Source organism: Prinia subflava, chromosome 8, assembly GCF_021018805.1.
Source record: "Prinia subflava isolate CZ2003 ecotype Zambia chromosome 8, Cam_Psub_1.2, whole genome shotgun sequence".
NCBI classification, from domain to species: domain Eukaryota; kingdom Metazoa; phylum Chordata; class Aves; order Passeriformes; family Cisticolidae; genus Prinia; species Prinia subflava.
In genome coordinates, this window is record NC_086254.1 from 12,385,128 (window position 1) to 12,525,047 (window position 139,920).

A 139,920-nucleotide genomic window follows, 5' to 3' on the forward strand; every position below is an offset into this window, starting at 1 on the left:
AAAATCCACTCCGAGACTTATTTAACAAATTGACTAAAAGCCTTCCCATTGGGGGGCAATACTATTCCTTACTAGTAGTTAGTGTTATTAGCTAGTCAGCAGTAGTTACGGATATTGGTAAGAAATTAGCAATACTAAATGAGTCTGCTAAGCAATGCCCTGACAATTCCAAGCGCATTTGGTGGGTCATTCTGGAGTTCAAAATGTTTTTCTCTCCCCACCCTCCCAAATGTTCTGTCACTGTAAATACCATTTAGCACACACTGTTCTGTGCTGTTCTCTCCTACACTCCAGCTACTCACGGGATCAGCCTGGCGAGGAGGGGGAGAAAGGTTTTCCCTCATTAATTCAAGTTGATCCCTGCTAATCTGAGAACAAATCCAAATTTTTAGCTCACTACAGCCCATAGAGGACATTATTTTCTGTGCTGCAAAATTAGGACACCACCTTCCTGTGGCTGTGTTTCATTAAAGCAGGAAGGTAAAATAGGCAACACTGGGATCCTCAACCGACCCCAAAGTCTGGAGCAATTCCAGCGGATGCAGAAATTCCTGTTCAGAGTGACAACAGCAAGGAATATGAATTTTTTGTGATAGGGGAGAAGTGGTATTATCCAAGTATTTGCATGTGCATCTGGACTCTTGGAGATTGTTCTTATGCACATAATCCCAAATAACAAGGATTTCCTGATTGCAGAGTTATTACCAAAAATTTTACTTTCTCTCCATTAAGCATTCTCCTGCCTCTTCCCCCTTTAAACACATAACCCACACTCTTTCCAAGGACCAGGATGATCAGTTCAGACAGAATGGTCCTCCTTAAATTCAGCAAGACAAAAGCACATGACTCAGGAGTCCTTCCAGGTGTCCTGCTTCATTCACATCCCGCAGAACAGCAAGAAGTATTTAGATGGGATATTGGGAAGGAACTGTTGGCTGTGAGGGTGGGCAGGCCCTGGCACAGGGTGCCCAGAGCAGCTGTGGCTGCCCCTGGATCCCTGGCAGTGCCCAAGGCCAGGCTGGACAGGGCTTGGAGCAGCCTGGGACAGTGGAAGGTGTCCCTGCCATGGCAGGGGTGGCCCTGGATGGGCTTTGAGGTCCTTTCCAACCCAAACTCGTGGCCGTGACATCAGAGCCTCCCCAGGCAGGGTTTTGCGTGCCTGCATTCCCAGAGTCCAGCCATGTCATCCCTGACTCTTCTCTTCCTGGTGTGCTCAGTTTACAAGAGAAAACTCCTCCCTTTCCTTGCTCAACAGCCAGTTCAGCAAGTTCAATTTCAGATGTGAATTGAGCCAACTTTTCCTGGGCAGAACCACCTCCAAGAGCTCTGCTGGCCAAATCCAGACTGCACCAATACCCATTCCAACTCTTTCTATGGTTTGCACAAAATTTAACCCAACTAGAATTCAGTAAAGATAACACTCCCCAAACAGCAGGATAATGAGACTCCCCTTTAAATCTTTAAGTTTTGTAAAACGAAGTGGAGAGAAAAGAGCTGTAGCCATCAACACCCTATGGAGAAGAGAATATTAATTAATGAAATATAAGCTTTGCCCCAAATTCACTGAATTGCTTTTATGTACATTATTTACTAATCATGTGCTTAACAAGTTATACCTCAAACAAGCTGCTTTCTCCACCGTGGGGATAGATTTGATGATGGCAGACAGTTTATGCCCATCAGTCACGTCCAGGGCTGAGATAAGACAAACTAATCCAGTTGTTATTGCAGCAACATGGAAAAGACATCATTGCCAGTGAACAGAAACACTTGATTTCCTTACCTTGCTAAGCAGGTGAAGTTATTTCACTTTCTTTAGTTGTGAGAGGAGTCCTGGGTCCCTTTTTGGCACTTTGCACAAGCAACTCCTCCGCATCAATGAAAACATAATAAACTTTGTAAACTGAAGGGAAGAGAGCTGAACTGGGAAAGCAGAGGGAGGGAGGGAGGGAACAAGAGAGTTGGCAGCAATTTAAACCTGATATTCAGTGCATCAAAATAAAGAGTATCAGCATCTCAATCACCGGTGTTATCTCAATGGTATGTTCAGATTCAAGTTAAAGTAGATAAAACATCACCAGATATTAAAAAGTTTTCAAAAACACAGTGTCAGAGTAAGATTGCTCTGGTCACAAGGTGTGCTGCTTTTGCACACCTCTGGTGTGAGGTATGAACTGCTGGAGCTGAGATTCAGAGGGCCATATGGGAACAGACTTAAGTTGAGCTAGGAGAGGTTTGGATTGGATATTAGGGATTTTTTTTTCTTCAGGAAGGGTTATCCAGCCCTGGCACAGGCTGACCAAGGCAGGGGTGGAGCCATCATCCCTGTTCAAAAGCAGCATGGATGTGGCACTTGGGGACATGGTTTAGTGGTGAATGTGGTGGTGCTGGGCTGATGGGTGGATTTTATCATCTTCAAGACCTCTTCCCACCTAAACAGTTCTGTGACTCTATCACCAACCTGCCCGTGAGATGGGACACCCTGGCGGGCTGTCCCTTGGTGAGGACACAAGAGAGGATTCTGCAACAAGAATGAACTGCTTTCCACAAATCTCCCTCCACATTCCCCTCTGCCAGGGGAATGTCAAGATCCAAATCTCAGAGTGGAGCCCACAACAGAACTGGAAAGGGCAGAGCACAAAACTCCAGGTAAGGGCTTGAGGCAGACTAGAAGAACCTCTTCTTTGTGAGAAACATTTAATTCAACACCATGACTTACAAGAGGACAGATTTACAGAGTAGTAACTGTAACAGACCGTTCAGAAAGGAAAATAATGGTTGCTGCCTGCAGTGCCAGGTAAAGCTCCCCAAAGCAGCACCTGGCAGAGCAGCAGCAAAATACAATTCAGTCTCCTTGCAGTACTCAAATGAGCAACATCAACCAATTTTGTGTTTTCAAACCTTTAAGGAAAGAGTGAATAAAGGACCAATCACTTTGGCATGGGATATTTTTCAGGGATCACTAAGCTGCACTACTCCCAAAGGCAATTCCGTGGCCCCTGGCTGTCAATGCTAATCTTTCTCACACAATAAAGGCTCTGGGAGCTACTTTATTCCCCAAGTTTTGGGATACCAACAACTTGTACAATTGGCTGGTGGCACAATATTTAATCCACCACTTTGTAGTGTTCTCTCAGCCGAGATGTCCATGCACAGATTATGCAATGGATACCCTAAGACTAAAATAATTTTGCAACCCAGTCAACACATTCCCCAAGCTATCAACTCTCATCTCCCTCCCCTCTCATTGTCTCCCTTCCCAGAGAAATCCATTTTTAGCCACAAGTTACCCAAATATGCCCAAAGATGTACTGGAAGAGACTGAGGAATCAATCAAGGTACCCCTGGTGAAGCTCAATACTTATAAACACATTAAGGCAGGTTTCACATCAGTCCAATTTTCGACACAAAATGCTGGTCACTTCACTGCACATGCAAATAAGAAAGATTCAATACTTAATAAAAAGCTTTAAATTCCTTTTTAAGATATCAATTATAGAAAAATCAACCTTTTTCCTTTCTTTTTTTTTTTTTTAAGAGGTCAGAACATTACTGCACACAAAAGCAGGTGTGTAGCCACACCTGTTGGAATGGATCCCCTTCCCTCCACACTGAGGAACAGAGGGCAGGTTCTTGGCACCAGAAGAGAAAAAGGAGGAAGTTTTCCTCATTATCAGTCAGAAATGAGTCATCCTTCCATCCTCAGTTGAGAAAGTCCTTCTGACAGGACTTAAACCAAAGTAAAATATACCTCAGGCTGGGTATATTTGCCTCCAAGACTCTGTTCAGAATGTCTGGACACAAAGAGTTTCCAAACTGTGGTGTGAAATAACCAAAAGCCCCAATTCCCAGAGCTGGCAGCCCAAGTCCTTGAGTGCAGCTTCCCCTTCTCACCCAGGCTCAGGTGGGAGAGGCACTGGCAGCTCAGCTCTGAGACTACACCAAGACCAATGTGGTCTTGTGAGGAAACAGCAATTCAGTGACTGGAATTCACACATGGAATGAACCATTCACAACATGAAATTACCTCCCTACACTCAGGTACAAACAGGTAGCCCACAGCAGAGTAGCCAAGGAGTGAAACAGCATCTCCCTCCCCTGGGTTACAGAGAAAATTGTTTCTGTGGGTCATTAAAAGTAATTTGATAGAAAAGCTTAAAAATGTATCACCCAGCACTGACCCACAAAAAGTAATACCAAAAAAGAAAAGAAGAGCCTAGGATTTTCCCTCCCACCATGTAGTATTCCTTTACCCCCTCCCACTTTTGCATCCCCAGTCACCCTACCCCTTGAGAAAAAGGAAGGGGAGTAGAGTTTAGTCAAGTTCCATCTGCAAAACTCCCCAGTAATGAATGAACCATCAGCTTCCACGTTTCCTGAAGTCCATCCAAAGGCTCTGGGGTACAGTTGGACTGGTGGTGCACTCTTGGCTCTGTGAATGGTTGTGCTGACCCTGCTGAATGGGTTTATACTGGGAATTCTTAGATGGAACACCCTGAAAGAAGGAAAAAAAAAAGACCTTGTAACTCAAAAAGAATTTTTGTATCTTTTCTTGAAAGGAGAAATCTCACTGTCATAACACATCCATGTCTTTATCTCCTAGATTTCACATGCAGCAGTCAGTTTGTTCTGGCTCCTGTTGCCAGACCTCTATAGCAGAAAGGAATTCAAGGTATTCACTGTCCAAATAAAGCTACTGTTGGTGATAGGGGAAAATGAGAAAAAAGAGCCCAGATAAAAGATGGGATCTCCCAAAGGCCAAGCAGATTACACATTATAATCAATCCTCAAGCCTCAAGCATTGCTTAACAAAATCGATCTTCCTCCCACCTGAAATCCCCATTCCCTCCAAAGGGGCTCTTCTGCTATTTATCCTAAAAAGTCCCCTTTTCCCCCACCACATTCTTGATTCGTGTCTCAGAGGCTCCAGAGGAGACCACTAACTTATCTTAGGGCTGGAGAACCTTTCCTGTGGAGACAGGCTGACACCACTGGGGCTGAACTCTGAGCCTCCTTTTCTCCAGCCTGAGCACCCCCAGCTCCCTCAGCCACTCCTGATGCACCAGAGCCTTCCCCAGTCCTGTCCAAATGGGCCTGGAACACTTCCAGGGATCCAGGGGCAGCCACAGCTGCTCTGGGCACCCTGTGCCAGGGCCTGCCCACCCTCCCAGGGAGCAATTCCTTCCCAATCTCCCATCCAGCCCTGCCCTCTGGCAGTGGAAGCCATTCCCTGTGTCCTGTCCCTCCATCCCTTGTCCCCAGTCCCTCTCCAGCTCTCCTGGAGCCCCTTCAGGCCCTGCAAGGGGCTCTGAGCTCTCCCTGGAGCCTTCTCTTCTCCAGGTGAGCACCCCCAGCTCTCCCAGCCTGTCCCCAGGGCAGAGGGGCTCCAGGCCTTGGAGCAGCTCTGTGCTCTCCTCTGCACTGGCTCCAGCAGCTCCACGTCCTGCTGCTGTTGTTTCCCAGGGCTGGGGCAGCTCTGCAGGTGGGGTTTCATGCCCACGGCCCCCTTCCTGACCCAAGGCTACCACACCTTTCAAAGCACAGGCTAAAAAGCAAAGATCCATCAATACTTAAGATTCCTCCTGAAAACCTTGCTGTTCCCAATGTTTAAGGTGAGACACAGCACTATCACCTTACCTGGACTATACATTTTCCATCTCCTGGTCATGGTCCTGTTCCTCCTCCTCCTCCTCTTCCTCTCCTTCCTCCTCTGCTCCTTCTTTCTCCGAGGGAGGCTCCCCATCCCTGGCGATCTCCTCCACGTGGGCCAGCATGTCAGCCATCAGGGCCTCCTCCAGCCTCTTCCTCACCTGCTGCACCAGCTCCTCTTGCTTCCTGCCCAACACAGGACACCCAACATCAGCCCCAAGGCTGCCCCTGTCAAGGGAAAAGAACCTCCAATCCCTCCAGCATGAGAGAAGCATGGACTGGAAAAGCCCCCTAAGAACTCCATTATATAACAGAACAAAAGCCCCCAAAACCCCCACCTGGCATTGTACTGTAAGTGACAATGAAAAACACTTTTAAAATTTGTCCAGTATTTATATTACAAGTCTTGCACCTCTTGATTTCTGGCTGAAATTTGGCTAATCTTGCAGCTGAGGTTGTGGTGGTTTTTTTTTTTTTTTGCCTAATGCTAATTTTTCACTCCTACTACTAACATCTAACAAGTCAGCCTATCCTGCACAGACTTTCAAAAATAAGACTGGAGAGAATTAAGTTTCAGGCCATTTCTTTCTGCTCATTTTCTTTTTGAATCCCAACTCTAAGAAGTCAAAGACACAGCAAAGAAGTGATCAACAACTAGTGGCTCCTGGGGCTCCTATTTCAGCTCAGCCACATGACATCAAAGTTACAAACAGACTGTTTTTCCTGGTCATTTATGTCTCAATCAAGCCCAGAAAAGTCATCCTGCAATTCCCAAAGATTTATCAAGCACTCAAAGCAAGGATTGCCTTTAAACACTTAATGAATGCAAATTGCATGCTGCAGGCCTTTGGTATATTCAGTTCTCCATCAAAAGCTTAAAGCTGAATTTTACCAATCCTGATTTAACAATATTTCATTACTAAAGCAACCCATAGCAGAATAAACTGCATCCTTGTTCCCTGTCACCACAGCAGGCACAGCTTGGATTTGGTCAAACCATAAATTTTATTTAATTCATTTACTGACACAGATGAAGGTGAAGGGAATCCAATCCCACTGTTCAGGATTTCTCCAATCCCATCTCTGCTCACAAGTGCCTCAGTCAAGGTTCCTCCAACTCAGACACTTTGTAATAAAAGGAAACTTAACATGAGAAACAAACCTGAAACTCCACAGTAACTGAGCATGGCCAAAATAAAAAATAGAGGGCTTTAAGCACATGACAGAGCTTAACATAACTACTTTTGTCTACTCTATTGCTAGAGAGCCATTCAAATTAATTCCCAAGCCACAGTATTCCAGACATTTAGAAAGAAAAGCACTGTCTGAGCACAAGGAACCTCGTTCCAGGACACCAAGTGCTATTGCCAGTTCATACCTGATATCTTCATCTGTCACCATGAAGGCTTTGCACAGAGGCTGGGAGGTGTTGAGCCACACCCCAGGGTTCTTCTCCACGGCTGCAGAGAGCTGGCCAGTGATGGGCATGGTGCTGGTGTGCAGGGCACTGGCGATGGCAGAGAGCAGCGTCTCGTCTGTGCAGCCCGGGCCAACCCCTGCAACAGGGAGGGAAATCCATAACAGCACTGCCCCAGGCAGGGAGCAGGAAATCAGGACAATGGGAATGAAATTTTAATGGCAAAGCACAGGCTGTCAGTTTGAAAGCTCACAAGATGTAAATCTCAGACCTAAATCCTTCTAACAGCACCCATGTAGCTCTCCAGGGGTACTTAAACTTAAAGCCATTCCTCATTCTGTTACAACCAAAAACATAATAAAACCTACCAAACTGGGAAGATGTTTCCATTCTGGTTGAACAAGGCTCAGATTGTTGGGGGTGGTCACCTGGAGAAGGCTCCAGGGAGAGCTCAGAGCCCCTTGCAGGGCCTAAAGGGGGTTCAGGAGAGCTGGAGAGGGACTGGGGACAAGGGATGGAGGGACAGGACACAGGGAATGGCTTCCACTGCCAGAGGGCAGGGCTGGATGGGAGACTGGGAGGAAATTTATCCCTATGAGAGTGGGGAGGCCCTGGCACAGGGTGCCCAGAGCAGCTGTGGCTGCCCCTGGATCCCTGGCAGTGTCCAAGGCCAGGCTGGACAGGGCTTGGAGCAGCCTGGGCTAGAACAAGGTGTCCTTGCCCATGGCAGAGGGTGGGATGGGATGAGCCTTAAGGCCCCTTCCAACCCAAACTCAAACAGCTTTCTGGGCTACTCTGCTGTTTCTGGAAAATGAATTCCCCAAAAGACTGAGAAGCTTTGCTTCAGTGACTCCTCAGAAGGAAGGGCGCTGGGACCCCCAGGCAAAGCACTCCAGCTCCTGCTGCAGCAGGAATGGCTGCGGCCCTGCCGGGCTCTGGGAACAGGGAGCTCACCCTCAGCACCCTCAGCACCCTCACTCACTGCTGCCAGGGGCCAAAACGCCAGCCCTGAGTGAAGGGCACCCTCTGATTACCTTGCAACCCTTTGGGAAGGTCCATTGTTTTCACCAGCTCCTCTGCAATGTCAAAGGCGTTCAGTCCACTCAACTTCTTCTCCCAGAAGAGCTGCAGCCAAAGCAGGTGGTTATTGGTGGTTATTGGTGGTTATTGGTGGTTATTGGTGGTTATTGGTGGTTATTGGTGGTTATTGGTGGTTATTGGTGGTTATTGGTGGTTATTGGCACAACCAGAAGTGGAACTGATAACTCCACAAACCCCCTGCTTCCCATGCAGGGAACAGCAGTGCTGGGGACAGTTTAACGTGGATTTACCACAGAAGGGACCTGCCACCTCCAACAGCAGAACAATCCTCATTGCCAATCAGCCCCACAGCCCCCTTCTCTCAATTTGCTGCCTTGGGAAACTCTCTTTTCTTCCAGGGCCTGGTACTTTCACTGCTCTGAGCTGCAGCAGCAAGGCCAGGCTTGCTGATTTTCAGCTACCAGCCCAGAATGTGAGGCAGCCTTTTTTACACCCCATTTCTCTCCTACACCTCCCACGGAAAGTTAAGGAATGCAAGAACTGTATTCAAGGTAAAGTATTATTTTCTTGCTGTCCAGCAGTTTGGTCCTTTGCCCCATGTCTGGTCCTTTACTGGATTTTGAGTTACAGGCTCTCCCCAGGCTTAAAAGAACCTGAATGTCTGGTGTGGCAGAAAGTCAAATACATCACCTTGATACACCTTTAACTTTGCACCTTGGTGCAGGAGGGATATCAGGAGGATAGCAATCCATAGCTGCAGGATCAACTATCTTGCAAAAACCCATAATTTTATCAAGATTCTGAGAAATCAAAAATTCACCTCAGTCCATGCACATCCTATCCCTTTTTCCTGCCTGTCAAAATTCAAGTGCAACTGACCCCACATGACTTTTCCAAAAACGGGAATGAGGGTAGCCACAGTCCAAACACAAGCTGGATATTCTCTAGACTTTCAAATAAGTGATTTTTGTTTTGTTTTGTTACCCAGAGAAGCCGTGGCTGCCCCAGTCCTGGGATTGTCCATTCCAGGTTGAATGGGGCTTGGAGCAATCTGGCACAGTGCAAAGTGTCCCTACCATGGTAGGAGGATGGAATGGGATCATCTTTAAGATCCCTTCCAGCCCCCAAGAACTCTGGGATTCTGTGATTTTTAAGCCAGTGCATGATGGGACTTGGCACTGCTTTCAAATTTTGCAGAAACCTCTGGAGTCTGCTGAGCAAAAGTTGAAATATTCTGTAGTCCAGTAAAATATCTTAAACAGGAACACAAATCCAGCTTAGAACTGGGAGAGGGCATTTTATCTTTAGTGTTCTCTTTTATTGCCTTAACTATAAAAACTGCAGGAATAGCAATAACACTGTGAACATACAGGATCTACTTCCCCAGAAAACCGTGGTAAGACCCTGCTAATCTGCTTAAAAAACCCCAGAAAAAAAACCCACCCCACCACCAAAAAACCCTACCCATTTCAGATAAGTTCTATATCACACCTGGAGATTCTAGTTGAACTAGGTTTGTGTAATTCTTAAAAGCTGCTTTCAAAATGTGTTTTTTGAAGTTTTCAGAAAAGGTTTTCAGCGTTCCAACAGGTACAGCTTTTTTTACCAGGGTCTTCCCTTGTCCTGAGCACCCTTTCCTTTAATTTTGGTGTGTTCTCTTGCTTGCAAATACACATTATAATAAGAAAACCACTTTCATTTTGTATTAATAATAACATTCTAAGTGAATCTATGATCTTATACTGGCAGAGTTTACTCCTACTAATGTGCAGTCCCTTGCACAGCAACAAACACCACACTGGATGTGATCCATACAGGAACATGGATTTAATGGAACATGGAATTCTTACACAATTGCAACATTTGACAGTGATTCTAAACCTAAGTGTCCTCTGAAGTGGTTACAATGGCTGAATAATTTTGTAGATAATACTTAATTTCAGCATTAAGGAAATTCAGGTTTAGCTACACCAGAATTATGATCTAACCAATGGCTGGAGTTTGTAAACCCCAGTGCACAGAGTTCAGAACTACAGATTGGGAATGGGATTTGTTCTAATTTTAGGAGCACTGCAATCCACTGCTTCTGAAAGAATTTTCTGAATTCTGAAGTGTCAGAGATCAGGAACTGCCAAGCAGTATTTGATCAGCATCACAAAATTAAAGCGGATTATTTTGGGATTCTCCCAGTAGCAAATCCAGGAGCCTCTCAGCCTTACCTGCCTGGGCTGGTCCACAGCTTTCTGGGGGTCACTCTTCACCTTGTTGCTGGGGTGGTTTGTGATCTTTGTGACAGGTTGTTTGAAGATAGAGGCTGTCTGTCTCACGGGCAGGGCTGTGTTCAAATCAGGCTTGCCCTGTTTCAAACAAAAAGAAAAGGAAAAACCCATAAAAATAGCTTCAATTTGCTAAAATGCTACTACAGTCATAAAGAAGTGCAGCAGGGAACAGTTCCTGGGCTTGAAATCTTGTCTAATCTCAAGTTATACAAGTTAGGCTGCTAAAAATACATAACTAAATTCAAATCTTGCCTTAGACCTATCAAAGTTTTCCACTCATTCTGTTTAACATAGCAGCCTCCTTCCATGTTAGTTCACACACATCAGTTTTACTCCCATTTTTAATGACTTTAGGAGTCAGAACAAACCACGTGTAATCACTAAAAGAGAAGATTACAACACAATATTTGAAATAAATAAAAAAATTACAAGCAGGGATTTAGAGGCTGCTTTCTGAATCCAGAAACAACTCCAAACCATTCCATCTAAATCCAGTTGTGACCAATGAACAAACCAACACAGCTGGAAGCTAAATCCCTTTTATAACCTTTGGTTCTGAACAAAGCTCAGCTTTTAAATGAAACTCATAATCAATTTTGCACTACATGACTGCATTTTCTGTTAGGGGAAGCACAGGTAGACTGTTCCTCATCCCCAAAAATCTAACACAACTCCTGGAATGGCTGTAGGACACGCTTTGTTCTCAGGGATGCAAACATTGCGTCTGCTTCCCAGATTTATTCATGAGATGTAGAAAATATGTATTCAGGACAAATATAATTCTAAACCATCTGGGTGCTAATCCATTCAGAAGCCAGTGATAACATTTGTACGTTTATTGAGAGTTTTGGACAGAATTTTTAGCTTGAGAGGTGTGTGAGCTGCTGGTCTCTGCCTCAAGGCAAGTCTCAAAATATCACTGCAGCACCCAGCACTGCAAAAAATGTTCCCAGCACTCTCCTGATGATGATCCTTGACTGGCTGATGTATCTAAGAAATGGTCATTGTGCCTTTTCCACATTCAATGTTTAGGTGCATACACAGCAGCTTTTGGTTCTGGGAAAGATTTTAGCACCTGATGAAGATCCTTAGGAATGACTTGGGACAATCAATCCAGACAGAGAGCCTGTCACTGCCAGCATGACACCTCAACAATCCGAATTACAACCTGAATTTTAATTTGTTCTACAATCAGGCCTCACAGTCCTCTTCCCTCTCTGTTTTTTTGCCCCAAATGCCACCTCCCCTTCCATCAATGCCAAAGCTGGGTCACCAGCACAGCCTGGGAGAGCTCCAGTGAGTCACAGGCAGGAACTGCAGCACCTCCTCATCCCTGTGGACACAAATCCCTCCTCTCCTCTCCAACCAAAGGCAAGGGCAGGGCAGAGCTGCTGCACAGCCCCAGATGTGGGGCTCTGGAGCAGATTGTGCTGGAGAAGGTGAGCTCACACTCCAGGGAGAGGGATCATGGAATGGTTTAGATTGGAAAGGACCCTAAAGCCCACTCAGTCCCACCCCCAGCCATGGGCAGGGACACCTTCCACTAGCCCAGGCTGCTCCTGCTGCTCTGGGCACCCTGTGCCAGAGCCTCCCCACCCTCACAGGGAACAATTCCATCCCAATTCCCTCTGGCAGTGGGAAGCCATTCCCCCTTGTCCTGTTCATCCCTTGTCCCCAGTCCCTCTCCAGCTCTCCTGGAGCTCCTTTAGGCCTGCAAGGGGCTCTGAGGTGTTCCTGGAGCCTTCTCTTCTCCAGGTGAACACCCCCAGCTCTCCCAGCCTGGCTTCAGAGCAGAGGGGCTCCTCTGCTCTCATTCCCACAGGTCAATGCCTCTCTTCTGTTGGGAACTGAGGAAGGTGACAGTCTCTTCCCTGCCCTCCTCCACAGAAGACTGAGCAGTGACACAACTCTGCTCCACGGCACCAAACCCCAGGGAGGAGCATTTGTCCAACCCCCACCAAGAGAGATGTTCTGACACAGCTCCAAGATCACACTTCAGCTCTGGAATGCTGCGTTTTCCCTCCCTCCCAGACACTGCTCTGGCAGTTCCACTGTGGGGAGGGGCAGCGCCAGGGCCCTCAGTCTTACCTTGGCTTGGTTGGAGCAGTCGTAGCGCATCCTCTGCCTGTTCTTGTTCATTTTGTTCATCAGCATCTTCCCTGTGCGGAAGTCAAAGGTGCCCAGGTCCATGGAGCTGCCCAAGTAACGCGCCAGCTGCGGCTTGCTCCGGAACTTCTTCCCGCTGGGGCTGGAGAAAACACACCACAGAGACATGCAGGGAACCCTAAACCCTCTGCTCCCACAATGGCACCTCTGCAACTCAGGAGAGAGGATTTTTATTTCCTTCCTGAAAGACACATGCTGCACCTTCAGGAACGAAGCTCACATTCAACCCCAAAATGCGTGGTTCTGCTTTCATATCGACTCCGTCTCATGTAGAACAGGCAAATTAAGTTACGTTTTTATATGTTAAGAGGAAGATTCAGATCAGGTAAACAAATGTAGCATAATGCACACAATAACCATCAAGGGAGATCTCAGCACAGATGCACTTTCCATTCAGGTGTCTCTCATAGTAAATGCCCATTTTCAAGTATAATGTCTTCTCCCAGGACTGCTGCATTTGACCAGCACCACAAATGCTCCTTGCCTTCTCTCCCCGCCCCTTGAACAGCACACACAAATTTGCTGGAAAGACAGAAGTATTTTGTAGCCTCCTAAAGACTTCAGAAAAGGAGAAAACCAGAAGTTAACTACTGACAAGCTGCAAAACAATGAATCACAAAGTGATGCAAAGATAAATATCAAAATCTCATAAAACTTTCCATTAATGGCAAAAGGGAAGAGAGATTCTTCTGTAATACCTGGGTTTCGACAAAGATTCAACCTGGAGAGCAGGCACAAATTATTCCAAATCTACTGATGTTTTCTTTGGGGCTTTTGTATTTTTTTTTAATAATCCAACATCATAAGCTGTTTTTTTATTCATAAAGCAAAAATAAGCCAGTGTGTTATGGCTGCAGTGTAGGACTGTAAAGACAATAAGCACCAAGTACTCTTCACTTTCTCACTGAGCATCATAACAACACCTCTTTATTCCCTCGATTACTCTCACTTCTGGATTTCTCCACACTGCAACTTGCACATGCAATCCTAGGTCACCTCCAGGAGAAGCTCATTCTCTGTATATCCATCCCACTATCATAGGTTAATGGGCTGGAAGGCATTTTAAGACCAAAATGCTGGTTATGACCTTATCTCACACTGGTGAGATACTGACAACCTTACCAGGGTCTTGACAAAACCAAACCACACCAAAAACAACAACAACAAAAACCAGGAAAAGTCTATTTTCTCATATTGTCTGCTGCCCTGAAGCTTTATTAGGGGAAAATCAGCATAAGTAGAGAATTTCTGGTATAGGACAGTGACAAAGCACTTAGGCTAAGTCAGACTGTGCATGAAAAAAATAGATTTAAAAAAACCCCAAAACCCAGAAAGTACCGAAACATTAAAAGCCCTCCAAAAACTGAGATAAATTTAATATAAATTACACTAAAACTGAAATTAGAAAAAGTCTCTCAAAGGAGTTAAGACTGAAAGGTTGTGGTGATCCCACACAGCATCTGCTTAGGAAGCTCCTGGCTCCAACTGCTCTCAAGCTGCTTATCCTGCCTGGATCTTCTCCCTGCCACCATCACTGCTCACACAGCCCAGTGCTCATGCAAATGAACCAGCTGAGGAAAATAATCCATCCTGGGAGGGCAGGGAGAGGAGGAGGAAACACTCCTGGGAATAACCCTCACTGGTTATTCCTCACTCCCTCACTGGTTATTCCTCAGCTCCCTGAGGATCTGCACTTGGGCCAGGAGACAACACAGAGTAGGACCAAGCAGCCAGGAACAGAGCCTGTGTCCAGCCTCAATTTTGTGAATCACTTTTTCAGACTATAAAGGGAGTTGTTTGCCTCAATCCAGAGAGAGGAATAACCAACTCCAGCAGCTTTAGGGCAGAGCTGTTGCTGCCAGTGAAGCCAGGAAGAGAAACTCCCGCTATATGAAGAACATGGCACTGCTTCCTCTTCCAAGATCTGTTGCTCCAATTTGGGGGTTAGTGTCTTAGCAGGTTTAAAAATAATGCATTAAAGTGCAGAGTAACTTCCAGAACAGTCAGTTCAGTCAAAGACAGGAATTTAAGAGAACAGAGCCCTTCATCTCTGTGTGTTTAGTATGTGCTGTGGTCATTTTGCAAGGAAGAACTGAAAAGCTGCTCAGAGTCTCAAAAAACCCACCTGAAATGACTGAGAGTCCTGTCTCTTCCTGGGGAAGCTTGGCCCAAAGGAAAAGCACTGAAATGTTCAGAAGAAAAACTTTTATTCTGATTAGGTCTTGCAAAAGGCAGGATCATCCCCAGGCTCTCTGGGACAACAGCAGACCAGGGAGAAAAGCTATGACCAAAAGGTGACAATGAGCTGAGAAAGGAAGGGGTGGGGTGCCCTGGAGCTCCTGGGGACCCTCTGGCAGGACCATGCAGGACATTGGGGCACCCACACACACCTGGGAGGGTCAGAGGTGTGGGGTGGAGCCAGAGGAACCCAAACCTCAAGCGGGATTCCTGCTGCACACCAGGACACACCGACAGCAACTCCCCCAATACCACGGAACTCTGAGCTCTGTTAAAGTGCCCTTTAAATGTCACAAATTACTGAATTTACCTCCTTCCGCTCCTCCTGCACTCCTGGTTTAGCACAAAGATTTCAAAGAGGCCCAGAAACGAGACATTTTGGTACAAACCCCAACCTCTGCTCTGTAACATCCCCCCAGGCAGCGACGCTGAGAGCCCGGGATTGATCCCGGGCTCCCAAACTAGGCTCTGTCACAGCTCCCTGTGTGTGAAAGGCAAGGACACGGCCAAGTTGCAAAGGAGTTTACAAGTTGCAAAGGATTTTCCATGCTCGTCCATCACCAGCTCCGGGGCTTTATTCGCTTGGGCCGCCTGGCTCCCGCGAACAAAACAGACCTGGCTGCTGGGAGCCGCCCCGGGCCACCCCCAGCCCTCATTCCCAGCCTTTTCCGTGCGGATTAAGCCGCGTTCGGGGCAGCCCATTGAAGGGCCAGGCCTGCCAGGTGCCCCTGCTCTCCATGTGCAGCTCAGCCTTTGTTTCCTGCCTTACATCCTTAAGGAGAGAGCGGCTGCCAGGCCCTCTCCCCTCCTCCCTCATCACAGTCTCCTCCCCTCCGCTCTCCCATTTAGCCTGCACAGGATCTGCACAACTTGGGAAGCAAGGGACAAAAGACAAAAAAAAAAAAAAAAACAAAACCCTGAGCAAACCCAGCCACCGCCTGCCTCTGGAAGAAATGGAGGCAGGAATAACCCAGGGAAAACGGGTCACTGAAAGCAGACACAGAGCCGCGTTTCCTCGCTGGATGGGGCAAGGGAAGAACACAAAATGCTTCTCCCTCTTGCTTTCCATCGTGCTCCCTCCACTCGCTTCTCTCCCCAGCTCTGCTCCAGGCAAATCCGGGCAGCAGGGGCTCCTGGAGGGCTGCGGGACCTCCCGACGGTGCTCCCAGGGAGATGGGGACCGCAGGACACCGCACAACCCACCGCTGTCAGCGTCTCTGTCACAGCACCCTCGTGTCACCCGGGATGCAGCACCCACACCCAGCCCTGCCGCGAGGTCCCACACTCCCACTGGGTTATGCTGGGATGGGCTGGCACAGCCAGAAAAACCACGCCAGACCAGGTGGGCGACACCTCCAGCTGCCACAGCCCACCCCACACCCTTACACATCCACAGCCCATCCCACAGCTCCACATGGAGCAGCCTTGGGGACCCGACCTGTCCTGTCCCACGGGGACTGTCCCCAGCACCTGGAAGGGATGATGCTCCCAAGGGATGATGCTCCCTGCCCCACATGGCAATTGTGGGGTGGGTGTCTTAATTCAGCAACTTGGACTCCAACCATACCAAAAATAAACCCCCCAAACACAAAGCACTTGCAGACACACAAAATCTCCCAATTTTCCAGAACCATCACATCCCTAAAGAAGAGCCCAAGTGGCAGCTCTGTAACACTGTGACAAACACAAATACAAACATGATTTTGCAGGGCTCAACTCAGGCATCATGCAATCATAGAATTGTTAGGGATGGAAAAGACCTTTAAGATCATCAGATCCAACCATCACCCCAGCATCACCACCATGGTCACCACTAAACCATGTCCCCATGTGCCACATCCACATGTTTTTGATCATTTCCAGGGATGATGATACCACCACTGCACTGGGCTGCCAGTTCTAATCCTTTACAACCCCTTCCATGAAAAAATCCCCCTAATACCCAACCTAAATGTGCCCTGGTGCAACTTGAGGCCGTTTCCTTCTCATGTGAGAAATCATGAGCTTCCCTGCAGGCAAACCAGGGCAATAGAGGAAAAGCAAAGCACAGACTCAGTAAAAGCATTCTGCTCCACAGTTTTTTTTTTTTGGAAAAGATTATACTGATTAAAATATCCTTGGAGGAGTGTTAAAAACATTCTCTTCCAACTTCTTACATTTGTGCTGCAAAGGTAAGGAATTCACAACAAAATAAGTTTCACACAAGAGTGTGAAGTTTCCCAGCACAGTGATGTCAACAACCTGAGGCAGGGATGAGCAGCGATCACAAATTTCTGACACCTGGTCATCAAATCTTCAGGAGAAAACCACTCTGAAGAAAAAAGCCCCACAAAGCAGCACTAAATTCTCCTTCCCCTGTGAGAACTGAGAAAACTGAGTCTGAAGAGAGCCAAAACTCTCTCAAAAACAACCTGCCACTTGGACAAAATCCCTGACACGATTTTCTTCCTGAAATCCTCCCTGTCTGCACTCTTCCTGCTCACTCTGAATCCAGCCCACAAGTCCCAGCGTATCAGCCAGAAACCCTCTTAAGGATGAGTTTTGAGTACGGGCTTTAAAAACATGTCCAGGTACTCACATCTCGAGGGAGATGCAATTTCCAGCCAGAGACTGGCTCACGCACACACCTCACAGGGGTTTTCCACAAACCAAGCCCTCCATCTGTACATCGCTGGGAGCTGGACAGAACAATCACCCAACAGCAGGCAGAACTCGCACAGGTATTACTGAACTGCCACACCTGTATTTGCCACTCTGAGGTAATGCAAAATGCAACAGAACCCAAAAATTAGCGCAACAAAACTCTATTCTACCTTTGATCTCTGTCCAAATTGATACAAAGGGAAAACCCATAATAATTTGGGAATAAAAACATGCTACTTATCCTCTCTCCTCCTTTTTTTACAGTTCAGCTCCGACACTGCAACTTAACAAACAAGTTCTGGGAAAAATAGGATCTTGGACGCTTCCAGCTGCTGCTGGTGGTCTCATCCTGCCCTCAGCCTCCGAGCTGCAGCAGCAGAATTGGCTTCACACTCTCGAGGATGGCACTTTCGGGTGCACTCGCTCTTTTCTCACAACCATAATCTGATTCTAAAAATGAAACCTGAAGCTAAAGCTGTGGCTGCCCCATCCCTGGAAGCGTTCAAGGCCAGGTTGGACGGGGCTGGGAGCCACCTGGTCCAGTGGAAGGTGTCCCTACTCCATGCGTGGCAGGGGCTGGAATGAGATGGGCTTTAAGGTCCCTCCCAAGCCAAAGCACCCTGTGAGGATTGTGTGACAGAGGCAGAAGTTGATGGTATGGATCTTCCCGACACGCGGGGCCGGTGAGGACACAGGGACAGCTCCCGCTGCGTTCGCAGCTCCCGCTGGACCCGAGTTTCACACCTCAGCCCGCGGGTGCCTCGTGGGTGCGGGGAGGATCCATCTGGCCACCTACAGCCATATGAGCCATGCGGGGCTATAAATAGAACCCCTCCGGCTCCGGGCCATGCGCTCCCCCCACAGCCACACTCCCGGGAAGGCGCACCCCGAGCCCGCCCTGGGGCCACCACCGCCAGCAGCCGACGCTCCCTCCCCACAATTCCTAAGCACGCCCAAAAAGCAGCAGGGCAAGCCCCAAGAAAGGGGAAACAACAGCCCTGCTGCTCATTTGAGACTAAAGAACGCCGGGTGCTCGCAGGGCACAGCCGCTCTGAGGGGACGGGGGGCTCCTCACGGCGCTCCCTCATCCCTGAGGTGGGGGGGGGGCGAGCATCCCCGAGCCCCCCGCGGCCGCCCCGGGCCAGGTCCCCGCTCCCTTCCCCTCCACCTGTGGCTGCAGCCCCAGCCCGGCCTCCCGCGGCCCCCCCGCGCCCGGGGCGGCCCCGCCGAGCGCTCCCACCTCTTCCGCTCCATGGCGGCTCCTCCCGGCCCGCTCCCGCCTGGCTCCGGCCGCCTCCTGCCGCCTCTTCCCGGCCGCCGCGCTCTCCTCCCGCCACCGGCTCTTCCGCGCTCCCGCTGCCCCCGGGAGGCGGCGCCGCGGCCCCGGCTCGTCCCGCTCCCTCGCCGGTCCCGTTCCGCGGGCGCCGCCGGGCCCTGGCCCCGCTCCCGCCGGCCGGTGCGCGCCGTTCCCTCCGCCCGCCCCTTCCACCCACCGAGCCGCCTCCCACCGCCCGCCGCGCCCGGATCCCTCCGCCCGCATATAGTCCCTCCCCCCCGCCCCCACGTGGGACCCCCCCGGGCCGGGCCAGCCCCGCTCCCCCGGCGAACCCCCCCGGTCCCGGCCTTACCCCAGCGCCGAGCGCCGCGGGCCCCTGCCGTGTCCCGGCAGCGCCGCTTTGGGCATCTTCCCCCGCGCCTGCCCCGGCCGCACTGGCGGCCCCGCGACCCCCGGCCCCGCCCCGCGCCCCGGGGCCGCGGACCCGCCCGGACCCCTGGGGAGATGCGGCCCCTCGCCACGGGGCTGCCCCCGGGGGGGGTTGGCGGGGTTCGTTCCGTGCGACAGCAGCATACAAAAAAAAAATTGCTGAAAAAAACCCCAACAAAAAGAAGGGAAAATCTGCACATGAGGATCTGGAGTGAAGACAAAGCAATGAAAAGTTTTTCAGGAAAGCGTGTAAACCAACACCTACTGCAGCTGTAGTGGCAAATTCCCTACTGTGGTACCGCCAGGAGAGGTGTCTGCCTGCCACTGGCCAGGAACATCCACCTGTGAACCCCAGTTTTGGGAATGAGGTAGCACCCAGCACCTGAATTCCGGCAGCTCGCGTTCCTCGCCGTTCCAGTATCCACATGCTGGGAAACACCGCAAGGCAGCCTCTTTCCCAAAGCAAGTCAGAGGAATCAATTTTCCTTTAATGAATGATGTATTAGACTTCTGTTAAGAATCCTGCTTGGAGCAGCAGTCGGCAGGGATCAGTGTCAGACACTAGAGCGGGGATGTCCGTAGGAGTGTGTCCACTCTCTCCAGCCACCACTCTGGTCTGACATCAAACTCAGTTTGTGCCAGTAGCCAGGGCTTCATCCAGTCCTCAGCTGGCAGTAACACAGAATCCTGGAATATCCTGAGCTGGAAGGGACCCACAAGGATCTCTGAGTCCAGCCCCTGTCCCCACACAGACACCCCAACAATCCCACCCTGAGCATCCCTGAGAGCGTTGTCCAAACGCTCCTGGAGCTCTGGCAGCCTTGGGGCTGGGACCATTCCCTGGGGAGCCTGGGCAGTGCCCCAGCACCCTCGGGGGGAAGAACCTTTCCCTGAGCTCCAGCCCAAGGCCTGACACAGCTCCAGCCCTTCCTGGGCTCCTATCCCAGAGCAGAGCTCAGCCCCTGCCCCTCTGCCTCCCCTCAGGAGGAGCTGCAGCCCCCGAGGAGCCTCCCCTCAGTCTCCTCTCCTGCAGCTGAACGAGCCCAGTGCCCTCAGCCTCTCCTCAGACCCTTCCCCAGCTCCGTGTCCCTCCTTTGGACACTCTCCAACAGCTTTGGACCCTTCTGATCTTGTGGTGCCCAGAGTGCCCCCAGCACTGGAGGTGAGGCTGCCCCAGAGCAGAGCAGGACAATCCCTCCCTGGCCCTGGTGCCCCCAGGACACGGTGGCCCTTTGGGCTGGCAGGACTCAGCAGTGACTCAGATCCAATTTGCCACTGACCAGGACCCCCAGGTCCCTTCCCAGGGCGCTGCTCTCCAGCCTCTCATTCCCAGCCTGTCCCTGCATCCAGGGCTGCCCCATCCCAGGGCAGGAACCAGCATTGGCCACCCTTAAACATCACATGGCTGGGTATTACTTATTACCTTTTTTTTTCAATTCAGGGCTCACTCCCTTGTTTCAAATTCCCTCATTTGAAAAGCAGCAGGAGACTGAGGGAGGATGTGAGACATGTCAGGGATGAGAGGGAAGCCCACACACCCTCAACGGGCTGCAAATTGTCCAGACTCAGGCATAGAAACTGCAAAGGATTTCCAAGAGCCAGGTGTGCCTGTAGGTGCTAGGTTATGTTTGTTTTGTTTAAAAAGTTTTAAGATCCAGGAGGGTGGAGGTGGTGTCTTTAATTTGATCAATGCTGAGCTTTGCCCTGAAGGTATCACAGCTCCCCAGGGACTGGCATGTGGCAGTTTATGTTGTCTCCTCAGGGCTCACAGGTAGGAAAAGTCTCGCTCGCTCATTGCTGTTATTTCCTGAAATCTTGAACAAAAGAAAACTTCCAATTCCCACTACTGATCAAACCCACACTATTTTCCATAAATGCACATCCCTGTTTTCTTAATAAAAACACCCCAAACCTCACAATCCAGCTCAACTGATACTGTTGTAACCAAAAACTTGTACTGACACGGAGCTTTGGAGTGCAAAAGGGAAACAAGCACGGTGAAACCTTCAGTGGTATTTTTAAAGAATGGACTGGCAGAGCTGGGAGCAAGTGGAGCTGTGAGTTTGGATATGGAAGAGGATCCCTGAAATGTCCCCTGGACCTTGAGCTGAGGGTATCAGGAGGTAGAAAATCAGTTTTCACTGGCAGCTGGCACCAGTGTGGGGAAGGGAAACATTTACTCTCTTCTAGGACTGCGTGAAATATTTGGGTAGAAATGAACTTGAGCTGAAGGGAAAATATTCCAGTGTTCCTCTGGGAACACTGCCAATGTGAGGTATTTGCAGGTATAACCACCAGCTGAAAGTGGATTCAGCTGCCAGAGACTGTGCTGCCCCAGGATGAGCAGATAATCAAAAAAATCACCAAAATTGGTTTTTGTCAGGCATGGAAGGAAGCAGCAGGATGTCCCATTGGAAAAACTCTTGATTTCATTCTGCAGGTATCCCTGGTTTGAGCTTCCTACTCAGCACTCCCAGAGCCAACTGAGGAGCTTATTCCAGAGCAGGATTGGCCACGCAATTCCCTACACAGGAGCTCCAGCAGAGGCTCTTCCAGGAGAGGAGACCAGCAAGGGCTGTTCAGGCTCACAGTGCTGAGGCGGCTGCACTAAACCCCCCATCCCATCCCCATCTGCACATTCCACCCGGGAAGTGAAGTGGGGGTGCCACAACAAGGACAAACACTTGAAGAGGCAGGCAGGAATGCAAAGCCTCCCTTTTCTTAGGGGCTGGTTCAAACTTACATCATCAACTCAGAGCTGGTTTGATGCCTGTAAATCCAAAGCTACCTCTGTGGCCCCTCCAGGATTGGAAGGGGAAGCTTTTTCCCCCTCTGTCAGGTCATTGTTTTTTAATTTGTTCCTCTAACGTATGTGGCATTCACAGCTCATTAGGAAAATAATTAACTGTTAAAAGAGAGGCAATGCTAAGATATTAAAAATCAGAAAGATAACCCACACCACTTGAACAGTAATTATTTGAATTTTAACAGAGACTTGCCTAAGAATGCAGAAAGTATTTTCAAGAGTGTGTTTCTTGTTCTTGTAGCAAGAGAAATATAGCAATTAAATCAGTTATATACTAATCCTAGGGTTAATTAGCACTAAATCCATCACTAGAAATGCTGCATGAAGAACAAGGAGCTGAACAATCCCCAAACAAATCCAAGGTCTGTACACTCGTTGCAGAGCTGCCTGTGCACACAGCTGGGATTTCAAATGTTTTTCTCCTTTCAGTCTCTCATGTCACCTGCTGGGAACAGCTCTGCCACTGGGGCTGTGTAGAGGTGACTGTCACCACTGACTGCAAGGACTATCCAAGGCTGACAGAATGTCCACTTTCCAAGAATATCCACTTTCCAGGCATAATTTGGCTGGAAATGGAGCAGTATCAACACCCCTACACACGGCAGAGGGCTGCTGCTGTCCAACCTCCACTCTCAGTACCCTGAGGTTAAGGTGAGGCTTTGGCCTCCTGCAGGTCAGTCAGGAGCACTGCTGGAGCAGGGATGGGACAGCCTGAGGAATCAGCATCGGTATCCCATTATTCCAGAAGCTTCTGTTCCATCAGGCTCCCAGGGAAGCTGCTCCAAGGCTGCCAGAGCTCCAGGAGGTTTTGGACAACGCTCTCAGGGATGCTCAGGGTGGGGTTGTTGGGGTGTCTGTGCAGGGACAGGAGCTGGACTTGAGGATCCCTGTGAGTCCCTCTTCACTCAGGATATTCCAGGATTCTGTGATTGCATTTTACTGGACACAGCAGAGTAGCAAAGGCAGTTTTTACATGTGAAAATGATATTCTTTGCCCCCAATTAATTGACAATGATGCTGCTGAAGCAACACTAAGAAATTTTACTTTTAGTGAAGTAATCCATGTGTCCTGCATAGTGCAACTGTTTGGGCAGGCTTTCCAAGAGTTTTCCATAGAAACATCCCTGAGGGTGACACTGCCCTGACAGGGACACACAGGCAGCACAGCTACAACTGGGATTTTCTCCTAAAGAGAATCAAACCTTGCATTACAGCCAAACATTCTAGTAAGATTAACTAGGCACTAAGCAAAGAGAAAACAGTGACCCTGTTCTCACACAGAGGAAGTTTGTTTGTAAATTTGGTCTTTGTGAAGAGGGATGAACTTTTCCCCCAAGTGTGAGTCATCTGTGGCTGAGTGGCAGAGACTAGAGCAAAATAATCCTTCTTCCTTTTTCAAACAGCTGAAAACTCTCATCTAAAGGGTTGTGTTTGGGGGTTGTTTCATTACAGATTTAAGTTCACAAATGAACAGATCTATGAGCTGAGGATATAGATTCTTTTTCTACTCAAACCCCAAATTAAGAACTGAGCAGCTCTCTGGACCCCTGGTTTTCATCCTGGTACAAAGAAAGACATCCAGGATTTGGGGCCTGCTTTCTTCAAACCCCTAGATTAAGCCAGAAAAGCTTAAAAAATAGACCATTTAAGGGGTCCACAAACTGATGTTAAAAACCCCAAATCCTTTCTTTAAACTAGATTTCAGGAATATGTCATCATGAAACTCTGCAATATTTGCTATGAAAAGTTAATTGTATCCATGAGGCTACAGTGATCCAGGAATGATGAACCTAAAATCAATAAATCCCTAAGAGTAGCTCAAGAGCTGTAATTGATATAAATAAATCATCAACCCAAATATCCTAGTAGCCTGTGGTTGATTCCCAAGGAACCTGCAGAGGAAAAGAGGCAAACATTTGGCAGACCTGCCTTAGGACACAGAGTCCAACAAGCTGAAGACATAAAACAGGGTGCCCAGAGCAGCTGTGGCTGCCCCTGGATCCCTGGAAGTGTCCCAGGCCAGGCTAGACAGGGCTTGGAGCAGCCTGGGACAGTGCCAGGTGTTCCAATCCAAACCAGTCTGTGATTCCGTGGTTCTGTAACCCAAAACCAAACCAGGAGTCTGGTGTTAAGAATGTGGACTAAGAATGTAACACACACAAAACCCCAAAAACCCAACACCCCCCCAAAAATCATTCACTTGGTTTATTTTGTACACCAGGTTTATAAATTACTCCCACCAAGGCAAGAGGTGCTGGGAAAGTGCTCAGAGGAAGTGGTCAGTGAAGGTGAATTTGCTCACAGCTGCTCATTGGAGACACAGACAGATCACAGCTTGCTGCAGAATCTGTGTGGGCATTTCGGGGTCACCCCAAGCAGGGTCTCAGCGGACGGATGGCTCCAAACACTCTCCAGCAGTGAGAACCCTACAGCAAACACAGAGCAGGCGTTAAGCAGAGCTTCCTGACACTGCCACAGCAGCTAACACGGGAGATTTCAAAAGCCTCCAGTGCCCAGGCAGGCGGTTTCTGGTAGAGGAGCTGCTCCAAGTGTGGGTGTGCAGGCCTGGAGTCCCTTTGGAAGGGAGCACAGGCCACCACAGACACATCCCCTTTCTCTGCTCTTCTTTCCAGAGGACTGACACACAAAGTTCTTACTTCAAAATGGGAAACACAGACACTGTTGGCTCAGGAATAGAGCTGTGTTCCTACTACTGACAATTTTTAAGGAAGGAAAGCCCTTTGAAGGTAATTTAATTGCCCCCACATAACTTGAAAGCTTTTCCACTTGAAAGTTTTTCTCCATCCAGGTTGGATGGGGCTTGGAGCACCCTGGGATAGTGCAAGGTGTCTCTGCCCATGGCAGGGGTGGAACTGAATGGGCTTTAAGGACCCTTCCCACCCAAACCACTCTGGGATTTTATGGTTCTGTGATTTGTCTGTAAACATCACAGTGATCGAAAATGCCTCCAGTTCAGCTAAATTCCAAGACAAGTTTCATTCCTCTCTTGGTTACAGAAGGATTTGTGCAATACCTTTGCAAACAGTAAATCGTTTAAACTGCAACAATTATTGCTAAAAAAACATTTAAAAGTACTGTCTGTGCTTTCCAAACTTACTGACTTCCCTAAAAAATACTGTGTGGCTGGAACACAACTAGCTCACTTTCACTGATCAACGCTTTGATGTAACAGTTATTCTGACCAGAAGAAACAAACACTGAAGTGGACAGAGTTTCCTCTGGACTCAGAGTTTCCCCATTAGCATCCTTTAATGAACTGAAAAATCTCCCTGACTCCCTTCTATCTGCAGCAAAGAATAAAGAAATCCAAAGCCTGTCTACTAGGAAGAATATGCAGTTACAGCCCCAACAGAAGGATGTCTAATTGCTGTTCCAGCTTTAGGAATGGTCACACTTTCAGAACATCCAGAACAGCATTTCTGATATGCATTTAAAGAAGGACAATAACCAAAACTTTGAATTTGCCTAGTCACAAAACTAGACCTGAGCTTGTAGCCCTTCTGCTCTGGAACAGAAGTAAACAAATGTGTCAAAATTTCCAAATTAACTTGATTTGACCTCTTAAGAACCACATTATGTTGTGGAAAACCTGCTATTGCAAAATAATTACTTGAAAAACATATTCTAATGAATATTTCATCCTTCTGGTGCTCTGTGAAGTTCCATTAAAAAAAAAAAAAAGAAAAAAGAAAAAAGAAAAAAAAAAAGACTGTGCCCCAGACAAAGAGGAAACATGCACTGTCACACAAACACAGGGTTATTGTCTTCAAGTGTTCCAGGCCAGGTTATCCTGGACAGGGCTTGGAGCAACCAGGGATAGCGGAAGGTGACCCTGCCCATGGCAGGGGATGAGCAGGAAGAGCTATAAGGTCCTTCCAACCCAAATCCATCTGGGAATCCATGATTTTATAATTCTATTGATTAAGCCAAGAGATGCACAAACAAAACTCACCATTAGAGGGAAGCTCAGTCTTCAGTTTTGTACTTGCCGCCAATGTAGGGAACGTACTGCAAGACCAGCTTCCAGTCTGTGGCCCAGATCACACCAACACCAGCCACACCGCCCCATGTCACAAGGGTGGGGGTCCTAAAGAAGAGACACACACACAGGTACACCACAAATTACCACTGTGAAAGACCTGGCAGATACTCATGGCTGAGGTACCTGAGAAAGTCACTTCAATCAAGAAAAGAGCTTAGAATTCTGGAATATCCTGAGCTGGAAGGGACCCAAAAGGATCTCTGAGTCCCACTCCTGTCCCTGCACAGACACCCCAACAATCCCACCCTGAGCATCCCTGAGAGCGTTGTCCAAACGCTCCTGGAGCTCTGGCAGCCTTGGGGCTGGGACCATTCCCTGGGGAGCCTGGGCAGTGCCCCAGCACCCTCGGGGGGAAGAACCTTTCCCTGAGCTCCAGCCCAAGCCCTGACACAGTTCCAGCCCTTCCTGGGCTCCTGTCCCAGAGCAGAGCTCAGCCCCTGCCCCTCTGCCTCCCCTCAGGAGGAGCTGCAGCCCCCGAGGAGCCTCCCCTCAGTCTCCTCTGCTGCAGCTGAACGAGCCCAGTGCCCTCAGCCTCTCCTCAGACCCTTCCCCAGCTCCGTGTCCCTCCTTTGGGCACTCTCCAACAGCTTTGGATCCTTCTGATCTTGTGCTGCCCAAACTGGACACAGAAATCTTAAACAACCGCATAGACACAGAACAGCACTAGTCCTCAGGGCAGCCAAGATATTTGACAGGAAAAGTCATAGTCTTCTACTTAAAAATACTACTACTCAGCAAAGAGAAGACACACTGCAATACACTGCTGCATCCACATCCCGTCGGCTCTGCCCCGCCGAACACTTCGTTTTGCCTCCCACAGCCCTGCAAAGGGCACCCCCGGGCACTGCTGTATTTGTACATGTAAAATACAGCCAGCGCCGGCTGGGCTGCGAGCCCCTTCCCCGGCTCCTCGGCCCCTCAGCCCCGGCCCGAGCGCTGCTCCGCACCCCAGGACCGTCCCCAGCGACCCACACAGAGCGCAGAAGAAAGGGGGAGGCCTCGGGAGGGCTTCGGGAAGGGGTCGGGACGCCCTTCAGGCTCCCACAGAACGCGCTGAGTGCGCGGTCGTGCCCGGAGGACGCGGTGAGGGGAGCGCGGAGCCCCAGGCCGGGCAGACAGACCCCAGCGGGGCGAGCAGACCCCGGGTCGGAGCGGACAGACAGCCCCGGGTCGAAGCGGGCAGGCCCAGCCAGCCCCAGGGCGGGGTGGGCAGCGCGGTCCCTCCTCACCAGGCCTGCAGCAGTTGCGCGTAGCGCGGCCCCAGCAGTTGGCTCAACATGGCGACAGCACCGCCTCAAAGTGACCCCGAGCGCCGGCGCGGCGGCGGGGCCGCTCCGAGCACGCGCGGGGCGGGAGCGGGGCGGGGCTTGGGCGGGGCTGGAACTCGAGCGGGGCTGGGGCGGAAGCGGAGACGGAGCGGGGCGGGGCCGGGCCGGGCCCGGAAGAGGGCGGGGAGGGGCGGAGCGGGCCGGGGCAGGGCGGGGCTGGGGCCGGAGCGGGCCGGGCCGGGGCGGGGCGGAGCCAGAGTGGCGCTGGGGCCGCGCCCGGCGCTGTGGGGAAAGGGCGCGCGGGCCCTGAGGGGACTCGGGGACTGAGGAGACACGAGCCGGGGGGACGGGCTGCCCTCTCACCGGAGAGGGGACTCGAGCCCTGAAGGGACAGTCTGTCCCCATGCTGGGGAGGGACAAGAGCCCTGACACCAGCCCTGAGGACATGAGCTCTGAGGGGACAAGGGCCGAGGGGACGGGCTGTCCCCACCGGAGAGAGGACAGCAGCTGCCCTGGGGGAACAGGCTGCACTGGAGAGGGGACATGAGGCCGGTCTTGGCACCAGAGAGGGAACACGAGCCCTGACATGAGCCCTGAGGGGACAGGATGTGCCCAGGCTGGAGAGGGGGCATGGGCCCTGAGGGGTGGCGGTGTTCCCGCACTGAGCTGGGACAGCTTCTCAGCCGCTTGTGCTGGAGGGAAGTGCCCCCATCCCAAAGCGGTTTCCCCAGAGCCCATCAGTGCCTCTGCAAACCCTCCTGTCACAGCCACTCAGTCTCCCTCAGCAGGAGAGGGAGTTTCCAGCCAGGTTTTCGGGAGAGGATCGTAAAATCACCATCAATTCAATGATGCTCCCCAGGCTCTGCTCAGAGCCTGCTCAGCCTCTTGTGAACAAGCAGGAGGAACACTGGAGCACATAACCCAGAGCAGCTGTGGCTGCCCCATCCCCAAAGTGTCCAAGGCCAGGCTGGACCAGGCGTGGAGCGACCTGGGATAGTGGAAGGGGTCCCTGCTCATGGGATGAGCTTTAAGATCCCTTAGAACCCAACCCCTTCTGTGATTCTGTGGTTGTTTGGCAGAGGGAACATGACATGATGTTTGCCCACAGGATCTGGCAGTCTCATCCCAGCTCATCTCCAGCTGATAGTGACTCATCTCCAGGGAGGGAGTGCTAGCAGGAACTTCCAGCTCTGCCTCACTTGGTGGCCACTGCTCAGTTCTTGGGAAGCTTTATGCTCTCTGCAGCTCCTCAGCGCTGTTCCTTGTTCCTGTCCTCACTGGCTCTCCCTACCCGAGCCTGCTCTGGACACTGGCGCTCGCCTGCTTTCTGCTCCACCTCTGCATTTGTTGAGCATCCATCTTCCAGGCTACTCCCAAGAACACACTTCTCCCTCATCTGGATGTGAGTTGTAAACCGCTGGCACAGGCTGCCCAGGGCAGTGGTAGAGTCACCATCTCTAGAACCGTTCAAAAAATGTGTGGATGTGGCTCTCAAGGACATTTTTAGTGGTGAACATGGCAGTGCTGCTGGGTTAATGGTTGGACTGGGTGATCTTCAAAGTCTTTCCCAGTCTTAATGATTCTGTGATTTTATGATGGAGTCTAAGGCAGGACTGTCATTCCATGCACCCAGAGCAGCTTGGGAAGGGCAGAGCTGCCTCACTGGTGGAACTGCACTGCTGAGGGAAGGCACCCAAGGCTAAGGGAGATTTAACCAACCGCTGCCAGAGTCAGTTCTTAGTTGGTCTGGACTTTTTGTCCTGCTCTGTGTGGACAAGCCTTGAGCTGGAGCAGCACAGTGAAAACACAGTGTCCTAGGTTACACTGTAAGATGTGCCCACAGTTTGTGTTCTATCACCACCTTCCCGAGCTGCTGGAACCAGCTGGGGCAGTGCTTCCCTTGCCCCTCCCTCCGGATATCTCCTGTTCATGGGCCACCAAGGCCCTGCCCATGGCTCAGCGGTAACTCCCCTGGGAGCTCTCTCTGTTTAATGGGCAACCAAGGACCCCCTGCAGGACTCATGGAATGAGATCAGCTCAGAGAGAGGAGCCAGGCATTCCCACCTGGATATAATCTGGGATTTGGGACAGCACAAGGGTGTTGCCATGAGTTTTTCCCAGTTTTGCTGAGCGTTCATATTAAAGGAGAAGTTTGTACCTTCTCACGCTCTTTTAATGTAAACATCAGCTATGTTCTATAAACATAGCCATTGTTTTTACATTCCCTGCCGGGACAAACAAGACTGTGTGACAGTCCCCTTCACCAATGTGATGTGGAGGTGGGAATTCCTTCCTCCAATCCACAAGCCTCATAGAAAAAGTATAAAAGTAGGTTTTTGTAAATAAACTGGGCCTCCTGCCCTGCATGCTCTGATGCACCCAAATCTGTGTCTCCAGTCTGTTTTCTAGTTAGGCCTCCACAGTGATACAGGGGCCTTACCCACTGGATTCCCAGAGGACAAGAGATACCAGAACTTTCTACAGGATCACTGCTTCAACAAGAGCGTGTCATCTGGGCTGCTACCACCACCCTAACTAACAGGGTGTCAGGTTGTACTCTGATGCTATCAGTAGTCTTTTGTACTATTGCTTATTTTATTTTATTTTATTTTATTTTATTTTATTTTATTTTATTTTATTTTATTTTATTTTATTTTATTTTATTTTATTTTATTTTATTTTATTTTATTTTATTTTATTTTATTTTATTTTATTTTATTTTATTTTATTTTTAGTTTTGTTTTGTTTTGTTTTATATTTTAATTTTTTTATTTTTTATTATTTTTCTTAGTTTTTTTTTTATTTTTTTTTTTTATTTCCATTTTATTTTATTTTCTCTTCTATTAGATTGTATTTCTGACTTGGAGTCTCTCTCTGGTTTAGCTTTCAAACCAGCACACAGAGGCAGCAAACTTGGGAAGGAAGGCTGCCTCGGGGCAGATGCTTTGTCTGTGGAAGTGTCCAAGGCCAGGTTGGGTGGGGCTTGTGGTCCAGTGGAAGGTGTGGCAGGGAGTGGAACGAGATGGGCTTTGTGGTCCTTTCTAACCCAAATCCATCTGTAATTCTGTGAAAGTCCTGGGGGACGGTGGAGCCCGAAGGGCAGGAGGATGGAGCCAGGTGGGGGTCGGGCTCTGTTCCCAGGGAACAAGGGCCAGGATGAGAGGAAACAGCCCCAAGTTGTGCCAGGGAAGGTTTAGGCTGGCTATTAGGAAAAATTCCTTCCCCACGAGGGCTGTCAGGTACTGGAACAGGCTGCCTGGGGCAGAGGGGTGAACTCACCGTCCCTGGCAGTGTTGGAACAATGAATGCGGTGCTTGGGGCATGGGTTAGTGGTGAACTGACAGTTGGACTTGATGATCTTAAAGGTCTTTTTCAATCTTAGTGACTCTGATTTGATGAATTTCTTCCATCACTGGTCTGTGCTGGGCTCCTGGGACGGGCTAGGGGCATTTAACTGGATTTCCCACTGGTGGGTGCTCCCCAGGGGCAGAGGTGAGGAAACAACAGTGATGCAGGGGCAGGATCACACCCAGAGCAAGTGTCTGAAAACTTTTCTGGTGTTTCCTTTCATTTTTTGTTTTTTAGTACAAGGCATAGCCTTTATTCCAGCTTTTAATTCCTAGGGATACAATACCGAAGGACACACATGGGGATAAAAGAAGTAATATTGTTATAAAATGTCACATTTATTGCTACATTACTGTTATATACAGGACAGTTCTCAAAATCTACTTTAAAAAAGTTAGGATTATTTAAAAATTCCAAATAATCCAGCCAGCTGTTTTGACACTTGTATAAAATTATTTAAAAAAATGAAAACAATTCATATCTTGAGGCACTCAGAAACACAATTTCATCCCCCAATTGTGATTCATTTCAAAGAGCAATGCATTTCCCACCCCCAAATACTTTATTTTTTTTTTTTTGCTGGGTTAGGCATATATATATATATATTTACTATATATATAGTTCAAAACTATAATGTGTATCTGATTTAAGAACAAGGATTTCAGCCACTTAAGTACATCTGGATTTACAGGTAGGCAGCATAAACATCAAAAGCAAGGACCATTTTTTTATTTTAAAGGCCAAAAACCAAAAACAACCCAAAACTTTCTACAGGGTTAAAAATAAACAACTTCCGCAGGCATCTCCCATCTGCTCTCCCACCCCCCATTCCTACAAAAATATAGAGAAAGAACATCCCAGGAATGCTTTGTTCCCCCAGAGCGCCGGAGCCCTCGGCACCCAGCAGGTCCTTCCCGCACGTGGGGCTGGGGTCCCCCAGTCCTGCCCCCGCAGGTGCCTCTTTCCCCTCTCCTGGCACGTGAGCAGTGCCTGGTGCGTGGTTCCCATGGCTCCTTCCCTCCCGGGTGGCTCCGTGTTACAAGGTTTGCTCAGAAGCTGGTGGTGGGTTCAGGTGATTTGGGAAGACGTGGCCCTGGCAAGGGGGACCCGTGGCGTGCCCCCCTCGCTGCCTTCAGGAGCTCCACGGCTCCCCCGGGCACAGCCCAGGGATGCAGGGGATGCTCTTTGGCAAAAGGCCTCGGTGCCAGGACACCCCCTGTGGAAGCAGAAACCCCTCTGCTCTCCCGAGCTGGTGCTGCAGCCACGCTGAGCCGAGATGTCCCGGGACGGGTGCTGCAGCCTCGCCCTCCACCACGGCGGGGGCTTGGCTGGGCCAGGGTGGGAATGGAGAGCCCTGAGGAGCAGGAGGGGTACAAAACCAGGGAACAGAGATACCAATGTGGAGACCCACAGGACTGCCCTTGGCCCCGGGCTGGGCTGCAGATGGACACACAGGGTTTGGCAGAAGGTCTTGTGGAGCCTGCACCACCCTCCTAAGCAGAGCCCCACCTCCCTGTGGGAGACCTGCAGGCCAAGGCACAGCAGTGCCGGCTCCCAATAGGGCTGAATTGTCCTGGAAATCAAAGTACAGAGCACCAGGTCCCCTGACACCTGCCCCAAGGGCAGGGAGAGGCCCCTGTGCTGTGGACACTGGAGGCACCCAGCCCCCAAATCCTCCTGCCTGCAGCCCAGGGGCTGGGCAGCTGCTGGCATGGGCTGCCTCTCTGCAAAGGGAAACAGCTCAGACATGCTGGCTGGAGAGACTGGGGAGCATGGGAGGAAGGGAAACACCCCTCAGGCTTGGGGCAGCTGAAGGAAGAGCAGCCCCAGCCAAGCCTGAGGCTCAGGTGTTAGAACAGGGCAGTCTGGGCAGCAACAAGGTGGAACAGAGCTTCTCCTTTCAGGGGGCTGGGGGGATGAAGGGTGCTGGCAGTGCCCCACCAGCTTTGAGCAGAAGGCACAGGAGGGTGAAGGGTGCATGGAGGAGGCCCAGGCCCAGGCCTTGCCCCCTCCAGTTCATTGCTCAGTATGAGCTGGGTGTTCCTATAGTCTCATCTGTCCTCTCCCAGCTCGAGGGCACAGGTCTCAAAATGCTTTTAGAGCTGCCAGGAATGAAGCTGGACCCTGAGGGCAGCAGGGAGGAGGAACTCAGGGGCAATCATGGAAAAGAGCAGAGAGAATGGGCTGGGATCTGCAGAGCCCCCGGAGAGGGAAGAGGGATAAGAATTGCATAGGATTTTTATCAGGGCAAAGACCTTGTGCAAGCTCGGGGTACAGAAAACAGGCCTTGCTATTGCTGGTGTCGGGCAGGAATGGGGGAGTCCAGTGGCCAGGGCTTGCTCTGGAGTAGCCAGCACTGCAGGCGGGGGCTGAAGGCTTGTTCTGGCCCAGCTCCATCCCCAGCTTTCTTCATCTCCCAAAGCCCAGGGATGGAACTGGAGCTGGCCCAGGCTCCTCACTGTAGCACAGCAGGGCCTGCAAGAGGAACTCGGGTTCCACTGGCCCCAAAGTTGGCAGCAAAGCTCAAGGGGTGCAGGGGAATGGGCTTTCCAAAGCCTCCTGTTTCTCGAGCCCCCACAACTGGAACCACCCAGCAAGTGCCCAAAGGCTCTGCTGGCTTCACTAGGGACACAAAGGACCTTGGAGAGCAGTTTCTGCACTGACTCTGGAATTACAGCCTCCCGAGGAAACTACAGCCTGATTCCATCCTTCCTGCCAACACACCTCTGTGGGACAGCTGTGAAAGCAGGGGAGCAGAGAACCCCAAGAGGTGCTGGCTGGGGCTGTGAGTAGATCTGATGGGGGGTCATGGGCATGGGGACTGCCAAACAGCTGGAATTCTGCTCCCTGGGCTGTGAGCAGGAGCAACCAGGCTGCCACCACTGCCTGAGCACCAACCCATGGGAGGCTGCAGCTGCTTTCCTCTGGGGAAAAAGCAGGCAAAAAGGGAAAAAATCAAAAATCTGCAATTATACTGTTCACAGACTGGATTCCAGACACTCCCCAGTACTGTGGCATGCACAGCCTATGTGCAGGGAGGCAGGGGGCTGGCTGAGTGGGGCAAGAGGAGACCCCTGGGCTGGGGACACAAGGAATGTCCCATGGCAGTGTCCCAGTCCTGCTTCTTCACTGGGATGCAGCTTGGGGAAAGAGGAACCAGAAGCTACACAGAAGGGAAGGCAGACCCCCTGTCTGATGAAGGAAGCTTTGGGGAGGCTCAGTGGCCCCCAAAGAGGAGGGCACGTGCCCCCAGGAGCAGCTATGCAAGCAAAGCTGAGAGAGGAAGGAGCAAATGGAATAAATGGCACCGTACACCCACCGGTGACACCTCTCCTGGCAGCACCACTGGCGTGGGGGACACGCAGAGCAGCAGGTCTGGGGACCTGTAAGATCCCAGCTGGAATGGAGCAGAGCTGGGGCTGGGGTGGATGCAGACCTGGCTCTCACTGACCACAGCACCTAAAGACAAGAGTTTCATTGCTACAGGGTGACATTTCAGGGCTGGGCTGGTGGTATCTTGGGGACAGCACCTGGCTGTGGTTGTTTTTAGAAAGGCCACTTCCCCTGGCAGGTTACAGGCACCATGTTCACACTGAGCCAAACACACTGGCAAGACAAAGGAATTTTTCCTTGCTGCTCTTCCCAATTGTTCCCTGAGCACTGGAAAGCAGAGATGTCACTGAGGCCAAACTGAGCTGGCACAAAAAGCTGTCACCCTGTGCCACCAAGGCAGTTTCAGGGACAGCACTGCCACCCCCTACACTTTGACATGATCTCTCCAAATTCTGGCTCTGAGGGCTTATGCTCAAGGATCTTCTCCCAAGTCTTGCCATGGAAGGAAGTTGGCTGGATTTGCTGTCAAAGTAACATCTTAAACCACCTAAATGCTGCTGAAAAGCCCCATTTTTGTTGCAAGGCCTGGGGATTCAGGGATGGTGAAAAAGGCTCTGGCTCATCAGGATTCTTCCCCAGCCTGCAGGACTTGGAGTGAATGAAGAAGTTCAGCAGATTTGTGAACAACTCATAAATCTCAGATTTCCAATTTTTTTGGAATTTATGGATTTTTCTTGACTAGTCCCTTTAAGTCCAGTTGTCCATGACTGCCACCTCCAATTCTTGGGACAAAATCAAAGAGTTTGTGAACTTTTAAATATTTTTGTAGAGTTACAAGCTTTCCAGGGCCAGGACACTGCTCCATCTCTCCTGGCCCTGGGACAGGGGCACTGAGCCAGCCCAAAGCCCTGAGCAGTGGGTGCTTTGCAGCCCCAGCACTGTCTCACCAATGGAGCAGGAACTCTCATGGATGAAACAAAAAGCAGCTGCTGAGCCCTCCAATTTGCACTCCAGAGCATAAATGGAAGTCAGGGCTGATCACACATGGAGGAAAACCTCATCCATCTCCCTGCCCACTGCTTCAGCAGCCAGAAGAACCCAAGGGAGGGATGAGTTGTAACCTGATGAGCTGATCAGGCTAAGATGTGTGTGTTGACACAGGCAGGAAGAGCCTGGGTTACTGGAACCACTGAGCTTTCCTGGCCTGCCAAAGGACAGAGCTGGGGCTGCTGAGGTCTCACCATGCAGAAGGAATGGTGGGAGCAGCAAGCTGGGGAAAACCAGGAGCACCCAAAAGCTTCAGAGGGATGGCTGGATGTTGGGGAGCCCCAGGGCAGGGCCAGGGGCAGCAGGACAGTCCCATCCTGCCCTGGCACTTGGAGTGGCTCAGCTTGGAGCTGCCACAGGGGCTGAGGCCACAGTGCCCAGGTATGGGTGGGAAATAAGCACTGCCCTGAGCACTTCCAGCAGCGTTTGCCAGAGCACAAAGCACAGCTGTGAGCATGGAGGAGCACCAGGTTATACCAAAGCCTGGAGTTGCTGGGAAGTGCCACAGGACCTGTTTGCCAATCCCTCTCTTTCCCTGTGCCAAAGCTTCCCCAGGAGCCCAGGCTGGAGCAGCACAGGGGAGAGATGGATCCTGCAGGGAGAGGGGAGTTCCCCACATCCCCTAGACCAGCACCGACGTCCTGTCCACCATCCTGCCTGACTGGGCTCTGCAGAGCTGGGAAGAACCAGGCACAAAATGTTTCAGAAGGGGAAGGAGAGGGAAGAAACAAGAGTGAATTCTTGGTGGATGTTTTTCCATGGCCATCTCCAAAACAGATGCTGCAGCTCAGCACTGCCCAGCACCTCTCTGTTTGCTCCACACCTCTGGGACACCCAGAGGGCTGCCAGGGATCCTCCTCCTGCTGAGCACACCGGAGTGCTCTGGAGTGCCTGGGAATCCCTTGGAGTGAAGGGATGGCTGGCCCAGCTTGGCTGCTGGAGCACATGGTGCAGGACAGGCGCTTTGCTGCCCTCCTTCCCAGTGCCGAGAGAGGAGCCCACGTGCAGGTGACGGTGCCCACTCACTTCCCATGGCACAGTGCTGAGCTCAGTTTGCCTCCAGGGATGCTCAGGAGATGCGACAGCAGAGAGTGAAACAACCCCTCTCCCCGAGCCAGCATTTTGCATTTCCGATGGCGGTGGCTCCGCTGCGAGGAGGGATCCTGCTGCTGGTCGTGGCTTTGCCGGGCTGCAGTGAGCCAGGTCGCTGCTCCTCTCCTGCCTCCAGCATGCTCAGGTCTGCTGCTGCCCAGCTTCCTGGCCCTGTACCCCACTGCTGCTGCTGTGCTTGGGCTGCCTCCGCCTCTTCCCAGCGCTCCAGCTTTGTTCAGTTGGTCTTTATTCAGTGCTGCTCCTGGAAGTGCCTCTGGCAGCTCTGGCATGCGGGAAGAGGCGTTTCCATCCCTTGCTGCTCTGCTCCCCTGGAAGCACCTCAGTGCCTTGGTTCTCCACCACGGGGGCCTGCTCTCTCGCAGCAGCTCGTGCTCCCTGCGATGCTCCGGGACAGCCGTGGGGCCTGGGGATCTCCGGGAGCACAGCGAGCCCTGTGGCAGCTCAGCACTGCCGGGGCGGGAGCGCTGCCGCCGCTCGCTTTGCTGCTCAACGTCCTTTCCCAAAGCAGAAGTGGCCGAAGCAAAGAGATGGTGAAGTCAGCACATGAGTTTGTTTTTTGTCATGGAAGGTACAAGCCAGGCAAGGAAGAACATTCCCTCACTGTGGCTACATTCGCTTTTAGTGGCTTTCCGAGCCGAATCTGAGAATTCCTCTCTTTATATCCAGTCTCTCTTAATACAATTTTAATATTCTGGTTGATCCTAAAGATGCAACGTTAACTATAGAAACAGCAGCAGAAAAGCGGAGGGTACAAGACATGTTTTTATACAAAAAAAATTTTTTTCGTTGCTTACAAAACATATGCAAAAGAAGCTAAAAAAACCAAAAGGCATTGCTATTTGTTCTACATAAAAAATCTCATAACTAATGTTCTTTTTTTTAAAAAAAGAAATATCAAGCTTAGGCACAATTTTGCTGCTGGCTGCTTGTGAACAAGCCAAGAGAACACGCCACCCCCTCCTAACTGAGTGATATGTATTGACTGTTCTGCACTTTATACTTAAGGCAATTTTTTGTTTCCATTTTGTTTCTGACAAAGTGTTTTTTCCACCCCTTACGTCACGCCAGGATCCGTCTGCGTGTGTCAGTATGAGCAGTACTACAGTTTATGGTTCAACAGGGTTGCAGGTGACAACTGAGGGTTTTCTTCCTACAGATCTCCATATCCAGAGGAACAAAAAGATCTACAAATAAAATTAAAAAAAAAAGACAAGTCAGAAGTGACAGAAACCCAAATGAGAATAAAACTGTGCTCCTTGCACAAGGGGCCCCAAGGCTCCTGCTGCAGGGCTGGGCAGGGCTGCTGCTGAGCTTTGCCTTTGTTTTGGTCAGGCCATTCTCAGGCACCACCAAGGGACAGTGTCCTGTCCCTGCACTCCATGGGATCAGCTCCTGACCTATCACTCCTGGATCTGCTCAACCCTCCCACCATCTCTGCACTGCTCAGATGCTCCTAGGTTCCCTTAAAAATGGCAACAGCCCATCGCAGCCTGTGCCTGCCACAGCCTCACCGGGGTTTTTTCACCTTCTGACTCTCTTGGCATTTCTGGGACCTGCCCATTCCCTCTCAGAGAGCCACAAAGCAAAGGAATTGCTGGTTTCCAGTAGCCAACTGGGGCAGGACTGGGAGGTGCAGAGCAGAGCTGAGCCAACTCAGAGAGCTCCAAACCGCCCCATCCCAGCCATGGGGCTGTAATCTGCCGTGGGCCAGAGGCTTTGGGTGTCCAGGGGACATGTGACACACAGAGAGAATCACGGAATGGGTTGGGTTGGAAGAGACCCTAAAGTTAATCTTATTCCACCCCTGCCATGGGCAGGGACACATTCCACTATCTCAGGTTGCTCCAAGCCCCTCCATCCTGGCCTTGGACACTGCCAGGGATCCAGGGGCAGCCACAGCTGCTCTGGGCACCCTGTGCCAGGCCTTGCACACATGCAACTCTCTGATTTCAGGGCAGTGAAGCAGGGCCACGGCTGGTGCTGAGGGAGCGGGGCTGACCAGGCAGAGCAGAGCAGGGCGTGGGCGCAGGGCTGGACCCACACTGGGATGTGGGATCAAAGGTGGGGAACGGTACCTTTACATGTGTCCAACAGGGTTGTGACCGTCTCCTAGACCAGGATGTGAAGCTGACAGTGTCATCTGGGGGTCTCCTACCACTCCGGACACTTTCTCCTCTTCCCGGCGCTTCAAGCAGGCCGCTTTGGGGTTCAGATTGCGCTCTGTGCCCAAAACAGCAAGGGAGGGGAGCAAACTCAGTCTGGGCAGCAGCATCACCCCTGGCAGCAGCATCCCAGGGGGAGTAGGGACAGTCCCAGGCAGGCCCGTGTGAGGAGATGAGCTCTGTGCAGTGCTCGCTGCTGCTCACAGTCCCTGCAGGAACCTGCCAGGCCCCACTTAAACATGGACTCATGGAATGGTTTGGGTTGGAAGGAACGTTAAAGCCCATCTTGTTCTAACCCCCTGCCATGGGCAGGGACAGCTTCAACCACCCCAGAGTGCTCCAAGCCCTGTCCAGCCTGGCCTTGGATACTTCCAGAGATCCAGGGGCAGCCACAGCTGCTCTGAGCAATCCGTGCCAGGGCATATCACTGTGCTTGTTACAGGAACCCCCAAGTGCCTCAGCCAGTGCTCAGAGTTGAGGACTGAATTTTCCAAAGCTGCTTAATGGGATCCAGGTGCCAAACTATATGAAGCATAAGCAGAGAGAGAGAGAGGAGCCTCAAATCCACCCCGGGCTGGGGCTAGGGAGTGCTCAACACCCAGAGGCGCTGCTGGCGCTGCAAACACACACCTCACACTGAAAGCAGGAGTCAGGACAGAGAAGCACGAGCATGCAGAGACAGGGGGAGAGACAGGCCCCAAAATGCACCTGCCAGTGGTACCATACCTCGTACTTGCTGCTCCAGGCCCAGAATGACCTGCACCGCTTGCTGTAGGATGATCAGTTTGGTCTGTGCTTTGTCCGTTTTTAAGTGCATCTGGCACATGCGTCCCAGTTCTTTAAAGGCCTCGTTAATGTCCCGCACACGCACCCTTTCCCTGGCGTTATTGGCCATTCTCCTCTCCCGGTCCCTCAGATCTTTGTCCTCCAGTGACAAGGCCTCGTCTGTACTGCTGGGTTCACAGCACCACAGGGGTTAGTCAGGGGGTGCCACCAAGGGGGGCTCTATGTTGCCGTGCTGGAAGTGCTCCGGGTGTCCACTGGAAATGGCCCAAACGGCCTCACTTTGCAAATCCAATTCCTCCGGGTGCTCCCCAGAGCACCCCAGGCTGTGTCACCTCTGCGAGCCCAGGAAAGGTGCTGCCAGCACAGGCCCAGGTGCCCAGGGGGCTGGAGGGGCCACTGGGGGCAAGGGTGGGCATTGATGCAGCATCACCCACCACCACCTTCTACCCTCTGCAAAATTTTGCTTTATTGTTTGTTTTCAACTAAAAACTCAAAGACTGGGGACCGTCTCTGCCAAAAACATCAGGTTTGTCCCCCAAGGAAAGATTTTGGCTGGAAGCAAATCTTTCTTTGTAAGATTTCCTTCCCAAATTCCACCTGCAGCTCCCAGTGCTGGTGTTTGGAGCAGTGGTGCTGCAGCAGCCTGGCCTGGCACCCCCTTAGGGCCAGGCAGCATTGGGAGCAGGAGCCAGGGCTGCTCTGAGGATCAGACTCAGATGCAGACACTGAGTCCTGATCTTTATCCACACAGCCAAAAGTCCACCAGAAGGGGTGATTTCCTTTCTCACACACAGTCAGAATCTCTGGGAGAGGCCCCACTGCTGACAGCACCCCAGGGATGCCTGACACAGGCAGGGATGGGGGGAAGCAAAATTGTGCTGGCAGCATCTTGAACCGTGGGCTTGCCCATCCCCTCGAAAGCCCCAATTTAAGCCCAGACGACCTTCTCCCCCAGAGCAAAACTTGCAGGAAGACACCTATCTGAGGAGGATCCTTGGGTGAGACCTGACACTGGGACAGCCTGTGGCCTTGGGCTCTTGGGGAGCCATGTGGGAATAAGCCTTGAGCAAAGAGGGGCTGCAGAGTCAGAGCCTTCCTGGAGAGCCTCTGGACAGTGACTGGCCTTGTGAAGGGGGAGCAGGGGCTCCCCGAGCAAGCACTGCCTGTGTGGGACAGAGGGCTGCCCACTGTCCCTGCTGCACCCTCTCCTTGCTGCCTTGTTCCTGTCTGTGTCCCCTCCTCACTGCCCCAGCTGGCACTGCCACCTTCTCTCCACACGCCCAGGTGGGGGGACGGGGCCATCCTGGCACCTGTGTCCCCCACACAGGATCTCAGATCCTTCCTGCAGCACAGGCTGGTGCCTGCAGGTCCTTGCTGGTGGCCAGTCCTGGCTGGTGGCTTCCCCAGCAGAGACAAGGCTTGGATGTCACCCCTGGGGGCAGGACAGAACCGTGTCCCCACCACCAGCATGTACCACAGGCAGCTTGCACTGTGAGAGGATGGGATGCTTCGGCTGCCTTGTGCCCCTGGGGGTCACCAAGCAGCCTAAAACTCCTCAGTCTCCTCCCTTCCCTTCCTGTAGCTGCTGTGGCAGTGGGGGGATCCTGGCAAGCCCCCTGGGCACACAGGGACCTGATGGCCTCATGACCATGGCAGTGCTGCCAGAGGGGGTGTGAAGGAGGGATTCTCTCCCAGAAAGCAGCACAAACCCACGGAGGGGACACTGCCTGTCTGCACTAACTGCTGAGGGAGGCTGCAGGGCTCAGCCACCTCCCTGGCTGCCTCCAGGAAGGGTTTAAAAAGGGACAAGCGTGGGAGACCAAAGCAAACATGGTGCCAACTCTGCCTAAGCCCTGCCCCACCCTTGGTCCTGCCTGGGATCCTTGAGCAGCAAGTACAAGGTAGAGTGGGACCACCAAGAGGTCACGGCTGGGGCATGTCTGTAGGAGGTTGGAAAGAACAGAACCAAAAAATAAAAATTCGAAATAAAAAAAATCAAAAGGAAGGGGAAATTAAAAAAGAAGACAGGAAAAAATATACATGTTATGAAAGGCAAAAAATTACAAACTGAAGAGAGGCACAAAGGACTCCAACATCAAGGCACAGCAAGGCCAGCAGAGAGGAGCACAGCCAGGCACAGCCCCCGACGCGTGTTACGACAGCTCTGCAGAGAGAAAGGGGTTATGGTGCCCGGCACCCGCGCTGCAGGCGGAGCAGGAGCGGGAGCATGCACTGCGGGAGGCGGGACAGAGCAGCCACCCTCGCTTCCCTCGCTGGGGCTGTGCACACACACCACGGTGCACGCTGTGGAGGGGAGCGAGGGTGCCCTGAGGGTGTCCCGGTGAGGGGCAGAGCCTGCAGGCCCTGCTGGCAGCTCCAGGCTCGGAATGCACAGTGCTCCCAGCCTGTATCGGACACCAGCGGGTGCAGGCAGTGAGGGCTGCTCAGGCCAGGGCATCCTGCTGCCCTCACACAGCTCCCGTGGTCCCACACTGCAGGGACAGGAGCACAGAGCCCCAGCAGGCACAGAGGGGACAGGAACAGGCTCTGTGCTCAGAGCAGCCCTTGGAGATGGCAGAGCTGGACCCCTCTGGGAGATTTTCTGGTGGGGTTTCTGTCACTTTGCTGGCCAAGCACTGAGCACCCCTGGTGTGGGGAAGCAGGACAGCACAGGCATCCTCGCAGGGACTGGCATGCAGCACACGCAGTGGCAGCGGGGGACAAAGGAGAGAACAGCAGGGATGGATGCAAAAAAGGCAAAAAAATAAAAATAAAAAGGACACTGACAGCCTTGAGTTGGTCCCCAAGGCCACAGGGGAGAGAGACAGTGCGAGGCACCACAGCACGTCACAAGAGACAGACAGACAGACAGCCCCGTGCCGATCAGATACGTAAAATATCACCACTCCGGGACCCTCACTGACCTCTAACTTGTTGCTCCAGGTTCAGTATGACTGATACGGCCTGGTGTAGGATTAGCAGTTTGGTCTGCGGTTTTTCGCTGTTTAGGTGCAGTTGGCACATGCGTCCGAGCTCTTTAAAGGCCTCGTTGATGTCACGAACCCGCAGGCGCTCACGGGCATTATTGGCGACCCTCCTTTCTCTCTCTCTCTCGGCTTTTTGCTCTGGGGGAAGAAGATCGTCCTCCTCATCCTCATCTTGACTAATGGTTTAAAATAAGAACGAGACAGGGACATTCCTCGTGTGCACTCTCAGCACTGGTCAACTCACAGACAAGAAACACACGGTGACGCACCAAGACGCCGAGCCCCCCATGTGCCCTGCCAGGACCTGCTGGCCTGTGCGACATACAGGGACACACAGGGGCTTTGGAGAGAAGCAGTTAAGGCTCGTCTTCTGCTTCTTTTTTGTTTTTCTTTTTTTGTTTTTAAACAGCAAAGAAAGAAACCACAATGTGATTAAGGGCTGAACTTGTTGCCAGGAGAGTGCAGGGTGGCCCAGACAAGGTGAAGGCCTGTACTGGAATCCCCAGCTGGAATTTGGGAAGATGCAGCCCTCTGCCTCCAGGGCAGGAGTGGGGTTGGTGCCTCTCTAGGCACCATCACCCTGGTGAGGTCTCCAAACTGGTGGCAAGGCAGCAGAGCAGCCATCATGCTGAAGGACTCTACCTGAGCCACTGCCACTCCTCTGGCTGGATGTGACAGGAGCCCAAAGCAGAGAGCAGAGATGCCCCAAGGCAGGGAAGGGGCCAAACGTGTCTGACTGGGTCGGCTCCAGCAGCACTTGCTCCTTCCCTGCATGGCCCCAAGTGTCCACACAGGCAGGTGGGGTGTAAGGTGCATCCCTCTGCTTTAGGAGCATGAGGATGCCCTGAGGCCACAGGAGCCAGCAGGAGGGTGGCAGGGCCCCTTCCCCTGGGGCAGCAGCAGGAGCCCAGGCTGTGTGAGACCACACCAGGCTCCAGGGTGGGCAGGGACTGGGGGGTCTGTGCTGCACGATGACCACAGGCCAAACCGGGCCAAGCCCAGTGCCTGGCGGGTCCTGGCAGCCGGACCCCAGCCCAAACACCCCTGGCCTGGGAACAGAGAAACTGAAGGGAGAGACCTGTTCAAAGAGCACCTTGTTCTGTTCCGGGAGGGTTTCAGCTCCTTCTTCTCCTCTTCTGAGTTATCTGCCACTGACGTGTTCTCTTCATCCTCCTTCTCTTCCCTCTTTATTTCGCTCGTTCCTGAGGAGACGCTGCTCCGCCCCAGCCCTCCGGACAAGCCTGCAGAGAGAGCACAGCCACATGCAGAGCTTGAGGGGCCTCACCCACAAGGGAGGCTGGGGATTCCCCAGGCCCTGTTCCTGCAGTGGCACCCCAAACTCATCCTGCATTGCTGCTCCACACTCAGGGAAGATGGAGGTGCTGGTTCTGCCCTGCTGACATGTCCCATTCTCCCTCTTACTTCACAGACCCTCCAATCTGGAAACCCAACCTACACAGCAGAGCACTGTGAACTGTGCACCCACACCTAGCAGGGGGGATGGGAAAATATAGGTCAAACATACAGAGTTAGGTGGAATATTGGGAAGGAATTGTTCTCTGGGAGGCTGGGGAGGCCCTGGCACGGGGTGCCCAGAGCAGCTGTGCCTGTCCCTGGATCCCTGGAAGTGTCCAAGGCCAGGCTGGACAGGGCTTGGAACAATGGGCTGGGATAGTGGAAGGTGTCCCTGCCCATGGCATGGGGTGGTAGGAGATGAGTTTTAAGGTCCCTTCCAGACCATTCTGGGACTCTGTGAAACCTCTGCAAAAGGTTCCAAGTAGAAACTGCCCTGTGAATGCTGCAAGGAAGCATCCACCTTGCAGAGACACCCATCTCCTTCCAGGCTGCTGCTGCACACGCCTGGACCCAAGCCCCACAGGTGACTCCCCACACTCCCCAGCAGGTTACCTTAGCACAGGTAAAGCCCCAGCACAGGTGAGCCCCATCCTGCAGCCCTGCAGAGCTGCCTTACCACTGTACGTGTCCTGCTGCCTGCTGAGGTCCGGGAGTGAGCTGGGCTGTGATGGAAGTGTGACATGGTTGTGGAGCAAGCTGGGGTTGCTGGACAAGCCATCTTCAGGGTGGCCTCCTCCCACCTGCAGCACAAAGAGCAGAGCGAGCCTTAGGGGGACTGTGTCACTGCCAGCGGGCAGTGGGGACACTCACCCGAGCAGTCACCCAAGGACACCCCCGGGGCTCCATGGACCAGGCTGAGGCACAGCCGTGTGCTCCCCTCACACCCCCTCACCTGAACTCTGGAATGCAGGAGGGAAGAGCCAGCCTGCTCCAGCACCAGCACTCCGGGACCGTGGTGGGGACACTGCAGCTCCCTGCTCTGAACAGACGCTAGAGCCAGCCCAGAGCCCCTGTCACTGCTGTCCCCCACCCCGAGGAAAGCCCCTCTGTGCCTGCTGCAAGGCCAGCACACCAGAGAGGACAAATGTCCTGTGTCCATCAAGCACTACGGTTTCTGCCATCTCCCCAGTGCCATGAGAGCAAGGGACATCCCAGCAACATGAACTTGGCTCCAAATGGGCTGGAGGCAAAGACTGAGGGCCCCTCTGAGCCCACGGCCCCGAGGCTGTGCCACACAGGCTGGAGACTGACAGGACAGAGCCACCCCACTGCCTCCCCAGCTGGCAGCAGCCGACAGAGGACACGTCTCATTCCCTGCTCAGGAGCAGAATCCAGGGAGCCTGGAAGGGGATCAAAACGGGTTCTCTGGAGACTGGAGATGTGTCACTGTTTGCTGCAGCAGGCAAGCAGCTCTGCCAAAAATGTGCTGCTGTGGTCACCAGCCTCTAGACAAGGCAGACCCAGGTGACCCTGCATGGGTCATCCACGTGCCCAGGGCGCCCTGGATCCATCACATTCCCTGGAGCTGGAATGAGCCCTCACAAACAACAGCACTCCCCACATGCACAGAGGGATGTGGTACCTGCCCAAACCATTCAGGACAGGGAATTCCTGGTAACACCTAGCACTCCTGTACCCACTGGATCCCTCTCCTCCTGCATATCCCAGGGATGCCGTGAAGTTGTTCTGAGGGATTTCCAATCATGTTACAGGGAAAGAAGAGCAGCTTTCTCACCACCTCTGCCTGCCCTGAGAAGGGGCAAAAGGGAAGGGCACACAGAGCTTGTGCCAAGAGTGGACTCAGTGTTCCCAGAGCAGCTGTGGCTGCCGCTGGATCCCTGGAAGTGTCCAATGCCAGGCTGGACAGGGCTTGGAGCAGCCTGGGATAGTGGAAGGTGTCCCTGCCTGTGGCAGGAGGTGGAACGAGATGAGCTTTGAGGTTCCTCCAACTCAAACCACTCTGGGATTCTGTGACTCAACTCTCCCCTGCAGGAACATGGGATGTGCATATCATCCATGCAGTGCTGCCAACACCTGACCCAAGCTGGAGCACTGAGCTATTCTTGCACCAAAGGCAACCTCCTCCTGCATGCCAGGGCACACTCCACATGACACGTGCTTCCAGCGTGTCCCTGCTGGCTGCCACAGCGCTCCCACACTCACCAGGCTCGGGTGCCTGTTCCCCAGGGCCATGACCGAGGCGGGGAAGGCCTGGCCCAGGCTGCCCACGGCGGCGCTGTGTGGTGGTGCTGAGCCCAGCAGCCCGTGCATGTCCCCGTGGTTGCTGGGCATGGCAGAAGTCTGGCCCACGGCGTGGTTCCTCAGCACATGGATGGCTTCATCCAACCTGTCTTCCATTTTATTTTGCTGGAAGGGCAGGACAGAGACAGGTCTGTGTTAAGTGCCCCATCCCTGGGAGTGTTCAAGGTTGGACGGGGCTTGGAGCACTCTGGTCTAACAGAAGGTATCTCTGCCCATGGCAGGTGCTGGAACTGTATGAGTTTTAAGATCCCTTCCAACCCAAACCTTTCCATGATTCCAATCCAATTCCATGACTTCAATCCCATAAAACCAGTAGCCCCCTGCTGCTCCTCACTACAGAATGGCTGGTGGCAATCCTGGACTCAGGTGCCACAGGGCAGGGATGGAGAAGAATGACCCCCCCAGCCAGTGCCATTCCCCAAAGGCACAACGGGTCACATGAGTGGAACTGCTCAGGGGCAGGCAGAAACCTGCCAGGAATCCTTTGGCCTGGGCCAGACGCCAGGATGGGCTGGGCTGGGGGCAGGGGGAGGGTGCCAGGCTGCCAGGGGACTCCAGGTCAGGGGTGCAGCACTCGGCTCTGCTCAGCTGCTGCCACCCAAATATCCATCCTTGACCAACCAGCTGATTCCAGGCATTCATGGGAGAGGGTGTCACCCAAAAACCCTTCACCACCAAGCCCTGAGGGATGATAGAGAAAACGAGAAGCTGGAATTTTTGGTTCCACTCACCAAAGTGTGGAGGCTCCCTTCGTAGCTGGGAGATAAGGCACCCGCTCCACCCGCCCGCGGCCACTGCGACGAGCCTGGGGACAAACGCAGAGTTGGGGACCGGCCATGGCCACGGCCGCCACTAGATGGGGCTGGAAGCTGCGGCACCGGGCACGCACAGCACCGCTCGGCACCGCTCGGGCTGCACGGGCCACTGGGGCACCACATGGCACTGCATGGGTCACCACAGCACAGCTCAGGCCACCAGGGCACTGCATGGCACTGCATGGCACTGAATGGATCACTACGACACCACTTGGGCCACTGCAGCACCTCACAGGTCACCACAGCATGGCATGGGCCACCATGGCACTGCACGAGCCACCGTGGCACTGCACAAGCCAACATGGCACTGCACGAGCCACCGTGGCACTGCACGAGCCACCGTGGCACCACATGCTCTGCACAGGCCACTCCAGCCCCACATGGCAGTGCACAGGCCACTGCTTGACCCCTCGTGGGCCACCACAGAGCTGTGTGGCACTGCATGGACACCGTGGCACTGCGTGGGACTGGGAGCTCTGCTCTGGCTCAGCCCTTCACCTTCGAGAGGTGTCCAAATGTCCCTGGCCTCAGTGACCCGCTGCGACCTCGGGGCCAGGTTATGCTGCACCCCAGGCACAGGGGGCCTGGGCACCAGCTCTGCTGGGCACAACAGCACCCCTGTCCTGCTGAGGGGACCTGGAGTGGGCTTTCAGCAGGTGCTGAACATGGGTTTTAACCACTTGGCTCTTCCCAGTTCCTACTGCGCTTCTCCCATGAAAGACAAATCCAGCCACAGCCTCTCCGAGATCAGATGCCCGGGGACAGGGTCAGGGAGGGCAGGAGAAGGTCCTGGGGTTGATGCCAGCCCTGGGCTGAGGGTTTGGAGCTGCCTGGGAGCTCCCCAAAGCAAACCTAACCCCCCTTAATCCTTTTATTGTCACTCACCTGCGAGGCCCTGCGGGGACCCAACTGGGGTGGAGGGGTTGGAGGAGAAGTTATTGCTAGAGTGGTCGGGGGAGTAAATCTGCAGGGACAGAAGGAGGACGGTCAGCAGCGCCACCCTGAGCTAGCTGTCCCCTCCCAATGGCACCCACCACCTTCTGGGACCCCCCCTTCCCAAATCCACAGCACAAAGACCGAGCCCAGTTCCCCCTTTAACCCCGGGGTCTCTCTCTGTGCCCACTATCACCATCCCTGAGTGCAGCCTCTGCTCTTCAGGTCCCCTCTCAGGAGGAAGCAGGAGCTCTCAGGAGTTGTTGCAGGGTGCACTGTCAGCGCCCCTCTGCCACCATGCAAAGATCACTGAATGGGACAGAGGCAACTCTCTGGTAACCCAGTGAGACCAGTGCCCTCCAGTTTGAACCAGCACACACAGGGCAAGGACTAGTAGGACCTGCAAGTCCTGCCACAAGGTCTGTGTAGGGTGGTCTAGGCACAGCAGAAGCAGTCTGGGAGAGCACAGAGGAGGAAATGGGGCTGCAGGGCCACACAACCTGCAGTGCCTCAGTTTTCCTATCAGTACCTCAGTTTCCCCATCCACCAAAAGGTGCCGGGATTGAGATAAAAGCACATGGAAAGGGGAAAACCCTCCCTCAAAGGCTGCTGTGGATTTGGGGTGCATTCACCAAATGTACCCATGTTCCCTGCTGGGTAGAGGGTCCCTGCAGCAGCAGGACCGGGAGTGGCTCAGGACTATCCCCAACTCTTACCGAGGCCAGAGCCTTCCCAAGCGCGTCTCCGGAGCTCCCGGCTGTGGTTCCTCTGTTACCTGCCAAGAGAGGACACAGATGCCACTGCCAAGGCCCCAGATCCCAGCAGGACACAGCACCCTACAACACCTTCTTTGGGGTCACCTGCTCTGGGGTAGAAATTTTCTGCTTTTAGTGCTTTACTTGAAAATTAAATGTTTGAGCAGCTCAGATATGGGGCACCTTCCCCTGGAAGCTGTCAAGGGCTGCAGGGACATCTCTCCAAGCTCTGGGCTGGAGGTGTAGTGCCACCAACAGCAATCAAGACATCTCTGCTGCAGCACAGCCATTGCCATGGGGCATCTCAAACCCCAACAACCACCAATGCACTGGATGATCCCGGAGGTCTTCCAACCGTAATGACACTTTCATTCTATGAATCCCAAACTTGCTTCTCCATAGAAAAATAAGTTTTTTTCTACAAATCGGTGTCAGGATCCCCATTTCCTGGGGAGCACGAGCTCATTTCAGTAACAGGTTTTGTAACAGGTTCCGCAGGGTCAAAGATTAAAGCACTCGGTGGTTAACGTGGCGTCCAAACCCAGCACGAACATTCCCGTTCTGGATCTAGGGGAGCAGCTTCACACAGGTGCAAATCCATCCCACAACTCACCTAAGCCACAGCACCTCCAGGAGATAATGCCGGAGCTCCTGGGCTCCTCCCAGGCCCACCCCATGAAGTGTAAACCCCCAGACCAGCACCCGAGTGCTCCAGCAGCAAGAACCTCCCTGTGCCTCTTCCCCAGGCAGGGACTCCAGGCACACGAGGTACCAAAGGTGTCTGGGTGTGCTGCATGCACCAGGCACCAGGTTTGCCTTGGTTTTCCAGGTGAGCCTGTGCCTGGCCCTGTGAGTGGCCATACCCATCATGTTGTCCGTGCCGCTGATCGGGGGGGTGTGACTGGACACTCCGTACGCCGTGGAGGCTGAGGAGAAGCCGGACACAGAGGGGAGGCCACCGTTCACCTCTCCTGAATGCAGCTGGTAGTTCTGGCAGGGAGGGAGAGAGGCGTGAGAGGGTCCCTGGAAAAGCTGTGGGGTTCAGCAGCTGGGGCAGGACCCAGGAGAAGGTAACAAGGAGGTGACACGGCCATGGGGACACGTTACCATGCGTTCGTGCTGATGTAAACTGTTGAAGCCGCTGGACTGCGGGAGTGGGGACGAGGAGCTGCCCAGCATGGCTCCGTAACTCGACTGGCTCATGGCACCCGGGGAACTCCACAGGTCTGGAGAGTTATGGAGTCCATCTGCAAGGAATCCATAGCTGAGTGGGTCAGGGACAGTGGCAGGCAGACCCCAGCCCCTGTGGGGGGACAAATCAGCCCTGGCTGAGGGGCTGGGACTGTCCCCACCACTTCCTGACTGTGCTGAGCATCACTTGTTGAGCAAATCAGGGCAAACTTTCTGGGACAGGAGCCCAGGAAGGGCTGGAACTGTGTCAGGGCTTGGGCTGGAGCTCAGGGAAAGGTTCTTCCCCCCAAGGGTGCTGGGGCACTGCCCAGGCTCCCCAGGGAATGGTCCCAGCCCCAAGGCTGCCACAGCTCCAGGAGCGTTTGGACAACGCTCTCAGGGATGCTCAGGGTGGGATTGTTGGAGTGTCTGTGCAGGGAACGGGCTGGACTGATGATCCTGTGGGTCCCTTCTCACTCAGGATATTCGATGATTTTGGGGCTGCACTGTGTCTCATGCACTCCTGCCCTGAGCTCCCTCCAGATGTGCAATCCCTCCCATGGTCCATAACGGGCAAGACGGCCCCTGCTCTGGCTTGTGGATCACAGGGCTGGGAATAACTCACCTGTCATATAAAAGGCTCCAGGATACACAGTGCTGGGAGGTTTAGAGGGAGTATATCCAGCTGGATCCCTGCTGTAGTCATCACCTGAGTTGGATGGATACACCTGTGGGGAGGAAAGGGGTTGAAGAGAAGGGCTTGGTCAGTCCACGGCCCCACATCCTCACCCTGGCTGCCCCCAACCCTGCACAGCTTAAACTTCAAACCTCAAACTTCAGCAGTTTGACCACCTCTCTCATGCCGAAAGAGCAGCAGGCGCTTCACTCAACTGACCTTTCAGTCAGGGACAGGACACAGGGAATGGCTTCCACTGCCAGAGGGCAGGGCTGGATGGGAGATTGGGAAGGAATTGTTGGGTGTGAGGGTGGGCAGGCCCTGGCACAGGGTGCCCAGAGCAGCTGTGGCTGCCCCTGGATCCCTGGCAGTGTCCAAGGCCAGGTAGGAGGGGGCTTGGAGCACCCTGGGATGGTGGAATGTGTTGCTGCCCATGGCAGGGGGTGGAACTGGATGGGCTTTAAAGTCCCTTCCAACCCAAACCACCTGATAAGTCCAGGAGCTTTGCTTTGGCTCATCCCACAGCAGATCTCGGGGGGGAACTGGAGCAGCTCATCTAAAATCCTCAAAGGGCACAGACCTGCACGGAGCAGGGCAGGGGACAGGGCACAGAGGACAGGGCAAAGGGCACAGGAGACAGGGCCCCTCTCTGTTTGTTCCTGTCACCCTCCTCGGTCCCCAGAACCTGCCCAGTTCCAGCAGAAGTTTCGACTCTGCTCCAGTTCCGTTTTCCATGGTTATAACTTTTTCTGGGTAACCACAAAAGCCACCACTGCTGGAGTAACCCCACAGTGGGGGCACGGGCTGGGCAGTGGCAGCGGGCACCTGTGTGGCCTTGGGCCCCCCTGTGCCAACCCTGCCCTGTGCCAGGCTCCTGAGCACAGCCCCTGCTCAAAGCCCACAGGGAAACCAGGCTGAGGGGAAACTGAGGCATGAGGGCTGAGAAGCCCCTCACAGCCATTGTCACAGGAGAGAGGACAACTCTCAGACTCTTGGGTCAGATTTCTGCAGCACTGCTCAGCTGTGTGATTTAACAGCACATTAGACAGAAGAAAAAGCTTTTCCTTCCCTTCTAAATTAACCAAACCCATCCTAGAAAGCCCTGACTGAAAATCAGCTTCTGCCAGGACAAAAACAGACTTTTCTTTTTTTAAAGCAGAAATTCGACATGCAAAGAAACCGAAATGGCATTCAAAGAAACTGAAATAGCACTCAGATGATGTGAGAACTTTTGTCACAGCTTATTTTCATCCCCTTTGATTCATTCTGAAACCGATAATCATTTTTTTTAAATTCAGCTGAAAGCAGAGGTGGGGCAGGGGCTGGGCTCTGCCTGGCACACACAGTTCTCTTTGGGAAGGAAACTTGCCTGAGTTTCTTTTTCCCCATAGCCAGCTGCTCCCTTCCAGCTCTTGCCCTCACCAGCAAAAGGGGACAAAATTGATGAGGCGGGGAATAAAAATCACAGCGAATCTTTAAGGTTGGAAGAGACCTTTAAGATCAAGGCCAACCATAAAAGCAGCACCACCATGGTCACCACTAACCCATGTCCTCAAGCGTCACATCCACATGATTTTTGAACAATTCCAAGATGGTGACTCCACCACAGCCCTGGACAGCCTGTGCCAGGCTTCTTTGTCTTTAAAAAAAGAACCCCAAACTCCCCCAGAAATCCAGCAAGGGTCAATGGAGCTGGGAAAGGATCTGGAACATCAGGAGCAGCTGAGGGAGCTGGGGATGCTCAGCCTTGAGAAGAGGAGGCTCAGGGGGACCTTGTGGCTCTGCACAGCTCCTGACAGGAGGGGACAGCTGGGGAGTTCAGGCTCTGCTCCAGGGAACAGGGACAGGAGGAGAGGGAACAGCCTCAGGCTGTGCCAGGGGAGGCTGAGGTTTGATGTTGGGAAAATTTCTTCACCTAAAGTCTGGTCAGGCATTGGAACAGACTGCCCAGGGCAGTAGTGGAGTCACCATCCCTGGAAGTGTTCAAACAATGTCTGAATGTAGCACTTGGGGACATGGGTCAGCAGTGGCCTTGGCAGTGCTGAGGAACAGTTGGACCTTGTGACCTTTAGAGGGCTTTTCCAACCTTAATGACTCTGTGATTCTACTGGGAACTCATAAAATAAAGACAAAAAAAGAGAGAGGGGGAAGGGTGAATCCTGACAGACACTGGCAGCTGCCCTTTGTCCCTTGCTCAAAAAAGAGAATTCCAGGCCCTGGTCCCCAGAACGCTGCCGGGTGCTGTGGGCAGAGGGGCTGCGCGTGGGCTGGGGGGGATGGGGGCGGCAGTGCAGATCGGGAATCCAGCAAATTGACTTTTCCTATAATTTGATTAAATAGCGGGAGCCGGGACAGGGAATGGAGTGCAGCACGTCTGAGAGCCCCGCGCCATCTGGCAGGGGCTGGCTCGGGGCCAGGCGCCCGGCAGCTGCACCAACAGCCAAGCCAGGAACCCACGGAGAAAACAACGGGGATAAAATGGCAGGGATGGAGGGAGCAGGGATGGAGGGAGCAGGGATGGAGGGAGCAGGGGTGCAAAGCAGGGGGAAGTTCACCTTGCTGTGTATCCTCCCTGCTCCACCACCCCTGGAACATCTCCTGCTGGATCCTGGGAGGCTGAGTTTCACCACAATCCTGGCCCTGGCCCCTGCTAATTTTTGCTTTTGCTGCCCAGCGCAGGGGAGGCTGTGAAAGGCCGATTCCATCCTTCTCTGCACGGCCAGGGCTGAGCACGGGCCGTGTGCGGGCGGCAGGGCACAGCCAGGCGCTGCCGGCAGCTGTAAATCAGCGCCAGCCCCGCTCCCCAGCCCGCGGCCCCAGCCCTCACGCCGGCGGCCTCGGGGACCTCCAGGTGAGGTCATTTCCTCCGGTTAAAATCTGCCAGCGCGGCGAGAGCAGCTCGAAAAGCCCCAGTGCTGGGATTTGCCGTGCTTTGTGGTCTTGGGTTGTTTTTCCCTCCCTGTTTTTCTTGCTTAAATGCAGGAGCTGGGGTGGGACTTTGGGCAGACTGAGGCTAAACAGAGCAGTGACCAGACTGGGAATGTGCAGCCTGAAACAGCTCCCAGGCACTGAACTCAATGTGGCAACAAAATCCTGCAACTTGCACAAAATCCCTCCCCGGGCTCCTCTGGCACCGCAGCCAACGTGGGGCCACATCCAGCCCTGGGTCCTGTGCCCAGACACAGCAGCCCGTGGCCAGGAGCTCCAGAGCTGCAGGGAGGCTCCAAGGGGCTCCATGCCCTGAGGGCAGCCCCACCCCAGCACCTACTGAGCAGAATCCCAGAATGGTTTGGGTTCAGAGGGACCTCACAGCCTGTCTTGTTCCACCCCCTGCCAAAGCAGGGACACCTTCCACTGTCCTAGGCTGCTCCAAGCCCTGTCCAGCCTGGCCTTGGACACTTCCAGGGATCCAGGGGCAGCCACAGCTGCTCTGGCACCCTGTGCCAGGGCCTGCCCACCCTCACAGGCAGCAAGTCCATCACAATATCCTAGGTAACCCTGCCCCCTGGAGCCCCTTCAGGCCCTGCAAGGGGCTCTGAGCTCTCCCTGGAGCCTTCTCCAGGTGAGCACCCCCAGCTCTCCCAGCCTGGCTCCAGAGCAGAGGGGCTCCAGCCCTCGCAGCAGCTCTGTGGCCTCCTCGGGACAAAAGCACTGAGCCCAAAGGCCCTGGGTTCCCAGCACAGGCACCTCTGTGCCCATCCCTGCCTGGTATCACTGCTCACCCCCCTGAACCCCCTCACGCTGCCGGTGCCGCTCGGTGCCTTTGGCATCACTCCCTGTTCACCCACCCACCCTCAAGTCCTGCAGCCGCTGACCTCGGCGAGTTTTCAAAGCAGCTCGGGAATTACAGATTAAAGCACTTCATTTTAATAAGATGCTGATTAACCTATTTATTTTGCACGGGGTCCAGCGATAACGCGGGGTGGGCTCCTGCATGGGCGAGTCAGACAAGAAAGAGCCTTTGATCTGCTGCCTTTGAGGCCACTCCTGCTTCACACTTCTCCTGCCGCCGAGGCACGGATCTGTCTCCCCAGGTGTGGAAGTTCAAAAATAAACCAGGAAGCCGGGGCTCCCAGCACAGGGAGGGGGAGGGAAAGAGGCAGAACCAGCCCGTGCTCTGAAAATTGGAGCTTTGGCATCAATGGGCAGCTGAGGCAACAGCCAGGGCAGAGAGGGAGATTTAGGTTGGATGCTGGGGAGAAATCCCTCGCTGTGAGGGTGGGCAGGCCCTGGCACAGGGTGCCCAGAGCAGCTGTGGCTGCCCCTGGATCCCTGGAAGTGTCCAAGGCCAGGCTGGACGGGGCTGGGACAGTGGAAGGTGTCCCTGCCCATGGCAGGGGTGGCACCGGATGAACTTTAATGTCCCTTCCAACCCAAACCATCCCATGATCCTATGAAAGGCTGGAGTGCAGGTGTCACTCAGACACAGGGAAGGGGCTGAGTTGTGGCAAATGCCAAGAGCAGCTCTTCCTGTGGGAATCAGGGCCCTCCAGGGCTCTGCCATCAGGATGGGCCAAGCCCCAGCACTTTGAAATTTGAGGCCAATAAAGGCCATTTGTCTGGGGCAATGTTTTCCCCACATGTTGACTAGGGTTTAAAGCTCCAAATTTCACACAGAAACTTATGGCAGTGACATGGATTGTGACTCAAACAGGTTTTCCCTGTAAAAACACAGACTCTTGGAGCTGTTTTCTGCCTCACGTGGATCCATACGGACCCTCCAAAACCTCCAGGTCTGTGAGCCCAACCTTGCAAGGTCTCGGTGCCCTCCTCTCCCTCTGTCCTCCAAAACCAACACCTCGGGGTCCAATCCCAAAGGCAGAGCCTGCGGTGGAGGCACCAGTCCTCAGGGAATGCCGCAGCACGGATTTCCCCCATGGATGGGGGTGTTCCCTGGGGAATGGGGGAGCGTCACACCAGCTTTGGCAGAGAGTGAGGGCACGTCTCCAGCACAGCCCCGGCCTGGGGACAGAGCCCAAAGCCCAAAGGGACAGAGCCGTCCCCCTCCAAGCACGCAAACATTCCAGCCAGGAATGCAGCCCCGGCCGCCAGACAGCTCCCGTGTTCCTGCAGGAACTCTCCAGCCCGCTCCAATTAGCTTTCCTGGAGATCCCATTACCTTCAGCCACAAAGACATTGTTCAGTTTATTCCCCTGGAACAGCCGCGGGAGCAGGGATAGCGTATTCCTGCAGGCTGCTCAGCTTTCCTATAAAGCAGCGCACACCTGGAGCGGGCTCAGCTGCCTGCCCCCGGCGCAACTGCGCTGCCTCCCCCGGCCCCGAAACCCGAAACCCGAGCGCCGGTGTCACCTTTCACTCGCGACATAGCGTCAAACACGGCACAGGCTGCGGGCCGGGGCCACGGCTGCGGCCCCTTCCCCACGGAGCTCTCCCGCCGCTCCTCCATTCCCGCACGGGAAATCCCCTCCCCACGCCCGCGATGATTCCCGGGCCATGGGGAAATGGGGAACGTGCTGCTGCCACTTACCGAGGAGGGGAGTCCAGGAGGCACCTTCCGAACCTTTTTGGGCTGTCCATCTGGGTCAGAGAAGAAAGGTTTGAGTTTTCAAGGGGGTTAGAGGGAGGGGACACGAGCTGCAGCAAAAATCTCCGGGGCGGGAAACTGCAGGTACAGACAGGGCTGAGATCCCAAATGTCCCGTGGCCAAGGAAGCATCAACAGTGAAAATGTCCAGGGATGAGCTTCTCCAAATCGTGTCTGCACCCTTTGGGGGCAGGTTTCACACCCACACAGAGATCCCAGGACAGCAAGGGCTTGTTGGGACAGACTGAGCCCATAAATACAATAACATTTAATGTTACAACCCCTCATTGGGGTTTGTTTGGAAACACTTGTAACTTTAGGTGGGTTTGTGGAGAGAGGATGCAGAAAGGGAACACATGCAGGGTTGTGCTGTATTTTCATTTGCTTCCTCCACAGGGATAGACTTGGGAAGGCTCCACTGCTGCAGGAGGCAGGGATGTGCTTCCCAGGGACAGACCACAGCCCATCTCTCCAGTTCCAGCTCTGGATGGGGACACAGTGTCCTGGGGAAAGGGGACAGTTCAGGGAGGTGGTGGGGAAACATCCAGGAGTGGCTCAAGGGGAAGCACTAGCTAATTTTTTTTTTAATTCTATTTTTCATCATTATTATTTTTATAACTACTTTTCCAATTTTTAAAATTATTTTTCATATTGCTTTTTATTGTTTTTCATAATTAAGGAAAGCCCTGGCTGGGGGGTGCAGGTGCTCACACAGGAACCTGCCAAGCCAAGTACTCTGCTGGGATGTACTTCTAGAGCAGAAATTTATCCCACAGAATGCTAGAGAATCATTTTCCAGGCAGCACCAGAATAGGTGCCTTTTTCTGAAAAGCACTGAAAAATGCACCCATCACTGGGTCACTTCTGGTTTCACTTGTTGAGGAAAGCTCAAAATAGCAGCAGGAAAGTGGCTCTGGAGGCTGCAGGGGGAACTGTGACGAGAAACACAAGTTCTGGGGAACTGGAGCTTGTCTTCCCTCCGAAGTCAAACTCACCTGCCCCAGCCTTCAGTAAAAGCTTATTCCCAGATTGATCCAGACATGGGCAAGCCCTGCTTGCAAAGGGAGCGGGCAGGGAGAGCCCCTGCAGCAAACGCTGCCTGTGTGCCAGGCACAGCGCCCAGACCTCCCGCTGCCGCCTATGCCCTGCTGCTGCCAGTCCTGCCTCTGCTGCTCCAGGAGGGCACCAGCCACAGAAACAGCCCCACGGCAGCCCAGAGTTTGCCAGGAAGGACAAGTGATGTGCAGTGTGGCTGGAGGTCTTCTTAAAAGAACCTCATGCCATTTGCTGCTTTCAGCTAATCTGGCATTTTCCAGAAAGAAGGAAATTGTACCTGATTCTGAGCACCCCAGTTTTGAGGTTAGATCTCTCTCTATATATATATAAAAGAGATATTCATATGCATTACCTCCCAAAAAAAGAGCAAATGCCAAATTCATGTCTGGGGCAGATATGGCAACCTCAGTCCCTCATTCCCAACATCCATGTCCTCGTTCCCAAAGGCAGATCTGATGAGGGCACCTGCCCAGGTGGCGTGGTGGCACCGGGGGACACGCGGTCACTCACCTATGCTGCTCTCAGCACCTCTCCTGCGAGGATTGTTGGGGTAAGAAAAATACTGAGACCCCCCTTTGCCCCCGGTGGGGGAAAGTGTGCTCGGGCTGGCGATTCCCATCTCACTGGGCAGGAAACCGGGCTGCAAACAAGGAGAGAGAAAAGCCCTTCCATGGAATTACACTGGAAAACGACTTGCTGGGAGAGAACAGAGCTGCTTTGAGCCACCTTCACACCAATTCAGCTGAGGGGAAAAATAAACATGAGCCAAGGGGCCAGGAGGGAAAGCAAATCCGTAAATATGGGGGTGGAGGTGGGGGAATAGGTGTGGAGGAACAAAAGGGGCTTTCAGCTTGTGCTTTCCTGCTGGACCCCAGCAAGGAACCTCTGCAAACCAGGGATGCAAACCAGGAGGTGCCATGGTGGGGGACATGGTGGTCCCACGGTCACCTTGCAGGTACCATGGTAGGACCATCGTGGTCCCATGCTCACCTTGATGTCTAGGAGGACAGGATGAGCCCCGTGTCACCAGCCCATGTTGTGCCCAGTGCCCTGGAATGGCGCTGCCACTGCTCAGGGTGGTTTTCTCCTGAGTTTTATCAGGGAAAAGCCAAATCCCTCTTTCTAAAGCCAGGAAACTCCTCCCTTGTGTTTATGCCAGCTGACCTTGGGCACGCTGGGAAGCAGTGCAGAGCTGGGGGAGCCGGAGCCCAGGGTGCTCCCTCCTGGGACGGAGCCTTTCCTCCAGCACTGCCCCTCTCACCTCGGGAGGAAGTTTGGTGTATTTACATGGAATTGCAAAAGGCTGGCAAAGGGCCCTCAAGTCCCAAAAGCTCAGCTTTGACCCATCTTCCGAGGGCAACACATGGAAATAAAGGAGGATTTCAGGCTTTTGAGAAACTGGAAAGAAAAACCTTTGCTTTCAAACTCCGTCTCCTCCAGAAAGGGGTCAGGGAGGGAAAGAGGAGCTCGTGTGTTCACAGCTGGTGACATTCCTGCAATCTGTTCCACTGCTCAGGTTTCCTCTGCTCTGGACCTGCTGTGCGTGCAGCCAAGGAAAGCACCCGAAGGGATCCCGGGAGCTGCTGCCCTGCTCCTCCTGCAGGCAGGAGATGCACTGGGATTTTGAGGCAATTTCCCAGAGAAAGGGGTTTTCTTCCTGTTTCCTCTCCCTGGGGATGCCCTAGGAGATGGTTCAGAGTTAAACAAAGGGGAAATGCCCTGCCAGCTCTGCCCCAGAGAAGGGCATTTTTGGTGAAGATCAAAAATCCCCATCCAGGGCACCTCCACCAGACAACTTTTCATCTTTTCAAAAACAAACAAAAGAAGATCACCGCCTGCCCTCACTCCCCCAAACTGGAGCCAGAAGCAACAACTGCTCTGGGGGCCACAGAGGCTCCACTGGCCTCCCCCCACCCCCCACAAGGGGGTTTTGTCTCCTCTCCACATCAAGTGGGATTTGCCACCCGATCCTGAGCCCTGTGCCCGCCTCTCCCGGGGCCTCTCCCGGCCATTTGCCCCCCCATTTCTGTTACCTTATATTCCCCCTCCTCCACGAAAGCCCAGCAAAACCATCACATCCAAAAGCAACACTTGGCACCGGGCCCGGTTTTCTTTGAGCAGCTTCAGTGGTAAATGAAATCCACTCTGGCACAGCCAGCACAGCTGCTCCAGCAAAGGAAACATCCTCACTTCAGAGAGGAGGAAATTATGACAAATTTGTGTAAAATTAAAACATGTAATATGTGTGTGTGTACATGGATAAAATAAAAGCTGTCCGGCCAAAAGCTCCTCCCTTGGCTCCAGTGCTGGGACTGTTTCCCCAGGGCCACGCCGGGCACTGAGGGGGCACTTGGAGCCACACATCAAAGGGAGGTGCTTGCTCCTTCCCGAAAAACTATTTCTGGATGCTGGTGGGAGCAGGGGAGGTTATCTCAGGGCTGCTGCCCTGAGTTCTGGGCTTGGATGGACGCCTGTGGTATTCCCCACAGGAAGCAAAGTTGTTTCCCAAGCAGGTCCTACCACGGGGTTCACGTGGGGTGACCCAACAGGGCCAAGCTGTGTCTGAAAGAGGAGGTGTGCCAGGTTTCCTTCAGGATTGTGGAGATCATGGAGTCCCAGAAGAATTTGGGTTGGGAGGGACCTTAAAGCTCATCCTGTCCCACCCCTACCACGGTGGGGCACCTTCCACTGTCCCAGGCTGCTCCAAGCCCTGTCCAACCTGGTCTTGGGCACTCCAGGGATCCAAGGGCAGCCACAGCTGCTCTGGGCACCCTGTGCCAGGGCCTGCCCACCCTCACAGCCAACAATTCCTTCCCAATCTCCCATCCAGCCCTGCCCTCTGGCAGTGGAAGCCATTCCCTGTGTCCTGTCCCTCCAGCCCTTGTCCCCAGTCCCTCTCCAGCTCTCCTGGAGCCCCTTCAGGCCCTGCAAGGGGCTCTGAGCTCTCCCTGGAGCCTTCTCTTCTCCAGGTGAGCACCCCCAGCTCTCCCAGCCTGTCCCCAGGGCAGAGGGGCTCCAGCCCTTGGAGCAGCTCTGTGCTCTCCTCTGCACTGGCTCCAGCAGCTCCACGTCCTGCTGCATCAACAGCCCCAGCATAAAACGAAAGCTGCATCTGACAATCACTCAAATGATGCTGCAGCAGCACAGAAACCAGCTCAGAGACCCTCCCTCCCCAGAAATGGGACACAGGACAGTGGGCAGGGAACTGGGAGATGCTCCTGAACAGGGAGAGGGAAAGCCCAGGGCAGGTGGTGGTGAGGGAAGGAGCCTCCTGGAACACTCCCCTGCCCACAGCCAGCCTGGCACAGGGAAAAGTGTTGCTTGAATCTGACTCCCTGGAACTCCCCAGCAAGGCAGCGTGGCTGTGTCATGGCTGATCAAATACAAGCCAGGAGTAACAATAACAAAATGAGTGAGGCTGAAGAAGACTGGGAAAGAAGTGAGAGGCTGCTACAACCAACATTTTTTAACCTCTAACAACTCTTCTGAGCCAGCAGCACACACCAGTGTGAACCCCCAACACTCCAGAGAGGTTCTGGAGCAGAGCAGAGGCTTCCCAGGACCCCATGCACAGAGATGTGATGTAAATCCAGGCTGGTTTTCATTACCAGACTCTCACTCTTGGGAGCCAGTAAATGAAGCAGAAAATCTTACTGCATTTTATCATTACCTGATTTAGTCCTGGCATCCCTGTGTCTCTTCCAAACGTGGAGTATGAGGCTCTTTCACTGCTCTTCCCTGCAGAAGGAGAAAAGACAAGGTTTGGGGTAAGAGGGAAGTGGAGGGGTTTTTATTGCCTCCAGGCACCTGGATCCTGCCAAGGGACAACTCCTGTTCCTGTGAGGCAGCTCACTCTGTCCTCCCACGAAGGGACAGCCTGAAAAGCTCCTGCTAAAGCAGGAGCTGCTTTAAGTTCATGGAGAGCAGGTCCATAAACGCCAAAAGCCTGGAGCTGCAGCAGCACAGGGAAGTGCTTGTGGCCATGGAAACTGGCAGTGTCAGCCCCGAGCCAAAAACTCCCTGCAGACACTGGAGACCCGGCCAGCTGGACTTGGCAGAGGCAGGACCGGAGCAGACCAAGGGCCAGGACAACTCACCAGACCCCGGGTGTGCTCTCCAGACAACAGGAAATGCAATCCCACACACGAGAGCTGAGCTCCTGCTCCACACAGGGCACTGGGCACCTTCTTCCCCTCTCCTGGGGGAGGTTCAGCTTCCCAGAGCCTTTGGTTCCTCACAGGCGGAGCATCGCTGCCAGCTGGGATCTGTGTCTGTGCCAGCCGTGCCCGTGTGCCCCTGGGAACTTTATAGAATCCCAGAAGGATTTGGGTTGGAAAGGACCTCAAAGCCCATCCAGTCCCACCCCCTGCCACGTCCAGGGACACCTTGCACCATCCCAGGTTGTTCCAAGCCCCATCCAACCTAGCCTGGAACATTTTCAGGGATCCAGGGGCACCCACAGCTGTTTCTGGGCAGCCTGTGCAAGGGCCTCTCCACCATCACAGGGCAAATTTTTTTCCCAATATCCCATCTCTCCCTGCCCTCTAGCAGTGGCAAGCCATCACCCCTTGTCCTGGCACTCAGGATCAATGAGGGTTTCTCTCACAACCACCTCACCCTGCACACACACAGCTGAAAATAAAGTTTTGAAGGGCCAAAAAAAAAAAAAGGAGCCCAGACCCCTGGTGGGATATCCCCTCTCCAAAACATCCTGGCACTCTCTTGCCTCATGGTCACTGCCCTGGGCACAGCGTGGCCCCAGCCAGCTGTGACAGGGGTGCCAGGACAGCAAAGGACACAAGGAACAGAGAAAGGGAGTGGTTCTGTGCTGTGCCTGGAGCAGCTGGAGGCTCAACAGTGTCCTTTGGGATTCTCTCCATCCTCCTAAAGCAAAACCAGACACTCTTCTAGTGGGGAACAGGCACTCCACCAGCCCCTATCCCCAAACCCTTCCCGAAAAGGGGATCACAGATCACATCCTGCCTCCGGTCTGGCTTAGTGAGCAAAATTGGGAGGGGCAGGATTTTGCCAATCTGCTTAGCCTAAAGCCAGCCCTGAGGCCACTAAGATGCAGGTTAATGCACTGGGCCGACATTGGGCCTGGCAGGACCCTCCCCACACCACTAAGAGGTTTTGGGGAGCAGATGAAGAGGGGAGGGGAAGCAAAACGCCTCCAATCAGGCTCCCCTGAAGCACAGGGCCCAGAGAACGCCAGAGTGGTTTGGGTTGGAAGGGATCTTAAAGATCATCTCATTCCAGCCCCTGCCATGGGCAGGGACACCTTCCACTAGCTCAGATTCCTCCCAGCCCCCTCCAGCCTGGCCTTGGACACTAACAGGGATCCAGGAGCAGCCACAGCTGCTCTGGGTACGCTGTGCCAGATGGGAAAAGAGAGAAGGCTGCTCCTTTTGCAACCTTACCACATAGGTCTTGAACTCAACTCAAAGATTTTAGAGTAGATTCCCCCAGTACAACCTCCAAGCACCAGACCCCTATTCCTGATGGGAAGGTCCCTCCATCCAGTGACAGCCAGAGGCTCTGGGTGCTGCTGCCATTTCCTTTTAGAGGCTTAAACATTAAGTAAACAAAGGTCAAAATGTCAGAGGATGGATCTCCTAAATGACCTAATTTCTGAAAGAGCTTAAGAGCTCGATCTGCCGCAGCACCAGCCACGGGCACAAAGAACTCAGCAGGTTGTGGCATCAGGCAGGCCCTGATTACTCCTAAAGCAGAGGAAAAGCAGGGTAATGCCAAGGGGGGTTGGATGGACAGCAGCAGTCAGGTCTGCCATTGGAAACACACTGCTGCTTTCATGTGTGACTGGAGTGGAGAATCACAGAATGATTTGGGTTGGAAGGAACCCTAAAGCTCATCCAGCTCCACCCCCAACCATAGGCAGGACACCTTCCACTATCCCAGGGTGCTCCAAACCCCATCCAGCAGCCTCTGCCATCACCAGAGAACTTGGGCTGAACCAGGGCGCTCCTGGATGAGTGTTGGAAGGTGAAGGGACACTGGGCAGTCACTCACTGTGTGATGTTTAACAAAGGCAAATATTGGATCCTGCCCTGGGATGGGGCAGCTCTGGATGCAGGGACAGGCTGGGAATGAGAGGCTGGAGAGCAGCGCCCTGGGAAGGGACCTGGGGGTCCTGGTCAGTGGCAAGTTGGATCTGAGTCACTCCTGAGTCCTGCCAGCCCAAAGGGCCACCGTGTCCTGGGGGTACCAGGGCCAGGGAGGGATTGTCCTGCTCTGCTCTGGGGCAGCCTCACCTCCAGTGCTGGGGGCACTCTGGGCACCACAAGATCAGAAGGGTCCAAAGCTGTTGGAGAGTGCCCAAAGGAGGGACACGGAGCTGGGGAAGGGTCTGAGGAGAGGCTGAGGGCACTGGGCTCGTTCAGCTGCAGCAGAGGAGACTGAGGGGAGGCTCCTCGGGGGCTGCAGCTCCTCCTGAGGGGAGGCAGAGGGGCAGGGGCTGAGCTCTGCTCTGGGACAGGAGCCCAGGAAGGGCTGGAGCTGTGTCAGGCCTTGGGCTGGAGCTCAGGGAAAGGTTCTTCCCCCCGAGGGTGCTGGGGCACTGCCCAGGCTCCCCAGGGAATGGTCCCAGCCCCAAGGCTGCCAGAGCTCCAGGAGCATTTGGACAACGCTCTCAGGGATGCTCAGGGTGGGATTGTTGGGGTGTCTGTGCAGGGACAGAGGCTGGACTGATCATCTCTGTGGGTCCTTGCAGCTCAGGATATTCTAGGATTCTATGAACCCAGTGCCAGATCTGCACTGCTCCTTTGAACAGCCTTTTCTGGATGTCTCTCATTCCTCACTCAGCATCTGCTGCACCCTTGGGTCTGTGGGTGCCCCATGGGATGGGGGACATTTGGGAAGGAGAGGGCAGCCCTGGGCAGCTCCTGCACCTTCCATCATCACATAACAAGGGAAAAAATGCAGTAAAAAACTCAACAGAAGAAATTTTACATTTAACTGTCTATGAAAATAAGGCAGGAGAAAGAATGGCAAATTCTTCTAGATTGGAATGTACCTAAATTCAAAAGGTGCACAGTCTGAGCAAGGCTAGGCTAAACTTGCCAGCAGAAGGAGCTGTTTCTGTGGGCAGGGAGGTGGCACAGGTGGCAAACCCAGACCAACCCTGTCATCCCTTGGCAGCCACAGCCCAGGGCACCAACCAGGAAAGGTGGAAAAGCCCCAGGGAAGAGGCAAGGATCAGGATAGAGGCAAGTCCCAGTAACTTGGGAAAAACCCACCAGGAATCTCCCCAAACTCCATCTTGCTCCCAGCAGAATTACTGAAATCCTGCAGATGGGGATAAAGGGATCTTACGGGAGGAGGAGGAGAAGATAGTGGGAATACACCCCTTGAAGAAGAAAGAGGTTTCCTTTGGAAAGGAGAAGCACAGTGGCATCTGGAGTCAGTGCACTCCAACTCTGGCTGAGAGCATTCACCATTTCCAGATCTTTCTGGCATCCCCCTCCTGCCTTTCCCCCTGCCAGCTCCTTCTCCTGCCCCTCATCTGCCTATGCTGCCTCCAGCCCTGCCTAGGGAGCCATTTCCCAGCCTCTCTCCTCTCCCAGCATGTTCCCTCTTGCAGGATCTGGGATGCCTCCCCCAGCCTTGCCTTCACCCAGGGCTTTTCCAGAGGAACCCCCCACGCCGTTTGTGTGACTCCTCCCAAAGGCACATCTGCTCCTGAGATTGGAGACGAGGTGGGAAAATAAAAACTGCGCTTCCTGAGGTTCCCACCCGCTCTGGCAGTGTCAGGCATTGGCTCTGGCACCCTGAATCATGGCACCAGAGCAAACTGCTTCTAAATAAACTCATGGGTTTGCCATTTCTCTCACAGAACACAGAATCACCAAATAGCCTGAGCTGGAAGGAAACCACAGGGATCATCGAAGTCCAACTCCTGGCTCTGCACTTGACAGCTCAAGAAAAAATATTTAAATGCTGCCTACAAGTTTTTCCAGCACCCACTGGCAGAACCAGTGCCCCCACATCACCCCAGGCCCGGCACTGCCACCACCCACCGTGCACCTCCCCCAGCCCCACACTGCTAATTCTATTAGAATTCCATTAGAATTCCGGCCTGGGGGAAAAGGGGAGGCAAAACACAGCCAGGGATTAAAAACGGGCAGGAAAAAAAGAAGTTAAAAAACCAGAAGCAGCGACAACCCCCTGATTAAACCCATTGTCCAGGAAGACCTCAATCTATAGGCACTGACAATACCCACCCGATTAGGAACACTGCTCTGAAAGGCAGCTAATTACTAGAAATAATTACTAGAAAGAAATCTGTTATGGCTTATCAGTTTCCTCGCTGTTTAACCATCCCACTCCCTGCCTGTCCCTGCTGAAGATGAATGGTAAATTATGAAATTGGTGACTTCAGACAGAAAAGCCCTTCTCACCCTCCTCACCCTCTGCATCCTCTGGGATGAGCCAGTCTGTCACTGCTGTGTCCTGGCACCACCTCGGGACAGTCAGGGATGCTCCTGTCACCTCTCCCCATACCAAGCTGGGAAGCTCAGAACTCCGAGCAGCACCAAAGGCTCAAAGCTGGAAAACTTGGAGGAGGGAGCAATGGAGGGCTCAAACATTGGTTCTACACCTGCTCACCCAGTTCAAAGCCCCCACCCAGTAGCCTGGGATGCTCCTCATCCAGAGCAATGGTGTTTCCATTCGGGGATTTAGAATCACAGAATCCTGGAATATCCTGAGCTGCAAGGGACCCTCAGGGATCATCAGTCCAGCCCCTGTCCCTGCACAGACACCGCAACAATCCCACCCTGAGCATCCCTGAGAGCGTTGTCCAAACACTCCTGGAGCTCTGGCAGCCTTGGGGCTGGGACCATTCCCTGGGGAGCCTGGGCAGTGCCCCAGCACCCTCGGGAGGAAGAACCTTTCCCTGAGCTCCATCCCAAGCCCTGACACAGCTCCAGCCCTTCCTGGGCTCCTGTCCCAGAGCAGAGCTCAGCCCCTGCCCCTCTGCCTCCCCTCGGGAGGAGCTGCAGCCCCTGAGGAGCCTCCCCTCAGTCTCCTCTGCTCCAGCTGAATGAGCCCAGTGCCCTCAGCCTCTGCTCAGACCCTTCCTCAGCTCTGTGTCTGTCCTTTGAACACTTTTTAATGTATTTTCTTACTCTTTTGACAAATTTAGGTTATTCCATCCAGTGCAACACAGCCCTAAATCCCTGCTCATTCCATCCTGCAGAGAGCTCTGATTTCCCCCATCACCTGTAGAGCTGAAGCTGTGGCAGAGGGAAGTGGCTGAAGGTTCCCCTCACACTGTGCCTTTAACGAGAGCAGGAGGGGCACCACCCTCAGCGCTGTGGGTGCCCTGGATGGGGGGAGCAGCTCCCACAGGTGCTGTGTCAGTGCAGCCCCTCTCGGCTGCGTGCTGCAGGTGCCTCCCAAAGCCAAGCACCCATCGTGACCCACGTTCATCCAAAGAACATCCATGAGCTCAAACTCAACAGCTGAACAGAAATCAGTGCTTTTCCTTTCAAACTGCTTTTGGATCAGTGTGCACCCTGTGATCCACAAGGTCACCACCCCGAGACTGGGCTGGACTGGGGTGAGGGGCAGTGATTGTCCCTCCGGCTGCCACCAGAGGGAACAACAGGGATTAAATCAGAGCTTTGTACTCCCCCAGCTCCACACCCCAGGAGCAGCCCCCTCCCCACTGCCCCTGGGACTTGGGCTGGGGAGGGGCACCCTGGGCAGGGGAGGAGGGCTTGGGCTGGGGTGACACCAAAGGGCCCAACCAGGACAGGAACAAGGGGCAGGGATTCACCCTGCAGGGATTTCAGGGATGTGCTGGCAGTGTCTTGCTCTCCTCAGACTCAGACCTGCTTTCCCTCTCTCCTGGGCCAGGCAGATCTCTCCAGCCCTGCCTTTCTCACAGAGTTTGCTGCTCGTGCAGTTTGTGACACCAGCTCCCAGCACAGAGACACTCTGGCAGAAATCTGGATGGACACATTCCCCTGCTCCCCTACCCACAGGGCCACTCTGCTCTGCAGCTCCCCAGCCTCTCCCCTTGCTCCCTGCTCTGTCAGATCAGTCTGAGTGTGACAGGGCTCGTGCAGGAGGGGGAGCACTGGCTGTGCCTGGGATCCCTCTCAGGATCTCCAGGGTCCCAAAATGCCACCAGCCTGCAGGGACAAGGGAAGGCTCCACCCTGGAAGGGATGTGATTGATGTGACTGCATCAAAGTTCAGGCTGGCAGCTCCTAAGCCCACCAAAGACTGGTAAGAGCACAGCCTCCTTTTCCATGTAGAAAAAAAAAAAATCACCATTTGCTCCATTTCTCCAAGTGCTGCCTGCTGCAGTGTCCTTTTGCTGTAGAAAGGTGCTCCCTGTCCCTAAAGCCCATCTTCAGAGGAAAGGGGGCTGCAGCCTGGCCCTGGGACATGCATGGACTCCAGGAACACAAGATCCCAAGGATGGGGGCTCCCAGGAGAGGCCATCACCACCCTGACTGCTCAGAGCCCCAACAATGACTTTGGGGAGCCCTTTCAGCTCAGCCTCCCTCTCTACTGGCCTAACCCAGCACTGCCAACACAGAACATCCATGCTGCTCCCAAAATGGTTCTTCCTGCAGTTCCTGATCCTCCTTGAAGCAATAGAGGTTGAGTGGGAAAGAGAGAAAAATTCTCATCTTGGAGAAGGGCTTAGATGTTTCACACACCTTTCATCCATCAACTACCACATTTTCATCCTCATCTGCTACCTCCACCTCTTCAGATTTTAAAATTCCCTGGTTCCACTCAGCCACCCCATTAACATGAACTTCCCACCCTGAGGGGCACCTTGCTGTCCACCAGGGCCTGGCAGACAAGGGGACACATTTCCAAAACTCCCCTTTCCCTCCCATTTTTCCTCTGCTTTTACAGAAGCATTATTTTATTTTCCTGCCTTTCCTCTCCCTTATCCCTTTGCATTTTGCCACTCTAAAAGTTTTCAGAAGCAGCTTGGAAAAGAGGAAGAGAAAATCCCACCCCTGCTCTTCCCCATGTCCTTCCTTCCGAGCACATGAGCTAAGAGGTAGATTTAGATGGGATACTGGGAAGGAATTGTTGGCTGTGAGGGTGGGCAGGCCCTGGCACAGGGTGCCCAGAGCAGCTGTGGCTGCCCCTGGATCCCTGGCAGTGCCCAAGGCCAGGCTGGACAGGGCTTGGAGCAGCCTGGGACAGTGGGAGGTGTCCCTGCCCATGGCAGGGGTGGCACTGGATGGGTTTTGAGGTCCTTTCCCACCCAAAGCATTCTGTGATTCTTTGATTCTACAATGAAAACTGATTTAAGCATTTTGGAACCTGCTCCCAGAATTGATGCTTTCTTCTTTAACCATGCTCAATTTTAGGAACAAAAGAGACTTGGAAATATGAGGAACCCTTTCCCCCCTGCCTGTTCCCTATTTCAGTGGTGGAGCTCCTGGTGCTTTCCCTGACCCCCCTGGGGAGGTGCAGCTCCTTGAGCCTGGAGCCAGAGTGTGGCCACAGTCCTGCTGGCCACAGGGCCAGCGCTCACCCTCAGCTCCAGAGCCACTGGAAATCACCCACGGAGGCTCCGGCCCCACGTGCCGGGGACCGGTTGGGCTTGCAGGGAGAGCCGCAGCGGCTGCCAAGGCCGTGGAGCCCCGGCTTTGAGAGGGAGCCAAAGGCGTCTTCCCTGCACACATCAAAGGGGAAACCTCCGTGTTCCTCCCCAGGCAGCTCCTTCTCAGCTGGAAACTCTCAAGGCTGCCTTGGCCCCAGGTGTGGGATGGGCTGGGCTGGGTCCCCCCACGCACATCCCCCCCGAGCCGTGCTGAGCTGCAGCAAGGCTCCCCTGTCCTACTCAAACACCTCTCTGTGCTCCACTTACATCCTCCTGGGCACGGGGGGAGAAGGAAGAGCCTCCCTTGCACAGGGGTAGGGGGAGCTGCTCGGAAAGGCTCCTACCCCTGCACAGGATCCCCAAGGGACATCCAAACATTGTCCCCAACAGCACAAGGGGTGAAAGGGGGGAGCAGAGCTCGCAGTGAGCCCCAAGCCCTGACCCAGGCCAGGAGGGGCCAACGTGTGGCTGCTCCTGTCCCAGCACTACCCTGCTCTGCTTTTCCCCTTTGCCACATCCACAGGGGGGATTTTATGTTATTTTATGATTCCCATTTCTTACCCCTCCCTCCCAACCACGAGCAAGCCAAGCCCTGCTCCTTCCACATGTGCTGGAGCGTTTTAACCACCCCTGCGTGGGCAAAGACAGGGAGGACTAACCCCAATTCCTGACCTAATGCCATTAGAGCTCTCTAAGCCCTCCAGGAGGGATATTTTCTGCTCTTAATCTCTCCTCCCACCCCCGAGCTGGGAGAGGTGACTGGGTGAATGGTCACACGCATCTGGTCACGCTCACCGTCCCCAGCACTCGGCAGTCCCTGCCTGCCTGGAGCTGGGGATGGAGGGACCAGACAAGGCTGCTGGAGCCTGGCAGGATATGGGAGAGGTCCCTCCAAATCCCACTGCAGCAAAAGGAGCACCCCCAGCTCTCTGGGAAGTGACACAGCCACCAGCCCCTTGCAAGCCACAGGCACAGTGGGTCTGGCTGGAAGTGACCATGGTGGGATCATCTGGTGCCACCTCCCCACTTAAGCAGGGTCATCCCAAATCCTTAATAAATCCTTAACTATGAGCATCTCTCCCACCTCTAAATCCCAGCTCCCAGGAGCACGCTCAGCCCATCCTGGCAGGCATCGACCCCTGCTACTGCCTGGGGGTGCTACCATAAAGCAGGGAAAAATAACCACACATAAAACAGCTGGCACAGCTGGCACTGATGGAACCCTCTGGAACCACCTCCCCGGACCACAGCTTGGAGAACACCTGGAGCAGGTCCAGCACAGGGAACAGCAACGCTGTCCCAACACTCCCCCACCACGGGCCAGCCAGTGCCACATGTCCTCTGCCCTGGGCACTGCCAGGCAGCTGCAGGCACTCACCCACGAGTCCAGCTCCCAGGAATGGTGACGAGGAGATGCTGTTGTGGGCTGGCAGGTCCCGGTGCTCACCGTAGTGGGGGCCTTCTCCATAGCTCTGCTGGGACAACAGGGGACAGTCACACCTGAGCATGGGGATGCTGAGCACAATCCCAAAACACGAGGCTGCCAGGGCCCAGCCTCCCCCAGGGAGGGGCAAAGCCAAAGGCTCTTTGTGAAAAGGGCATGGAATGGATTTTATCCTCATGCCAAGGGAGAGCTGGGCAGTGCAGAGGCCGTGGTGTGGGAAGGGGACACGGCAGCTGGGGACATGGCAAGAGGGGCATGGACCATGCTTTGACCTGTGCTGGCAGCTCTTGGGCAGTTTGGCACCCACCAGGTAAGAGCCAGGCAGCCCCTCCCTGAACCAGAGAGATGGAGGGGCAAGGAAAAGGCTGGATAAATATAAATACATATTTTTAGATATATTTATATAAATATATAAATCCTAAATACACAAATCAGAGTTGACACCACAGCTCCAGCTCTGCCACTGACTGGAGGGGAGGGAAAGGTGCCATTGCAAAAATGAATCCCACAAACCCATTGAAACAAAAATGACACCGTTTCCGTGAAGTTTGTGGCATTTCTCTCTTCCCATACTCAGGCCCCAGTCATGAGGTGTTGCAGCTCAACTCTTTCCCTGCAAAACCTTTCCCAGTTCTCCATCCCCACCAAGGGGATGGCCAGACAATGTGGTGGATTGCAGGGATTCTCTCCTCAGCTTCCCAAAGTGTTGTGAGGTGGGTGCTCAGGAAGCTTTGGCATCAGATGAGATCCCTCAGCCCACTCAGATCCCTCGACCCACCCATCTGTGTCTCCTTCGGGGACTGTCCCAGCCCCGGGCCCCCTCTCCTCACACCAACCCCGGGTGCAGGGAGGATATGCCTGAGCAGCCAAAGGAGCCCATCCTAGTGCAGGTCTGGGAGAGGTTTTCCAAGGAGAAACCTCAAGGGGACCTCAAGGCAGCAAAACCTGGGGAGATGGGGATGAGGAAAACCCGAAAGAGTTCACAAAACCCACGTCCAAAATGGGGCAAGAAAAGCTGTTTCAGGGTTCGACCCAATGCTCTGAAAGGCCTGGGAAAGACCCGGTTTGTTTTGGTTGGAGTTGGTGTTTGTGCTTTGTCCTTACCCTTCCTTGGTCAAACGTGGAGCTGTTTTGATCTGCCGTTCCCCAGGAACCTGATCCTGATCTTTCATCCAAGCCTACCGAAAAACAGGAAGAACAAAGGTTACTCTTTGCTTTATCAGCAAAGCCTCAAAGGTGTTCTCGTAAAATTAACTCTTCCTTCTACAAACAAAACAATATTTTCATTAATAAACCACTTCCACTTGGCGTGACCAAGCCTCCCCTCTGCCTCCTCACCTTCCCACTCCCGCTGGGAGTTATTCCACAAACTTCAAAGCAAATCCCACCACAGCCTGGAAATGGTTCAAAACATGGGACAGTGGGAAGAGGATAAACAAGTATTTTAACTCCTTTATTCCAGAGAGCACCCATGAACCTCCTTCCCCCAGAACGCGACAGTGAAAGGGACTGAACTATAAATGAAAACCACATTGCATCCATTTGGATGCTCCAGCAGAACTTGAATTGTGCCCACGGTGCTGCAAGGTCATGGGCCAGATTCATGGGCCAATTCTGTTCAACCTCAGCAGGGTGAACGAGTGCCCAGAGGCAAAATCCTCAGGTGGGATTTGCTGGGGGTCCAACATTACAGAGTGTCCAGGGGTGTTCTTTCAGCCCCCTAAGGCTCCCCTAAGGAAGTGGGGCCATCAGAGCACATCCCCAGCCTTCTCAGGGTGTAGTCCTCCCAGGAAAATCCTTGGCAAAACAGGATCCAACCCAAACCAGCAGAGGAGCAGAAGGTTTTGCAATGTTTCTGCACAGGCTGTGGTGGGAAATCAGCTCCTTTCATCCCCTGCCAAGTCCATGCAGGCGGCACCTCCTTGGCTGCACGAGGCACCCAGGGGAGTCAGATAATCATGGAATGGTTTGGGCTGGAGGGGACCGTACTCAGCTCATCCCACCCCCTGCCATGGACAGGGACTCCTTCCACTGTCCCAGGCTGCTCCAAGCCCCAGTGTCCAGCCTGGCCTTGGACACTGCCAGGGATCCAGGGGTAGCCACAGCTGCTCTGGGCACCCTGTGCCAGGGCCTGCCCACCCTCACACCCAACAATTCCTTCCCATTGTCCCATCCATCCCTGCCCTCTGGGAGTGGAAGCCATTCCCTGTGTCCTGTCCTTCCATCCCTTGTCCCAAGTCCCTGTCCAGCTCTCCTGGAGCCCCTTCAGTGAGCTGGGAATGTCCACCATGACACAAAAAACCTTGGGATGTTGCAACAGCACAGCTCCCACAGTTCCTTCCAGCTGATACCACAACCACAAGGAAGGAACCTTCCCTGGAAAACAGCCTAGACTTGACTCAGCTGCAGTATCTGTGACTGTGCTGCTCCATCTCCTGCTCCAGTGGGTGACCAGGGGCTGGTGAGCAGCAGTCAGTGTTCAAAGCAGGGAAATCCAGGGATTTGAGAGGGGCTGGGCAGGGTGGGGGCATCCATCATCCTTGGAGGTGCTGCACAAACACTGTGAACTCTGCTGGGCTGGACAGGGAGAAATCCCAGATCTGCAGAAGCCTGAGAGTGGGGGTGGCACCGGCCACTTCCCACGCCATGGACAGCCCCTGTCCCCCAGCAGGGGTCACGGCCACACCGGCCATGGAGTGACACTGGACTGTCCCGGCAGCATCGTCCTGTGGCAGCACCAGGGCCCCAGGGCTCTCTGGGGACCCACCCTGTGCTGGTTCTTCCAATGGGGATGGCACTTCCAGGTGCCCCAGGATGTCCTTTTGGGAGCAGGGAGCTGCGTGGCAGCAAGGACACGGGGGCAGGGGGTCAGGGCTCACTCCCATTTCGCTTGGCAAAGCTGATTATTATGGCAAACATGCCTCGGATTTGTCTCGTCCGCTCCCCTCACTGTTCATTTAACCAGAAACTTCTTTCAAATTACATCCTTCTATTTCTGTGCCTTTGTGTTAATCATTTCCCCAGAGAATTGGTGTTTAATTGCTGTCTAATTTGCATAATTATGCATATTAATCTCCACACCTAATGAATATTCATAATTCTCATTTAGATTTTGTTTTCTAATCAAAAATTTCCAATGTGATTACTGTGCAGAGCAGGGATAAGCCTCTAATAATACCTTGGATACTAGGGAGAATTACTGCCAATTCTCCCACCTCCTACTTCCTAGAATAAACTTTTGCTTTGCTAATGTGTTTTTCCAAAGCAATTCATCTGCAATCCCTGCAAACCCTGGCGAGGCAGGAGGCAGAAATGCTCCTTTGAGTCATTTTGCTGTCACAGGTGGTTTTAAAGCTCCCCAGGGGTGGGGGAGAAGACATGAGCAGGATCAGCAGCCTTGGACATCCTTGGAAAAGTGGTCCCTTCGGGCTGGAAGGACAAGGACTGCAGCACCACAGTCCCCATGAGGAACCCTGGGAGCCTTAGAGGCAGAGGGCAAGCCAAGGCGTGGGGGTCCAGACCCTCACACCCAGCCCTGCCCCACGCAGGATGGGCTTTGGGGGTCCTGGGTCACCCTGGATCACCCTGACCTCTCCCAGAGCCCTTGGTCCTGCCACCACCCCAGCGCAGAGCAGCATTCCCAGGCCAGAATATGGGTGGACAGGATGCTCAGTGGGCTCTGGAGGGTCATAGGGTGCCTGGAAGTCCAGGGAGATTTTCTTAGGTTGTTGAGTCTTCCTCCCTTGAATGTCCCTTCAGATGTTCAAGAACCTTCAGATATTCTCCTGAGTTATGCCAAAACAGTCTGGGCACAATCCTGTGCCCTGTGCTCTGGGATGCCCCTGCCTGAGCAGGGAGATGGGACCTGGTAAGCCACTGTGGTCCTTCCAACCTCACCCATTCCGGGGTTCTGTGCCAAAATTCATGAAAAATAAAAGTAAATCCTTGCCTGGTGCCCCCAACAAAGGAGGGAAAGGAGACAGCAAGTGGCACAGGGGGCAAAGGCTGAGAGTGAGGGCCACACATCCCCTAGACAAGGACAAACCCCTGGCACGAGCTGCTGCACCCTGTGGTGCCACCACCATGGCAGAGACCCTGGAGAAGGGTGAAACCTCTGAGTGCTCCAGCAGTGACTGCAGAGGATGAGCCACTTCCCTGGGCCATGGCTGGCTCCCCGACCCCTCCTTGGCCCCTTTGTGACCCCAAATGGGTCATGGCAAACCGACCCTTTTTTTTCAGGAAGAAATTCTCCCCTGTGAGGGTGGGCAGGCCCTGGCACAGGGTGCCCAGAGCAGCTGTGGCTGCCCCTGGCAGTGCCCAAGGCCAGGTTGGATGGGGCTTGGAGCACTCTGGGCTAGTGGAAGGTGTCCCTGCCCATGGCAGGGGTGGCACTGGGTGGGCTTTAAGGTCCCTCCCAACCCAAACCAGTCTGGGATTCTGGGATTCTATAACCCCTGGGGAAACCCAAAAGATCTCTTGTACTCTCCAGGTAGTTCCTGTGACTGCCAAGGTGAGGTTCCATTCTCTCACCAACGCAGCAAAGAGGATCCCAAGGTCCTGGAAGCACCTCTGAAGGTGCCTGTGCCAGCTCTGTCTGATGTGTCCTGCAAAATAAAGTCTTGCACCTTCCCCACGCTGCAGCCACTGGCTTGAAAGGTGCCAGCAAAAAATCTCCCTATTTTCAGCACCTGCAGGTGTTTTAGGAATTCAGGGATTTCTGGGATGAAGCCAGGAAAAAGCAGACTACCCTCTTTCAATGTCTGGCATCTGTCCTACATTCCCTGCCAGCCCACTCTTCCCTCCCTTCATATTCCTAAAAATTTACAGTTTCACAGCAAATGTCCTCGGTCAGCCCTGCAAAATCCCAATGTTTGGCCATGGGCAGGAGTGTCTGGAAAAGCTCCCATCAGCAGGATTTGTCCACTCCCAGCACAAAGCCCCAGGACACGGTGTCACCCCAAACACAGTCACACGTCCTGGCTCTGTGAGCACCGAGCAGCCAGGCTGGACACGAGTGGAGGGAGAGGAAGGGGAAGAAGAAAGGGCAGCTGGGGTGGGAAGGACATGGCTCAGCAGCCCCGGGGCTCATCCAAGGGCACCCCAGCAGCTGTAGAGGTGACCCAGGTGCCCAGGGAAGGGTCAGAGGCACCTTGGGGCACCTGGGAATGTGTTTCCTGCCTCTGAGCATCGCCCAGGAGCTGCCCCAGGTGAGATGGAGATCTCACAAGAATCTTCTGGACCCCAACTGCTCCATACTTGCAGACAGATCTGCTGCCTTAAAACACCCACAGTGCTGGCAAAAAAAAAAAAGCATAAATCCAAGTCACCAAAGAGAGATCATGTCCAGAGTGTCACAGAGCTGCTCCAAGGGCTGGAGCCCCTCTGCCCTGGGGACAGGCTGGGAGAGCTGGGGGTGCTCACCTGGAGAGGAGAAGGCTCCAGGGAGAGCTCAGAGCCCCTTGCAGGGCCTGAAGGGGCTCCAGGAGAGCTGGAGAGGGACTGGGGACAAGGGATGGAGGGACAGGACACAGGGAATGGCTTCCACTGCCAGAGGGCAGGGCTGGATGGGAGATTGGGAAGGAATTGTTGGCTGTGAGGGTGGGCAGGCCCTGGCACAGGGTGCCCAGAGCAGCTGTGGCTGCCCCTGGATCCCTGACAGTGTCCAAGACCAGGCTGGACAGGGCTTGGAGCAGCCTGGGACAGTGGAAGGTGTCTCTGTCCGTGGCAGCAGTTGGGACTGGATGGGCTTCAAGGTCTTTTCCAAACCAAACCTTTCTGGGATTTTGTCATTCTGTGACTGAAAATGCACATGGCACTGAGCTGAATTCTGTCTGCACGAGGGAGCTTCAGCCTGGGAGGGCTTGGCTTTGCCACCCTTCCAGTGCTCTCCCACTGTGAGGTGTGTGAGTTTTGGAGATGCCCACGTGCCCCTGCTGCTGGCAGGAGCCAATTTGATTTTAAAATAACCCCATTTCCCAGCTACCCAAGTTAAGGCACACTTTCCAATTGAGAAATGACAAAAATAGGAGCTACCACCTCTCACCATTAATACAGTTATTAAACTGCGTACAGATTAATTGTGCATTTTAATAACCCTGAGCATGAATATTCATAACACATTTCTTGCTCATGTTCTAATTAAAACATACTAATAGAATAAGATGTAGCTGTCAGACAGTCTTTTTTTTTTCCTCACGGTTTTCCTGCCACAGCCAAGAAGAGCTGATAGACAAGAGCCGTCCTAAGCTTCAGCAGGGATGAAAATGATTTAACCACATTTAGGCTCAGAAAAACCATCCTCAGTGCAGCAATGAACCCCAGTAAAGGCTATGGACAAATGTCCAGTGACACAGAAATAAGAGCTGTTCCCACGCAAGAGAAATGGAACCTCTTTGGACACACAGCTCCAACAAGAAAACACAGGAGAGTGAGGAAAGGGGAACTGTTTTACCTAAAGGAGAACAGATTTACTTCAGATATTGGGAGGAAATTCTCCCCTGTGAGGGTGGGGAGGCCCTGGCACAGGGTGCCCAGAGCAGCTGTGGCTGCCCTTGGATCCCTGGCAGTGCCCCAGTCCGGGTTGGAGGGGGCTTGGAGGAACCTGGGATAGTGGAAGGTGTCCCTGCCCATGCCAGGGGGTGGCACTGGATGGGATTTAATGTCCCTCTACCCCAAACTATTCCAGGATTCTGTTTAAAGGCATTAAAAAGGGGCAGGGTTTTGTGATCCATCCCACATCCCTCCTCTTCAGTTCCCAGCCTGTGCCTTCCAGCTGCCATCCTCAGGAGCCAAAAATGCTGCACCAAGAGAAGCTGCCCTGGTTTTAACCACCAGAGCCCCCAAACCTACCTAGGCACAGGTGCTGCTCCTTGAGCCCTGAGCTCTGAATGCCCCAGGCTGAGCACAGCACTTGGATAAGATGTGGGAGGGAATGTGGCTCTGGAGTCAGCTCTGACCACCGGGACACACCACACCCTATGGCCTTTGAGTGAATTGGACAGGGTCAGGAGCTGGACTCGGTGGTGCTTGTGTGTCCCTCCAAACTCAGGATATTCCAGGATTTTGTGAAAGGTCTTTTAAAACAAGCTCAGTCACTAACAATTGCTTTGCTCAAAGCAAAGCCCAAGGGGTGTGCAGCCATCTCTCCGGATCCAGAGGACATGCAAGGATGGGGATGTTTTGTTCCTGAACCCTCTCAGATACCATTTGTAAAGCATATACAGAGTTTTTGCTCTTAAATACTGTAATAGGGATACCCTGAGGAGAACATGCACTGCTGGGAAGCTGCAGGACCATGGCTCAAATCATGGAATGGTTGGGTTGGAAGGGACCTCAAAGCCCATCCAGTGCCACCCCTGCCATGGCAGGGACACCTTCCACTGTCCCAGGCTGCTCCAAGCCAGTCCAGCCTGGCCTTGGACATTGCCAGTGATCCAGGGGCAGCCACAGCTGCTCTGGGCACCCTGTGCCAGGGCCTGCCCACCCTCACAAAGAGGAATTTCTGGGATTTCTTCCTATGACTTGAAATGTCCCAAAGGCACCTTGTTTTCATTTGTCGTGAGGAGGAGGCAGCGAGGGACCCTCACAGCAGCCCCAGGGGTGACACTGGGGGACACTGCTGGGGTTTCTGTGCTGTTGGAGCTGTGACTGAGCCAGGCTGAGCCTCTCCCTCCCCCTGGCCTCCACAATCTGCCCTCCCTAATCTGATTCCAGCAAAATGACTGGCCCAGGGGTTTTTTTGGGTTTTTTTTTTTTTTAATTTTAAATTCTATTAAAAACATTTAGGCCAAATCCCTCCTGTAGCTGGAGGAGTTTTGGAAGCAGCTGTAGCTGCCACAAAGGTGCATCTTCCATCCTCAAGGGTGCCCACGGTGGGGATTTGAGAGTCAGGAGGGAAATTCCAGCTCTGCAGCCACAGCAGTGCCCAAGGGCTGCAGTAGGACAAGGATGTGGTGGCAGCTGGGAGCAAAAAGCCCACAGCCAGCAGCTTTTCAAGCTCATGGAATGTCAGATCCATGGAATGGTTTGGGTCGGAAGGAGCCTTAAAGATCATCTTGTTCCAAACCCCCTGCCATGGTTATTTACCCAGAGAAGCCGTGCTCCCCACCTGCCTCCCTCAGGGGTGGGACAGCACAAGCCACCACAGGCAGGGCCACCGGTGCCACTGTAATTTGATTTGAAGCAGAGGTGACAGAAGGCTGCTTGATAAACACTTCCAAATTAAGCGGCTTTGTGTGCTAATCGCTCTGGCGATCAGCCCCACAGCAAAATCTCTGCTAAAAGGGATTGGAAATCAATAAAATTAGTTGACTAGTAATTAGCTTTAGTCCCAGGAAAACCAGCAAAGTTGTTTTTCCTGAAGAGAGTTGGCTCCATTCAGTAAGGAACAACCCACCCGAGCACCACCCCCCGGAAAGGCTCTGAGGTGCTGGCACAGCCCCTGTGAGGGAAAAGGGGGTGCTGGAAGCAGCTCCCAGAATTCCTGTTTATTTACCAGCTCCATCCACCCCCAAATAGGAAAAAACAGCTGTGAGTGGAAGGCAGCCGGGAGCTGTTTACAGGACGTCGATTGTGGACAGGACCATACAATTTGTTCACTTCCTTTTCCCGGTGCATGACAAAACAATTAAAATAAAAATAAGGGGGGGTGTGGATAAAAAACCCACCCTGAACACCTGGAGGGCAGCACAAGGTCCCTGGCAATGCCACCCTAGAGGGCTCTGCTCATGGGGCAGGTCAGGGGATGTTTTATCCCCTCCACTGCCTTGAAATTTGAGGTTGGACCAAAACTGACTGGTTGAGACGTTGAGGCTCAGCTGTTCTGCTGCCCTGGAAGTGTCCAAGGCCAGGCTGGATGGGGCTTGGAGCAACCTGGGATACTGGAAGGTGTCCCTGCCATGGCAGGGGGCTGGAATGTGCTTCCACTTCCTGACCCATCCAGGGGCATCAAATGGGCCAGGTGGCATTTCCCTCTGGGACAGGGACAGGAGCCCAGGAAGGGCTGGAGCTGTGTCAGGGCTTGGGCTGGAGCTCAGGGAAAGGTTCTTCCCCCCGAGGGTGCTGGGGCACTGCCCAGGCTCCCCAGGGAATGGTCCCAGCCCCAAGGCTGCCAGAGCTCCAGGAGCGTTTGGACAACGCTCTCAGGGATGCCCAGGGTGGGATTGTTGGGGTGTCTGTGCAGGGACAGGGGCTGGACTGATGATCCTGTGGGTCCTTTCCAGCTCAGGATATTCCAGGACTCCATGAACAGATGCTCTGGACCTGGAGAGCCTCAGTGACACCATCCCCCAGACCATGCACCCCACAGGGGGACACACAGCAGCACCCACATTAAACTCACAGATCCCTGCACCATTTCTGGGGAAGCTTCTGCCCCTTTATCTTTGTGATGGTGAATGAACCCAGAACCCAAAGCCATGACAAGCCCATCCACCCCACACCCCCCTGATTCAGGAAAGCACCTGCTGCCACTGCCCCCTCCCTAAATGTGCACTCAGGGATAATTTTTGACTTCAAAAAGCTGATGCCACCACTTTGGTGATTGTTAATTCCTCTGCTCAGCATCTACTCGGCATCTCCTGCACTGTATTCCAGTTCAGCAGTTTCTGCACACACACAGATGGGGTTTAGGAAATGTTTGGGGCTGGGGAAAAACATGAGAGAATCAGGGAAGGAGTGGATAAAAATGATCCATTGGCTTTCCACGAGGGCTAACTATAAGGAGAAATTGAACCTACACCAAAACCAAACAAAGCCAGAAAGAGGGGAAAAGAGTCAAATAAGTACTTTAGCAATTCCTGGTCTTTTGAAAGATGCTCTGGTATCACTGAAGCTGCTCTTAAAGGATAGGGCAGGCTCCGAGGCAGCCCCCAGGCTGGTTTTGGAGGATGTTAGTGTGGCATCCCAGAAACAGAATCCTGCAATGTCCTGAGCTTGAAGGGATCCGCAAAGATCACTGAGTCCAACCCCTGTGCACCCCAACAATCCTGCCAAGTGCATAAATAGCAATAATTACATGCAATAATAAATGTACAAACCAGTGCCCAGCACAGGGGTGAGGAAGTTCTGGGAAAACCAACAAAACCCAACTAGAAAATCCAGCCATCCTTCACTTTAGACACGAGTCATATTTGTAGATGTAAAAGAAGGTCCTCACTGCGTTTTAGGGAGTGATTTTATGGTAACCAAAATAAAAGCTTGCCTTTATGTTAAGTCATCATGAAGGAAATTAATAACTTGGACCAGCCCAAGTCTCATCAAGGCCTTGCAAACGACTGCACAGGGTGCCCATGGTGGCACTGGGGCACAGCCACCATCCCCTGTGGCCAGAACATGGCCAAGGACCCGACCCACGGTGCCAAGGTTCACACCAGAGGTGAATTCTTGGGCTGTGCTCCTCCTGGAGGATGGTTCAGACTGGATAGGATTTATTAAACTAAAAAAGTGGGGATGGATGGATGGATGGATGGATGGATGGATGGATGGATGGATGGATGGATGGATGGATGGATGGATGGATGGATGGGAGCAGCCCAGGGAGAGCTCAGAGCCCCTTCCTTCCCTGTGAGGGTGGGCAGGCCCTGGCACAGGGTGCCCAGAGCAGCTGTGGCTGCCCCTGGATCCCTGGCAGTGTCCAAGGCCAGGCTGGACAGGGCTTGGAGCAGCCTGGGGCAGTGGAAGGTGTCCCTGCCAGTGGCAGGGGTGGAATGGGATGGGCTTTGAGGTTGCTTCCAGCCCAAGCCTTTCTGGGATTCTGTGATAAAAATCCAGAGAGAGAAGTGAAGGCAGGGAGATTTTTGGGCCTCCCAAATGCAGGGAAGATCCTGCTCCCTCCAGCAGGAATGCCCTGAGAGCATCTCCCTGCCCCTGGGAGAGCCAGCAAGATGCCACACGGAGAAAGAAAACAAACCTGTGACGACAACCAGAGGGAAGAAAATAAACTTTAAAGCTCAAAACACTTCCCCCAGCTGTAAAAACAAAGGCCAGCAGTGACCAAACACGAGCACAAAGGAGCGGCAGGAGAAGGGGATGGAGGATAACACAGTCAGGGCTTTCTAAAGGTCATCAGCCTGCAGGACGAACCCACCGTGTCCCGTGTCCCCAGCCTCTCCAGGACAAACCTACCCATGTCCCTCATCGCCAGCCTCCATCCAAGCCTGACAGCCCTGCAAGAAGCAGGATGTCAAGGAGGGTCCAAGGGACAACAGTGCGGGAAACAGACCAAGAATAACACTGGGCTGAGTCAGACCAACAACAGGTGTCAGAGGAGTCGCTTTTCCTCGCTGGCCCTCAGATCAGCCGTGTTTTGGAGGGGCAGCTCTGCTCCCTCCATGCAGATGGACACAGACCCAGTATGAGGTGACAGTGGGGACCCCACAGCCAGGCTGGCCAGCCCTGCAGTGCTACTGCACTGTGACAGGGACCATGGCAGCTGGGAGAGCACAGGGGGATGTCCCAAAGCTCTGGAAGCAGCTTGGGATAAACCCAACCCTGCAGAACAACATGGAGGTGTGGCCCAGACCCGACCCTGTGCTACCTCCTTTGCAGGAAGGTGTCACACAGCACAATGTCTGGCATTCTAGAATCATGGAGAGATTTGGGCTGGAAGGGACCTCAAAGCTCATCCAGTGCCACCCCTGCCATGGCAGGGACATCTTCCACTGTCCCAGGCTGCTCTGGGCACCCTGTGCCAGGGCCTGCCCACCCTCACACCCAACAATTCCTTCCCAATCTCCCATCCAGCCCTGCCCTCTGGCAGTGGAAGACATTCCCTGTGTCCTGTCCCTCCAGCCCTTGTCCCCAGTCCCTCTCCAGCTCTCCTGGAGCCCCTTCAGGCCCTGCAAGGGGCTCTGAGCTCTCCCTGGAGCCTTCTCTTCTCCAGGTGAGCACCCCCAGCTCTCCCAGCCTGTCCCCAGGGCAGAGGGGCTCCGGCCCTTGGAGCAGCTCTGTGCTCTCCTCTGCACTGGCTCCAGCAGCTCCACGTCCTGCTGCTGTTGTTCCCTAGGGCTGGGGCAGCTCTGCAGGTGGGGTCTCACCTGAGCGGGGCAGAGAGGCAGAATCCCCCCCTCCCCTGCTGCCCACGCTGGGGGCTCAGCCCAGCACAGGGGGGTTCTGGGGTCAGTGCCCATGGCCGGGGCAGCCTGAGCCTCTCACCCACCAACACCCCCAAGTCCTGCTCCCCAGGGCTGCTCTCCATCCTTTCTCCCATAAACGCACAGACAGCCCCACGGAGAACCTTCTCTGTTTCTGCCTCACATGCATTCAAGAACATCAACACGTTTGTTACCCCAACAATTGAAATTCAGTAGATACGGGGTTATTCCCAAAGCCAGGGCTTATATTCCATTAAACATAAAGCTTCAGGGAGAAGACTGAGTGTAAATCCACATCCTGTTTTTTTCAGGTCATTTACTGTACCACAGAGTCACACACTCATGACAGGCGCAGGCACTCCACACTCACACATGGATTGCTGTCCAAAGGGACACAACTCATTTTGCTGAGTGAACAAGGGAACTGAGCAGCCTGAAGCCAGCCAGGGCTGAAACACACCGGGTCCCCTGGGACACCCAGTGACCTCTCATGTTCCTTGGGCCATGGGGCGTTTTGCACACCCCCACAGTTGCACGGAGGAGCTGCAACACCCCCACTTACTCCACTTAGCAGCACCCACCTCTATTTCCGCTCTGATTTGCATCTTTCCAAGTATTGTTCAATTTGCAATGTAAAATCAAATTACAGCCGCAGAGATGCAACCGGAGCACTGGGGAACAGAAATCTTCTCCCACTTGGTTTCCATTACTCATGAAGAAGACAAATGGGGACAGAGGCTTGTTTACTTACAAGTGACCAAAAAAAACCCCAGAAGTTTGCCAGAGAGGCATTTGAGATCAAACAGGCAGGCGGTGCCAGCTGTGTGTACGTGAGCCCTCCCAGCCCTGCACTGCTGCAGCCCTACAGGTAGGGAGGCCAGGGGCTGTTAAAAATTAGACAAATTAAGGATGGCTTCCAAATAATGTGGAATTTACACGGGGAAGTGGCCAAACACACATACACCCCACCAGGGTGGCCTTGGCAGTTTGTTTGTGAGCCTCCTCCTTGGCAGTTTGTTTGTGAGCGGGGAGAGGGATGGTGGGGAATGACTTGTGCACTAATGCACAAGTCCCTGCAAGCCTCTTTGGGAAAAGCAGACCCAAAAGGGGTGAGGAAGACAGGCAGGAGTGGTTATGCCCAGCCCAGGGGCTGTGATCCTGCAGGCTGCTGGGCCCCTGCAGATGCCCCAAGGGCTCAGGATGCGGCCGCAGGACCCGAGAGCCAGCACTGGCCCAGACGATGATTCAGCCCACAGGAAGGATCATCTCAGAAGAATTGTTGGACACAATGAGGAAAACTTTCCCAAACAAAGCATTCTCAGCACCACCTGCCTCCCCTCCCTCAGCCCCAGCTCCTGCTCGCGAGTAACCTCCAGGCTCTGGTCACCACAACAAAAGCTGGTGGTTTTGTTTTCCCCTTTCCCAAGGTGAGCATTCCTGGGGCACAGCGGGCTCAGGATTCCATCCTGGCTCCCGAGAGCAACACAGAAGCTGCCAACAAAGCCCCTGGCCATGTCCAGTTACAGCCAGCAACCTCAGGGCTGCAAACTTCAGGAGCTGGATATATCCAAAATATACAAGCTAGGCTTCCTAAGGAATCCTTAAAGCAAATCCGTGGGTCAGAGCACACCAGGTGCAGAGTTTTGGGGATAGCTGCATGTACAGCCAAAGAGTTCACCCTCCCAGACAGCAGCTCTTACAGAATTTAGTCCATGTGACACCACACAGTAAGGTATTTACCTGAAGAACAATTTAAAGACAGATGTGACCTATTTAGAGCTCTGCCAAATATTTCTGTAATTGAATAGACCATTGATTATTTAAATTGCATTAGAAAGGGCTGAAATCAATCCACTTGCTCCTACAAAGCACCATTTCCATGAACCACAACTCTTTTCCCCCTCTTTAAACATAAACACTTCAAGACATTCACTTGTCTCTTGCCCTGAAAGGATCCACATCTTTGTATAATCATACCCCATGCCCTAAATTCCTCCTGTACCCCTAAATCCAAAAGGACAAGTCACAGGAAGAGTTTACCTGAAGACAAATGCCAGCCCATGAGCTTTAAGGCTGCCAAGGCTTGTGGTGTGAGTGGGGCAGGGCCACCAGCCCTCCTGACCTCGGCAGGAGTCACTGATGCATGGCACTGTGGGTTTAGGCTGTCAGTCAGCCCTCGAGGCCTTGTTCACCACACACTGCTCAGGGGACACCAAAAAGTTGCTCCAGCCCCTCGCGCTCTCATCCCCTTGCCCCTAAATCCAGCTTCCAACACACATTTCCAAGCAGGGTCTAAATACTGGGAGGGATTAAGGCACTGAGCTGGTGGGAGAAGGTTTTATGTCTCTGAATGTGTCACCTGGTTTGGGACATAGAGAAGTGCCCGGGGCAGCTCCTGGGAAAGAACAGGACAGAGCCAAGGGATGCAGCCTGGATCCAATCTGTCTGTGATGGGTCGTGGTGGCACCAGCTCTGCCTGGGACATGCCACCCTCAGCAAGTGCTGCTGGGCTCCTCCTGCTCTGTAAGGGGCAGGGAGTGCATGGCTGAAGGAGCAAAGGGAGCCCATCCCCACCATCCCTTCAGGCTGGGCACCCACTGTGTCCCCCCACTTCACCCGTGCTGTCCCTGGGCAAACGGTGGCACGGGTGAGGAGCCAGTAGATGGCACTCAATGAGTAGCACGGATCCTACTCTTTCCCAGGACTAACCAGCACCTTTCTCCCCCCCTGCACATTTCAAACCATTCCCTGGGTGCAACTTTGGCATCACTCAACAGCGGCTGGGAGGAGCTGGTGCTCCTTGGTCTCACCCCTTGTGCTGGGCAGCAAAAAAAGCCCTGGAAAAACCCCACTGCCCAGCACCTCAGATGCCCCCGAGATATCAGGAAAGCAGATTTTATTATTTTTATTGACATCTCTCATGTTACCCTGGGCACACACTGACCATTGTTTAAGTTGTGGATGGGTGACCCCAGGAAGGTGGGAGGCAGTTTCCCATCCCTGCTCCACAACCAGCGTGGCAAACCCACAGCAGCATCAGCCTGGCCTCCCAGCCCAGCCCAGCCCTTCCAGGGCTCACACACCAGGGCTCTCTGCTGCTCAGAACAAGCTGAGACAAAAAGAGACCCATTAGATTATCTTGTCTGTGTCTTCCCTACATGAGGCTTTGATTTCTGGTGCTTTTGTCAAGCCAAGCACTAACACTCCTTATCAGGAATCCTAATACAACTGTCTAGGAATATTGACCATTAACAAGTTCCTCTGATATTTTGCTCAAAGATTTCTTTATTTTAACTATGAGAAGCTCAAAGAAATGTTTTCCTACATGAACAAAAAGAGCTGCAGCAGTTAAAAACCTGGAGCTGCAGTTTGCTGGGATGGTAAGAGCTGAGATCACCACCGTGAATGAGAAGCTGCTGTCTCAAAGGAAAGTGGCTGCATTTTCAAATGCAAGTTTGAAACAAAAAAAAAAAAAATCAAAATTATATGCATAAAAATGAGAAACAACAACAACAAAAAACAACAAAAAAAGTGCACCATTCCCAGCCTAGAGCTGCAAGGAAAACAAGGACCAAAGTCATCCTTGGACTGTCTCCAGGATGTGAGCTCTGCTGGAAGCTCCCACCTCTGCTCTGGGGACACCCAGGGCCATGTGGGCCCTGACAGAGCTCCCTCCACATCCCCACTGCACCAGGTTCAAGAGTGGCTCAGGGCACGGCAGCGCTGGCTGCAGTGGGAGGAACGGGTCTTTCTCACCCTGCATTTCTCTTGAGTAAGTTCTGAGCTTGCTGGACTTTCCAAGGGTTGTTGAACATTTAAGGCAGCAGGAAACCCAAAGAAAATCGGTTCCCCATTTGGAGCACAACGTGCCCCAGAAGCCCCCAAGATGGGGCAGGCCAGGATGGATGGGAAGAGGAAGATCTCAGCTGGCAGCTGGTTTGCAAAACCACAGCCCCACACCTTCGCCTCTCAGAGCCTCAGTGCTGGTGCCACCATGGCACAGGCAGCAGGGACCGGCTGGAGAAGATTAACTGCCCTGCCTGCTCCCATCAGACTCCTCATTTCCCAACAGAGTCAAAGGGAAAAAAGCCATTATCAGCTCTCTGGTGCCCAGGATCCACCACACTCTGGGGCTGTTCATCCAGCTCCTGCCCACACTGCTGTGGTCAGGGCAAGGAGCACACACCAACCTCTGCTCACCTCAGGGACAGAACTTTAACTCTCTCAGTGAGCCCCACAGTTGTTTGGGTTGGAAGGGACTTTAAAGCTCATCTTGTTCCATGCTGTGTCATGGGCAGGGACACCTTCCACTATCCCCGGGTGCTCATGGGAACCTGCTCCTGGGCTTGCATGGCTCTGTGCACCCTGCAGCTCCCCCTGATTATGCAGCATCTCAAAGTCTCAGCTGCTCCTGGCATCCCAGAGAGAGCCCAGTCTGCACCCGGGATGCTGCCTCACCTACACAAGTTCATGTTTAAAACTCAGAGGTGCAGGTTTCTCAAGGTGTCCCTGTACCCCATCTCAGTTCAAAGCAGGCACCATGAGCAGCGATTCAGATGAAATGGTTCCTCTTAAGTGACAACTCCACATGCACAAGTCACTCCAATCAAAGCCAGACCAGCTCCAGGGAGCTGTGCCTTGTTTGATTCATATCTAAACCCACCTGAAATAAAAACCATCCCACGAGCCCCTTGTAAAGCAAGGAAACCCCACACTCAGGCCATGTCACCACAGCAATTAACAATACAGCAATTAACTGTGCCAGCGACGGGCTCACGGTGTGGGGACCACGGGTGACCCAACATAGGACACCCTCAGCTGGCACTTGGTGCTGCGTCCCCAACCCACAGACCCCTCTCCTCCTGCAGCCCTGCCCTGGTCACAGCTATTACAGGTTATGGGGACCTGGGCACGCACAGTGGGGAGGCAGCAGACAAAGCTGAGCTGTTCCTGCTCCCAAAAGGGGCTGTGTGTCCTTGAGCAGCTTTAAGGCTCTCAGTTCCTGCCCAGCTGAAAAGTACCCAGAACGTGAAGAAGAAGCTCCAGCCTGACCCTCCACAGCCCACCCCTCCAGAGCGCAACTCCCACCCGACCCACTACAAATCACCCCTTCACGCTCCATCCTCCCACCCTGTACCAAAAAACCACGCCAGATGTGTGGCAGGAGCACGTACCCCTGGACAGCTTGTTCTGCGCTGCCATGTCCCCGGAGCCAGTGTGGAGCCTGTGCCGAGCGCTCCAGCCCAGCCCCGGGGAGGGAGGAGCAGCTCCCGGTGCCTCTGCCCTGTCCTGCCCACCGCTGCCTGCCTTTGTTTGGGGACTGCAGAGAGTTCACTGTAGGGACAGGCAGAGGCAGTGAAAGGAAAGTTAATGAAGTTTATGGCGTGGATCAGGTTTACCCGGGAGTTTATGAAGCGCTGCCTGGAGAGCAAAGAGCAAATGGACAGCATCTCTTCTAGATCAGGATTATTCCTAGGGAGCCCTGGAAAAAAATCACCCAAGTGCTTCAGTCATGCTCTGATCTACAGATGAGGGTGGGCAGGCCCCGGCACAGGGTGTCCAGAGCAGCTGTGGCTGCCCCTGGATCCCTGCAAGTGTTCCAGGCTGGGCTGGACAGGGCTTGGAGCACCCTGGGATAGTGGAAGGTGTCCCTGGGTGTGGCAGGGGGTGGGATTGGATGATCCCTAAGGTCTCTTCCAGCCCAAAGCACTCCGATTCCATTATGTTATCTTCTTGTTATCTCCTTGCCACGAGCCCTTTAAAGGCCAGGTCAGCCCCAGCGCTGCAGCTGGAGCAGTCTGTGCCCTCTCACAAAAGCCACCTCCACCCAATCCTGCACAGCTCTGCCATGGTGATCCAGGGGACTCCCTTGGCACAGCTGAGGGCACTGGTTATTGTTTGGCTTTCCTTTATCTGCAGATCTCAAAGCATTTTGTAAATGTTAAACCTCAAAGCCTCTCCAGGGAACAAAACTCTTTCTGCTATTGTACAGATGGAGAGACTTGCCCAAAAATGAGGGCAGAGCTAGGGAGGCAGCAGAGCCCAGAGCTGAGCCAGCTCAGCTTTTTACTGGCACAAACTACAGTGACACAGATTATCCCTGGAAGACCTGTGTGGACAAACACATCTCCTGGGAGAAGCACTCACTCTCCAGGTGGGAAAGCCTCGCATGCTGGAGCACCCAAAAATTTATTTACAACTGGTGCTCCAAACCACAATGTCTCACCCATCTTTCAGTTTTCTTCTTTGGATAAAAAAACCACCATAAACCAAAAAAACACACCCCAGTTCTACAGTTTCAACTTTTTAGAAAATTATTTAAAGAAAACAGAACAAAAAAACCACAATGATTTTAAAAATACAAAGCAAGCTGGGGGGAGAAAGGCTCTTCTCTATTTCTGAGCTGACCCAGGAGGGCTGGGCAGGGCAGGGAGCTGGGGGAGATGTTCCTGCCTGGCTCTCAGGTCCTGCTGGCCATGGGGGCCGTGGGGAGCTCCCCAACTTTTCACTCAGCTTTATTTCCCATGCATTTCAATTTAAAGGCACCTAAGGGCCAGCAGGAATTGGGCATTCAGTGCACCCAGCATAGCTTTGCCCAGTGCTCCAGGAAAATGCTGCAGTGAGCCAGATGGGATGGAATTGTACCAGCACTTCACTCAGGACATCACTCAGTGCCTGTAGGCTCCAGCTAAGGGAGAAACCACAAATAACTGAGTGTCTGGGATGGGAAGGAGCCAGCACAAGGGTGCCCTGGCAGCTGGAAATCCTCACAGGAATGAAGACAAGCAGCAGCAGGAGCAGCCCAGCACAGGCATCCTCTGGGATGCACAAACCTGCTCCACTCCGGCTGTAAAGGTGTCGTCAGCAGCCCCCACAAGTGCAGAGCTGGGCCTAAGGAAGCCCCGTGTTGACGAAAAGAAGCAACCAAAGAGAACCCCAGAAGTTTCCTGTGAACTCATGATTCCAGACATCATTTCCCTGAAATGCCTCAATTCCCAGACCCTTCTCAGAGCATCATCTCTCCCCCAAGCCGAGGATCTCAGGTAACAGCCACTCCTCCAGTTTCTGACCCACACCTGGTGTTCTGCACCACAGAGAACCTGGAAGAGCAAAACTGGCCATGAACAAGGCACGGAGTGACAGGACAAGGGGGAATGGTTTCCCACTGCCAGAGGGCAGGGCTGGATGGGAGATTGGGAAGGAATTGTTGGCTGTGAGGGTGGGAGGCCCTGGCACAGGGTGCCCAGAGCAGCTGTGGCTGCCCCTGGATCCCTGGCAGTGTCCAAGGCCAGGCTAGACAGGGCTTGCAGCAGCCTGGGATAGTGGAAGGTGTCCCTGCCATGGCAAGGGGTGGAACAGGATGAGCTTTGAGGTCCCTTTCAGCCCAACCCAGTCTGGAATTCTGTGAAGCACACATAAAAACCCCACAGGACAGAATTCAGGACTCATTTTCTAATCCAAGCTGCTCATATCCAAGTGGTGTTTCCAGCATGACAGAACTCCACTTGGATCAACCTCATGCTTCCCTGCAGAGCCAGGCAGTTCCTGGAAAGTCAGTGCAGGGACAACAACACCTCAGTGCCATGGGAAGGGCGAGCACCAGAACTTGCAGCCTCTTCCATGGCTTCCCTGCAGCTTGGGAAGGAGCCAGAGCCAGAGGGGACATGAGGCAGCTCTTGGTGACTGATGGGGAGAGGCCAGGCAGAGGCCTCCAGGCACCTCGGCCAGAAACAGCAGCTTAACATTCAACAAGCCCCAAGTTTTGAGTTCTGAACTAATGGAAACCGAGAGGACCTGAGCAGGGTCTCTGCTGCCCACAAGGCAGCCCAGGCTCCTTCCCCTTCAGCTGGTTCACCCCTGGTCACTTCTGCAGCTGCTCCAACCTCAGAGGCCGCTCGTGACATCATGGCCAGCAGCAGATAACGAAGGAAACACAGCTGGGACGGGCACCACTAAGGCTCTGCACTTTTAGCCGAAAGGGAATTGGACTCAACCAAACCTGAATCAGGAGTCTGAGGCATGAAGATCAAGCAAGAAGGTGCAAAGTGGAGCTGTTTGGGTGAAGAGAAGCTGTTGGTGGCAGCCCCGGAATGCTGGTGGCTGCTCCCCAAGGAAGCTCAACATGCAGATCCCCCACAATGGTTCAGATGGGCTCAGCTGGCCAAACCCACCCTGCCCTTTCTCTCCATCCTGCACCTTCACTCCCCACTGATTTCCATGGAAGTGCTTAATTAATTAATTAACGCCATGATGGCTGCTGGGCTTCATGATACCAACAGTGAATCAACAGCAGATTGGTGGGCAAAGAGAAGGGGGACAAGAACCACGAGAGCTCCAGGGTTTGGGGCAAACACTGCCCAGATGGGACCACTGCCACCAGGAGAGCAGCCTGAGGACAGGGGCTCAGGACCCACACCTTCCACACCTGCTAATGCCACATCCCCAAGGCTGCTGTGCCAGGATGGAGATGGCTTTTGCTCTGCACATCCCTGGGCTCAGGTGATCCCTTTGGATTGTCCCAAGTGACCCTTCAGAGAGGAAGAGACAACAAGGCTGACCCAGAGCTCGATGGCGCAATGGACCAGGCTGACCCTGCTCCTGGGATGCACCTCCCACCCCAAAGCATCCACAAGATGCAGAGTTGAGAGTCCTCCCTTTCATGGCACAGCCAGAGCCTCCTGCACCTATGAGGCCAGAGAGCCCCTCATGCCACGGGAAGGTGCCCCAGCCCTCCGGGGGCACAGTCCCCAGCCTTTCCTGGGAGAGATTTTAGAGTTAAAGCAACACCGGTAGTGGGATTGTCAGCAGCACAAATGCACAATCAGGAGGGGAAGATGTGGGGGGAAAGCATCCAACTGGCAAATATAATACTTGGAAGGAAAAGCAGATTTTCAAAAAAATAAAAAATGAGGGGGTGGCAAAAAAAAAATCTCAGGAAGTCATCTAGTCATTCCTGCTCTTTGCAGAAACAATAGACTCGGGATGCTGGCTAAGTTATAAATAATCCTGCTGGCTACACAACACAAATCCAAGACAGGAGCAGGGTAACTATCAGCTCCATGGAAAGTGAGTCACTACCTTCTTACAGCATTCCCAAAAAGGGAATACACCAGGCCCCTGGTCCTGCACTGCTCCACTGGCCAGGACCCCATCCCAGGGGGCAGGAGCAGCTCGGTGACACAACGTGGCCGTGAGACATGGACACCCTGAGCCACAGAGAGCTGCAGCAGCGGTGAGGCTGATCCCAAAGCAGGGCAGGACACACAACCTGACACTCACAGAATCCTAAAATACCCTCAGCTGGAAGGGACCCCTAAGGATCAAGTCCAGCCCCTGTCCCTGCACAGACACCCCAACAATCCCACCCTGAGCATCCCTGAGAGCGTTGTCCAAACGCTCCTTGGGGCTGGGACCATTCCCTGGGGAGCCTGGGCAGTGCCCCAGCACCCTCAGGGGGAAGAACCTTTCCCTGAGCTCCAGCCCAAGCCCTGACACAGCTCCAGCCCTTCCTGGGCTCCTGTCCCAGAGCAGAGCTCAGCCCCTGCCCCTCTGCCTCCCCTCAGGAGGAGCTGCAGCCCCCGAGGAGCCTCCCCTCAGTCTCCTCTGCTGCAGCTGAACGAGCCCAGTGCCCTCAGCCTCTCCTCAGACCCTTCCCCAGCTCCGTGTCCCTCCTTTGGGCACTCTCCAACAGCTACTGCAGACACTGTGGGATCAGTGGCAAGAAAGCTCAAACTGGGGAAAATAATGGGGAGCCACCAACTCCACAACATCCATCTCTTTTTAGAAAGGAAGTTGCCATTGTGAGATGCTTTGGCTGAGCTGTTTTCCAGATCTCTCCTCTGAACCTGAGAGCAAGCATAGAGATGAGCAAAGCCAACAGCCTCAAGGTGCTGGCGAATCTGCCCCAGGAAGGCTGGATGTGCCAGGGCCTCTGCCCCAAGCACAGCCCTGTGGGAGGGACACGGCCCCTTTGGCCTGGCAGCTCTCAGGGCAAAGGGAAGATGCATCTTTTTGTGCACCCAGAACATCTTTGTCACTTCTTTGTGTTTGTGGCTGACCAGGCCATGGAGCACAAAGTGCAGCACCCAAGACCGGGGTGTCCCTGCACGGCCACAACCTGCAGGAGCCCTCTGTCAGGAGCAGAACATGGAATCATGGAATGGTTTGGGTGGAAAGGAACCTCAAATCCCACCTCATTCCACCCCCTGCCATGGGCAGGGACACCTTCTACTATCCCAGGGTGTTCCAAGCCCTGTCCAACCTGGCCTTGTGTGGCCTTGGTCACTGCCAGGGATGGAGAGCCCCCAACCTCTCTGAGTAACTGATAAAGCGAAAGAACTTCCCAACTGGAGACTTGGAAGTGACATAACTTCTCCTTTCTTAAAAAAAAAAAAAAAAAAAAAAAGCTTCCTGACTTGTTATTCCATTACCCAAATCTGGAAATGTAATCATATTAGTTCAGCTGCATTAACACAACAAAAAACCCCAACAAAAACTGTCTTAAAGATTGAATTGATCTCCAAGGAGTGAAGAGAAAGGAGAACAAAAGTCAGAAAGCCAGAGCAAGCAGCTCCCCCTGTGAGCACCATGGCCAGCCCGGCACCCAAGCCACTCTCTGACGACAGATTCACAGAGGATGTGAAATAATCAGGATGTGAAGTGAGTTTTAAGAGCTTTTTTTGCCAGGTAGGTGAGGTAAAAGGTCATGAGAGCCATGTGAGCACACCCAGCTCAGCAACATAATGCTGAATTTGTAACAGAGCTTAACTCAGCTTAAAAAGACCTCAGTCGAGGGGAAAAATCCAGCCTCGAGCCAAGTGGGAAGTCCAGGCAGCTCTGAGGGACTGTGGGGATGTGCAGTGTTGGCTCAGCCATCCCATGGCTCCCAAAACCTTCAGCAGCCCAAGCAGCAGCAAAGCCCCTGCTCCTGTTCCCTGGTACCTGGGGAGCACAGCCCAAACCACGGCCCTGTGTGGGAAGGGGCTTGGAGCAGCCACTGCTCCAGCTGAAGTGAAAAACCAAACAGGCTCAATCCCCAGCCTGGGAGCTGCAGCTGGGGCCCTTTCAGGGCACACCGGGAGCAACGTGAGGGGATCCTGCACAAACCCACCTGATGGGCTGGGAAAATGTAGTGAATCCCACCTGGTTTGGGCTGAAAGGGACCTCAAAGCCAATCCAGTGCCACTCCCTGCCATGGGCAGGGACATCTTCCACTGTCCCAGGCTGCTCCAAGCCCTGTCCAGCCTGGCCTTGGACACTGCCAGGGATCCAGGGGCAGCCACAGCTGCTCTGGGCACCCTGTGCCAGGGCCTGCCCACCCTCACAGCCAACAATTCCTTCCCAATCTCCCATCCAGCCCTGCCCTCTGGCAGTGGAAGCCATTCCCTGTGTCCTGTCCCTCCATCCCTTGTCCCCAGTCCCTCTCCAGCTCTCCTGGAGCCCCTTCAGGCCCTGCAAGGGGCTCTCAGCTCTCCCTGGGGCCTTCTCTTCTCCAGGTGAGCACCCCCAGCTCTCCCAGCCTGTCCCCAGGGCAGAGGGGCTCCAGCCCTTGGAGCAGCTCTGTGCTCTCCTCTGCACTGGCTCCAGCAGCTCCACGTCCTGCTGCTGTTGTTCCCCAGGGCTGGGGCAGCTCTGCAGGTGGGGTCTCACCTGAGCGGGGCAGAGGGGCAGAATCCCCCCCTCCCCTGCTGCCCACGCTGGGGGCTCAGCCCAGGACACAGCCAGTAGTGGAGCTGACAGCAAAAACAAGTTGTTAAGAGTAAATCTAATCCCAGTCCCTTGTGGGGCTGGAGCTCCAGCCCCTCACAGGCCTTGGAGTGGCCACCCAGCCAGACAAACCTAGTTTGGGAGGAAAGGTGTGAACACTTTGAACCAAGGGACAAGAAATGAAGGAACCCTGCTTTAAATTTTTTTCTTCAAAAAGGAAAAAAAGAACCAACCAACCATATGTGATGGGGAGGCACATCCACCTTCCCACAGCTTTTTGGGCCATTCATCATTTGGATAAAATCCAGTTTCACATTGAAATTCAGCTGGACTTTCAAATGCAAATCCGAGGAGAAGAGCAACATATGGTAGAGGTTAGTGCATATTTTTCCTAATTAGATGGCAAACTGCTGCTTTGTATAACAATGTTAACGGGGCAGGAGGAGCCTTTGCAAGGGAGACCACAGCACTTCAGAATAAAATGTCCCAGAAAACAGAAGGGCAGAAGGGGCCCAGGCCACCCCCGCTCTCAGGGAAGGTCACGCACTCATCACCACCAGGATGGGTTTTGTCACTTGTCAGAAGTGAGACTTGTCCCTCCAGCTTGGGAAGGACGAGGCAGAAAGGTAAGAGAGGGGATTGGCAACACCAGTGACCCCAAGGCTTGTCCTGAAGGACTTTGATTTCTTCCAGGTCAAGTTGTCCCCTGGAGCACCCCTGGATGCCACACACACACCTGGGAGGGCTTTTGGAGGGGGAAAGCGTTTCCAATGCCTCACCCTAGAGGCCTGGCATGAAGGAAGGATGGGCAGAAGATGCTTCACAACTCCCTAAGAAAGAGAGGAACCGCTGTGCTTTGAGCAGTGCCCAGCAGCCACCACCAACCTGCCCCAGGAGAGGCAGGTGTGACCACCAGAGGTGACCCCAGAGCTTGCTGGCCACATCCAGTGCCCTCAGACAGGACACAGGGAGCATCACCCACCTTCCTGGAAGGTTACTCCCAGCTAGGACAAGTCAAGGTTTATAGATGACTGTCCCTTGCTCTGCATGGTCTGAAAAAAGCCACCTCCTCCTGTCCCTGTGCTGGAGGCTGCCCTCCCTCCCAGCCTTGGCCCCAGAGGCTCTGATACGAAGCTCATTTATTTATTTTCAGTCCCTGTCTAACCAAGCAAACTCCCCTGCTAGAAAAAGCTTATGCCACATTAACTTCACCTCCTTCTTACTCCTGACGCAATCCCCAGCTAAATTTAGAGGAAGACATTGCCTGAGGTCACTTTGGAGGTGGGGATGTGCTTCCCAGGGTTCACAGGCAGATGGACACTGTTTTTTAGATTTTTCTCCCTGCTGGCTTTGGAGCTGGGCTACCTGGCGAGTTAATTGAAAAATTCAGGATGAAAAAATGAGGCCAGATGTCCTGGACTGCCTCTCTCCCTTCTTTACTGGGGGAGTGAGGCACTGGAAGCAACTTCCCTCCAGAAACATTAATCAGGGCAGGGAGAAGAGCATCCAAACAGCCACTGCAGAAACTCTCAAAAGCTGAACCAAGGAACCTTTCACGGCTCAGATTTTCCCTTTCTGATGTTTGTTCAGATTATACTTCCACCCTGCAAGACAGGGACAAGCAGACCAGGATCTCTGCAACCAATTGGCAAAACTCCCACCCTCCATCCTTCCCCAAACCCGAGGCAAATCCCTGTTTGGATGGCAAAGACAGAACAGCCACAGGGGCTGCTCCTGGGGAAGACACACCTGGGGACCCTGCCACTAGTTTGAATCTTGCCCAGGAGTTGGATCCTCTGGCAGAAAAACCCCAAACAGTGACAAACTTGTGGGCATAATGACATCTTTGGGTCATTGCTTTGCTGTGATGGGGGCTTTGGCCTGGTCCCCACTCCCTGGGGAGCTTTGTGGGGGTTCTGTCCCCTGTCTGTTCCCCCAAATGGGCTCTCTGCTGTCACAGCCCCATTTTGGGGACACGAGAGCTCTGTGCCTGGCTTGCTTCAGGTGATCCTTGATCCTCAGCCGTGCTCCCAGGCCCCTGTACAATTACACATTCAGCACCACAATGTATTTCAAACTGTATTTCATGCCTCATTTGGCAACAAAATTAATTAAACTCTAAGTCACCACTGAAGGAGTGTGGCACCTCTTCCCTCTGTGGGTGTATAACTCGATTTGTTTAAGCTAATGTGCTAATCAAAGCTTGCCAGGTATTTGGGGACCTCCTGGCAGAGGGGGCTCTGAAGTGTGCACAGGATGGGCTCAGCTTGGAGGGGACCAGGCACTGACTGTCTGAGCACAGGGCCTGCTACCAGCCTCTGAAAAAGCCTGGATTTCCTAAAATGCAATCCCTCCTCCACAAGCACCAGGAACGTGCAGTCAGGCCAACACATCATCCCAGGGCTTTGTGGGTCTGGGAGCTGCCCATTAGCTGGAGATCACAGAATCCTGGAATACCCTGAGCTGGAAGGGACCCACAGGATCATCAGTCTAACCCTGCACAGACACCCCAACAATCCCACCCTGAGCATCCCTGAGAGCGTTGTCCAAACGCTCCTGGAGCTCTGGCAGCCTTGGGGCTGGGACCATTCCCTGGGGAGCCTGGGCAGTGCCCCAGCACCCTCGGGGGGAAGAACCTTTCCCTGAGCTCCAGCCCAAGCCCTGACATGTTCCAGCCCTTCCTGGGCTCCTGTCCCAGAGCAGAGCTCAGCCCCTGCCCCTCTGCCTCCCCTCAGGAGAAGGGGCACCAAGAGGATCACTGCCATCCTGGCTTCCCAAGGTGATCAGGTTGATGCTGCATGGCTCCAGCTGGGCTTGGGGACATGCTAAGGAAACCCCAGCAGCCAGGTCCTTTGCCCCACAGGGCAAAGGGCAAACCCACTGCCCAGGTCCCTTGTCCTGACCACACAGGGACTGGTGGGTGATTCTGTGCCCCCACTCCCAGCTGTTTGGATGTGTTGGGAGAGGGCAGGATATCTCAGCCCACACAGATGGGAATCCAACAGCAGACAGAACCATAGAATGATTAGAGTTGGAAGGGACCTTAAAAGCTTATTCCCACTCCTTGCCATGGCAGGGACACCTTCCACTGTCCCAGGCTGCTCCAAGCCCTGTCCAGCCTGGCCTTGGGCACTGTCAGGGATCCAGGGGCAGCCACAGCTGCTCTGGGCACCCTGGGCCAGGGCCTCCCCACCCTCACAGCCAACAATTCCTTCCCAATCTCCCATCCAGCCCTGCCCTCTGGCAGTGGGAGCCATTCCCTGTGTCCTGTCCCTCCAGCCCTTGTCCCCAGTCCCTCTCCAGCTCTCCTGGAGCCCCTTCAGGCCCTGCAAGGGGCTCTGAGCTCTCCCTGCAGCCTTCTCTTCTCCAGGTGAGCTCTCCCAGCCTGGCTCCAGGGCAGAGGGGCTCCAGCCCTTGGAGGATCTCCGTGGCCTCCTCTGGACTTGTTCTTGATGCGGGTAAACTTTTTGACATCTCTGAGACAACTTTATTATCCCTACATCCACCACTGTCTCCCCCTCATCTCCCTCCCTTCCCATGATGGAAGTGGCCCTGTGTGAATCCTTCCATCCTGTACGTGGAGCAGGGAGCACAGGCTGGGCAGAAGTGAAGAGGATCCTCTCCAGGCCACCAAGACAACAGATATAACAGTCAGGAGCCAGGTATTTATATTGTCCTTCAATTGTGTGCATTGGGGAATGCCATACCAGGTGAGAGATGAAGCCCTCCAGAGTAACAAAATAGCACTTTGCATTAAACCCACACCCCTGATACAGCCATTTGTTGTCTCTAATTAAAAATACTACTAATAATTGCAGTTTGAGTGTTACTGCACACAAGCATTAACAATGGAGATGCACCAGGCTGAGGAGCTGGTCACACGTGGCACACGTGCTGCAGCAGGGCACCCCACAGGGCATGAGGAATTGCAAATTAGCAGCAGCCAGGTCCAGCAGCAACACTTGCCAGACCTGCTGGGCCCCTTCCAAAGCCATCTCTCCCCTTTGGAAAGGGCACAACAAGCGTGGAGGCCTCGAGCTGGCAGGCTGAGCCAATGTGCTGCTTGGGCAGCCCTGGGCTGGGGCAGCATTAGAGGTGAACTGAGGCAGAGCTGCACCAAACCCCAGAGCCCTGCCTGCCCTCCAGAGGTCACTGAAATGCTTGGAATGGAGGTGAGAGCCCTGAGGAACAGGGCAGTGACAGAGGGAATTCACAGAATCCCAGAATGGCTTGGATTAGAAGCGATCTTACAGCCCATCCAGTGCCACCCCATGGCAGGGACACCTTCCACTGTCCCAGGCTGCTCCAAGCCCTGTCCAGCCTGGCCCTGGACACTGCCAGGGATCCAGGGGCTCCCCACCCTCACAGGGCAGAATTTCTTCTCAATATCTAAGCTGAACTTACCCTCTTTACTTACTAATTGCTGCCCACCAGCTCCTCTCATTAAAGACAAGGCAGTGCTTGTACCTGTTCTTTCAGAAGCTGCACACCAAGCCCAGCTTCCCCTCAGCCCCTCACATTTTTACACAAGACACACTGATCCCATCAGAGCCCCTCATGCTGGCACAGCCTCACTGGTACAGAACTGCCTCATCCAGGACAGGAAAGAGCTCTGCCGGGAAGAGAGCCCTGCACTGCTTCAGCAATTCTGGCAAAGTTAAAACTGTGCTTAAACAAGGTCTGTGGCAAACTGGCAGTTTCTAAACAAAAGCTGTCACTTATCTCAGTACAGCTTTAGCTGTGGAACCCCCAGCATTCTCTATACTCTTTCCCAGTTAATGATCTTAAATTCAGTCAGGAGGATTCTTCTCCAGGTGGGAGATGAACAAAAAAACCTCCAAAGAATCCCCCCAAAACCTTCCCTTGAAAACATGCACCCTTCAGCCCTCAAACACACACTGAGACTGGGACTGTGTTACATTTGCCTCTTCCCAAGTGCTAAAGGAGCATCCCCACAGCACTGTCCCCACATCCCTGCTCTTCCCAAACTCGCTCCTCATGTGTCCATTAGAAACCAGCTGTGCCTCTGGCAGGACAGGACACCCCCGCTCCCAGTAGTGAAATAAAATTCAAGGGGAAAAATTAATTGCAAGAAAGAGAGAGCCCTTCATATTTCAAGCCAGGTTGGACAAGGCTTGGAGCAACCTGGGATAGTGGAAGGTGCCCATGGCAAGAGATGGAATGAGATGGGCCTAAATCATTCTGGGATTCTGTTTCAATCTCACTGCAAAGACACAGGAGAAACATCTGTGCAGGTGGGGAAGCCCTGGGAGCAGGAACATGCACCCCAGAAGAGGTGGATCAGAGATGGATTAAGGCACACAGGTGTGAAGACCTTCCCCTGCCATTTGTTGCCCCAAACATGTTATTTCCTGCTGACCTGCAAGCTCTGCCCCCAGCTTTTGGGCTCTCCAATTCTTTTCTTCTCTTTCTTTTCATATCCTGGTAAATGGGATGCACCCCACAGGAAAAACAGGGAGCAGAATGAGAGAGGCAGGAGAACAGGAGCTTCCCAAGGGCAAAGACAAAACCAAAGCAGGAAGCCCAACTCGCAGAGAGGAGATGAATCTCACTGAGAGTGTCCAGGCTTCGTTACCAGCAGGGTGGGGGCTGCAGCCCACAGGTGTGTCCCTGCCATACCTGAAGCATCCTCCTGCATCCCATGACTCTGCCAGTAGCAGGACTGGAAAGGTTCCAGCGCTGTGGAGAGCAGGGGGGTGCAGGGACTGTACTTGGAGGCAATGAGACTGCACGGCTTTGCAAGCTGGACCTGGCCACGGCAAGGCTTTTCCATGGAATCCCAGAATGTTTTTTGAGTTGGAAGAGACCTCAAAGCTCATTTTCCAAACCCCTGCTGTGGGCAGGTTCACCGTCCACTGTCCCAGGCTGCTCCAAGCCCTGTCCAGCCCGGCCTTGGACACTGCCAGGGATCCAGGGGCAGCCACAGCTGCTCTGGGCACCCTGTGCCAGGGCCTGCCCACCCTCACAGCCAACAATTCCTTCTCAATATCCCATCCAGCCCTGCCCTCTGGCAGTGGAAGCCATTCCCTGTGTCCTGTCACTCCATCCCTTGTCCCCAGTCCCTCTCCAGCTCTCCTGGTGCCCTTTCAGGCCCTGCAAGGGGCTCTGAGCTCTCCCTGGAGCCTTCTCTTCTCCAGGTGAGCACCCCCAGCTCTCCTTTGATTTCCCTTGATAATGGTTGAACAGTAACATTTACTTTGAAACAAACGGTCACACCAATGGCCTGGCAAATGAATTTTTCTGCTTTGCCTTTTTCTGTTGTGGTGGCATTGTGTTTGGTGTGTTTGGTGACAGTTTGCATGGGCACGCCACAAAAACACGCAGCCCGCATCCCAAACTTGAACGGGAAGTGCCAGTTCTAAATATCAAGTCCCATATTGCACACCTCATGTCTGCCTTTCATCATCCATCAAAATAGCAAGCGGAGCCCAGCACTCCCACTACAGCATAAGCAAAACATGTGGGAACTCGAGGCAGTTAGTAGGAAAACGTGATACAGCCTTGCTAATAAAAGCTTCTGCTTTCCTCACTATGGAAAACAGTTGCAAACGGGTTTCTGCAGCCTGGGACTCGACTGCTGACAGCACAGTGACAGAAATGCTGTGCTTGGCTCTTCCCAGCCCTGCCTGCCGTGGTGTCCCTGCAAACCACCCAACTCCACGAGCAGAGGGGAGCCCAGCATCATCCTGCTGCAGCAGAGCCTGCCCATCCCGCTTGGAGCTTCCCAGCACAGGGCTGCCTGCACACTCAAAGTAATTAAAACCTTCAAACAGCTCCCCCATAGCACCAATTAAAGAGACAACCCCAGCTTTAAGAGAATTTATGACTCTCGGTGCTGTTGCCACAGGTATCCAAGTTTGTGAGTTGTTTAAAGCGAGTTTCAAAGGGGATCTGGGCTCGCCTCCCTCCAGGGAGAATCCATTTGCTTTGTTCACCAGACTATAACTTAAAATTTGTTACATGCACCAGCTTGTAATCCTTTGAAAAACTCCCTGCTTCACCAGCTTCAAATGGACTTGATGAACTTCCCCCGATCAAAGCAATTCCCTCACAGGGAGCCTCAGCTCACCAGCAAGGAAGCACCCAACCAATTCTGGGGGTGGGAATCACAGCACGGGTGAGGAGGGGACTCTCCCTCCTAGACCCACACGAAAGCCCAAGCAAAGAGCCCAACCCACTTTGGCACAAAGCAGGAAGGAAAAGGCACTTAGTGCTGAACTCGCTTATTTAAAAGGGGAGGAAAAGGAAAAAAATTAGCAGAGGCTTTTCTTGCTGAGAGCAGAATAGTTTGTCAGCAGGAGACCCCATGGCTCCCATCCCATTGGGACCCAGTCCTGGCACCCCACACCATTTGGGATGGGAAGGGAGATGGTTGCACACCCTCCACATTACCCACAGGTGGAAGTGCTGCTCGTGTGCTGCTCCAGGAGATGTTTTACCTCACACAACCACGTGCCTTGGGTTTATTTCCCTGCTCTGCAGAGCCCAAATCCCTTTGCTGGAGCAAAGGTGTAACCAGCACACACCAACCCTGCCGAAAACTCAGCAGCCACGAGGCCACAGCACAACTCTGCTGCCGCCGGCCACTCCCACTGCCTCGATGTCAATTAAAATGGTCATTTCCATGTGAAATTCAGCGCCAGTGGTTTCCTGCTTGAGGCAGGGCTCGATGAAGCACTGGGAGGGAGCTTGCTGCAGCTCAGATTAGTCATTTATGAACTATGATACGAGGGGGGACAGGCTTTGAGATATTTTCCTACTGCAAATAGCAAACACTTTTTGGGGAGGGGACAGTGAACCCCTTTGAGGAGCAGGACAGGAGGCACAGGCTGAGCACCCTGGCTAAAATAAAACCCCAGCAGCAAACAGCCCATGCTGGAAAACACTGGTTGCAGCTCCCAGCCCCAGGAAGACCAACTTCACGTGGTGACCTATATGTGCTATAAATGCTGCAGCCACGGGCTGGGTGACGTCAGCTCCATCCTTGTGGCAATTGTTGGGTCTCTCCTTGCCAAGAAAAGGCAGAGCGGAGGTGCTGAATTGTCCATGCGGCGGGGGAGCGAAACCAGTTCCTCCCCGGAGCATTTGAGGACAGAAATGAGAGAAACAGTGGCAGGGCTTAAAATAAAATCAGGAGGCAAATGGGAAAGCAAAGGGATCTTGGAGCTAGAGGGCTTGCATGGTCACTTTGAATTTTTCTGGCCTGAGGGAGAAAAGGGGCTTCCCTTGGTAATGGGGCCACCAGCAGCTTGGCCAGGGTGGTTGTTAGAAACATGGAGTTGTTAAAGTCAGAAAAGATCTTTAGGATGTTCAAGTCCAATTGTCAGCCCAGCACCATGTTCACCACTGAAGCATGTTCTCAAGTGCCACACCAACACCTGTTCTGAACACTTCCAGGGATGATGATTCCATCACTGCCCTAGGCAGCCTGTGCCAACGGTTAACAACACTTATGGTAAAGAAATTTTGAATTTGAAAAGGATTTGAATTTGGGACAATTTTATCACTGGGATTCCCTGTTTCAAATGCTTCTGCTCCTTTATTTACCAGCTGGACTTTGGAAGCAAGAATCTCATTTTGGCCAGGATTGGTCAGTCAGTGCTTTGCTCTCTTCCCTCCTTCCCTCCTCACCTCCCTGAGGAGGAAAGAACCTGGAGGATAACAGCTCCTCTGGAGGGGAGCTGCACACTGCCCCAGCATTTCCACAAGGAGATGGGAAGAGGGAGATCATGAATTCCCATGTCCAACCCAGTGACGTGCTCCCATCCTGGGTGGGCAGAAGGATAAAACACCAATATTTCTGGCACATCAGACAACATCAGTTTGTTATCTTGAGGTTACCACAACAAGCCCAAATAAAAAGATCCTGGCACTGTGGTGCACTGCACCAAGCTAAGACTCAGACAAATCAGTGTTTGCTTCTCCTTTGCAGGCAGAGGGGAAATGCTGCTGCACTGTCTTCACTGCTGGTCCAGGGCCCTGACTGAGAAGTGCTTGGAACACATGTGGCACATCAAAGAAGTAGCCCAGGCCTTCCTGCATGGCAAGGTTTAGGGTGATCACCTCCAGGTCCAGGTTATGGTGTGCTGTGAGGTGCTCTGCTTCCCCTGCAAGCCCAGGTCCCCAAATCCAAGGACCATCTGCTTTCCACCCTCTGACCACATCAAGGTAAATGATGACTCCAAATCAAATTTTGAGCTTGATGACTGCCTATGCCTGGGGGATGAACTAGCTTGGGGAATGACCAAGGCCAGGTTGGATGAGGCTTGGGGCAACCTGGTCTAGTGGAAGGTGTCCCTGCCCACAGCAGGGGGTGGAAAAAGGTGAGCTTTAAGGCCCCTTCCAAACCAAAGACTTCCATTATTCTGCTATTCTAACTAGTACCTGATTGCATCAGTGAATAAAGCTAAATCAACAAACCAACAGTCCGTGAGAACAACCTCTTGCCATTTCCTAGAGCCTGGTCTGGACACCTGGGATCCCTCTAACAGGCAGAGCACAGCCTTCTGCATGGCACAACTGCCTTACTGCAGTTATTCACCCCACCAGCAAAAAGCCAAAGATGCAGGAGCAGGGAGAAGTCCAAAAGCTGACACTTAGATGAAATGTGTCCCTTGATCTCCAGGTGAGGCCAAGGATGGCTGATCAAGGGATAACTCTGCTGCTGGAGCAAAGCTCTTGCCCTACACCCAGCCCTGAGCTGCATTCCCAAGCCAGGATGCCCGAGGCAGGATGAGGGAGCCTCTGCCTCGTCCAGGGCTGGGACAGCAGGGATTGTGCAACGTCCCTCAGTGCAGTTGTATAACATCAGTGCTCTGTTTTTATGAACTGCTCCCAGTCAGGCTCAGAGAGCAGCAGCCCAGAGGAAGGGTGGTGTCAACATTACCTTTCATTCACCCGAAAGAAAAGAAGGGGTGGGGGGGAATCAAAGATTTGGTGTCGTTTGGGCTGGAGGGGGTCTGGCTGTGCCGCAGGGGCTGCTCCAGCCTCTGCTCCTGGCCAGCACCACAGATCTGGCAGCCAAGGCAGGCTCTGAGCAGGAAATGGATTAATGGGAGCTCCTGCACTGCTCTTCTCCCCCCAGCGTGTAGCATGTCTTTTGTGGATTATTTTAACAGCACAAGGTGCACAAGGAACACTCGCTGGAGAGATCATCTTCCATCTGGGTTAACCCAAGAGTTTTCTCCCCTCCAATTTCCTCCAGCGCCCACTCAACAGCTTCCCTCCCTGCAAAAGTGTTTGCTCAAAACCATCTTGACATGCAGCTAAACAGCTCAGTCTGAGAGCATCACATTTGCCTGGGCCAGGAGGGCAGGAGCAGGGCAGGGCAGGGCAGAGCCCCCATCCCATTGCTGCAGGTTCTCCAGTGCCCCACTGGGGCATCAAAGCTGCTCTCCAGAAATCCCAGCTCAGTCTCTGGGATGCCTCCCAGTGTCACAGCACAGCCAGGAGCTTCCCTGCGCCACTGGAGCCAGCCCAGGGCAGGGAAGGTTGAGTTTTAACCATCCACAAAGTGTTCAGCAAGAAAGGCAAATTAGCTGGACTTCCCTCATGCCAGGGGCTGCGTGAGCCCTGCACAGAGCAACTTCCCTAGGCATTAAAACCCTGGCCCAGCAGTGCCCAGGATTCCTCCACCTGAGCCTCCAACCAACCAGTGCATTTTCAGCCTCCAACTGCAGCCACTTCTCCAGCCCACTCCTCTCCACTGCTCTGGTCCCAAAGCCCTTGGTTGTCAGCATCCCTGGTCCCCGCTTGGCACCCTGGAGGGCTTTGCAAGATCCCTTTGGGAATGCTGAGAGCCCATCCAACAGCAGGGAGCTGCTGGAGGGGCTGCACGGAGCAGACCCCCAAAGTGCACCAAGAATGAGCCATCACCACCCCATCTTCAGCAAAAGTCTTCCAGGGCAGTGCAGACACATCTAAGCAGCTTAAGAGACCAGCCCAGCCTGATCCCAGGCTCCTGGAGCAGTGGGACAACAACCTCCAGCTCAGGCAGCAGCATCTTAATGGGAGGCAGCTCAGCAGGAGCAGCTTTGCCCACCCAGAGATACATGGAGCAACAAGGAAACCATCCAGAGAAACAGCAGCAGAGCACCACCAGAAAAATACATCACCAAAATACAGAACCCCCTCCCCTACAGCGTCTCTGGAACCAAACACAATTTTACTGCAAGAAACATTACGGTATAAGGGAAAAAAATAAGTAAGAAGACAGTACCTGATCCTCCAAACTGAGTGCTTGCAAGGGTCGTGGGTCTGTTTTTTCCATTAGCCACTGGCAAGGGAAACATCTAGAAAAACAAGAAGATGAGAGAGAAAGGAAGAGAAAAGAGATTTCAGTATGTTGGTTTTAGTGTGCTGCTGCAAAGGAGTCACCCTGGGGGAGGGGAGGGGGGGAGGCTGCCCATCATTGATGCAAAAACCTTTCCTCGTGTCCCTGCTCCGCTCAGGAGGGGTAGGAGGGAGGCACAGCCCTGCTCTCACACACACATCCCCACACGCACAACCCCAGGGTCCACAGGGGCAGCTGGAAACCAGCCAAGGAGCATCCCTGCTGTGGTCCAAACCAACAGTTCCATCCCAAAATTGCTCCCCCTGGCTACAGGTGAGCCCTGGGGAAAGGCCGGCTCCATTCATAAAACGCCAGCAGGATAATGACAGCAAAGCTGTTTTATCCCTCAGCAGCCCAGCTCCCACAGGAGTCCTGATCCATCCCACACCTCCAGCCACGTGCAGTGCCTGGGCAGGACAAGGGCTGCCTGTGGGTCTGGCTGGCACGGGCAGGGAGGGCTCACGGATGAGCCCCAGCCTCATGCAGCAGCTCCCACCCTGCTGCTCTGGGGGCTCCAGCAGCACCAGGACCTGACACAGCCCTGGGGCCTGGGGGGAGGAAGCTGTTCCAAGGGCAAATATAGTTACTCATGATTTAAAACATTAATATATTTCACAAAATTGGTTGCTCTGGGGACTTGTTTGCTCTATCACTGCAGCTTCATTATCACAACTGAGCCTCTCCTGCCAGCAGCTTCCTCAAAAATACTGCACACCTCGTCACCTAACCTGTATAAATATTTTTAATAAAAGTTGTGAGAGTTTCAGAGACTGCTATTTAATAATTTACATGCACCTGCGTGCAGCAGTAATTCTCCTCCACACAAATGGAGCTCCAGCCAATAAAACAACTGGTGGGAAAATGCTTAGTGAATTAACATTTTAATATCCTTTTTCTACTCAAGATACTTTCACCACCAAGTCATTTGAATTTTTATTATTTTTAGCTTTGTAATGTCTGAGTAACTCAAAAGTTTAATGCTTTGAAGATTAAACAATGTAATGGCACAAGAGCCTACAGAAAGGCAGTGTTTCATGCCCTGACATAGCTGATGTCTGGCTGTGGTCAGAAACATTCCTTTGTACGGAACTGTCTGCCCAGCTTTGTTTTCACAAATGCTGGGGTGGAGAAAAAACCCAACAAAAAACAGTTAAATGTGGTAGAGATGCAAAGAGAGTAGTTAAGGAACCAACTGCCATTCATAAAGAGCACAAATTTGGGATCATATATATGCATGCGCAGGGTGTAGATGTTTTATACACAGATTTAAATGAAGGTGTAAACAGTGTTTAGTGTTCACCCTGGCTGCCTGCACACACCTGCCCTCACCTGCCTGCCCACGGCCCCCTGGCCCCCTCAGATGTGCCCCCAGGCTGCCGCTCACCCCAGGGGCTCCCGAGGTGTTTGGGGTGGCCCAGCAGCCCTACCATCGGATGAGCTTTGTTTCCTCAGGAAGTTGGGCTAGAAAATAAAAACAAACCCCAAATGTTGCAGCTCACCTTCCTCTGCACCGCTGCAGGGCTTCCCTGAGCCCCCCTCCCCCGTGCAGGGCAGGAGGGGGGTTCTGCAAACATCCCCAAAAGTGCTGAAAATGGAACTTAGGTGGCTGATCCCACCCTGCCTGTGCTCACTCCCTTTTCTCAAGGTAGGAAGAAGACTGAGATCAAACTCCCTTTTTGCCAAGTGGCAGGGGGCAGGTCTGCATGTGCGAGCAAGGAGGAAGGGATGCAGCATGAACGGACCAGCAAAAAGCACACTCACACAAAAAAACCCAAAAAACCCAAAACCAAACAAACCCAGCACTGCAGCTTTCCATGAGCATTTCTGCTCAGCAGTTGCTGAGGCTGAAAAACCCAAGGTTTGAGCAGCAAACTCGAGTGGAGAAAAGGAACAGCTTTGTTCCATTGTGCACCCAGCACCTTCTGCTTGTGCAGAACAGGAGGAGGGTCCCCCCAGGACAGCGATGTCCAGCACCCCCAAAACACCCCCAACACCCCCCCTCAGCCAGGGGAACTCCTCCCCTCCTACAGCTGCTTGGAGAGAGAGTTTGAGGCTGATGCAACACCTTCCTGCTCTGCCTCCCCGGAGGATTTAGGAGTCATGGACCCCTTCCTGCAGGATGGCAAGTGGAGATGCTAAAGCACAGAATCCTGGAATATCCTGAGCTGCAAGGGACCCACAGGGATGGTCAGTCCAGCCCCTGTCCCTGCACAGACACCCCAACAATCCCACCCTCAGCATCCCTGAGAGCGTTGTCCAAACGCTCCTGGAGCTGCGGCAGCCTTGGGGCTGGGACCATTCCCTGGGGAGCCTGGGCAGTGCCCCAGCACCCTCGGGGGGAAGAACCTTTCCCTGAGCTCCAGCCCAAGCCATGATACAACCTCATGCTGTCAAAGAAGAGTGATGGGGAGGAGGGAACCTTGGGTTACCCCTCCACACCTATCACTTGCCAACCCCAGGATGCATTTTGGGCTTTTTTCTTGCTCTCAGCCTCTTTTTCCACTGTGGTGTGGGCTGAGGCTGCCCCGAGGAGCCCGGCACAAGTCATACGTGAAGTGCCTTCGGTGGCGTGTGTCGCTCAGAGGCAAAGTTCATCCACCCACTGCAAATTTCCTTTCTGCTTTTAAATGCTGCTTTAAAAATAAACTGGGGGGAGGGAGGAGATGAACCGGAGCTGGCACCTACCAGGGGACCCAGGCATTGAGGAGGGACCCAGGCATGAGCTCTCAAGAGTTGTAATTGGGTCATTACTTGGCCTTTGTTAGATTTGAATAATGTAGATTTAAACGGTTATGTAAAATCCCCTATCTTAAGTTGCTGTATTTGATTTTTAAAGTCCTATCTCCAGCCTCCTTGAGAGCTGACAACAACTTCTGCGTTCCCTCCTAGCTCAATGTCCACTCCTCCCAAAGAATTTATTCTCCCTCCATTTCTCCCTGAGTGAAAGAGGCAAATCCACAGCAGGGGAATATCCAAATGCCTGCACCCTCCCCTGAGGAAGTTATAGCCAAGAGACCCTGCACTTCATACAGCAAACTCCTAAGGAAGGAAGGGAATTTGCCAGAAACAAGAAACATCAAGCAGCATTTCATCTATTGTGCACATCTAGAAGTGCATCTCTTTTAAAATTAAATCAGTGCTCACTCTCTCTCCTCTCCCACCTGATGAACTCCAAGCTGAACCAACCTCAGGCCTGAACTCCAAACCTGAAATCTATTTTGCAGCATGGAAAGTATCCAGCTGTTAATTTGGGGAGAAGAGAGAATTTGACTCAAAATACATTGCCAACAGGACATTTTATACATGTTCACTTAAGACAGACCTTCCTGACTACAGCCCCAAATGCTCGCTGTGTATGAAGTCAAACTTTAAATTCCACAACTGCTTTGCTCTGAACAAAACTCAGAGTTTTATCATGGAAATGCAGGCGCTGGGCCTTGGCCGGAGCAGGGCAAGGCTTCAGCATCCTCCAGTGGAGCAGCAGGAGTTGCTGCAGCCCTGCTTGCTGCCAACAGTTTGGCTCCCACCCCCGGATCCGGCGTTGGAGCTGCGAGCGCGGCGGCGCAGCGGGGGCAGCGCGGGCTCAGCGCTGAGCGGCAGGTCCTGTGTGACTGCTCAAGCCCCTGCCCACCCTGTGCCGAGCCAGAAACCCCCTCTGCCAGGCAGCTCCCCACAGCATATGGTTAATACTCTGCTAATAATCATGGCTGTTAACAGCACCTCGCTCCTGCCAGAGCCCCCGGCTGGCACTGGCACGTGGTTGCTCCCAGCTCGGCTGGTGCTCGGTGGCACCGACACACCCGGGGCTGCTCCACTCCCCTGTCCCCTGCCTGGAGTGTCCTTGTCCTTCGGAGCAGCCCAGCCCAGCCAGGACACCTGGGTGGCACCTTCCCACTGCACACCAGCGCTAGCACAGGTGAGACACAGCCTGGGATAACCAGTAACCACAAAAAGTTCTAGAATCCTGTAATACCCGGAGCTGGAAGGGACCCACAGGGATCATCCAGTCCAAACCCCGTTCCTGCACAGACACCCCAACAATCCCACCCTGAGCATCCCTGAGAGCATTGCCCAAACGCTCCTGGAGCTCTGGCAGCCTTGGCGCTGGGACCATTCCCTGGGGAGCCTGGGCAGTGCCCCAGCACCCTCGAGGGAATGAACCTTTTTCTCAAATCCAAGTCCTTGTGGCTGAGCATCTCCCGACAGCACAGGCCAAGAGCAGCTCCCCCCATACACAGCCCGTGCCCATCAGGCTGAGCTGCAAGGCCTGGCAGCCACCAAAGCCCAGTCTAATCAATAGGTTGAGCTGCCCACTCGGGTCTATAGGCAGGATGCTTTCTCGAAAGCCCCTCTCCAGATCTGCCAGCCCATCTGGGCCTGCTGCCAGGGAGCAGTGGTGAAGGCAGGCTTACAAATTACCTGCACTTTGGGGCAATTAGAAAAGGCAATTTATCTGGGGATAGAGCTAAGTGTGCTGCCATGCACACCCCAAAGTATCACTGGGACTTTGCTTTGACCCCTGCTCACTTACAAATTCCTTCAATTTTTGCCCTTTTTGGCAAATTACAGTGGCACAAAGCTTTTGGTGAGTGCTTTGGAGTTCAATATCTACCCAATGGATTTATTTATTAAAGAGGGTATGGGTCTCTTCTTTCAGGACTGCAAGCCCATTTTGCAGCATCTCACACAACCCTGTCATTTATTGACCCCAGGAACTCATGGCAGTCCATACCACCCCCTTAGGGCCTTAAAATTCCCTCCCTGCACCACAAAACACAGGGCAGGGCTGGACCACAGACTGCTGGGGCTGAACACATTTTCCCTAGAAAAAAGGAATCAAAATACTGATCTGAAGCAAATGCTTCCAGCTGGTCTAAGTATCTCTACTTTTCCCTCCCCTCTACTGTCCTGGAGAGGATTACTGAACCAATGCTCCACTCCTGTTTATTCAAAGAAAAACATAAATACACTTAAAAGAGCAAGCTATGTGGTCAAAAATCCTGTATCCCAAGGACACGGGGAGAGCAAACCATGGAGCGCCTCTTCAACAGACCCATCTACTGTCTAGGAAGCTTTTCAATTTCAGCTCCTCATCCTTGAGGAGAGATGCTAATATTCCCTTTATGCAAAGAGAGGAGTAGGGTGTGCGGAGATGAGGGTTTGTGAAACAGAGCTGGCTGCGGTCCAGGCTGCGCCGGAGCCCGGCGGCCAACGGATCCTGCAGGGAACGTCTTCCAGTCATTTGCTGAAAAATGACATTTGCAGGCCCTGATGCTGTGAGCAGCAACCCCCAGCACCTCTACACCAGCCTTGGAACAGCAAAGGGTGAGTTCTGGTCCTTCTGAGAATTACGCCAGTGGAAGAACATTGAATCCAATCTCAAATTTAGCCTTTTTGGCATGGAGTCACCTCCAAGGACAGAAACATTTGTGTACAGAGGGACCAGGTCAAGATTCCACCTGGGAATACAGCTCTAGGCATGCAAATGAGGATGGTTGGTTAAATTGGAAAAGATGGTCTTGGGGGTTTTTTAAAGCCCTAAATGATGAATGGGATTTGATTTTTTTTTCCAAGGAGAAAAAGCAAAGCAGGAGTTGCTGCAGCCCCTGCCAGGCTTTACTGACCAAAAGAGCAGCTGGTGGAAAGCCCCAGGGCTCCTGCCAACCTGCAGGACCTCTGAGAGGGACAACCACAGGAAGCCCTGAACAGATTCCTGGTTTCACAGGGATACCATCACTGTAGTCCCTGTACCCACTTTAAAACATTCTACCAGAAAAGCCTATTACCAGCAATTTAACAGACCCAGCCTCCCACTAGAAGTATGAAACTGGGAGAACTGGGCCTCTCCTGCAGGACAATTGCTCTTGGGGGGGCTGAGAGACTCCTCCCACTGCCCCCCTTCCAGCACAGAGCCCTGTCAGGGCAGGTACAACCCCCAGCTGTAGAAAAAGGTTTATTTCCCAGGGCTGAACCTCAGCATGCAGATGCAGAAAAGCAGATGAGCCTCATCCACAGGTGTCACAGTCCCCGGGACAGCAGGTGACCCTAGTGCTGCCACCACGTTTTGTGCCTTCTCCTCCAAGGGGCAGGAAGATCAGCCCAGCAGGGCTGTGGGCTGGGTGACCCAGACTGGGGTGACTCTCACGGCCATTCCCCCTCCTGGAGCTGTTGTTTCTATCTCTGCAGCACGTTTGCTTATCTCGACAGCAAGACACATGCTGTGAGTGCCATAAGGGTGCAGCACACAACAGAGGAACCCAACAGACAGTTATTTGCCTTTGAACATCAGCTCTGCCCTCCACGAGTCACCTGCCAAGGAGAGGCAGCACCACTGGCAGTGCCGCAGCGGGATGTGCCAGGGACTCACCCTGCTCTGCTGTGACTAAAGGGACTTCTCCTCCCTCCAAGCTGTGCACACCCTTCAGGAGGAACTCTTAGGTCCTGTTTCTTTGAAAATAAACAGCTCCTAAATGCAGTTCAAGGTTTCCAGGATACAGAAAAGCAGAGCATGGGGAGCACAAGTGTCCAACTCCTGCAAAAGTAACGTGCTGGAGAGCTTGGACACATTTCAAACTGTGACAAAATAACCTGTGGGAGCAAAAGTTTAATAGTCTGGATCTAGGGAGAGGAAAAAAGCTTGATTAATCAGCTACTGAAGTTACAGCTCTGCATGGCTGCAGAAACAGTCACCCAGTGAGCATTTAAACAGAGAGCACACAACTCTGTTAATTCCCCCAAAATTTCCCATCCAGAAAAGAAACCTCTCTGCCTTCCCTGCGAGGGAACAACACACGTTTGAGGGGAAGAGGGGGAGAGGAGGGGCAGAGGCTTTGCTTTAACTTGAAAATAAACAAGTTGCAGCACATGTGCACGCACACAAACACGGCACATCTGAAACCCATCATGTCCAATTTACAGGCTCACATTTCCTCCCCTGTGCAGCTCCCAGCCCCAGGGCTGCGCAGCCCCCGGCCGCGCTCGCTCACCATACTGAAGTCCAGCAGGTCACTGAGCTCTTTGTCTGTCCCAACTGCAGCCATTCTCTGCTGCTGCTGATTCATATTCCCACAGACTCAACAGTGGCAGTCCTGGAGAAAGCGAGGGGGAGGGGAGAGAGATATTTTAATGACTACAGCAAACTACCCACCCCATTGATGAATATTTTAAAAAGACAAGAGTGGAGGGGCGAGAAAAGAAAAACCCTGAGCGTGTCTGCAGCGTCCAACTCCGGGGCCAGAGCACAGTCGGAGTCCTCACACAGCACCCAGCGGCAGGAACAAGCCTTCTATTGACCAGACACACTTGTATGTTAGTTTTTTGCTGCCAATTCCACTAGTTCAGGCCAATTCTGTTCCTGGCGTGTGGCGAATGAAGGGGGGAAAAAAAAAATAGGGGAAAAAAAAAAAAAAGAGTCAACTCATTTATCAAAGGGTTCAGGCAAGTTATCACTCAGGCGCTTGTCTGGCTCGGCTCGCCCCCTCGCCTTCCCCCACACTGGCTCCCCGCAGGAGGCTCTCTTGTCCTTGCTGAGTTTTGTTTAAAAAAAAAAAAGTGAAAAAAAAAAAAAAAAAAAAAGTCTGATGTTACAGCTCTTTCCTTCGGGTCGCCGAGCACCTGCAGCTGCTTTTTCAGGGGCTGTGTTTGGGGATGCCCAGCCAGGCCGTGCTCAGTGAGAACTGAACCTCTCCACTCCCAAAAGGGCCTGGAGACAAAAAAATTTTGTTTTTGGAGTGTTTTTGCAAAAATAAAGCCCTCCAGGCAACCTTGCAAGATAGGTAAATATTATTCTTCCTAATTTTACAGATTATTTTTTTTCAGAAGGGAGATTGATCTTTTTTGCCAGCTTGCTATGATAGAAAAATATTTCTTTGGGAGGGAGGAAGAGAGGCCAGGGATGAGATAAAAGATTCCCTTTTTTTTTTTTTTTGGGGCCCTTTTTTTTAGGAACTCATTCATGGTTACAAAGGGCAGCTGGCCAATAAATTTAACTCATTAATCGTAAGCTTAAAAAAAAAAAGAAGTAAAAAAACAAAAAAAAAACCAAAAAAACAAACCAACAAAAAGAGAACTCCACACGATCCAAAGTGTTTGTAGGCTCAGCACTACATTTCAATGAAGTTTCATAAAAAAAGGCTGAAATCAGCCCAGCGTGTAAAAAGCCTTCACCACTATAAAAAAAAAAAAAAAAAAAAAGCCCGGGAATTTTCTTTTTCTTTTTTCTTTTATTTATTTTCATTTTCTTTGAAAAGCCTTTTTCAAAGTGTCATCAGTGCATCTGGTCAGTGTTTGTAAAGCCACTTTACCAACCTTCTGCCCCGGTGCCTCCAGTGGGGCTGAGGGCACGAGACCCCGGAGAACCCGGGGAAGGAGGGAGGGAGGAGGGCACATCTCTTCCCAGCCCCTCAAACCCTGCACCCCCGAGGCACCCAGGGAAAACGTGAACAAAACCCGTGGCCGCCCCAAAGCCAGGCTTGGACGGGGTTATTTTTATTTATTCCACGCACACTTTCTGACCCCAAAGCAGCCCCCGGGGCCGGGGCGCTGGGCCGGGACCCCCTCCCAGATGTACCCGCGACCCCCGGCTCCCTCCCCAGCCCGGACAAAGGCTCGGCTGGCCCGGGACGGGCGCGGGCCGGGGGTGGGGAGGAAGTTGTTCACGACCCCCACGCCGTAGGGAGGGGGGTCCCGGCGGGCAGCCCCCGCCCAGAGCGGGGAGCGCAGGAGGGCGAAGCGGACCCCGGAGCCCCCTCCCTGCCGGGGGGAAGCCGAAGCAGCCGCCCCCGCGCTGAGTCCCGCGGCTCCTGCAGCCCCCGAGCGGGGAAGGGGCTCAGGGACCCCCGGGGGGGCTGCGGCGGGCCGGGGGCGAGCGGTGGGCTGTGCTCGGCTGAAGTTCGCGGCAGGACGGAGCACCGGGCCCCCCTTCCCGGCGGACACCCGCGCACCCCCTCCCAGTGGCCCGCACGCCCCCCGAGCCCGCCCCGCCGCTGCCGCCCCCCTTCCCCCGGCCCCGGCAAACTTTGCCGAGGGGACAATAGCGCCGAGCCCGTCCCGTCCCGCTCCGCGCCCGCACCCCGAGCGCTGCGACCGCTGCGAGCCCCGCCACACGGGCACCCACAGCTCCGGCACCCCGCGCCCGCAGCGCCGGGACCCCGCTCCGCGCAGCCCCGGGGCGGCGCGGCCGGGTTGGCTTGGTTATTATTTTATTATTTCTACATTTTATTATTATTTTTTTTACCTGTTCCAGGCCCGGCGCGCCCGGGGCAGGGGAAGCGCATGAAGGGTGTCGGGGGTCGCGGCGGGGGCGGGGGCGGCCGCGGCGCCCAGGCCCGGGGGCGGCGGCGGCGCCTATTGTTCTCCGCCGCCGGCGGATACAATGTAGCGAAGCGGCGCGATCGCCCCGCACCGGGCGGCGCGTGCGCCCCGGCCCGCCCCGCGGCCCCGCCCCGCGCCGCGCCGGGCCCTAACGCTGCTGCTGCGGCCGCCGGGGCCGCCGCCGCTCCGCCTCCCGCCGCTGTCCCGCCCGCCCGCCCCGCGGCCCCTGCATAGTTCTCCCCGCGGCGGCGGCAGCGGCGGCGTCTCCCCCCGCAGCCCCCCACACCCCCCGCGCCCGCCTCCGCCGCCTCCCCCCGCACTCCCTCACGACTCGCGGCCGCGCGCCCCGCCCCCGCCGTATCCCTCCGCCGCCCGTACAAGCAGCGGGGAGCCGGGGGGGTGATGCCGCCCCACGCGCGCCTCGCGGCACCGGCACAGGCGTGGCCGCACCGGGGGCCGCAGAACGGGGCCGCGGAACGGAGCCGCAGAACGGAGCCGCAGAACGGAGCCGCGGCGTTTCGGCGAGGGCTCCGCCGTGGCGGGGACTATATTTCCTAGCGGAGGGGGACGGGCGGCAGGGAACCAGAAACGGTGACGACACAGGGTCTCCACGAGATGGACTGATAAGGCAGAAGGGCTCTGACCAATGGAAAGGCTCTGTTGCTTGATTGGCAGGTGATCCAGGCAACCAGAGCTCGGGCTGTCGCGGTCTCCGCCCACCGGGGCGGAGGCGGGGCGGCAGGTCGGGGGTAGCCTCTGGTTGCCGTCGCCGCCCGCGGCTCCCCCCGCGCCGCCGCCGGGGCCCCGGCGGGGCAGGGCCGGCATGGCCGGGGTCCCAGCGGGTCCCGCCGCGGGAGCCCCCGCCCGGCAGCTGCTGCTTCGCAGCCGCCGTCCCGCGGGACCCTCGCCGAGGGGCCGGAAGGGCCCGGCGGGATCTGCGTGGCGGCCGTGGCCCGCCGCTCGGGGGGGCGCTGGGCCTGGCGGTTCCCCGGCACAGCGCAGCCCTGGGGGCCGGTGGGGCAGGCAGCGGGATGGAGAGTCCGTGTGTGACATCTTGGGGTCGTCTCGGAGCAGGTTGGATGGGGAGAGGCCTCAAATTTCGTCTCGTTGCACTGCCTGCCATGGCCAGGCACACCTTCCAGTAGCCCAGGTCACTGCAAGACCTGTCCAGCCTGGCCTTGGGCACTGCCAGGGATGCCACAGCTGCTCTGGGCACCCTGTGCCAGGGCCTGCCCACCCTCACACCCAACAATTCCTTCCCAATCTCCCATCCAGCCCTGCCCTCTGGCAGTGGAAGCCATTCCCTGTGTCCTGTCCCTCCATCCCTTGTCCCCAGTCCCTCACCAGCTCTCCTGGAGCCCCTTCAGGCCCTGCAAGGGGCTCTGAGCTCTCCCTGGAGCCTTCTCCTCTCCAGGTGAGCACCCCCAGCTCTCCCAGCCTGTCCCCAGGGCAGAAGGGCTCCAGCCCTTGGAGCAGCTCTGTGCTCTCCTCTGCACTGGCTCCAGCAGCTCCACGTCCTGCTGCTGTTGTTTCCCAGGGCTGGGGCAGCTCTGCAGGTGGGGTCTCACCTGAGCGGGGCAGAGGGGCAGAATCCCCCCCTCCCCTGCTGCCCACGCTGGGGGCTCAGCCCAGCACAGGGGGGTTCTGGGGTCAGTGCCCGTGGCCGGGGCAGGCTGAGCCTCTCACCCACCAACACCCCCAAGTCCTGCTCCCCAGGGCTGCTCCTTGCCCGTTCTTTATCCACCCTGTGCTTTTCTTGGGATTGCCCTGACCCATGTGCAAAACCTTGCCCTTGAACTTGTCGAACTTCATGATTTTGGCACAATGCTGCCTCTCCAGCCTATCTAGTTCCCTGTGGTTCCCAATCCCTTCTCTCCCATGTGCAACCCCACCACACAGCCCTGTGTCACCAAGTGCCCTGGATCCCAGTGCCCGTGTCACCGATAGAAGTCCACACTTCCCTACCTGTTTCCCTGCCCACTTGACCGTTGCAGTCGGTTCTGGCAATTGGAAGTAGCTGGCAGGTGCTTGGGATCAAAGGTGCTGATGGGACTGTGGAATGTGTCTGCCTGGCTCTCTGGGGTGAGGGAGTTCCTATCATTCCCTGGGGTTCCGGGAGCTGTTCCCCCCACCTCGTCTCCAGTAGGTTTTTAGAGGAGCTGGGATTGGGAGTGGGGAGGGAGAGATGCTGTTTTGCCCAGTTACACGTGGTTCAGGAGGTGCAGGAACAGGGGCACAAACACGTGGTTGCAGCAGGTGTGGGCAGGGGTTCACCTTGTCTGCCTACATCCACTCTGGGTCCCAGCACAGGGATTTTGGAGGAGCTGGGCTGCTCTCCCTGGCCAAAGCTGCTGCTCCTGTCCTGCCCAGGCAGCTCCAAGCTCATCAGTCAGCAGAGCTGGTTTGGCTTTCCCTGTGCCTGACCCCTCTGCAGCCAGATCTGGGGCCAGCTGTCACCTGCAGCTTTGGGCCATTTGGCTTTTATTTTCTTTTTTTTAAAGTGGAAAGAATTGCCTGCATTTAAATGGGGTCACTGACCAAAGTCATCTCCTGTCATCAGGGATGGATCATCCCAGGGGTGAGGATGGCCCCTGCCCCAGTTCAGTAAGGATGGGGGTGTGAGCTGACAGTGAATTCCTGGTTCAAGGCACATGGAGTCATAAAATCATAGAACAGTTTGGTGGGGAAGAGGGACCTTAAACTTCATCTTCTTCCATCCTCATGCCCCAGGGAGGGGCACCTTCCACTGTCCCAGGCTGCTCCAAGCCCCTCCAGCCTGGCCTTGGGCACTGCCAGGGATCCAGGGGCAGCCACAGCTGCTCTGGGCACCCTGTGCCAGGGCCTGCCCACCCTCACACCCAACAATTCCTTCCCAATCTCCCATCCAGCCCTGCCCTCTGGCAGTGGAAGCCATTCCCTGTGTCCTGTCCCTCCAGCCCTTGTCCCCACTTCCTCTGCAGCTCTGGGCAAGGGCAGGCGAGTGTTGCCTCGTCACTGCTGCTCCGTGACAAGGAGCCATTCACCACCTTCTGCCGCATTTTCCCTGTGCCCAGTGGCCCTTGGGACTGGTGTCATCCCCCAGCACCCCAAACCCAGGCACTCCCCCCACTGTGAGGCCTCCTGCCAACATCTTCCCTCTCCTGCTGCTCCTCCTCCGCCTTCCGCTCCCGGGGATGACAGGGAGAAGATGAAACATTTCCCTAACACAATTATATTCTAATTTTGCATGTGTGGCCATAATTTCCCTGTCAACAATTGTAATTAAACCTTCGAGCTTTGCTCTCCTGCTGCTGGTGGCTCGGCAAAGTCAAGTGATGATGGGATGGGATGGGATGGGATGGGATGGGATGGGATGGGATGGGATGGGATGGGATGGGATGGGATGGGATGGGATGGGATGGGATGGGATGGGATGGGATGGGATGGGATGGGATGGGATGGGATGGGATGGGATGGGATGGGATGGGATGGGATGGGATGGGATGGGATGGGATGGGATGGGATGGGCAGACAGTGTGGGATAAAGCAGTGAGGAGACTTTCCTGCTCTGAGCTGTTTCGGTCACTTGGCCTATGTTGAAAATAGAATTTGCATTTCACAGAGTGCTTGGGGTTGGAGAGGACCTCTGGAGATCATCCAGTTCAACTCCCTGCCAAGGCAGGGTCATCCAGAGCAGGTGACACAGGAATGCACCCAGGTGGGTTTTGGAGTCTCCTCTCTTGGACAGAGACTCCACAGGCTCTTTGTGCAGCCTGTTCCAGGGCTCTGCCACCCTCATGGAAAGAAGTTCTTCCTCACGTTGAGGTGGAACTCACGTTCTGTTGGTTTAGTTTATGGCCACTGCTCCTCACCCTGTTGCTGGGCACCAGAACGGAGTCTGGCACCATCCTCTGACACCCCTTGGAGTATGGATTGGTGAGATCCACTCTCAGTCTTCTCTGGACTAACCAAGCCCAGCTCCCATGGTCTCTCCTCATCACAGAGATGCTCCAGTCCCCAGATCATCTCTGGGGCCTCTGCTGGACCCTCTGCAGTAGCTCCTTGTGCTTCTTGTCCCAGAACTGGACACAGCACCCCAGATGTGCCTCACTACGGCCAAGTGGAGGGACAGGATCACTCCCTGCCCTGCTGGCCACGCTCCTCCTGATGCCCCTCAGGGTCCCCTTGTCCCCAGGACACGCTGCTGGCTCAGGGACAGTTTGTCATTCACCAGGACCCCCGGGTCTTCTCTGCAGAGCTGCTCTCCAGTGGGTCACCCCCAGCCTGTGCTGGCACTTGGGGCTGTTCCTCCCCGGGTGCAGGACCCTACACTCGCCCCTGTTGAACCTCCTTAGGTTTCTCTCCACCCAGCTCTGCAGCCTGTAATCAATTAGCCTATAATTATTAATGCCTCCTTCCTGGTGGGTGGCAGCATCATGGCAAAAAGTGTGTCCCCAGGCCTGTTCATGGGGAACCAGGAAGGCTTAAAACTCCTCTGACAATGTGGGTTTTTTCTTGAAGCTGAGAAGTTCCCCCTTCGAGTTCACAGCATGGCCCCCTCAGTTTCCCATTTCAGGCTATTTTGGTAGGGCAGGAGGAAGCAGAGGGGATGAGGGGATGCACAAAGGGGCACCATGGGGATGCTGTGCAGACACATCCACCCAGAGGTGACACCAGAGGGGCTCCAGTGACATTCCCCACCTGGAAAAATGCTGGAGCCTCAGGCTCAGGGGCAACCTCAACATCCCCCATGCACCTTGTGAGGTGGGATAGGGGCATAAAACACAGCATGGGCAACACAGAACCACAGAATCCTAGGACCTCCTGAGTGGGAAAGGACCCACAAGGATCATCAGAGCCCAGCGCCTGGCTCTGCACAGGGCAGCCCCAAGAACCATCAAGATTCTCCCAAGGACCCGAAGAACATCTCAAGTTCTCGTTGCTTCCATCCCCTGGACCTTTGGGATGGGGGTAACAGTTTTCACCATCTTCACAATTGGTTGTGCTGATGGCACACAGCTGATAAATTAGAAAATAATGCTGAGGTTGTGTCCAAGTGCTGGGAGCTGTGGCTGAAACGAAGCAGTTTCACAGTGATTCTTGCAATGCTCAGAGCTGGCGATGCTGGGGAGAAAAGTGTAGTGGAGGCTCCAAAGGCAGCACTGTCCAAAGGAGGGCATCCTCCACGATATCATCCTCAGCTCTGCTGCACAGAGAAGCTGCGGCTGCCCCTGGATCCCTGGAAGTGTTTTAGACCAGGCTGGATGGGGCTTGGAGCACCCTGGGATGGTGGAAAGTGTCCCTGCCCACTGGATGGCTTTAAGGTTCCTCCCAACCCAAACCATCCCATGATGCTGTGATCTCCCCTGGAAGAGGAGCAGTTCTTCTGGCTGGGTTTTTATCTCTGTCCCTGGTCTCTGTGGCTCAGTTTCCCCTCTGTGTGATTACACTCTGCTCATGTGGAGCCCTTGGAGATCACTGTAGGTGCTGTTGAGTGTAAGCTCACCATCCCTGGGCAGGGGAGTCCTGAACAAGCCCCATGGCAGAACCTGCCTGACCCAGGAGGGGTGAATGAAGTGTCCTGGCCCCATTTCCGGAGCCAAAAACCAGTCGAGATCCTGACATCACCAAGGAGTTTCAGGTCCCATTTGTGTCTTCAGAGCTGCTGGTGTAGAAGGAAAGATTGAGACCTAAAGAGGGATGCATGGATTGACAGAGGGATGGATGGATGGATTGTTCAAAGGCAGCTTTGGGGCACGTTGTTCTGACACCCCCCCCCCCCCCCCCCCCCCGACCTTGGCCTGTCAATGTCCTCAGGGCACATTCCAGTGGTTCCTGAGGGTCTGGGGAAAGCTCAATGCAGTCTTTGGCCAGGAGAGCTTGGGAATGCTGGGCTGGTCCAGCTTCTGTACAGTGGAAATGGGTGGGGAAGGCTCTGTCCCCAGTGGGAGCTGTGGGACACCAGGCACTGCCCTCTTACAAAACTGGAAATTAATAAAGTGCAAGTCAGTGCTGGGCAACAAAATAGACTTTAGAAAAAATTATATGTGTACTGGAGAAAAGCCCCCATTTCCCTGGAATTTCCTTTGGGGTGGCCTGGGTTTCCACTCTAAGATTCCCTGGGCATGGCGCTGCCCCCTCCAGGGACCCAGACCCTTTTTCCTTCTGTTTGTGACTGGGGACGTTGTGACAGCTACCCACAGCAGGGGCCTGATGCCTGGTCCAGAGGAGATGGATGGGCCAGGACCATCCAGCGAGGCGGGTGCTGCACTGAGCCCCCTGCCCTAAACACCAGGGAGGTCTCCTCAGCGTGGGGACAGCAAGGGGCACAAGCAGGGAGCGTGTCCCACCCAGAGCTGAGGTCTGGGAGCCCCATCCTGCCCCAGGCTCCCTCTCAGGCTCAGGGAGGTAAAACAGAGCGGGGCGTGCGGGGCAGTGCTCGCTGCAGATGCCCACCCTGCAGCCACCCAGCATGGCCAGTGCCGGCCGGGCTGGGCCATTGGCAAGGGGCCGGTGAGAGCTCGGGATCCTCACTGGATCCCGAGGACTTTAAGGAGCAGGTTTGAGTTCATATTTGCATTTAGTCACAGTGTGAGTCAGACATTCCAGCCCCGGCTGCCGAAATGCCTCAGCTCTGACTTCTGATTTCCCACTGCAACCTTGGGTTGGTTTTTGATTTTCTTTTTGTTTTGTTTGTTAATTTCTCTCTCTCTCTCTCTTTTTTTTTTTTTTTTTTTCCCATTTCTCTTCCCCTTTCTCTTCTCTTCTTTTTCTTCCCTTTCTCTGTCCTTTCTGGCCAGCCCCTTTCCAAAGGCAGGTCATTGGCACCGGCTGCAGGTGGATGGGGAGAGGGATGGGCAGGGGCATCCCGCAGTTTATTCTTCCCTGTAGCAGTGGGAAGCCAAGGGAGAGTTAAACCCTGCCAGGTGGAGGGGTGTGAGCCAGGGAGCCCCCACATCCCTCCAGTAGTTGTGGGGGGACACGGGGGTGGCAATGAAGTCACCAGCAGCTTTTGGCTCCCCTGGCCACTGTGGAGAGGTCCCAGGGCAGGGCAAAACTTGGGGGGAGGGGTGGGAGGAAATGGGACAAACTGCCCACCAGACCCTCCCCTCTGCTTCGGGGTACGTGTCATGCTTGTGCAGGTTTGTTTGTCCTCAGCAAAAGGCCAGTTCTTGATTTGTGAAGTTTTTAATTAAAACTGACCTGGAGCTCAGCAGGCTCGGAGCAGGAGCTGCCCCACCTTGCTGTCCCCTGCACCCAGAGCCAGGTCCCACGGGGACATCTGGGGACAGCCCAGACGTGGGGGCTGCGGGACCCCTGCACTGGGGCTGGGGGCAGGAGCTGTGCCGAGCGCTTGGCCAGAAAGGCGATTTTGTTTTTGGTTTCCTGGATGATGCATTCCACATGGCGTTGCATCACGCACAGCTGTTACATCACTTTAGCCAGGAAATTTAAAACAAGTGGCCTGGGCTGGAAATGGTGGTTTAATTATTATTTATGAATAACAACAACAACAGTGAGAGAGAAGAAAGGCCTCAAAACTATATTTTTTTTCTTCCCTCTTTTTAAAGCCCGCCCATCTCTCACATTACAGTGACTTTGTCCCCAGCTCCCTCCCAGCCCCTGTAGTGGGGAGCAGCCCCTGGGATGGGTTCCCAGCGGGGGCAACTTTCAGGCTTGTCTTGGCTGCTTTGGCCACACTGTCGCCCTCCCCTCTGAGGGTGTCCCCTCCTTCCTGGCCAGCCCCACAGAGCTGGGACACCCTCTGCCTCCTGGCACTCACGGGGACATTTCCTGCACCCAAGGGTGAGCACAAAGGGTGCCACAGCAGCTCCCTAGGAGCATCTGAGCATCCTTGGCTTTGCCTGCTGTCCTCCCTTCGGGTGCCATTTGTCACCAGCAGCCCCCGCCTCTGTTCTGACCGTGCCAGCTGTGACAGTCACTATCCCCCATGGGATGCTCTGGAAAGACACGGCAGATCCCAGTTCATCCCTGCCTGCTGGGGCTGCCCCACAGGGCATCTGAGGGACACTGGGGACAGGCATGGATCCCTTTCTCCAACCTATTTCCCGCCTTTTCTTGCAGCTGTGGGGACAGAAGTGATGCTGAGAGCATCGTCATCCTCATGGTCCTCCCTGCCAGGAGGCATCAGGGATCCTCTTCTTCCTCTCTTCCTTTGGACAGTGTGGAGCAGGGACACCAGTGGCTCTGCTCCCCACTGCCACTACCCTGGGGGTCCCTGTCACCGGCGTTCCAGGCAGGACACCCCCCCTCCATCGGGCTCTGCTCCTGGCTGAGTGTGACTGATGGCTGCACAGGGTCAGGGCCATGTGTGTCCCCAGAGCCACACTGGGCAGGGGACAGCCCTGCTAAGAACTGCCTGGCTGCTCCTCCAGGACCTGCCCGGGGGTTTGCACGGCCCTCAGCCCCATTTGCAGCTGAGGGAACCAAGGCACAGGAAAGGACAGTGGGATGGCCCTGAGCATGCACAGGCACCTGCCAGGCAGGGCCACGTCCCTGCAGAGCAGCCGTGAGGTGGAGGGGACACAGCGGGGGACAGCAATCCTCACCTGGGATCCGCAGGAGGGACCTGCCCCCACGGCTGGAATGGAAACCCCTCAACCCCACGTCAGAGAGCCTCGGGGCAGCTCGTTGGAAAGTTCATGGGGAAACTCTGAGTGCAAACCTTGTGTTTTGTTGGAAAATGCAAAAGTGCTCCATCGCAACGCTGCCGCAGCGCTTCAGCAATGACAAAACCCCTGCAACCACCTCCACGGCCACCTCCCATGGCCACCACCCACCACCTACGGCCACCATTCATGGCCACCACCCACGGCCACCTCCTACGGCCACCACCCACCACCTACGGCCACCATTCATGGCCACCACCCACGGCCACTACCCACGGCCACCATCCACCACCTACGGCCACCTCCCACAGCCATCACCCACGGCCACCACAGCACTGCTCACCCTCCTCACTGCCACCATAATCATCCCTAATCCCTTTATCTGCGGGCTGCTGGTGGAATCCCTGGGGAACGCTCCAGCCCTGAGGACTGTCACAAGGCTCAAAGGAAGTGTTCCCCAAATTGTCACCTTCAGGTGGTCTGGCTGTACACAAATCCCACCAGGTGAGGACCATGTCCTCTTGCTCTGTTCTCCACCAGCCACCACCTCCTGCTCTGTTCTCCGCGAGCAGTGGGATATCACCCCACACAGGAACAGCAGAGCCTGGGGATCCTTGGGGAACTGCTTGGGGAGTGCAGTCCTCCCAGGGGGCTTGGAAAATGGCTTTAAAATCGACAAGAAAACGAGGTGGGGTGATGAGAGCGCTCTGGGAATGGTGTGGAGGAGGAGGAGGAAACACGGCATCCCCGGCCCCAGGTGGGGTCCCCAGCGCGGCTGCAGCCCAAGATAGAATCCGCCCACGGGCAGGAAACCCTCAGTGTGTGTTCACGGGGCGGGGGAATCTCCTCTGAATGGAAAGAAAAGGCGCCCTTGTCCCCAGAAACCATCTCAGCCCCACCCCCGAGGCCGGGGGATCTCCAGGGGTGCCCCGGGGAGCCCGGTGGGACCGTGTTCCCCCACCAGGGTGTGGGGTGAAGGTTGGCTGAGGCAGCTCGTGGTGGGAGAAACTTAGAAAGGGGTGTGAGAACCTGCTGAGGAGCCCTGTCTGGGCAGAGGCACAGGCAGGAGGCTCTGCAAAAGGGGATGGGGACAGGAAGAAGGAGAGGAGGGAAGGAGGGAGAAGGAAGGTGAGGGATGGAGCAAAAGAGAGCTGTCATTGGAGATGGACATGGAGCAGGGGACAGGGATGGGAGCCTTGCCCACAGAGACTGTCCAAGATGCCAAATGGGGCATCCTGCACCTTCACAGGTGAAAACAGGGCAGCTGTCAAACCTGAGGGTAAGTATTGCCCATGGACAAGGAAGGGGACAGAACCCAGGACTGCCAGTGTATTCCCTGCCAGCTGGAAAAGTCCCAAAAGAGAGGTGGGTGCCCCACAGTGAGGAAGGGACAGGAGGAGGTGGAAAGTTTTTTCCCTGGCTGAGTTGGAGTTTTGGATGTCACTGGGATGTGAATGTGCTATTCTTGGGGCACTTTTCCTGATTCTTCAAGTTAACAGCTCAGTGAATCCATCCTTCCAGTGGGAGAGGATCAGGAAGTTTCAGTCTGCAAATGTGCCCTGAAGTGGAGCTGATCCAAGCCCTGGGACACCAGGAGCACGGTGGCCTTGGTGCCTTTGCCTCAGGGGACAGGAGAGGACACCGTGCTGCCTCTCTGGGACCCACAGGGGTATTTCCCCTCCCCAGATTTCTTCCCTTAGTGGGTTTTGTGATCTGATGTCAGGTTTCATCTTCATTTGAGGAGGAATAGAAACCACACAGTGAGGTGAATCCCTGCTCCAGGAACCATCCCCAGCCCATGGGAGAGGCTCACCAGATCCTAGTGACAGCTCTGCTGCATCAGGACAGGGCTCAGCCAGGAAAGAGGAGCCCAGATTTTCTTCTCAGCCCCATTTTCCATCCTCCTTTCTCATGGTCTCAGCCCAGGGGTGGTGTGGGCACTGCCTACTCCGTCTGCATTCCCACTGCTGGACCCAGCCCTGCTGGCACTGGGGGCATCCACCCTGGCTCTGCCCTGTTCCAAGGACTGCACCACATCCTTGTCCCACTGCGTGTGACTCTGGCATGGATGGAATGCTGGAATATCCTGAGTTAGATGAGACCCTCTGGGATCATCAGTCCCACTCCTGTCCCTGCACAGACACCCCAACAATCCCACCCTAAGCATCCCTGAGAGCGTTGTCCAAACGCTCCTGGAGCTCTGGCAGCCTTGGGGCTGGGACCATTCCCTGGGGAGCCTGGGCAGTACCCCAGCACTCAGTTCCCCCCTCAGGGGGAAGAACCTTTGGTGCTGAAAACTCCCCCTGTGTGACCCCTGGGTGACCTAAAGTTATGGCTCATCTCCCCAGCAAAAGGCTCAGGGCTGGGTGTGCTTCTCTTGGGGACACAACCCCACATCTCCTTATCCTGGCGGGTGCTGGTGGCTGCAGCCATAGGACAGCCCCAAATCCAGCCCTCTCTCCTGGGAAGGGCTGGGAACAGGGATGCTGTAGATGTTCCAGCCCTTGCCCAGCCTCACCACAGCTGCAGATGCGTCTCTGCCGTGTCCTCCCACCACGGCACCACTTCTCTCTCGCTTCCCCAGGCTGAGATGTTGCGTGGGAAGAACCAACCTCACCAATCCTGGTAAAATTAGAGGCCAGCACCCCCAGGAGCTCACATCAATGCAGCAGAGAGAAAGGAGCAGCAGGAACTCCTGGCAGGGCTGAGCTGGGGGCTGCCGTGGCCAAGGGGAGTAGAGCAGCCTCCCCAGGCTCTGCCCTGTCCCCTGGGCAGGGAATGAGGCTGCTGCCAGGGCAGGGGCACAGGGCAAGGGGCAGCAGCCTGGCAGTGGATGCCTGTTCCATGGCTGAGGCTGTCGGGTCTCCTCCCTGGCATTTTGCAGGGTGCTGCCCCTCCTCTGCCCTCAGGGTTTTGTGGAAGAGGGAGGCACAGAGGAGAACATGGGATGAAATCCGAAGGTGGGTTAAGGAATACTGAAGGAGGAAGAGGAGTAGGCTGAAGAGATGCTCAGCTCAAGGCTTGTGAAAGGACGCAGCAGCACAACACCTCTGCCCCCAGCTGTGGCCAGGAGTTTGTCAGTGGAGGGGTCAGGAGGGGACATGAGCACCCCAGGGTGTGCCCGAGGGACAGGGGACGTTTAGGATGTCGGAGGGTGCTGTGACCCTGGCCACGGGCTGGCAGGTTCCCAGCAGCCCTGCCGAAGGCTGGGGACACCTGCTGGCCCCCACTGCGCCGTGACCCCCAGCCCTGTCCCCGCAGGGCCCTGCGCCCCCCGCCCTGGCAGTGGGGAGCCCCGGGCTGCAGGGAGGTGGGCTGGGGGAGGGTGCAGGAAGCAGATTAACGGCAGCCACTCGTGAAATGTAGGGCAGCCCCATCTGTCAGGCGGCTCCCGTTCGAATCCGGCTGCGATGCCTCCCCCACCTCCTGCAGCCCCTCCCCACCCTGCTCCCTGCAAACCCACATCCGGGGGGGGCTGTGGGAGCATCCTCCGGGGGAGAGCGAAGGCCTTGGGCTGTCAAAGGGGCTTTTACCTTTATTAAACCCTGCATGTGCCTCTTGTTCCCATGGGCAGCTCCTGGCCTGGACACCCAGCGTGCCTCCAACCCAGAGTTCTGACACCCAGGAGTTTTCTCCTCTTTTGAGGTCTCCCAAAAGCTCCAGCTCGAGGAGTCAGGGGGTTTCATGACAGTTTTGTTTAAAATCAGGAGCTTAAGGAACAAAAAATTAAATTTGGAGGTGAGAGAGAAAGGGGCAGAAAGGTGACTTTGACTGCCCACACCTGTGGCTGAGACCCAGCACTGCCATCCCTGGACTGGCTTTTGGAGCTGCTTCCAAAGCTTTCCATGGCTGGCAGCACTGGAGAATGCCCAGGAGCTGCTGGGGACAGATCTGCCAGCCCTGCCAGCCCCAGGAGGTGCCAGGGGTGCCACTGGCTGGAGCACAGAGGAACCGGGACAGGCTGGGAGCTGCCCTGACAGCCCAGCCCCTCACCAGCCCCAGGGAAAGCCCTCAACCCCTTGCTGAAACTGTGAAATACAAAAATCCTGCCTCCCCCAAAAGCTGCCCCTCTCCCACGGAGCATCTTCCTCAGATTTTGAGCAAAAACAGGCAAAAAGAAGCTTGGAACCCTCTGGCCCTGCCACAGCTCTACTCAATGTCTGGCACTGTAGGAAAAGGTGCTAGTTTATCACACCAGGAGATGGGTGAAGGGACAAAAATTCACCTACAATGAAAATAGACACCTGGATGTTGCCCAGAGGTACATAGAGTGATCGGAGAAGCTGTGGCTGCCCCACCTCTGGAAATATTGGAGAGGTTGGACAGGTCTTGGAGCAATTTGGGATAGTGGGAGGTGTCCCTGCCCATGGCAGGGGGTGGGACAAGATGGCTTTAAGGTCCCTTCCAGCCCAAACCAGTCTGGGGTTCTGTGTGTGTAACCTGGGGCTCTGGGGACCCGTTCACCTGCTGGGGCTTGCAGTGACCTCAGTTTACCTTGGCAGCCTCAGACACCTTATCTTATCTCTGCATCGAGCTGTGCTGCAGCGAGACAAGTGCCAAGTGCTTTGGCTTCCCCTGCTCCTGCCTGCCAGGACAGCCACAGCACCCGTGCCAGGACAGCCACAGCACCCCTGCCAGGACAGCCACAGCACCCCTGCCAGGACACCCACAGCACCCATGGGACAGCCACAGCACCCGTGGGACAGCCACAGCACCCCTGCCAGGACACCCACAGTACCCGTGCCAGGACAGTCACAGCACCCCTGCCAGGACACCCACACCACACCTGTGGGACACCCACCTCACTCAGGCACAGCCCCATGATCTCCTCATAGGAATGGGAGACACATGGGGGGAGAATCTGTTCCATACAGGACAACAGGGACTGCTCCCAATACTCAAATTCCTCCCCCAGCCCCCATCCCTGTATCCCCCCTCCATCCCCCAGCATCCCAGCAAGCAGAGGCTGAGCTGCCTGGCACCACCCTTGTCTCTGTTTCCCCCAATTTCTCTGGGTTTTGGCTGTGCTGGAGCTCTGCGGGTGCCCGGGCCCTGTGGGTGCTGTGCTGTGGGGCAGCCAGCATGGGCTGTGGGACACAGCCTGGTATTTATCCCTAATCCTGCCCCCCACACTTCCAGAATAAAGCCCTGATGTAAAAGGCTTCAGCTGCTCCAACCTCTCCTCAGCAGGACATCTTGGGGATTCAGACCTTGCTGTTCTCCTTGCCTGGTAGTTTATACACCCAAATATTGGCATGGTTTTCCCCAGAACAGTGGCAGGAGACAGGGATGGGGTGCTCAGGAAAGGAATCTGTGAGCCCTTCACCCCACGATGGGCCCCCACAAGCCGTGCAAGGAGGGTGGGCAGTCATTGCACTGGATAATTGCCATTTTCCTGGCTGCAGCTGGAGCTGGGCAGGGGGACCTGCACCCCCAGCCCTGCCTCTGCGGTTCCAGGGCCTCCCGGGGCAGGGTGACAGCGAGATGCAGAAGGCAGGATGTCACCTCAAACCTCAAGAGGAGCTGCTGCTGAGGGGGAGGGCAGCCTGGATGCTGGAGGGGGTTTCGAGGCACCCGATGTAAACACGGGTGCTCCTCTCCCAGCTGGCTCCTCCCGCAGCCACCTGAACATCTCTTGTGTCCCCCGGGGGACAGGGAATGGCCAGCGGGGCGGGGACACGACCCTTTGCAGGGCTGTGTGGGGTCTGTGACTGGAGAAAACGCTCTGATGGCCTCAGGGGTCCTCCTGCAGTGGTGGCACGAGGATGTCCCCCTCTCTGGGGTCCGCACAGCACCCGACCCCTCGAATCCACCGGGAGGTGGATTTGGCAGCTTTGGAACAATGGGTGGAGACCTGCAGCCCCCTGAGCTCCTGGGGGAGGGGGAGATAGATGTGGCAGCTCTGTCTTCCGCCCTCTCTGACTCTGGGCTCCTCAAGAGCTCCTTTCACACCAATTAGTTGCCCACCACAAATTCCTTTTGCTCATCCATAATCCACAAATCCCTCCCCAGCCCACCTGGGGCACAGGAACGCTGCAAGCTGGACTCAGGACCCTCAACTACATCAGGGTCTGGTGACCCTCCAGATGTGGGGCTGGGACACAGCAAGGAGGGGGCCACGAGTCATCCCTAAATTCCTAAAATGCCCCCAGAGCCCTGCTGGCACCCACTGACACTAATGGGGCTCAGGAAGGTACTGGGGACTGGACACCCGGGGGTGGCAGTGCCCACTGTGGTCCCACAGCTCCAATGCTCCTCCGTGGAGGTGTCACCCACCTGTGCAGGTGACCCCAGGGCAGCCACAGCGCCCACCTGCCCAGGCACACACGGGGTGTCCACCTGCCCAGGGATGGAGCAGCCTGGCTTTGAGCTTCCCTCGGGAAAAGGCAGCGATTTCCCTCTCCTCGACATCGAGAGGGAGAGGAGGAATCGAGTCCTGCCCCTCCTGCCCGCCCCCCGTGCCCCGGCTCCAGCGGGGAGGGGAAGGTTTGCGGCTCCGCAGGTGTGCCGGGGGGAGAAGGGGGGAGCACGGCGGGTGGGGGGCACCGGGACCAGGGGCTCGTGTCTGCCGGCTCAGCCACCCTGGGCAGGGACACCCGGCTGTGCCCAGCCTCAGGATTGTCCTGTTGGCGACAGCTCCACCTGCCCCGTGTCCCCTGCCAGCCGCCAGCCCCGCGATGTGCGGGGCAGGGAGGAACCGATCTCCGTGAGTGAGGGATGGGGATGAGCTCAGCTCCGGCTCCCTGATCCTCAGAGAGCCAGCGGGGCTCCAGCCCCTGGCCACAGCTGCCTGGCCACCCTGGCCACCCCAGCAAGGGGTAGGGGGACCATGGGAGGGGGTCCCGAGCCTGCGAGCAACAACTTCTGTGGCTTTGAAAGCGAAAAAAAGAGCCCTGCATCCCCAGGAGCAGCTGTTCCTGTTTGCCTCTCTCCTCTCCCGCTTTTATTCCCTTTTTTCTTTAATCATCTTCTCTCGCCTCGACCGCATCGACGCTAAGATGGAGCCGCTTCCCTCCCACCCATCCCAGCTCCCTGCGCCTCCCCCAGCCCACACCTCACCTCGGGGGTGACAACGACAGCTGCAAGGGTGGCGGGTGTCCCTTCCCCCTCTCCCACACCCCTTCCCGTCCCCCTCCTGTCCCCAGCCCCCCGCCGGTGCCGAGCCCCCCGAGCCGGGCGGCCCCGCAGCCTTCTGCCTTGACATTTGAAAAATGCCAGGCTGAGCCGGAGCCGGCAGCTGCAGGGTGGCACGCAGCCAACTATTTCGTTTTGGGTGGGTTTCGGTTTGTTTTCCGTGGCGGACGCCGCTGGCGGGAATGAAAGGGGAAGGCTGAGCCCCAGCCCTCGCCCGCCAGGTTTTGGGGCTGCCTGGAGGCACCCATGGGTGGCTCAGGGGAGGGCGCTGACCCCACAGACGGACATCGATCCACCAAGGACTGGTGGCTCTTGGGCTGGGGCATCACCTGCGTGGCTCAGCGGTCTGGCTGACCCCAAATCCTGGGGGTAACCCCACACTGGAGTCCCCCTCTCCTGGTGTCCCTGTGTCCCTGCGCTACCCAGGGCCAGCCTTGGCCGGGTCCTGTCCCCCCGCGCTCTCACGGGGCGGGAAGAGAGGAATGAGGCAGGTGAGGATCCAGCTCCCACCAGGTGAGGATCCAGCTCCCACCAGGTGAGGATCCAGCTCTCACCAGGTGAGGATCCAGCTCCCACCAGGTGAGGATCCAGCTCTCACCAGGTGAGGATCCAGCTCTCACCAGGTGAGGATCCAGCTCTCACGGGAGCAGGGCGTGAGGAACCCGACGTGTTCAGACCCCGGGTCCTGGCGGAGCCCAGGGTGTCACTGGGAGAGCCCCACCGCATTGGGACCCCGCAGGGAAGAGTCACCTCCTGGCTCGGCTGTCCCCAGTCCCTCTGTGGGCCCCGGGGAACCTCCATGGCCGTGGCACAGGTCTCGCTGGGGGTTTGCCGGGGGCTGCGGCACGGAGGGAAGGGAAGGAAGGAAGGAGTTGTTTTTCCTCTGCCCTGTTGCAGGTACCCAAGTCCCCGGCTGCTGCAGTGCCTCGGCCACGGGCAGTGCCTGGCGGGATGGCACAAGGGATGGAGACCTCCTCAGTGCCCCGTGCCCTCCTCGGCTGGGGCAGGGGACAGCAGCCGGCAGCAAGGACACCACTTGGATACTCATATTTTTTATTCATGTAAGCAACCATAAATCTGCCTGGCTGCTCTTTCCCTGACAATAGAATTCATTATGATGGAAATATCCTCCGGAGGACTGCAGCTTAATTACCTCCTCATTTGCATTTTTGCATATTAATGACTGCAGAGCTGCTAATTTTGCTGCATTATTTTAAAGGCAAAGCAGCCCCACTCCTCCGTTGTCTCTCCTGCCATTTTCTCTTCCCTCACTTTGTCCCCGCTAGGGCCGGAGGCGGCTCAGCCCCGGGCTGGGCGGGTGCCCCGGGCGTGTGCCCGGTGCCATGGCCCCGCTCTGTCCCTATGCCACCCTCGGGAGTTCCAGCCCTTCCTCACGGTGCCTCCGTCACCCTTTTGGGCCACCCAGCCCCGTGGGGTGGTGTCCCTCGGGTGGGATGCCCCGGCCGGGTGCCCGTGCAGGGTGTCCCCAGGATGTCCGTGGCTCCTTGGCGAGCGTTGGGGGCGGCGTGGTCGCCTGCGTCCTCCGCGCTCCGGCCCATTGTTCTGGTGGCGGTTTTTGGGCAGCGGTGTCACCGCCTGTTACTTCCACTCCACGGCTCCAACCGCAGCTCCGGGCACCGGCGGGGGGGCTTTGCCTCTTTGCCTCGCTCGCCAGCCCCGCGCATCCCTCTGGCACCGGGCGGGGTGTGCAGAGCTCACTTCCCGAAATATCCGACGGGAACAGGAAGGCTCCAGGGGCCGGGGGGATGCTGAGACCTCTCCTGCCTCTCCACGGGTGCTGTGTCCCTGCTCCAGCTTCCCCTCTGTCGCTGTCCCGGGCCGGTGCTCCGGGCCCATCCGGGCTGCCGGGATCCAGCAGAAGCCCCGCAGGTCCCCAGATGTGCCGTGACCCTGCCCCTGGCGGGGTGGTCTCCGCTCCCTTCCCGTGTCCCACCCACGCCACAGGGGCAGATGCAGAACCGAGAGTTTCCCGTCGCCGGCCCGAGGTGTGGCCGCGTGTCCCGGCCGCCGGGTGACCCCGGTGCCACCGAGCCGGGGCTGCCCAGCGCCACTCAGCCTGGCCGGTGCCACCGAGCCAGGGCTGCTCAGCGCCACTCAGCCTGGCCGGTGCCACCGAGGGCGGCTGCGGAGACGGGCTGGGGGTGGGACCGGCCTCTGTCCCTGTCCCCTGCGGGATGCTGAGCACAGCCCGGCGCCAGGAGATGAGGTGGGCAGGGACGGGGCTGGGGACAGGGACAAGGGATGGGGCCAGGCATAGGGACAGAGACAGGGACAGGGCTGGACACGGACAGGGCTGAGCACAGGGCTGCGGTCAGGAACAGGGCTGGAGACTGGGCACAGGGGAAGCTGGACTCAGGGGCGGCGATGGGACAGGAATGGGGCTGGGAACAGGCTTGGAGATGGGACTGGGGACAGGGACGGGGCTGGGGACAGGGCTGGGGATGAGAATGGGACTGGGGAGGGGGACAGGGCTGGAAACAGGGCTGGGGACAGGGCTGAGCACCAGAACAGGGATCGAGTCGGGGCTGAAGGACGGGGGACGAGGACAGGACAGGGCGCAGGGACAGAGCCAGGGTCGGGTACAGGACTGGGGACAGGGACAGGACAGAGTCGGGTCTGGGGACAGAGACAGGGACAGGGCTGGGCACAGGGACAGAGGCAGGGCTGGGGACAAGGCAGTGCACAAGAGCAGGGCTGGAGACAGAGCAGGGCTGGTGACAGGGACAGGGACGGTTACAGAACGGGGACGGAGACAGGACACAGGGACAGACACACAGACACAGGAACCGGGATACAGGGACAGGACAGGGACAGCCACAGGGACAGACACGGACAGGACACAGCGACAGATACACAGATAGACACAGGGACAGACACAGGAACAGACAGACAGGCAGAACATAAGGACAGACACTTGGACAGGACACACGGACAGGACACGGTCCGGGCTGGGAGGGCTCGTGGCGTCACCTGGCGGCCGCTGGGGGCACTGCAGGGCGGTGGGTCCGGGGGTCGTGGGGACCCGGGGGGCGCGGGGGGAGCGGGAGGACACAGGAACTCCGGCGGTGACACGCGTGTCCCGCACGGAGGGATCCCCCGAGGCCGGGTTGGGTGGCACTAAACCCAGACCCTCTGGCAGCTCTCCCCATCCCCTTGACCCCGGGACCTGTCCCCGACGTGTCCCCCCGGGGGACAGCAGTGGTCCCACCCGGGATCCCGGGGACAGGGCGGAGGCTGCTGCGGGGCCCCCAGGAGAGTGGACAGCGCGGGGACAGCACAGCCGGGAGGGACAGGACCTGCCCGCTAGAGGGCAGCGGAGCCCAGGAATTGGGGTGCCCGGGCGGGACCCGCATCTTGCACCCCTCACCTTGTACCACTCACAGTGCAACCCTGACCCTGCACCTCTGCAACCCTCCACTGCCCCCAGCCCTGCCTACCACAACCCCTCACATTTCACCCCTCCATCCCGTCCTTCCCCCTGCACCCTTCATCCTGCACCCCTGCACACCACTCCTCATGCTGCACCCCACAATCCCTCACACGTCACCCCTGCATCCCTGCACCCTTCCATCCTGCCCTGCAGGCCTCCACCTTTCATCCTGCCCTCCCCACCCAAACTTCGTCCCTTGACCTCTCCCTGTGTCCCCCTTCTCCACACCCCCTGCCTCCCCTTCCATCTCCCCAGCCTTTCTTCCCACTCCTCACTGGCTCATTTCACTTTTGGGTTCCTGCTGTGCCACCCAGGCATCTCTCTATGCCTCGGTTTCCCCAGAGAACACCACACCCACCCTCACAGGTGATCCGGCACCCCCTGGAACCCTGTGTCCTGCTCCCCTGTCCCTTGGCACCCACCGGGTCTGGGAATTTAACCCTCACCCTCCCCAAACCAGCAGCATCGCACTAACGCAGCAGCCTTGACACTCTGACCTGCCCCAGCAGCCCCCTGCATCCCAGAGCCCCCCATCCATCCCTGGGGACCACTGGTGTCACCGTGGCAACCAGTGCTGGTCAGCAGCCAGTGACCTGGGTGCCCTGGAGGGAGCCCTGGGCCTGGCTGGGGTCAGCGGGGTCAATCAATCTCATTGCTATGCACAGGGCCCTTCGTTACCTCCATAACGAGTGCCAGGGTTGGCAGGCCAGGGAAAAGGGGGGAAAAAAGGGACAAAACAGGGACAAAATGATAGAAAAGCAGCTCAGAGTTTTTTTCCCAAAGCCTGTGCCAGTGTCTCCCAAGATGTCCAGGGCTCTGCAGGGACCCCAGGACAGAGGGATTGCTGGGGTGGAGGTCTCTGGGCAGGGTGGGGGTCTGTGTGCAGAGTTGGTGGGGGGGCTTCCAGTTCCCAAATCCCCCTGCCCCTGTGGGTGACCCACCACCCCCACCAACCTCCCCAAATCCTGCCAGACAATGTCAGGAAAGGGTGGGGGAAGAGGAGGCTTTGCTGCACCCCAGCAGCCTCCGCCTGCCATGGGGGGGAGAGGGACAGACAGCCCCCAAAAATGGGGAAACCCCCTCGGGAGGGCCCAGAGGGCTCTGATTGCAGAACAGGGGCGCTGATGGCAATCTTCCTCCATCTCCCCATTGCTCTGAGCCTTCCTCACCTTCCTCACCTTCCTCACCTTCCTCGCCTTACTCACCTTCCTCACTTTCCTCACCTTCCTCACCTTCCTCCATCCCTTCTGCTCTGAGCCTTCTTCACCTTCCTCCAGCCCCCTGTTCTGAGCCTTCCTCCCCTTCCTCCCCTTCCTCCCCTTCCTCCCCCTCCTCCCCTTCCTCCCCTTCCTCCCCTTCCTCCCCCTCCTCCCTTGCCCTGCCCGAGCCTTCCTCCCCCTCCTGCTCTCCGGTGTGTCGGGGCCGGGGCAGCGGCTCGGGCCGTGCTGGCCGGGGCCCAGCAGTCCCATCTCCCGGTGGATCGGTGCCCGCAGCTCCTGCCGGGCGCTCGGCCGGGTTTGACCGGCGGCCCCGGGCAGTGCCGGGCAGCAGAGCCGCCCCCAGCCGGGCCATGGCAGGGGGCACCGAAACCTTCCCGCAGGCGGGTGCTGCTCCTGGGGAGCACCCCGGGGACAGAGGGGACACCCCTCAGGCTGCCCGAGAGGCCAGCGGGGTGGGAGCCCCGAATTCTCGTGCAGTTCCCATCTCAGGATGCTCCGTGGCTCGGGGGTGCAGCCGCCTTGGGGTGCAGCCACCCCCAGACGAGGGCCCAGCCCAAAAAGCCACCAGGTCCCAGCAGAGGCTGTTAGGGACCTGCACTGCCACCTCCTGTCCCCCAAACCGAGCCCCCCAGGGACCCCCAGGAGCTGGGGGATGTCTTTGGGGAGGGGGCAGTGGCTGTCCCCAGAACTCTACCGCTGCTCCCCGAGCCCCGCGCTCCCCCCAGCTCTGCTCGGAGGACAGACACGGTGTCTCCAGCACAACCACAGTGCCCCGGGGAGGGGAGGGGGCTGCTGGGAAGAGGCTCCCCCCGCCACGGGGGCACTGCCGGCATTTACCGGTACTGGGCCGGCAGCACCGTCTGGGGCCTTCCCAGTTCCCCCAGTTCCTCCCCAGGGGGCAGCGGCTCCGCGCACAGTCCCTCGATGTCCCCGGGGACAAACCCACACAGAGGGAGGACACCAGCTGCTCCTTTGCTCCCCGGACACGGCCCCAAGCTCCCGTTTGGGCTCCAGCCCCAGTGGGCACCCCGGGGACCCCCCCGGGATCCGGATCCTCCCGTCCCTGCTCCCCCCACCCCCCGCATCCCGCCCGGAGCCACACGTGGCCGGCCCTGACGGCTGGAAGATGGATTTATTGCAATGATGCAAAAATTAGTTTATAGAATATATATAAATAAAGATTTCCTTCCTTGATGGGCAAACTCAGCACAGCAGCAGCTCTTCTGGCAGGATTTATTAATCACCCCGGCACTGCCTGTGCAGTGGCAACAGATTCCCAGGGCAAATTGGGCCAGTGGTACTGTGAGAAGGGGCAAAAAAATCCTCAATTTTAGTTTCTCCTGGGTCCAAAACAGATTATTGCTGCTGTGGGCAGGTCTGGCAGAGCAAGGTATCCCCCAGTCCTGAAACTGGCTGGAAGGGGAACATCCTTCCAGCTTCCTTGGACATCCAGTGACAGGACAAGGGGGTAGAATTAGATGGGAGATTGGGAAGGAATTGTTGGCTGTGAGGGTGGGCAGGCCCTGGCACAGGGTGCCCAGAGCAGCTGTGGCTGCCCCTGGATCCCTGGCAGTGCCCAAGGCCAGGCTGGACAGGGCTTGGAGCAACCTGGGACAGTGGGAGGGGTGGAAGGAGGTGAGCCATCCATCACTCCCGGGCACTCAAATAATACTGGGATCTGGGATTCGCCCTGCTGGATAAACATGGGGAAACTGAGGCACGGCTGCAGCTGAAGGTGAGCAGAAACCAAAGGGAATATGTTGGAGCCTGCGCTGGCTGGAGCATCACAGGGGGCTGAGCTTCCTCTCGGACCCGGGGGGAGGAGGCAGCGATCCCGGCGGGACCCTCCCCTGCACCTGCCCGAGGTGAAGCTCCCCTTCCCGGCAGGAAACCCCCGGGATGGCGTCCCCTGTCACCAGCATCCCGCTTGTGGCGGGTGTCAGCGGGCCCCGGGCCCCGGGCAGCCTGGCGGGGCGCCGGGCAGCGGCGGGGCACGGGCTGCTGCTCTCTGTGTCTCCTTGCTGGGCGGTCGATCCCCAGACAGACTCCTCGCCTTGCTGCGTGTGCTCTTTCGAGCCCATTGATTTCCCTGAGTAAGTGAGTTTGTATGGATCATGCAGCATGCAGGCTGGGCTGCCCAGCGGTGCAGCAGCCGGCGGGGGGGAGGGCTGCGAGGGGGGGCACCGGGGAGAGAGCAGAGCCGATCAATACGGACAGTGTGAAGTGAATTAATGGAAGACGTAGAGCCTGGCTGACAGCGCTGCCGGGGCCGCGCTGCCCTTCGGGGGCTGCTGGAAGGCAGCTGGCGATGCCGAGGGGGGTCCCCGGGGGCCCCAGCCCTGCCCGGGGATGCCGCTGGGGCAGGGGACGGCTGCAGGGACCTTGTGGCTCTAGAGCTTCTCCCCGACGCGAGATTTGGTTCTTGAGGCTGTGCCCAAGGGGGATCCCAGCTCGGCGAGGTCCCTGTGCCCACAGCCAGGCATCTTGGGGGTAAGAATGGGGCACACACAAAGTTCTCAGGGAGGGTGTTTGGTCAGAGTTTCCACGAAAACGTTTTGGGGATGTGATGAAATAAAAGGGGAGGAAAAATCCCAGTTTTCTGTGAAAATCTGTTGGCTTTTCTTTCATCAGGATTCCTCGTGCTCAGAGGAGTGGGGTGCAACCAGACCCTGCCTGCATCCAGCTCACAGCTCCCACTTCTCCTTCGCCTGTGCAGAGGGTTTTGTTGTGAGCTTGGAAAAAAGCAAAACCTTAAACCCCCTTCCCCCCCCAAATGTTTCCCGAGGTGCTGAGGGGGCAGGAGCAGCTTGGGACAGCCGCTGGCAGCAGCAGCAGCCTCAGTTCACTCCCAGGTCGTGGAACGCTCGGCTCGGGGTGCAGCGGGGAGATTCCGAATCCTGGCAATGCAAATCAAACAGGAGCACGTGGTCAGCGCAGAAACCTCCCAAACTCCACCAAAATGAGGCACTTGGCAGCTCATGGCACTTGCTGAGGCTCATTAGGATCTTAGTATTTGTCACAGAGTCCCAGAATAGTTTCAGTTGGAAGGGACATTAAAGCTCATCCAGTCTTCTCCTGCCATGGCAGGGACACCTCCCACTGTCCCAGGCTGCTCCAAGCCCTGTCCAACCTGGCCTTGGGCACTGCCAGGGATCCAGGGGCAGCCACAGCTGCTCTGGGCACCCTGTGCCCCCTCACAGCCAAGAAGTTTTTCATAATATCTGATCCAAACCCACTCTCTCAATGTGAACTCATTCCCCCTTTTTCTGTCACTCCAGCTCCTGAGAAGATCCCTCTCCAGCTTCCTTGTAATCATCCTTCCCCTTCATGGCCTGTCTTTGCTGGAATTGAGACACAGAGGAGGCGACCCTGGCTGGCACCGCTGGCTTTCGGTGTTCCAGGATTTGTGGCCGGAGGGTTCCCCTGCGGGGCTCGGCTCGGGCTCGTTTTGCTCGGGCTGCCAGGGAGGAGCCACCGCGGCCACCTGAGAGCGGCTCCAGGCTCTGCCACCTCTTTGTCACTTTAGTAAGGGGACCACGGGTGCTGTGGGAGGGAGGGCACAGCCCCGGGTGTGGAAATCCGGGATGCAGGATGGGTTTGTATGGGGTGCCTTGAGTGCAGAGCAGCAGCTTTTGGGGTTAAATAAATCCAGGAGGGTGCAGGGAGGCCATCACCACTTCGGGGCTTTGGAGCTTTTCCCCCTTGGATTTCGAGCAGGAGGAGAAGCTATTGCCAGCAGTGCCTTGGGAAACAGGCTGGAAACACACTCCAGGTGCTCCCAGGAGCTTTGGGGGCAGCACCCTGGGGGTTTGCCCAAAGGCAGGGGCTGGCCCAGGGCTGAGGTCCCTGTCCCCAAGCCCACAGGGACAGAGGTCAGGGAGCCATAGGGAGTATCCTCTACTCCCTGGGACCTGAGGAATCCTGCTGAGCAGGTGGGATAGGGAGGGGTGGGATGCTGAGGAGGGGAAGGCTGTGTCCACATGGAGTTGCAGAGGGAGGAGGCTGCTGGCAGCAGCAGAGACGTGCCCTGGGGATGGCACCCACGTGTCCCTCACACTGTGGCACAGGGACCGGGCACAGAGGGGATGTGATGGACAAAGGGTGTCACCACCAGCCCAGCGTCGTGTCCTGCCTGGCAGGTGAGACCTGGGGACAAGAGGCTCCTCTGAGCTGTGACACGAGGCAGATGGGCCTGGGGAGGGGAGGAAGAGGAGCTCTGGCCCTTTAAGAGAATAATTTCGGAGCTGGCCTACTGAGTTATTGATTGGCGCTATGGTAACGTATATTAGATTATGTATGGCTGGAAATGTGTTGTGGACTGGGAGGCTTGTTTGGGAAGCCAGCACTCCTCTTCTTGTAAACCAGCTCCCTGCAGAGGTTTGGGCTGTGCAGGGTCTGTGGAGTGGCAGCTCCGAGGGAGCTGAGCACAGGCAGCACTCGGTGAGAGACGGAGGATCCTTGGGATCCTCACCCTGGGGCACAGGGACCCCTGGAGGGTCTGAGTTCAAAAGGGTCTGATCAGACAGAGGGGAGTACCTGTGGAACTGGTCAGAAGTGGTGAAAGCCCAGAGCAAAGCCTTTCCTCCCAAAGCAGCTACAGCGATTCCCACCTCTGCTCTTCCTTGGAAAAGGCAGAACACCAAAGGAAGGCCCCAGTCCCAGGACACAGGGCAGGTGAAGTGTCTGGGCTCACCCAGGCTCTCCACCTGCCAGGGTTTTGCCTTTGGAGCTGGCCAAACGCAGCTTTTCCCTATGGCTGTGGCACAGGGAGGGCCGGGGTCTGCGGGGAGGAAGGGGCCTGGTGGAGGGCTGTGGGTTTCCAAAATCCTTTTCCAGCCAACTGCTCCTGACCCAGGTCCTTTGGTGAGCCCGAGCCCTGCAGCTCCATGTCCTGGGAGTGCTCCTGCATCCCAGGGGCGGCTCCTTCCAGCCCCACTCCTGCACAGACCCTGAGAACAAGGAGAGGAGCTGGGCTTCGACCCAAACCCCTCTCCAGGAGTGCCAGGAGCTCCTGCCTGGGCAGGTAAAGCTCCCAAATCCTAGCCAGAGCCCTCTGTGCCCATTCCCTCACCAGGAATGTGAAGGATGGGACGTGGCTCATCCTGCTCCTGCTGGGTTGTCCTCCCGGAGCCGGGGGAGCCCCGACACTCATCGGGGGAGGAAGGCTCCACACGGACCCGGTGTCTCTCCGGTGCTGGCCAGGGCCGGCCTCGGGGCAGCCTCGGGAGGTGCTGGAGCGTGGCTGGGGCATTGTGCCGGGGTAATTGGGCTTGGAAAAGGAGCGACTGTGGGGTCCTTTAGGAGCGGGGAGGAAGGGGAAGGCAGCGGGGAGAGGCAGCTGCTGGAGGGGCTGGGGGAGGCAGGCTCAGCCCTGGGGAGG

General features: G+C 54.9%; 3 protein-coding genes across 10 annotated transcripts; all 3 read right to left on the reverse strand.

The window, feature by feature from the left end:
* Nucleotides 1–2,678: 2,678 nt before the first annotated feature.
* MBD3 (methyl-CpG binding domain protein 3) lies at nt 2,679–18,904 on the reverse strand. 2 transcript variants are annotated; one of them, XM_063403111.1, is made up of 8 exons: nt 18,674–18,903; nt 14,678–14,734; nt 12,475–12,634; nt 10,327–10,464; nt 8,101–8,191; nt 7,028–7,205; nt 5,638–5,835; nt 2,679–4,495 (listed from the first exon to the last, which is right to left on the reverse strand). In XM_063403111.1, the coding sequence occupies exons 1-7, from the start codon at nt 18,685–18,687 to the stop codon at nt 5,643–5,645; spliced, it is 831 nt and encodes a 276-aa protein (XP_063259181.1). In that variant the 5' UTR covers nt 18,688–18,903; the 3' UTR covers nt 2,679–4,495; nt 5,638–5,642. The 2 variants fall into 2 exon arrangements, with proteins under 2 accessions (XP_063259181.1, XP_063259183.1); XM_063403113.1 differs by lacking the exon at nt 14,678–14,734 and having other exon boundaries at nt 18,674–18,904.
* A 5,230-nt stretch (nt 18,905–24,134) lies between these two features.
* On the reverse strand, nt 24,135–27,377 carry LOC134553445 (cytochrome b-c1 complex subunit 10). The gene is made up of 3 exons (XM_063403114.1): nt 27,237–27,377; nt 25,918–26,052; nt 24,135–24,370 (listed from the first exon to the last, which is right to left on the reverse strand). The coding sequence occupies exons 1-2, from the start codon at nt 27,284–27,286 to the stop codon at nt 25,932–25,934; spliced, it is 171 nt and encodes a 56-aa protein (XP_063259184.1). The 5' UTR covers nt 27,287–27,377; the 3' UTR covers nt 24,135–24,370; nt 25,918–25,931.
* Nucleotides 27,378–30,940: 3,563 nt separating this feature from the next.
* On the reverse strand, nt 30,941–114,328 carry TCF3 (transcription factor 3). Of its 7 annotated transcripts, none has more exons than XM_063403116.1 (20): nt 114,050–114,328; nt 111,801–111,902; nt 104,701–104,773; nt 70,768–70,841; nt 69,598–69,691; nt 60,289–60,356; nt 57,129–57,258; nt 55,507–55,556; nt 49,968–50,070; nt 49,280–49,419; nt 49,036–49,162; nt 48,134–48,192; nt 47,370–47,448; nt 46,401–46,474; nt 45,571–45,774; nt 44,024–44,147; nt 43,145–43,292; nt 41,989–42,227; nt 38,192–38,336; nt 30,941–37,300 (listed from the first exon to the last, which is right to left on the reverse strand). In XM_063403116.1, the coding sequence occupies exons 2-19, from the start codon at nt 111,873–111,875 to the stop codon at nt 38,194–38,196; spliced, it is 2,004 nt and encodes a 667-aa protein (XP_063259186.1). In that variant the 5' UTR covers nt 111,876–111,902; nt 114,050–114,328; the 3' UTR covers nt 30,941–37,300; nt 38,192–38,193. The 7 variants fall into 7 exon arrangements, with proteins under 7 accessions (XP_063259186.1, XP_063259185.1, XP_063259187.1 ...); XM_063403115.1 differs by having other exon boundaries at nt 69,598–69,694; XM_063403117.1 differs by lacking the exon at nt 41,989–42,227 and adding an exon at nt 39,005–39,231 and having other exon boundaries at nt 69,598–69,694; nt 114,050–114,327.
* Nucleotides 114,329–139,920: the final 25,592 nt, after the last annotated feature.

Excerpts from the sequence above, each read along its gene's own strand:
- TCF3 (XM_063403115.1), bottom strand. The coding sequence starts at position 111,875 with ATGAATCAGCAGCAGCAGAGAATGGCTGCAGTTGGGACAGACAAAGAG. Across the intron at positions 49,420-49,967 it reads TGGAGCCTTTTATATGACAG|ATGGACTCCATAACTCTCCA; the intron begins GTGAGTTATTCC and ends GATTCCTTGCAG. Across the intron at positions 44,148-45,570 it reads GGAACAGGCACCCGAGCCTG|GTGGGAGGAGGCCACCCTGA; the intron begins GTGAGTGTGGGA and ends TTTGTGCTGCAG.
- LOC134553445 (XM_063403114.1), bottom strand. The coding sequence starts at position 27,286 with ATGTTGAGCCAACTGCTGGGGCCGCGCTACGCGCAACTGCTGCAGGCC. Across the intron at positions 26,053-27,236 it reads GCGCAACTGCTGCAGGCCTG|GACCCCCACCCTTGTGACAT; the intron begins GTGAGGAGGGAC and ends TCTCTTCTTTAG.
- MBD3 (XM_063403111.1), bottom strand. Across the intron at positions 10,465-12,474 it reads ACTGCTCCAACCAAGCCAAG|GGCAAGCCTGATTTGAACAC; the intron begins GTAAGACTGAGG and ends TGTTTGAAACAG. Across the intron at positions 7,206-8,100 it reads CCTTCCCAAAGGGTTGCAAG|GGGTTGGCCCGGGCTGCACA; the intron begins GTAATCAGAGGG and ends TCCCTGTTGCAG.